The sequence below is a fragment of the Oreochromis niloticus genome, linkage group LG22 (assembly GCF_001858045.2).
Source record: "Oreochromis niloticus isolate F11D_XX linkage group LG22, O_niloticus_UMD_NMBU, whole genome shotgun sequence".
NCBI classification, from domain to species: Eukaryota; Metazoa; Chordata; class Actinopteri; order Cichliformes; family Cichlidae; genus Oreochromis; species Oreochromis niloticus.
In genome coordinates this window covers 12469514-12580319 of record NC_031985.2, presented here as the reverse complement: position 1 = coordinate 12580319, position 110806 = coordinate 12469514, and the positions used below count along the sequence as shown (strand labels likewise).

The 110806-nt window shown below is 38.5% G+C and overlaps 3 protein-coding genes and 2 long non-coding RNA genes across 10 annotated transcripts; 4 read left to right on the top strand and 1 right to left on the bottom strand.

Moving 5' to 3' along the window:
• Positions 1–4791: 4791 nt before the first annotated feature.
• On the top strand, positions 4792–10500 carry galr1a (galanin receptor 1a). Of its 2 annotated transcripts, XM_003447262.5 has the most exons (3): positions 4792–5773; positions 6063–6128; positions 7620–10500. In XM_003447262.5, the coding sequence occupies exons 1-3, from the start codon at positions 5120–5122 to the stop codon at positions 7971–7973; spliced, it is 1074 nt and encodes a 357-aa protein (XP_003447310.1). In that variant the 5' UTR covers positions 4792–5119; the 3' UTR covers positions 7974–10500. The 2 variants fall into 2 exon arrangements, with proteins under 2 accessions (XP_003447310.1, XP_025757864.1); XM_025902079.1 differs by lacking the exon at positions 6063–6128.
• A 6393-nt stretch (positions 10501–16893) lies between these two features.
• LOC112843570 (uncharacterized) lies at positions 16894–31175 on the top strand. 2 transcript variants are annotated; one of them, XR_003216008.1, is made up of 4 exons: positions 16894–17053; positions 18515–18569; positions 26767–27059; positions 27177–31175. It is a non-coding gene; the product is annotated as an uncharacterized LOC112843570 (long non-coding RNA). The 2 variants fall into 2 exon arrangements; XR_003216007.1 differs by having other exon boundaries at positions 26767–31175.
• A 117-nt stretch (positions 31176–31292) lies between these two features.
• Positions 31293–53936, bottom strand: LOC112843569 (uncharacterized). Its single transcript, XR_003216006.1, has 3 exons — positions 53799–53936; positions 45257–45456; positions 31293–32214 (listed from the first exon to the last, which is right to left on the bottom strand). It is a non-coding gene; the product is annotated as an uncharacterized LOC112843569 (long non-coding RNA).
• sall3b (spalt-like transcription factor 3b) lies at positions 53277–63119 on the top strand. Its single transcript, XM_005452815.3, has 4 exons — positions 53277–54515; positions 58403–61378; positions 61475–61818; positions 62665–63119. The coding sequence occupies exons 1-4, from the start codon at positions 54434–54436 to the stop codon at positions 63055–63057; spliced, it is 3795 nt and encodes a 1264-aa protein (XP_005452872.1). The 5' UTR covers positions 53277–54433; the 3' UTR covers positions 63058–63119.
• A 1274-nt stretch (positions 63120–64393) lies between these two features.
• On the top strand, positions 64394–108161 carry atp9b (ATPase phospholipid transporting 9B). Of its 4 annotated transcripts, none has more exons than XM_025902320.1 (31): positions 64394–64530; positions 64969–65040; positions 72313–72486; positions 76499–76649; positions 77787–77900; positions 78154–78262; positions 78866–78924; positions 79867–79918; positions 81238–81332; positions 82934–83014; positions 84808–84883; positions 86213–86289; positions 89081–89241; positions 89922–90064; positions 92209–92321; positions 94091–94342; positions 97756–97917; positions 98142–98234; positions 99866–99949; positions 100567–100737; positions 101247–101345; positions 102129–102218; positions 102533–102677; positions 103141–103205; positions 103463–103618; positions 103833–103897; positions 104059–104167; positions 104256–104313; positions 105273–105476; positions 106032–106064; positions 106354–106490. In XM_025902320.1, exons 2-31 carry the CDS (start codon positions 65009–65011, stop codon positions 106488–106490), a joined length of 3360 nt encoding a protein of 1119 aa, XP_025758105.1. In that variant the 5' UTR covers positions 64394–64530; positions 64969–65008. The 4 variants fall into 4 exon arrangements, with proteins under 4 accessions (XP_025758105.1, XP_025758104.1, XP_005452873.1 ...); XM_025902321.1 differs by lacking the exon at positions 64394–64530 and adding an exon at positions 64630–64747; XM_025902319.1 differs by lacking the exon at positions 64969–65040 and having other exon boundaries at positions 64402–64530; positions 106354–108161.
• The last annotated feature ends 2645 nt before the right edge of the window (positions 108162–110806 follow it).

Genomic DNA, 110806 nt, shown 5'->3' with positions numbered 1-110806 from the left:
ACTGAAGAAAAAAAGGTGAGTTTTTTTTTTTATTCCCTGAGAAAAACCAGTCTTATCTTACTGAAAATTGATGTTAGTTTGAGGAGGAAGGCTAGCAGATTTTGACATCATCATCCTCTGCATCTTCAGGGACTCACAAAGACCTATCATTATCCGGGAAAGAAAATGAAGGCAAAACAAAACCCAACAAACACTGTGGTCTTTGAAAAGTAAATCACCAAAATGACAATCTGAGGCTCCCAGCTAGTTAGCAGAGAAGTAAGCTTGTTTCAAATTACTGGTATAAATGGATGTGCTGTTGCTGTGGTCTCCTCTCATGGCTCAGTGTCATGGAAACAACAGGTCTGACTCCAAGCTGAGGTAAAGGGCTAACCACCTGAGAGGGCAAGCAGCAGAGTCGAAAGCAGCTTATCTCCTTATGTCTCTAATAAGGTTGGTAAAGAAAATCACAGAGGTGGGAGGGGAGACGATGTTGTATAAGATCATGGTATCGCTGTGAGATAAAGCTGCGGCAGAAAGTAGGACTTCATGCATCACACCTTAATGATTGTGCCCTTTAGGACTCCATTACTCCTGCACTGAAACCAAAGCTTACATGGCTTGTTTGTGACTTCCCTTCTTTACAGATTTCACACAATGTCACAAATTAGTGTCACAGTACTTCAAAGAAAACAAGTTTATTTCAAATATAGTTGAGGATATATGAGACATTACACAAAAAATTCACCTCCAATAAACATAAAGCAATAATTTTGAGTAAAATGCAACCGAAATATATGAAATCAAATGTTTATTTATTCAAATAATTATTCATTAAGGAAAATATGCTGGGTGTCAACTGAGTCTGACACAGAGAGACAGACAACCACTCACGCTCTCATTCACAGCTATAGCCAGTTAAGATTAATCAGTTGACCAGACAAGCACGTCTTTGGATTGTGGGAAGCTGGAGCACCTGGAGAGAAGCCTTTAAAGCACTTGGAGGATATGTAAACTCCACACTGTAACGACCCCTGCCAGCTGGTGGGTTCTTGCTGTAAGGCACTGCCCTAAATAATCCATGTAACACTTGAAGGATTGATCATCTTGGGAAATATGATTATGTGTTGTTCTGAAATATAACATCCATCCATCTGTAATTAAAAGAAATTCTGTTGCTATGCAGTGGTCGTTTCTTCTCACCTCTCTGATCTTTGAACTTTGCACGCTCCCCTTCGATCTCTGCGATCTACTGAACAAATGTTGCTGGCTATCTTGAAAAAAAAAACCCCACAGAGGAAATCGTGTTTTTGCACTGACTGAAACAAACTTCCCCTTCACATCAGGACCTCCCCAACATTAGAACAGTTTTTAAAATCAGTTTGAAAAACATTTTTGTTTTGTTTTTTAGCTTTTAAAACAGACTCAGTTTTCCTTTTATTTACTTTTCAACAGTTCTACTTTATTCATGTTTGCATGTTTTATGTTCTCTCTTTTTAATCTTTTTTATCATTTTGTGTTGTATATAAATCTGCTTTTAAGTAAATTTGACTTGACTTGTTGTGGTAGTTAAGTCTCAATCAGAATTACTTTTTGTGCTTGGAACACATGTGTTATGACCCCTCTGAGGTCTTTGATGACTTACACCTCAGAGGGGTCATAACACAAACTGTACTTCAACCCAATATTTCAAAGGAGTTTAAAACCGGCTTTCATTGCGACTCATTTTAATAGATTTACTCCTGTCGTCCCAAGAAGATAAGAGGAATCCAGCTATTGTCAAATCATTCAGGTGAAGGCCACGGTCATGGCTTTGCTGATTTCTGGATCTTAGACTTATGATGTAAATATTTTTCTTTTTTTTTTATTGGACTATCTAATTTAATAATTAATTATATTATAATAACTTTTATTTCTCCTGATTTATTTTTATGGTTAAGTTAATAAAACAAACAAAACAAAACATTAAGTATAAACTTTGTGAAAAGGCTTTATTTAGTTTTAAATGCACAGCATTTTATAAAGTCAAAGTAAAAACAGTTCACATCTATCAGAATCAATGCACCACAAAATGGTCCTAAAGTGATGAGTGCAAGAGGAGCATTTCCTTTTCTATGATCATTATATTTTTAAAGCTTTCCTACACTTGAAAATCGCCTTGCCCATGTTTTTTTCTTCTGGTGACAATAAACAAACACACACGGTACAATTTAGATTTATATATTAGACATCTAATTAATGGAGAACATCATAAAACTGGACATGCTTTGCAGGTTGATAGGAGAACTGAAGAATGTAACAAAACACATTGCATTTTACTTTTCTTAGAACACAAGTCACATTATCAAAATTCTGTAGGAATAATTAAAATTTTCCTTGGAAATCTGCAGCTTTTCCGAGGCTTCAGTGTCACTTTCTTTTTCCCAGCAGAGAAAGGGATAACATCTGAGTCGATGGAGTAAGGAGTCACCATGGAAACTTGGGGCTGCTTCAGGACACGAGCTGAGAAACCAATTACAAAACATCTGCCATGCTCCCAAAAGTGTAATAAAACCCCTTAATAAAAAAAAAAAAAAAACAGTAACATAATGACTACTGTTAATGGTGAGAAAATGCTAAGTGGGAGAATTGGTTACAAACATTTTTCTTCATCTTCATCATCAAATCTGCCGCCATCATTAACATCAGTATCACTGCCATCGACGATAACAATCCCGAGATGTTTGAGACTAAAGGAGTAAAGTTTCTGTGTTTTAGCGACATGATTAACACCAGTAAATTAACCAAACAATAACAATAACTGCTCCAGTCATGGACAATGAACTGAGGATAAGATATCATCAGCCTCTGTTCTCAGGTAACATAGCATGTGCATCATCTCTGTCGTCATATCCAGATGGTATTCCTCTAAGCAGATTTGGCTGATACTCACATGCTTGTATAATGATAATAAGCTGCTTGGAGACCTGCTCAGAGTAGATCAATAAGTGAAGACAGTCGACTATCAATGAAAGCCCTTGTCCTACCGCACTCTGGGCTCTTTTGTTTTTTGTTTTTTTATTCATCATTTAAAAACAACAACAACACAAAATTTAAACCCACCTGTGATTTGTTGAATTTTCATCAATTTGAGGATCTTTTTTTTCTGGTGGTCAGTCTCACCGTACAGTGTGCAGATTCTCGTGGTGTTCTGCTTTTGATACAGTGATGACGATTATTTTAGGTTTTGTTAACAATATCTTGACAACTTTACGATGGCGTCACAGATGAAATGAATATTAGTTCATTGTGCCCACAGTGGGTATTTTCAGGCCTAGCCCCCAGGATTACTAGCAAATTAGATTTGATCTTTATTGTGGAGTGCTAAAGTGCTAAAGTCATGTTCTCTACTTGGTTGTCTGAGTGATTAGTGCTTGTAACTGGCTATAATTTCATAGACCAGTCATAGTCTGTATATTTAAAGTCCCCACTCTCACCCACACACTCCTGCATTTCTTTTCTCTCTCGCTGCCTTCCCCCTTTCTTCTTCCATTATCTTCAGCCAACAGTACCAGCATCCTGTTGGCCAGCAGCACTGGAGCCAGTTCTTTATGATTCCATTTATCCAGGCTTGGGACTGTCACTGGGAGTACACTAGCTTGTGTCCTGTTCATTGTTGGGTTGTTATTGGCTAGTGGACATTTTGAGCATTTTAATATCACAGTGGTCAGCTTGCTTAAATGAATGAACCTAATTGGCAACAGCCTTCAAAGCTAATGGCAAAAGTGAGTCATCTCCATAGATTCCACTGGTAAAATCCTAAACTTTAGAGCTTTAAAAAGCATGCTTAGAACAAACAGTTTGGATAGTTTTACCTTTTATAACAACAGTTATTTGCTAGTAGATTTAAATAAATCATCCATTTGTAAACTAATGTTAAATTATGTTTTCCAACGCGATTTAAGTAAAATGAACGAACATGTGTAGATTGATTCCAAACGGTTCTCATGTTTCCTCATTTTTCCGATCTTGTCATTTATGGACGTGTTGGGTGCCAGGAAGGGTAATATGTTGACAATTTGTCACCTAGCGTAAAATATTACGCAGCTTGGATAGCTCAACAGAACGTCTTGAGCTATCCAAGCTGAGGTGATCATTTGGCACCACATCTTATTCACCAAAATCACTTCTGGCTATGAAAAAACAAAATGACAGTATCAAAACAAAACAAAATTTTAAAAAGCCCCACAAAAAGCAAATAAAATAAGAAACTAAACAAACCCCTTATATTAAGGCTGTATCATTTGTGGATTGATGATGTCACAGCGCATATACGTCCTTCATTGCATTGGTAAAGCTCCAAGAAAGACATGTCAGATCCTGCATCCCCAATAAAAAGCTGTTTGGTAAATGTTCTGAAACTGTTACAAATAGTACAAGCTAATATGGATAAACTATTCATCTCCCCTTTGAAGTCATACCAATTGCTTATAAGCAAGGATTACAAATCAGATACTTCATTAAGATTTCACAAATGATAATGACAAAAATATGTAATTAAACCTCTGTGTTATTTTGATTTTATTTTGATTGTTTCTGTTACATTGTAACATGAGTTATCTTCTGTGAATGGACACTTCATAAATGTATAAAGAAAAAAGGAATAAAGAATCAATAAAAGACTTAAAAAGTCTCAGAGCAGCATAATTAATTTCCATGCTGTCCATGCTTGAAGTGAGCTTTTAGGGGAGATAATAAATGCCATATTTACAAATAAATTACTTATGTATGCATGATCTATTTCCTCTCATATAGCATATTCCATGTGCCAGCATGTGTTATTTTTGGATTTTCCTGGTTTAATCAAGTGGTACTGAATGCTTCCGGATGTGGATTGTTAACGTGAATTCTTAAAGCAGTCACCTGGTTTCTTTTTAGTTCTGGTTCACTGGCTATATGCCGCTGAAAAGTGAAAAGGTATTGGTGCGTACAGTATAGTGACGTTTCTGGGGAAGGCAGGCAGGTGGGGAGGGGGTCAGCCTGCAAATACATGAGCTCAGTCCTGTCTTTACTCTAGAGGAAATCTATCTTCAGCTTGAGCCTCATAGAGGTTATCCATCCTTCGTAAAAACATGTAACTTTTCTTCACTGGCGGAAAATCATGGAGCTACAGGTGGAAAACCAAAGTCAGCCTTTCACCACCAACACCATGAGGCTGCCAGCTAAAATCATCCTGGGAATGGGAGTAGATAACTTCATTTCTCTTCTAATATTTGGACTCATTTTCATTCTTGGTGTGCTTGGGAACACACTGGTCATAACAGTGCTGGCGCGCAGTAAACCCGGACAACCGAGGAGCACAACCAACATATTCATCCTCAACCTGAGCGTGGCTGACCTGTCCTACCTCCTCTTCTGTGTCCCTTTCCAGTCCACCATCTACATGCTGCCTACGTGGGTGCTCGGAGCGTTCATTTGCAAGTTTATCCACTATTTCTTCACCGTTTCTATGTTGGTCAGTATTTTTACTCTGTCAGCGATGTCCGTGGACCGTTACGTGGCCATCGTCCATGCCAGGAAATCCTCTTCGATCCGGGTGGAGAGGCATGCCATGCTCGGAGTGGTGCTGATCTGGACCCTGTCCGTGGTCATGGCAGCTCCCGTAGCGCACTACCAGAGCATCGTGGAGAGGGAGAACAACAACACCTTCTGCTGGGAGGTCTGGCCGGAACACCAGAGGAAAGTCTACGTGATGTGCACCTTTGTGGTCGGATACCTTCTGCCTCTCACTTTGATATCTGTCTGCTATGCAAAGGTGAGGGCGCACGAACCAGAGTCAATATGTGCCCATGAATATACCGTGCTAACAACGAAATTTCAAAGTGTTGAACAAATTAATGCGTTAACTTGTTATTCAGATCGCATTTCTCTCTTTTATAGTGTAAAAAATACTTATTTTTATTTTTATCAACAATGGATGGATTTGTAAAAAAGGTTTAAGTGGGCCTTGAAACATCTGCCCAGATGTCTTTCTGAAAATAAATAAAAGTGAAATAATTTGGCAGCTCCTTGAAAACATTCACATGTGAGTTTTGTGTTTTCAGGTTTTAAATCATCTGCACAAAAAGCTCAAGAATGTCTCAAAAAAATCCGAGCTCTCCAAAAAGAAGGTTGGTGGAAGCAATTTTCCTCTGCCTCTGATTTCTCACTAAATTAGGAGTCGTGATTAAACAGTTCCCTGGCTGAGAGGTTAATGTGCTCATTAGGTACAGAGAAAAATGCCTGCACTCCTGAACTCCATTTACAGCACTTATAAGTCAGCATAAAAACCTAGACTAAATTGCCCATTGGGGTTCTGGCGATGCTGTGAAGTGTCATTTTATTGCATTTGGCTCAAAACTCTGCACTGAGCTATCCACTAACGATTCTCTTCCAATAATTTATACAACCTTGTTTCCAAAAAAAGTAAAGGTATAAAATGTAAATAAAGCAATGTGCAAATTTTCTGCATTTATTCAGAAATTTTTATAGGCAGTCTTAGATCGTTTGGTCTTTAGATGACACTGCAGTAAAAAACTGACATTCAATTAGATATTCAATTTACTGCATTGGCTCAGCAACACTTTTGGTGAAACAAACATTTGTGGAGGACTGAAACTACAAACCAATTTAGCAATAAAATGTAAAATTTAAAAAAAATGATTGAATAAAGATATAAAAGAAAAAATAAAGAAAAAACTAGGAGTCTCGATATGTCTCACAGCTGATAGATTAGTCGGTGCCTGTGTTTAGTTTCATATTATATCTGCTGCATTTAATGGCTGGCTCCATAGTGGTCACCACATTCACCTAACATGCAAAAGATCCTTAATTTGATACTGTTAGGAGGTGCAAACCCGTGCATGGGTTTCATCAGGAAGAGCATCAAACATGTGGATCCATCTGCTGTAATGACCAGAATAGGGGAGCAGGTGAAAGACGCGTTGCTGTCTGATGCATTTAAAGACATATTTTTATTAAGTTATTTCTTTATTTATGTTTGATTTTGGCAGCCATGGTCCTCCATAGAGACTCTCTGGGTCATGTGCTTTTAATGTGCAGTGAGGCAAACTAGGAAACTCTCTTGTGGTTTGACCAATCAAAATTTAAAATAGTTTTCGGAAGTCATCCACGAGGAGAGAGACCAAACAGCTTTTCAGAGCTCAAAGACAGCATTCCTGATAGTTCACATGGAGTGGATAACATCTATGAAGGCACCATTATTGCTAAATGATACACAACGCTAGGACAACAGCTTCCATCCTGAAGCCTTATTTCAGCGGAAAAATGCCAAACTGTGTTTTGGGAATATTGAAACAGAATCGCTTCTTAGTATAAGAGTTAGGGGTTTAAAGTACCTGCAGTAAAGACCTGACAGTAAAGCAAATAAACTCTACAGAGTGTTGTTAGAAGAAGAGGTGATGCTGTTAGGATCAAATTTAAAATAAACAGATATTTTTCAAAAGCAGTGGCACTTTTGATTGGTTGTACTTGTAAACATAGGGTTTAAATGTCTCATAAATATTCAGCTTTTATTTGCATTTTACATATGGTCCAACTTTTTTGGAAATGTGTTCATACCATTATGTGACACGTCACCCATGATTATCTCCTTTCCACAGACTGCTCAGACTGTCCTCGTGGTGGTTGTTGTCTTCTGTCTGTCCTGGCTGCCTCATCACATCGTCCACCTGTGGGTGGAGTTTGGCTCCTTCCCTCTGAACCAGGCCTCCTTCGTGTTCAGGATGGTGGCTCACTGCTTGGCCTATAGCAACTCCTCTGTTAATCCCATCATCTATGCCTTCCTGTCTGAGAACTTCAGGAACTCCTATAAGCAGGTTTTCTGGTGCCGGGCGCCCAGCGAGTGTCCTCTGAACGAAAACCGAGACCCCCGCAGCAGAATGGAGACGGCACCTTCCACTAATGTCAGCGTGTCTTATAAAGGTCACGACTCTCAGATTAGTAAAATGCTTTGATTACACTGGTGGTGCATCCTGAGTACAGCCTGCTGGATAATGGATTTAAAGGCTGAAATTACTGATATGAAAGTTTAACAAAATCCAAAGTTTCATATATCGACTGATATTTGTATTTTGAAAGACTTTAAAGAGCATGTTTGAATTGGGCCTTCATTCCTCAGTGTGGCACATTTGCATATCTCATGTATACACAAGTAATAATTTTAAATGTCAGGAAATATTATCCCGCTTCCTGCTGAAACAGATTACAAGAGGAGGAAAAAAATCTGTGTTATATATATATACTGTATATAAAATGTGAACATGACTAAATGTCACCCATTGATTTGCGAAGTCTCATTTTGAAGACTTGTTGTAAGTATCGTGACTGTCAGCGTCTATGAAGCCAGAAGTGAGTATACGTTTGGACAGGATGGTGAAGTGTGAAGTTATCAGGTAATGCTAGCAAGATTAGCATCAATGCACTGGTGATTTGCACAGAGAATCATTATTGCTAATTGGTACTAATTAACCAAAATACAAATATAATACTAAAACTTCACTCAACACAACAGCAGCACGGATTTCTCTGACTGGTTATTTGCATAATTAAAAGTGTATAATAACCACCATTAAATAATATGAATTATTATAAGCTTTAATTCAAGTTAAATGTGCTGAGTTATAAAATAAGATTTTCATTATATTTGCCAAGAAGGGATACAGTATCGAGATCAAAGCTATATTTCATACCACTTTTTAACCTTTTATTTTCTTCACTGCCACTGAACACTTTGAACATGGGAGTTTATGGGGACTGACTCACTTTTGGATTTAGCATCAATGATACAGGGTGTATCTAAAAGAATCATTCAATTTCAAAAGATTATATGTATTTTTAAGTAATGGTTATAGAAACTTGCACGGTTGAATATAAAGTTTTACATACCAAATTTACAATGTTCACAAGTGCTCAAAGTGTCCTGATGGTCAAACTTGTTCCGGATGTCACTGCAGCCACTGCTGTTGTTATGATGTCTACCGGCAACTGTGTGAAACTCACAAATCTCCTCTTTCTATCAGTGTGTGTTTCGATTGTTACTGGTGAACAATGATTAAAGCACCCTGAAATTATATGATGCTTTTTGATACACCCACGAATTTAGGAACTACGGTTTTTGGCACTTCCTATTGGCTTAATGTTCAGCCCCAGAGATGGCCGCCTGGTGAATATTTACCAGGATCAGTCAGAAGCTGTTGGACAGGAGCTTCTAGATATTGCTGGAAGATCCAGTGATAATTGTTATTTTGCCCAGCTTTAGATGAATACTTTACACTCTCAAGTTCGCTTTGCTTAGACTAAAAATCATTTTAGTCTAATGCTGCCTGTAAACACCTCTGAAAACTCACTAATTAATTTATTTTAGCTGAGTTGTGTTTATGTTTTGGAAATGTTAAACCAAGCAACCAGCATAGACTCCTCCTGTGGATCCCCTGAAACTAATCAGTTCTAATTATAAAGTATATGAGCATGACATAATTTGCTGAGTCTGTCATCTCAGTAAAGCCAGTAAGACTTTGATTCAAATGATCTGCAAATAACTGCTCAATAGAATTTATGCCAGATTCTGGGAGATTAGCTTAATCTCTATACTAAAATTTCAACCCCATCATCTAGTAGGAAAACTGAGTTTGGATGATTATGTAAATATAAATATTGTTTTCAACACAGTGCATGCCCAAGGCTGTTATTGTAGCCAATATGGTTAGACTGTGGTTGGTGTTAACCAGCTAAACCTATTGGTTTAGACTAGGGAAAGGTGGTAGTCATAGTTTGTTATACTGAATCTCTTTGGCAGACACGCACATGCCCGTCCACTGCAAAGCCAACTTAACATAAAAGGAAAAGTACTTCCAAACACTGAGAGTACATACTGCCATGCTAGCTCTAATTCTGAGTTAGTGAATCAACATACACCAATATGTTAAATGTATGGTGAAAAAAGATGCATGAATTTTATGGCACAGTCAGATAAATATGAGATTATTCTCTGTGAGTAAAAGGACTGACAGACCTTCTGCCTAATGTAGTTTTTAATGTAATGTACATACTGTACAGACTATACCAGAGAGCATCAGGGACATGCGAGTAAATGATAATGCATCATTTAAATCACATCGTAGATAATCGTTCTGCTCTCAAAGATCAAAGGTGAAGGTTAAATATAGTCTCACCTGAGCTGCCACAGACCTGAAGTTTCTCTGTAATCTGTGGCCAGTGTGTGTGTGTGTGTGTGTGTGTGTGTGTGTGTGTGTGTGTGTGTGTGTGTGTGTGTGTTATCCACCTGTTGTGTAGTCTGTTTTTGTTTAGAGGGAACTTAAAGGCAGTGTCTTTGTGTGAAGTGTTTTCACTCAATGTGCTGAAACTATGTTCCACCAACTGCAAGCAAAGAAATGTATAAAACCAAAATGTGTAAGTGTACAGTATGTGTGTTGAAATTGTACAAAGACATGAATAATTTATGTTACAAACCAATAAACTCTTTTTAATAGCTCATGTGTGCATGAATCATGTTTGATGTTATGACTTTGCTCTGATGTAACCAGAGCAGCACTGAGCTTGCTTACCTGGCTTTTTTATTGCACAGATTACATGCTGTTTCCTGTTTATCCCCCGGGCTGAATTTGATTAACTTTTGCAAACAGGTAACTGTGCATGCTCCTTTCTGCAGTGTTGTCTGCCCTCTGCAGGCATTATTACACTGAAAACTGGGGCAGTGCGGACTCAAGTGCTGCCTTAGAAAAGAGATAAAAAGCATTTGCACACAAATACAAACAATGCACAGAGAGAATGAGGAGATTTTAGATCTAAAAAGTGGATTTGCTTTAAAGAACCAGTAAACAGATCACCTTTGGTGACAGGTTCCTTTAATGTGAACACTTCATTGGTAGTTAGGCTGCTTATAAATACACTTTGCTTCTATTGTTCTGCAGCGTATATGACATCCTGTTGCTGTGACTGCGAGTTAAAGCAGGAACACACTTCAAGTAGCAAATACTGTTCAGAATACAGATGACAAACTTGTGACTGTCAAGTCTAAATTTATAGTAATTTAACAATAAATACATCTAAATATATTTATCCCATTTTATTTAGTTTCATTTCATTTCATAAAAACTCTTACATCATGTGGTCGACTGCTCCCATAAACAACTGAATGAAACTTTATAAGGTTGATCAATAATAAATACAAAATTACTTATTATAATTAAAAATTAAAAAAAAAAAACATTGCTATCAGTATTTAGTACATCATTTACTTTTGTACAGTTTTGTGGCTCCACAGTGTAGTCGTTAACACATTTACTTGGTAACCAAAGGGTCTCCTATTTGATTCCTATAATTTTGAGGTACTTTTACTGTAATTGATCTTCACTCTGAGTCACTTTTGGTTCAGTCTTTTTCTAATTGTGCTGTCATGAACTTTGGTTTTTTTTACAGTATCTTGGAGCATTGCACGGTCTGACTTTGGCTTGAATTGGTTGGACCTAGATTGTGGTGCTGTGTTGAAGCTGAATACTTCAGCCCAGCAAAGTGCAAACACTTCTGCTTTTTTAATGGTGGTCACACTTGCTGATCTTCAATCAAGCGCTTGATTAGCAGCACCTGACTGCGACTTACCCATGTAATTCTCATAAATACGAACACGAAATGGCAAATTTTATTCCTTCTTTCATGATTTGATATTCTTTACTGTGGTGTTATTCCTGAAAGTAACCTAGAACATAAATGTATACGGACCCAAAGCATTATGTCTGATGACTCATTTCACTTTAATCACTTTTTTCATAATGGACTCTGTTATGTAATATGCTCAAATGATGGTCATCTTATTTTCCATTAGCTGAAAACTGAGTTAAAGGCGCAGCGTCACAGTGAGGGAGGATGATGAAGAGCTGGTTTAACTGCAGGTCCCTCAGTTATGTGAAGAAAAAATATATATCAGTCTCATGCCCTGAAGAAAATGACTGCATCTGAAGTCTAAAAAAATATGAGGACGTTAGTAGAGGAAAATGTAAGAAAACCGATTTTCCAGATGTTAATTAAAAAGCTGTTTTAACCTCAGTTAAACAGCAGAGGTCAGGCTTACACAAGTGTTGATATTCAAGCCTCTCTTTCTCTGCTCTGTTTAATTTGCATCTTCTGCAAAAGTATGCTCCGTTTAAATTAAATATTTCTGGAGTTGTGAAGAGCAAATTTTAAAAATTTGGGATAACAAATAATAATTTAAGAATTTCAATCAATCAGATTATTTTGGTGGGTATTTGTTTTTTTCTCCTTTCTCTTCCATCTAAATTAACTTTAATTTCTCTGCTGGTTGGAAATTCATTTCTAGATCTTGTATGCTAATCAGTTCTGTTTCCTGAAGCCTCTCCCATTTGTCATTTCCCCTCTGTGGCAGCTGACTCCTCTATCCCTCCCCTGAGACTCCCACCCAGCCTATTGAATGTGTCATAAATAATATGGGCTAATTAGATATGAATTGATCGTCTATAGGTCGCAGGCATTTTCATCCATCACTCTAAAAGCTGTTTAACAATAGATTACCTCCAAATAATCCTCCATGGAGCAGGTGAATGAGGCGGTGGGCCATTACAGCCTTGTTTAGTACGGGTCGCAGTTGGAGTCATAATTCTCCCGAATAATAAATATTGCCTTAGTCTGCTCTTTCACTGCTGTAGGTGGTGTTTTAATACAGAGGAGGATATGAATCATTTCACGATTTCACCAGAGGGTCTTAGGCTCCAGCTTAAAAATTTGTGATCATTTCCCTGCTTTTTTAAGAAAACTGTTTTTGCGGGTTTTAAAAATTATTGTTATTATTTTTTACTCCTGTTAGCTTACAATTCTGGACTTTGGTCCTGTTTTATCTCACTGATACATTGTTTTGTATAAGATTATGCTCCAGAGAGTACATTAATCAGTGTACAAAAGAGCCTTAATGTGTCTTGAGGACAGAAGAGTCAAAACGTAGCTCAAAACTTGAATTGTCTTTTTTAAATGAATAAACAGAGGGGATGATTAGCAAACCTGTGTAAGTACCTATGGAAAAATAAACGCTATAGATCAGAAAACACCAAAGCTAACAGTGGGCAGTGGTTTAGTTTATAGACTGTATATAAAAGATGGGGACAGCAACACCAATGTGCCTTAAAGCTGCATTCTGACTCCTCTGCTTGCACGCTGAAGTCCTGGAGTAGAGACATCTGTGGGAAAACGCTGGGTATGATTTGGTCTGCAGCTACTCTCAAGATGTAAAATCGTAGTCATACTGACATGTACTGCCAATATCCCACATTTTGTTAAAACGCCGTGTGTTTGTCGCTCTGAGTATTCCAGTGTTTATAACACATTTTAACCAATACTATTGACCAAAGAACTGCACATCTTCTGTGATTTCCTTGGGCATTTATGTTTAATGCTTATCAGCAGATGCTAAAAGGCTAAACATAGATGGTGAATTCTACTTTTAAGGAAAAGGTTAATTTGCAGATGTTAACCTGGCATGCAGTGTCACAGAGTTGCTATGGCAGCTGCAAGTTGTTCTATATTATAGGATTAAATATGAGCTTTTCACATAGGCATTGCGCAACTGATTTTCTTTTAGTATTTGTATCTCCCAGTTGCTTTCTACATTAATTTTATGGTGTTTAGAAGTGTTGCAGAGATGCATGTGGATGTTTTTCAGCAGAGCTGTGAACTAGATTACTCTAAATTAACCAATATCACCTTACAAAAAAACAGGCATGCTGTATTTTAAACCCTTAAGAGTAAGAGACTGAGAGCTTGTCCTTGTTATTGAATACCCCACTGCTGAAAGCTCTTATGATCCGGTGTTGAAATGTTTATTTGAGTAAAAACTTCTCATGAAAGCAGTTTTTAGGATATAAATATCTCATCCAGTGCTGTGGCAGACCTGAAGTTTGATCTCTATCTACCTGTCCTGGACTTTTCAGTTTTCCCACTTTGGCCGATGAAAAGATGCGGCGCTCCGGGCTGAAGACGACCGCGGCAGGCCTGGCTGTCACCCTCTCTGATTAATGGCCCTGCTGAAACATGTCCAGTCACATTAGAGCCCCATGTATCTCCCAGAGTCCACACAGGCCTGGCTCTTTGTTCTGATGGGAAATGGTGTCAGCCGCTCACTGCTGCTCGCCCAGAAACAGATAAAGATTTACTGTCATCAGAGGCCAGATTAAAGCGCACAAACGCAGACATTGATTTCTGAGAGGGAGAGAAGAGGAGAGGTGGGGAAAAAAAACCTACACATTTTGGGGAGGAAACTCATTCCAGGGCCAGCGGAGATATGATCAGCTTATTTGGGAGGTGGATAATATGGAGCCCTCTCCCAGAATGAACTTTGAAAGAAGTAAATTGTAAATATTGATTTCTGAAATGAACTGTCAATCTCACTCGGCGAGATTATTCCTATCATCTTGTTGAGAGGGGGCCAATGAATTCAAAACTGCGGACAAAGAGAGGGGCCTGCTGGATTTCTGTTAGGGGGCACTCAAAAGGGCTTTATTCGCTTAGTAATGGTTGTTCAGTTTCATCAGATAACAGCTGAGATCTCATCGGTGCTGAAAAATGAAATGAAGTGTGACTTCAGGTCCAGATTGCTGCTCCTGTCCACAAGGACGTCATCAGAGAGGAGCGCTAATAAACTCTTTCCTTTGTGAATCTGCGGCACATTGTCCCAAATCTAGATCAACTCAGTGTTTCTGTACAACAAAACATTTCTACTGATTACTCTGAAGTTGATATGAAACAGATTATAGAGAAGAATGATTGTAAGGATCCAAGACAGGAAAACAAAAACACACTGTTCTGTTTTATACTGATGAAACAAAACCATTTTCCCACATATTGCTGCATATACACACTTCCTGGTTTCTATTTTTGAAGTCTGAGCTATTCTGAGCCTTCGGAAAATCAAATGAATTGATTTTGAAATATGGTGAGGAAGTCTCATGAGCATAAGTCTGTTTAAAGCCTTTGTTGCAGCAATAAGCAGTAAGCAATAATCACTTTAAATCCATCAGACTACTGTGACGCTTCCAAACATCCCCAAAATTTCACCTGAAAAGCTAAACTGAATAACCTCCAGCTCTGTGGACAGGAGACATTTTAATCGGTCCAGAGTCCAAATTGAACAATCTAATTGAATACAGACAGTTTGAGTTTTACCCGATCGAAATTATGAATCAGAAAGTAAATAACAGCCTTAAAATGACGACTCAGTGACGCCGATTTTATCAAACATGCTTTAAAAATACTCAACTATATTTGATCGCACCAAAATAGATTCAAAGTAAATACATCAATTTCAGTCATGGTACTACTCGGTGGCCTCTCCATTGAATATGTCATGCTTGGAAACCTTCAAAAGTGGTGCTAGTACAGGGGGCTCCAGGTATCAACTGTTTACTATATTTTGAAACTGACCAAATCTTATTGTGCACATTTATGAGAGCTGAGGTGTCAAAAATGTAATAGAGTAATAGATCTCATTGTTTCCCTTCATGAACAGAAGGAAAAACTGAACTGTGTAAAATTGAGCATAGTGTTAATTCAGCTTTGAGGTTCAGGATTGTCCTAAACACCACGACCTCAGCAGATCAGCAGATGCCTTCCACACAATCTCATTGAAGGGAAGATATTTATGCTTCTTTACACAGCTTGCAGGGGCAACTGCAAGCTGCTTTGCAACCCTGTAATATAACGTATATGATTCTCAAATGTTTCATTCCACATCAAGTACATCAACTTTGGGTACTTTAAAAGCATTTTGAATACACATTATGTGCACTATTAAGCTGTTTAAGTAGGATTGTAACTTTTACTGTGTTGGAGAGTTGCAAAACAACTCTACAACACACGATGTTATGTTTAAATTCTTGTATAGCCAACACCACTACTTAAATAACTAATCTCAAATAGGACATAGAGTTGCACATGAGCCTGAAAATTGTGATTTATATTAAACATACTCAGGAACTAGCTGCCCAGCTACATGACTGAGTTACAAATAGGGGTGGGAGTACTAGAGAATAGTATTTTCCTTCCTGTATATATGTTCTATTTTGTACATATGTATGCATATGCTCAGAATGATCAATCAATCAATAAAAGCTTGCTTCGCTGATTTTATTTCAGATTAAAGATTCTGATTTGTTCTTGGTCCCCTCTGTGCCATTCCCTTTAAAAACACATGGAAGTGCAGTGGAGGGGCAGAAAGGTCCCAGAACATAGCGACACCACCAAAAATAAAAGACTGTAGATGGAACTAAAATCTTCTTTTAGTGGGCCTCACTGAAAGGGTAACAACAAGTAAAGTGCTGGTAGATTGTTCCCAGGCTACTACTGAAAGAGTCAGAGGGGCAGAGTTACAGCTTTGCACTTTGCATTTAAGGTGAAAAATTTTGTTGTATTTCTAGTTGGAAGTGCAACTTTTGACTATCCAATAAAATCACTGCTGCCTCTGAGACTTCCTTTAAATCCACAGCACAGAATGAGCCAGTAGGACAAGGTTCCTTTTTTTCTATTCTTTTTCATCACCTTCACTAATCTATTCGTCTTTATTGCCAAACAAATCAATGTTTTTGTTATTATCGTAGTTATTACTGAATTATGAATGCTATTCTTATTTCTCCTCATTTCAGTTGTTTTGCATATAAACTCTCACTAGGTGGCAGTGCACTTCTATGCATGCAAATCACTTCGAGTTTCCCTGTGCTGTGTTTGCACTCGGTGTTTGAAGAGATAAATCAGTGAGGATTTGCACCACCTCTCTGTGCATCTGTTGCTGTTTGATGCAGTTGATTCTTCTGCCTTTGTGCTCCTTCGCCCCTTCGCCTTCTTCATCAGAGCAGCAGCTTCGCGTAGACCCCCACCCCTTCAATTAGACTGAGAGCTCTTTGAGTTAAAGTAAAACTAATGATGCTCATTTCCAGCAGCACACCACAGCAGTTTGGTCTCCATTTCTGGCATTCGGGATTTGATTTTGATGAAACGGGCTCAAATGTTTCGTTTTTGGGTAAGAAAGCAAAACGTGTTTAGCTCCAGTGATTCTCATTTAGTTGTTCACTTCTATTTGCACTTTCCATACACATTTAAAGCCTTTTTAGCCATATGGTTGAGAGGGAGTGGACTAATCGCTCTGATCACTTTTTTCCATTATGCTTAATTGATTTAACGCATAGTGCCAGATCCCCCCCGACCCCCGTCTCATTTTGACAAATGAGTGTCAGAGGCCAGTGGCTCTCAGCAGCTGTGTGTGTTCCTATCAAAACCAGCCTCGTAATGCAAGGACAGCGCCTGCAGCACTTAGTGTCCTTTAATTGCCATTTACATAGTAGGCTAATCATTATTTTTTATGTCCTCTATTAACCACTATCACCACTATCTCTGCTCTCTCTGGACTGAGACAATAAGCTGTTTGTCAGAAGTGATGCTCTGATGGACAGGTCACTGATGGAGGAAATGATACTGAGGGGAAAGACGAGCACATTCAGTTATATTTAGATAAAACACATTTTCATTGTTTAAAAAACAATGAATTTAGAATCCAATTCAAATCAGATCAGCCCTTGAATCAGAAAGTAAATATATATATATATATATAAAAAACACCCAGCACGCCCCTGCGGGCGGTTTATCCTTCAAGCTCGGGTCCTCTACCTCTGCCATATGTATACGTATATATGTATACATATACATATGTATATATATATATGTACAACTGAGCGTGTTAACCACTTAAGCACAGTCAGGTCCTTTAATAAGTAATATACTGGTTGTAAATACTTTTAAGTGTAAAGAGTTTAGAAAAATTGGCAACACGTGATGTCTGCAAGTTGCTTGTTTTGTCCAACCAAAAGTCTAAAAACCTAAATGTGATCAATTAATACATTTATAAAAAAACTGCTTGACCTGAAAGTCATATTGATCCGATTGAACCCTCTACTTCTTTAACTAATACCTTCAGCAGTGTTATTGTAGGGTCTACCTTACAATAAAAATCGGCTTGTTGTGAGTTGGCGCTGTATAAATAAAATTGAATTGAATTGAAACTGAATTTGCTGCTCTGTCTTTGGTTTCGTAACGTGGAGTGTGGGGGCCAAAGTAGACTTTTCTTTGTTTAGGTTGTGTCACTGATGAAAGATCAGAAGAGGCCTGAAGGCTGAAAACCATTTAGCATTTCATAAAAAAAAACATGTAAAGCTGTCTCAAAAGAGACATTTGGAACAAGCAGGGATGACACTACATTTAGAAATAAATGAACAGAGGACTTAAATGCCTCCCAAAAAGTCCCATTATCCCTTTATATTTAGTATACTGTCAACCCAAAGGGGAATATCACCCACTTAATTAACTGACTGCGGTCATGACATTTTAAATTATATTTTTTCCAACAAACAAAACCAAACTGCAGCACAATGTATTCTCATTCTTTCATAATCATAATCTGTTTTTTTTATATTATTACCTTCACTAGTGACTGTAGACAAAACCAGGAAGGGAACAGGAGAATGAGGAGCCGTGGCCTGCAGGTATGCTGAAGCCCTTTTTAGCAGGATTATATGCTCGAGTCTGGTGCTGATGACATATTTTTGACAAAATAAACTCACTAATAGCCTTTCAGCATATTATAATTGAAGGGGTCTAAAAATTAACTACCCTCCTGCATTTATTCCTTTCTGACCATTGGTGTAATTAATGAATGGACAATGGGAGAAAAGATTTGAATCCATAGACTGTATATAAAGATGGACATATGTGACATCGCCCCGTGGTTAATGAAGTCCTGACCATAGGTCACAAAATGAACTTAATGTTTAATTCAGTATGACCTGAAAGAAGCAACTCAGCTGCTATAAACTCGTCAGGAAAGTGTTTACGAGGTCACAGAGGGAGTCGCCCCCTGCTGGCCAAGGCATTTCTGTGTTGGCTTCACTTTTCAGATCCAAAACTTTTATAATGTCTGCATTTGATTCAAAGAAAAGAACAGCTGCCTTTTTTGCCTTTTCCTGATTTCATCCTACCGCAGCTTCGAAATAGACCTGTGCATAAAAATTCATAATTAAACCTTTTGTTGTTCCCAAGAATAAAGTCAGGTCAATGGGTTTTTTCTCTGAAAAATAAAATCCACTTGGTTAGATTTTGTTAACCAAAAGTATCTTGTTTAGTCAATAAAAACAAATTAAGGTTAAGGCTCAGAAAAGATTGTGGTTCGGGTTAAAACCGGATTCTTTATCAACAGTACTGCTCATTGAAAAATGATCCACTGGGGGTAAAAATCTTATACTGGTTTCTCTGCTGCTTGTGCATCTGTATATTCACCTAGGATGATAATAAAGCTAATATACCATAAATATTAACCAAAACAGACATGTTTCAAGTGGAGGAAATATCAAGTATTATCAGTAATTATTTGATTGCAAGATGATATTCATGCATCATATTTTTTCTTTAAAATCTTCACCTAAAAGGTTACAAAGTGACTGAACCTTTAGCTGTCAGATACATGTAAAACTCCACAGTACTCTGACATTTAGAGGTATCAAACACTAAAGAGAAAGTTCAAATGTATGTAATTCTACCCTAAGAGCAGTACTTAAAACTCCACCACTAAACTAAATTTCCTCTCTGTCTGATCTGAGTTTGTATTTGCACTTTCAGAGCTGTTTGATTCTCACTCTAAACTTTGACGAGCCGCGCTCTGTGCCAGACCTGAACCCCGGTTTATCTGCCTTTCCACGCATCACAGAGTAATAATGACAAATCGGGGCGATGTTTGCTAATGATTAGTGGAGATTGTTTCAGCTCACTTGTAAAAGCCATGTTTAAGAGCTATATTTATTGTTCCATTTGCACATTTTGTGAGTGTGTTTAAGAGAAGACTAATCGTTATTAATTAGGGTCATTGTTCTACTGTGTGTGTGAGTGAGGATGGGAGTGTGTTTGTACTTGCATGCCCGTGTTTATGCATGTGTCTGTTCCCTTTGTATGCAGATGTGTTTGTGCGTCTGTCAGTGCACGTGCATACGTGTGTGTATGTCTATGTGTGTGTGTGTATGTGCGTGTTTTGCCTGAAGCCATACTCAGCAAGCTGTGACAAAGGTCCATTACCTTGTCTGATCACAACGGCCTGTGATCTATTAGCATCATCTAAAAGCTACATTAGGATGAAGTGGAGACACTCATAAAGAGAACGCTCTGATCAGCCCTTTTAATGGGTTCACTGGTTTTACATGGAACCTCTCTGGCTTATTCCCCCTGGTTTGTAGGTTAATGCATTTTCAAGTACCCACCAGACAACACTCAGTTGACAATGAGGCGTATATATGAGCTATTCAATCCAAAATGAGTGAGGATCCACCAGTGAATTCAGATGGAAAGTGAATTCTCTTTCTGCTGATGTGCAAACCAAATGAAACAGCAGGAAAAAAGGTATAAATGAATGTATCACTGCAGATGAGCCCCCTTCAAGATTTCTTAGTTTTACATTCGCCATACTTAACTATTTCAGATTGTGAAACTTTAATATTAGACAAGGATAACCAAATGAATAAAAAAAACCATTTTTTAAATGATGATTTTATTTATTAAGGGGAAAAAACATTGTTCAAACCAACTATTCCCTATGACTGTGATTAACCAGAAGTGCTGATTCAAGAAATCACTTAAATAGAACCTGCCTGACAAAACAGGACGAAAGATCTTATAATGCCAGGATCTGAAGAAACAGCTAAGAAGCAACATCATTGATAACTGTTAGTTGGGAAAGGATTACAAAGCCATTTCTAAGGCTTTGGGACTCCAATGAACCACAGTGAGAGCCATTAGAAACAGTGGTGAGCCTTCCCAGGGGTGACCAATCTGCCAAAATTATTCCAAGAGCGCGTCAACAACTCATCCATGAGGTCAAAAGTTTAGGTCAGAATTCATGATTTAACAATAAGAAAGAGACGGGGCAAAAATTGCATCCATGGGAGAGAAAATCAGGACCAAAAAGAACAAAAAGGCTGACATTTTTGGAGGTTTGAGTCTCGTTACATCTGCTGTAAAACTAACAAAGCATTTCAGACAAAGAACGTCATCCCAACAGTCAAGCATGGTGGTGGGAGTGTGATGGTCTGAGGCCGCTTTGCTGCTTCAGGACCTGGACAGTTCATGATGGAATCATGAATTCTGCTCTCAACCAGGAGAATGTCCAGCCATCAGTTCATGGCCTGAAGCTCAAGCACCCTTGGCTTATGTTTTGGAGTGGCCTAGTCAATCTGTGGACGAGTCCTTGCTCCAAATCAACTGTTAAACAGCCGTTCATGCTTGAAATAAACAATTCTGGAAAGAAGAGAGGCAAAAATTCCTCCACAATGATGTGAACCAGATGATTTCAAACATTTAAGTTTAACAAATATGAAAATAATAAGAAATCAAGAAGTGGGCAAGTAGTTTATCACAACACTGTATGATCTAATTTCCTCTGCCAAAACGTTTGAATGAAATGCATGTCATTGTGTGGTTGGTGGTTTGTTCTGTTTACTTCCTGTTTTTCCTGTATCAGAATCCGAAATGATGGTTAATGGGTCCTAACATGGTCCTAACATGGTCAATCTTACTACAGGAGTTCACAAATTAAAGGTAAAAAAAAAAAGTAAACTATAAGCTACAGTTAAAAATTACACTACAGTTAAAAAAAATACTTCTCACAACACAGATAAACTATTATTTGAAATGTGTGAATTTTTCTGTTAATTGAAATTGGGCTGCAAAACAAGTTCTATCAGTTCAAGGATACAGATTAACAAATACAAGATACACAAGTAGTATTTCCTATATTTGCAATAGCTGACAATTTTTGTAAAACTTTAAATTTAAAGCATCTCAAATTATTTGCTTACTTTTCATGTCTCTTATCTCCCTGCTGCTATCTTACATACATAAAAGTCCATTTTAGCACTAGCGACACAGTAGCAGCTTATTATCAGCTATATTTAAGATATAAATATCAATAATGAGTTAATAATGAATACACAATACTGTTGCACATGTGGCATCCCATCACTTACCACTCTGGAATTCACTGAGCCCCTGAAAGTCACAAATGTTTGTAGAAGCAGTCTGCATACCTTAATTTTATACACCTGTGACCACGGAAGTGACTGGAACACCTGAATTCAATGATTGGATGAGCGAATACTTTTGGCAATATAGTGGTTATACAGTCATGTGACCTAAAGAAAGTTTTCACAGGACTATAAGCACACCCTTACTGCTTCCATAGGGATCAAAAGGCTAAGTAACAGCCCGGTGTGCTAATCAAATGCACTTGATTAAGTGATCATCAGCACCTCTAGTAAAGCAGAAGTTTTGGCAGTTCAGGAGTGTGTCAATGCAACAATCTTCTTAGGAGTGGATGCAGCAATTCATCCTAAGGACAGAGAAATGGCAAAAAACCCACAAGTTGCATTTCAGACTCTACAGGCTTACAGTAGGTTTACAGTTAGCATTTCAATCTTAAAGTTCCTGCACAAAGGAGCAAGCCTCTTCTCCTCTTCTCCATACAGAGAACACAACAGCATATTTTAAGTTTGTAAAATTCCATCTGGAACAATGTCTTCTTGACAAACAAAGCCAAAGTCGAGATGTTGGTCATAATGCACAGTGGCATTTTTGGAGAGAACCAAACCCAGCATATCAGGGTGGAGGGTTCATGATTTGGCCTTTTGACCTGGGAATCTTGCAGTCACTGAGCTGACCATGGTCCCCTGCAAACCATTTGTTGCAAAGGACCAGTCAAAGTCCAGACTTTAACCTGAAGTCCTGGGGTGTGAGCATAAGAGGGCTCATATAGTCTCAAAAGGTTATTTTTCTTTGACCTGTTAAGTTAATACTGTATATATTGAAGGTTACTTTTATTAGTTATTGATTGCACTCAGTATTCCTACTGGTCTCTTTGTCTTTTAGCCCCAAGTGTGTAATCTACTGGATAACTGTCACCGTATATGTTCACTGATGAACTGTGGCAATTTACATTTGTTTGTATTTATTGACTTGTTTATGTCATCTAATCCAAATGCCTAAGAAGTGGTACCTCTGTTTTTGATTTGTTAATAGTATAAACTTAATAGAAGTGCTGTCCGTTGCCTACTGATACACATGTATGCATGGTGTTAATTAGTCAGGTCAATCCTGATTGGCTTTTGTCATGACTACGGCATTTCCTGTTTGTGTAAAATGAGAATGTGGAAATGCTGCTCTTATGAACTTATGAAGGACGAAAAGAATGAAATTTAATAATAATATTGATAAATCTTTCAGCAGTAACCAAGAAAGAGTGCAGGACCTCAGTGTAAGGAGTAAACACGACACTGATTAATTTAACAGATTGCTTTAATAAGTTTCAATAAATATTGCAGTAATATCACTTTCAGGATTTCTTTTGACCACACCAATAGTGAAGTGAAAGGCGTGATGTCGTGACCGTCTAGTAGCTCCATAATCTGCTTTTCTTTGTTTGTGTCTTTGTCTTTGCCACCTCCTTTCTTCCAGGTACTTGCAGTATGAGACGAGGCTCACGCCTTGGCCAAATTTCCCCTAAAAACGATGCTCTTGAATTTAGTAGCACTGACAGGTTGGAAAAAAAAGGTCAGCTAAAAAGAAGCTAAAATGAATAAATCATATTCACTTACTTCAAAGGTTTTATAGTGTCATTTGTGGAGCTTTGGACCTGAATGTAAATGAGACCCACAGACTAATGCATGAGGTCTGACAGACATAAAAGAAATGTTATTAAGAGAGAACAACGCTGAAATCAATAGAGTGAACTTGAAACACGTTGGAATACATTTGCAACAATGTGATAATTAGTGCACCGAGCTCATATCTGCAGCCTGAAATCCCTTCATTATTGTCCGCATCATTTCTGAGATCTTTTTCAAAACTATAATGGTCGGATGAGTCTTCAGATGAGAGATGAGATGAGTTCAGTTGCGGTGCATAAACGGTTTTGTTTTTGATATGCAGAGAGGGAGCATTGAGGCCTGCTAGCGTTACAAAGCTCACAGCAGCAGCCTCATTGTGTGTGAAATTATCATAAACTCGTGCTACCTTCAGAGTCCTGAAAGATCAGGCTTTGAGCAGTCGCTAAGAGCTTCACTTTATGGGAAATGCAAATGGCTGTGTCTGCAAATTGGATTCTCATAAAAATAAAATAGAAGAAGTGTCGAAAAACTGGCAAACACTTTGACACCAATAAAAGATGACAGTCTGCAGTGGTGAAACTAACAGCTCGGGCTACACAACGGTATCAACAAACATTTGAAAACTGTAAAACCTGAGGAGCTTTATGTATTACTACGTGTTCTCCATTAAGGCCTGCCTCGGCTGAGGAGAGGCCAGCGAGCGGCTGGCATCTTCTGCTGATTGATATACTACAGCGAACCATATGGACACTGTGTTAATCGAATGAAGGAGACATCTGTGAGATGATTTATGATTTTGTTGTGATTTGTAAGCGGTGGGTTTTATCAATGACATCATCAGCATTACTCAACTCTTTTCCTGTGATGCCAACACATTTCCTAATTGATGAAGAAAGACAAGCGGCAGACTATAAAGAAAAGACCAAAAAAGAACAAGTCTTTACAGTAAGCAGGGATATGAAGGGATATTTTATTTTTGTCTCTTATAAACAAATTATTTTGATAAATCCAAGTAACTGGGAGCAATGAAGGGTATAATGTAATATGCATTTTCAAGTTTAAAAGAGAGAGTAAATTAGCCATATATTTGGCATACATTTAGCTCAAAATGAATGTGAAGTGCAATGGAAAGGAAAAGAACGGAAAGAGAAAGCAGGGAGGGCATATCAAAGGAATGGAAAAGGAAAGAATTTTAAAAAAAGAAGAAAAAGGATGGATAAGAGAAAGCCAGGGACACAGCTGGACACACTTACAGTAATAATCACTAATAGTTTAGGAACAAAAGGAAAGGAAAGGAAAAAGGAAAGGAAAGGAAAAGAAAGGGAAGGAAAGGAAACAAGCATTAGAAAGACCAGGGCACAGCTGGACATAGTTACAGCACTGTACAGTAATAGTTAGGGAACAAGGACGTGGAAGTAAAACAAGAAAGGAAAGGAAACAATTAATACAATGCAGTTTAGCATCAAATAAGGATGAAAATGAAGGAAGAATGAAAGTAAACTGAATGAACACAAAGATAATGGAATTTTAAAAAAAGCAGGAATGCAGGAAACAGGAATTAAAAGAAGAATCAGGAAGGAACAAATGAAAGGAAAGAAAAGGAAGGATCTCATACAAATCTGCTGACCCTTAAAAATGACAAGCTGTTAGCCATGCTGTGACCCAGCTGTCAGGAGAACAGCTCTCCTGGTTTATCCTGAACACCTCCTCACCATTCATCTCCAGCTGGGACACTGTCACCTCAACTTCACCCAGCGGTAATCTGACGATTGGACGATTGGAAGGGAAGAAACCTCCCCCCTCTGCCTCTTTGACCTTTCAGTTATTTATTTGGTCAGCTGAAATGATGGATGATGCCTGTGCTACAAACCTCTATCCAATTATCCATTTGGTTTGATTTAAAATTATGAACTATTCTGTTATTAATTTGGGTAAGCATGCACTACACAAGTGATAAAAAATGTGTTAAAAACTGATACCTCTAATCTTCTGAAGAGAAAAAAAACCTAATGGTGGTAGTTTCTTAATTTATTTTACGATATGATTATCTAAGGTTGTATGAAGCTTTCTTATTAAAATCTTGGGGAAAAAATGTCAGTTTGCAGTGTATCGGCCACAGAAATGTGTCAAATTCTGTAATAGAAGAATTTCACAACAGGTCATCACAGTGGGATTTGTATCTCGTTCCGCTAAAAACCACTACGATGGACTAGAGCCACTGAATATAAAGAACTCTTTCATGAAAAAATCTAGGCCATTCAAAGTGATATTTTCCTAATTTATCGTAAAATTTGCTAAACTAAAATTGTGTAAGGTTGTATAAAGTGTTGTTGTTTAAATGTTAAAAAGTGTTCTTGTTACGCCTCAGATCTCTTAACTTTCTAAAAACAAACTACGCCCTATATACACATTCAACATGATTTTTCTACATTTTATTTTAATTATATCTGGAATACGATTGTATATAGTTGTAGAAAGTGTTGTTCAGTGTGTGGTATGTGGGGCATATTGCACACTTACAATTTATCTGAAAAATGTTCTTATCTAAATGTGTATGAATTCAATTAAATTTCAAATTAAGTGCAGCTCCTTCACTGTGGAGTTACATGACTTTATCTTTCATAAATTTTGCAAACTCAAAATAAAAAAATAGCCTCTCTTAAGTTGATTTCCTGTATATTTAATCTTCTTTTGAGGCAACAAGTTGGCAAGCATTACAGATTTTACACTGTACAACTGAATTAAATTCTAACAGAGAGAATAAAGCCATGATGATGAAGCTACCTCGAAAACTGGATATTAAACTGAGAGGATATCCCGGTTAAAAGTTAATTGCAGCAATTCCAGTTGAATAGTTTTCTTCTTTGTTCAGCGTAACACATTTATTTTCACTGTCTGCTTTAAAGGCAGCAGCAATTTGTCAAACAAGTGTCACAGCAAATCACCAGTATAATTATAGTCTTGGCGATTGCAAAGCATATTTTACTACTGTTGAACATCTGTCAGTGAATATTCTAACAATGCATACTGCTGTTTTCAGGGACCTGCTCCAACATCTCATAAACAGAAAAGAATGCACTGTACATCTGAGATGATCCAGTATACTGGGATGAAGGGCAGTTGTGCAGTTGCCACAGACAAGATTAAATCTGCCGCCAGTGAGACGGATTTGTCACCAGTAGAGGCAGCAGACAGAGATTCACCCCCAACTCAGAAGAAGAAAATCTACTGGTGATCAGAAATGAACCCATTTGTAATTAAAGACTTTAAAATCCAAATGAAATGTGTTCACCCTGGAAACAGTTACAGCCAGAATACAACAAACTTAAATTTGTGAGTTAATAAACGAGAGGATCTGTCACTACAGCAGCGACGATAAGAGTCTGACAGATTTGCACGCAAACACATGACAGAAAAACAACAACAGATCTTTTTGCTGATCCTTTACAGGCCTGGGTCTTTATAAGTAACAGATCAGACAGATGACAAGAGCATCGGCAGCAGCAGCATCTCCCACTGATAGCTCAGAGTTCCCCTGGAGGGAAATCCTCTTTGTTTGGGCGGTCCAAGCCGGCCGTGTCTTTCAACAGGATATCCCAACAGAAGGTGAGGTCAACTATGAGCAAACTCTGCACAAAAGGATCTGGAGCTGGATTTAATGTTTCACAAAGCACTGGTCATATTCTTTGAAGATTTTGCCTCCTCCCTTCGTCAAGTCTGTGAGAGTTAATTAAACATTAGACAGCTTGGGGTCAAGCATAGGCTCAAAGTAAAAAGGAAAAAAACTTTCCCATAAAAGCATCCCATAATCTTGCCTTAATATCGTTTCATTTTTTTCTCCCCTTTTTTTTGCAATAAGAAGTGTTATTGAAGCAGTGTTATTGAAATTCATATATTAAAAAAATAAAAAGTGACGAGGTGCTTTATAAAGAAGAAGCTACATCCAATGCTCAGCTGGAGCTCTAAAGATGACTTGCATTTGTTTATTTTAAGGAAAAGTGATCCCTTAAAGAGATTTAAAAGAAGGCACAAAGTAATTTTAAAGTTTTTTACAGCTTTTCAAATAAAATGCAGTTTCTAGATGTTTTGTGTACTAACAACAGAACAAAATTTTAAAAACCAAAACAAAAATTTACTGAAACAGTAAATGTTTTAAAAAGTTTAGAACCTATTTTTCCTCTATAGATATTTCAGCTCTGAACGTATCCTTAAACTCGTCTGAGTGCTACTTTGATATCCAAAAATAAATGCTCAGTATCATGTAATATAATAAAGTTAAAGAAAGGTGGTTGTAGCTCAGGGCTAGAGCGGGTCATCTACTGATCGAAGGTTGGTGGTTCGATGATAGATTAGAAAAGTGCTATATAAGAATCAGTCCATTTACCATTTCTAATAAATTGCTGCTCCTTGGTTACACACTCTTTGCACTTGTATTATAAATTGATCTGCCAAAAAGGACAACACATATAAACGAATTTCTAGAGTAATATGACTTACTTGAAACCTGATGGCCCGAAGCTGAACTTTAACCTTTGAGTTCATGCAAGAAACTCCCACTTGGTTATTTCAGGCCTTCAGTGTCAGCTGGCCATTCAAGCTGAATTTGTCCCCTGCAACTTATATGACCTTTCAACTCCTCTCAGGCTCTGAATTTCTGCTTACAGTAATCTTCCACTTTCAGCCCTTTTATTTAATCTGATACTTCAGTCTTTATATTTTAATCACAACGGTTTTCAAGTATTTCTGATATTTCAACTGAAAAACTAGCAGTATATTAGTAAATTAATCACTTTTTCTGACAGCTGAAACTTCTGATGCATTTTAACTGCCTTTAATTCTGGCTCTTCAGCTGTCACCTCAAACCCTTTCAATTGTTAGGTTTTGACCTTTGAATATCTGTGAATTGAAAATATATTGAAATAAAGTTCTGCATAGTTTAATACATCTTTCCATTCATATCTTTGATTTGTAGACATTCATTACTTGTCGTTACATCCCACTCAACACTTATACTAACAGCTTCTTTTGGTTCACACACTTTAAATGGCTCGTAATAATTTCATGATTTCCACTTCAGTCACCTGGAATTACGACACTTCAACACCTTCAGTGAACTTCAACCAAACCTACAACGACTTTCTGCACTTCAGCACATCTATATTTAATTTCTTCAACTTGTTTTAAACTAAAACTTCTAACCAGTACTTTGACATTTTCAGTACTTTTTAATTCAAGTGTCACTGTAATGCCTGCTTTCATGGCTTTACTGTTGTAACAAATACCAAAGCTTCTCCAAACATCTCATTTCCAGCAGCATTTGAATTTTTTTGTTCATTCCGATATGAAAGCCTAAATTAATATTGGTAAATGTTTGAGTGTTTGAACTCAAGTTATTTTTCATTTCCCTCTTGACTGAGTTTGGCAGGGCATCAGTGGAAACGGAGCTGTTGGCTGCCCTTCCATGTCTTCTGTTGTTGTTTTCTGGAGGCCTCAATGGGATGGGTAGTTTGTGAAATGACAGGACATGCCAACAAATTGCATCACTTCTGGCTCAGCGGCCAAGGACAATGCCATGCCATATGCCAATTGGGGGGGTTACGGGTGGAGGGATGAATGGGTCTCATTTCCATGTGGTCCCTTCGAAGACTGACCCCCCCGACTCCACCCCTCCTGAATCTGTGCTTCTCCATACTCTCTGTTACCAACACACGTACACCCAAAAACCCAGTTGGGAGGTTGCCTTGGCCAGTGGTGTGACACAGACATACGAGCTGACACATCAGCCATGAGCCAAAACAAAACATCCAGAGATTCAGTTCAATACACGGGCAGGCCTGAGGAGCGTCATTGTCCCCGCTTCTCGCTCTCCACCTGCAGACGACGGCGTGGGCAGAGCAACACATAGAGTACTGTACACACTTACTGTTCACACAGAGGATATTGTTCTTGTTGTATCATCAGAAAATAATGTCGCAAATCAGAAATGTCATTTGTTTTTTCCTGTAACAGCTCAACTCAGTTCTTATATATGTATGTATATATATGCAGGGTAAAGTAGATACCCTGTATCTGCTTTTTTAATTCTACTTTAAATCTACTTCCTAATGTGAACGCACCTTATAGTTGTTCTGCTTTGTGTATGACATACATCATATTGTCTTTTAGTTCTTTAGTAATAATTTGGTATTTACTTGATACTTTATTCATCATTTTGTGACTACTTTGTATAAAATTTCTAATTTCTCTGTATTAACTTTGTATCTATTTTGGAATTCCCTGCTACTTTGTGTCCATGTTGTACTTAATATATGTGTGGATGTTTTATTAATTTGTATCTACACGTTTCCAGGCATTTTCAAAGTACTCAATATTCTATTTCTTTAAAACTTAAAAAGGTTTCACTTGCTTTAAAAAATTGTTATGTCTCATAAAGTATTCTACATAAATTGGAAAACTTTATTATACTTTATTTTTTTTATGCAATTGTGAAGACTATATATTTAATTTTTTTTCCTTAAAAAAACTACTATTTTAAAGGACCCAAAGTAATTTTTCTTCTTACTTATTACTGCCCCAGATTATCCAATACTTACTCTGTAGCAGGGTAAAAATCACTTTTCGGAAAGTTCACTCCTAAATATGTCTCTTTTCGGTGTCTTTGGGATTGCAGATTTAAATAGTGCGAGGTAATTTGTTCAGGGAGTGAGGAGCAGTGATTTAGGAGCTGTTTTTGAGTTGACATGATACAAATGAGGATGGTGCTAGAAGGTCAAGCACCCTGCGCCATCACCATAATCGTGCTAATTGGGACAATATGTGCATGATAAATCGCTACAGCCCAGTAACGGACCCTTTAATCACTTCTTAAAGCAGCTTTAGATCCACCGAGTTTGCTTCAAAAGGAACGTTTTCAGTATTTCCATTTTTAAAGGAGCAGAAATTTTGTTGTTGGCCATATGCTCTGTGCTGCTGCTGCAGTGGGAGGGAGGGAGGACACTGTGAAAGGGTTTTAACCTTCCACTTTGGGGAAGTTGGAGTTAATACTCCAGCCACCTCATCACTGGGCCAGCGCCAAGTGTTGCTCGGCGCGTCTCTGGGAAGGGGGGTGAGGACGAGACCCCACAGATGCTTTCTCTCGGTCCCCTCTACCTCGCAGCCAGATGCCGAGAGGATAAACTCCGGTAGCTTCAGGATCACAACATCAAGGTTGTGTCCAAATCTGGAGCTTGTGATATTAGTCACAGAGAAGGCATGATGTATGATTGTGTTCTGCCTCAACAACATCTGAATCACAGCGCAAAACAACTGAAATGACTAACACTGTAATACATGTACTTTAGGTAATAAAACTACAGTGGCCTCTTCAGAGAAACAAAAACTACAAGAGAGTACTTTAGAGTACTTAGTAAATAGTCTTAAAAATGTTTCGAATGCGACATAGATTTTGATTTGCTATTATAAAAAAAGCTCGAACAGCAAATTAAACAACAATATTTGCTCTGATTTTTATATTAACACTTGAAAACCTACATTAAAGTATTAGCATGAGTCTATCAAGGGTGTTAAAACATGTATTTTTGCTTTAGCAGAACATTTTTGCTTTAAGCAATATCTTCAGACAAAATAAGCACATGCTAAGCTACTATCATGGTACATCATAAACAAAGTCAGCTATAAAAAGTCACCACTTCCTTGAATTTATCTTTAATTTAAATCTTCAGTTCAGCTTTTTGTTGAACTTCTCAAACATCTGAGCAAAAGTAAAACTGGGAGCAGTAATAAGCTAATGCTAGCACTTACTAGCTAGCTTGGCTAGCAAAGGGCACCTATATTTTGGTTACTTTGGCTAACAAAATGAGCTTGAAACAAAAAAGACAAACTGAACAAATATACGCTGAACAATACAAAATGGACCCACCTGTCCCTTAAAGTAGACGAGCCCTTCGTTAAGCGTAGCTTTGAATGCTAATGCGACTTAAACGCTTGACCTAATTTACCCGCTGAGTTGTTATTGATGGGAAAATTATCCATAGAGTCACTGTAACCTGGGGGAGTGACTCCAGCTTACCTCACGTGGCTCTTCGAGGGATACTGTTCATTCACTGGTTTCATTTTTTAGAAAGAACAGACTTTACAAAAAAGCATACATATGCAAATAAAACTGCAGATGAATTTCACCCCCAAGTTATTTACATTTTCTCATTTCACTAAATCTTTTAAGGTCAAAACACACAGACGAATGCAGACCTGATATCAAAAAGTCTATTTAAATGCCTATTTAAATTTGTAGCATGGCGTCCGAGTGCAGGTGTTGATCCTCTCACCAGTTGCTCTTTACAATAGTCTTGCACCTGCACGTGATGTGTGCATATAATTATGCTTCTTCTCCACATACAAATGCAACAAACAGATCTCAGTTAAGGGAGTAATGGGACGTTTCCAGCTTTGCTAATTAGCCAGTTACAGGAGTCTGCCCAGAAAGTAGTCGCTGTGGAGAAAAGGAGAGGAAAAATGTCAAGTTAAAGCAACCGATACAGCACAACGAGCAAGGACGAGGAGTTTTAATCGGTATATGATGATTTTCTTTCACACGGACGCAACTTTTTATTCATTAATTATTTTCTTGGCAGTTTAATCTTGAGTGTTTTCTCTGAATTCATGTCAGTGTAAAACTGACAGAAAAGCTGTCTCATAAACAGCGAAACAGAACACAAATGTGGGAACTCGCCATAATTATACATGCAGATTTATTCTGTCATTCTTATATAATCTTTTTCTCTCTTTTTTTCCCCTTTTTGTTTTTTACAGATAACTGGGGAGGGAGGGAGTGGGGGGAGAGGTGGAGGGGAGGGGAGACCTGTGGATGATTAGCTTCTTTTTGTCCTCTGTTTTTTCTCTGCTTTATTTTCCCTGAGAAGATTAAATATTTCTGCTTGAGAAAATCTTTTTAAACGGCCACTGACTGCTGTCCTGGCCCCCTCTGTCACTGCCTGAGCACACAGGGTCCCCACAGGGTCCAAAAAACCCACAGTTCTCCCCCATTTTGTCATTCCAAAATGTGGTGAAAAAATGTAATCTTCTAACAAAGAATAGAAAAGGGAGGCTATAGAGGAATTTTTTTCTGCAAGTGGCCTCTTTATTGGGTGGGGGATGGGCGACGGAGGGCTCCTTCACAGTATCCACACACAACAGGGCTCCAATCTGTCAAATAATTAGCCAGTGTGGGAGGACAAAGGTTTTTATTTGCCCGAATTTCATACATCACTGCTTGAATACATCATCACTGTATTGTGACGGGTCATGGGAACTTCAGCTTCGAGACAGAGCGACGGTGACAGAGACACAGAGAGGTCGAGAAACCTGATAATGAAAAGACTAAAATAAATGAGAAATTTATAAGGACGCATATGGATGTAAAGATATGGTTCACATATGACAAGCATTTTCATGTTAATCAGAAATGGCCCCAGTTTTGCTATAAAATGCAAATTGGAAAAAAAAAATGGGCACAACCTGAGCTGAGGTGGAGGAGTGATTAAAATCTTTATTTGTAACAAAAAACTTTAATGTGTAGAAAGTTTTACAAAGCAAAGCTTTCATTTAATAGTTCACTGTTTCTCATTCTTATTACTTATATATTACACCTTTTTTTTTATCACGATGGATATAACAGTTTAAGATAACACTTGTAAAAAATTACAACACACTACAGCGAGGAATGGTTAAAGTGAGATTTTCAAAATAAGAGTTGTTGGATCCATATATTAATTTGAAATTTATACTAAATTCGATGTTTTTGCTGTGAAAGTGTAAAAGCAGGGCTGATCATCATTACCTTTAGCTTTTAGGTCAATCAATCTTTTTTCTCCCTTTATTTTTTAATGAAATCAGTCAACTGCTTATTTGAAATTTACCTTCTTCTTCTTCACGTTCATGTGTTTCAATTTCTTGATTCAAAACCTAAACATTTAAAGGTATTTAAAAATATTTTAAAAATAGAGACACGCACAGAGAAGCACAAATTTGGCAGCAACCGATGATTTAAACATGATATAATTTGTGGTTAGTCATCTGTTAGTGAAAACTCTGGTTAATTAATGTTGTTTCGATTTAAAGAAAAAAGAGAAAGAGACATTAAAAGTCACTTTAAGTTTTACTGAATGATCCAAACTCTAAAATAAAAAGTGCCGCACAGAGACAGACAAGAGGAATGGCTGTAAAATGGTGACAAACTACAAGAGAGTGTTCAGCTGTGAAGAATTAGCTTCTTAAACTGTTCAATTCATAGCTTTTCTAACTGTATTGGGACTGTGCTGGAAGGACTTGTCGTCTTTGTGCACGTGGGCTGATTTTGTCACACCCAGGGGGATCATTCTGAGTAGAAAACCTTCTTGTTTACCTTCTTTTTTAGCCTATAAGTGGACTCAGTGTTAGCCATAATGTTTCATGGCCTATTTATTTACTATATTTCTTATTCAGTTTGAGTAAACAGATGCAACAGACTTAGTAAGTGTTGGGTGGAATGGTGGGAGAGTCCTTATATGTATCCCTGTGTTGATGTTATTGTGTTATTTATATGCATGTTATATCATTACTACTTTTATTCACACATTTATTTTTGCATACTTTGCCTCTGAGGACACCCATTAAATCTCAAGATGTTTGTCATATAATTAATAAATAATAGACTGGTGACCTTTGACTGCACACACATTATATTGTATTTGGGAAAGCTAGCTCAAGACTTTAAAAACTTTCACATTGCTTAAAGTGAGAGGTATTCTGGTGGTTGTCGGTCAATCCTACCAGAGCCTATCTGTGCTCTCATAGGCTGAGAGGCAGGGTACACGCTGGCCACGTCACCACTGTTTGCAGAAAAGGAAAAATACAATCAAGAGTAAATCCAGAGGATCAGCTCGCTCGTATGAGTCTTCAGTCAAGCCTGCAAAAACTGCTCAAAGGTCGACAAATAAAAACAAGCGTAATTGAAGCTATATTTCAAGTCATTAGAGGCAGAGCTCAAGTTTTAGTAAAGGAGACGTTTGAGTGAAACCGCAAGGAGGAACGCTGGTTGTCTGCCAGCGTGTCTGTATGTATATTTAAGATGTCAAAATAAGACCAGATATTTTCACATCTGAGTTAGGGATTTAACTGGATCAGTGAAACTTTTTTTTCTGTGGCCCCTGAAATCAGAAAAGAAAGTTTATCAGCAGCTCGATATTGTTCTCTTTTCACCTTTGAGTTTGTGGGCAAAGGGAATAGACTTCTGTGGGGCCATTGTCTGGGATGATTGCACCAGTCCATCACACATTTCTCTGAAGGATTAGATTGATCCACTGACTGGGAGGCGAACGCCTCGTGTCAGTACTGTACTGAACAACATTTTAAAAAAAAGAAAAGAGGAAAGTGGAGTGGATCGTGGGGGCTAAAGCTGTTTTTGTTTGTCTACTGAATTGAAATTAATTACTCTTCTTAGGCAGTGTAAAGTGGGTTTGGGTGCAGGGGTATGTATTTTTCTGTGATTATTTGTCACCTTTTTAACCCTCACAGCGGATGTACAAGAGCGAAGGTGCAAAGCCAAATAACGTGGTCAGTGTCTGAAGAAGATTAATGACTGGTTAAAATAAAATGACACAAAAAAAACAACAATTTTCCATAAATTAGGAAAAAGTTGCTTTAGACAGAAGTAGGTCAACAGCAGTGCATTTATCTTTGCATCCTATCCTGGAGAAAAGTGATTTACCATTTTTTCCTAACGCCAAATTCTTCAATAAGTACACAATATAATTATATAAAGAAGGCAATTTTAATAGAAACCCACAGTATGGAATTTAGCACTAAAAGATAAAGAAATTCAACTGGAAAAGTCTTTAAGGACCCCAGGACAAAGAGTCCACGTAGCTGTCTGATGTAATAAAATAAAAGGAAACTCTAAAATGTAATACAGTGTCGGCATGTAGGACGCACAGCTGCAGATTTGGAACCAGAAAGGAAATACGCGGGTGTAATTGCACAGTGATTGTAGAATATTCTGTAAGTTGAGTATATATGTGTATTTTTTTGTATAATTTCGCGGCCTGTTTGTGTTTGCAGAAACACTTTGGCCCGCGGGGATTTTTAAAGCCCGTTTGTCAAGTCAGTGGACAAATGATATTTTAATGGTGTGACGTTTTAATCGTGAAGCCCGGAGCAAAGGTAGCTAATTTCTGACTGCACCCTGGTTTATTTAAAAAAGAAAAAAGAAAAACAGGAAGTTTCAATGTTTTCACAAAGTCACATTAAGTTTAAAAAATGACAAAAATTAAGCATGGACATCTGTTTAATAATTATATTTAATTAACAACAGCTGCATATTGTAGGAGCACAGATATGAGTGAAACGGGTCAAAACATTGTGTGTGTGTGTCTATTACGGCGCTTTAAGAAGCTTTTAATGCAAAACAAACACGTGTGACCTCTTTGAACCGTCTTTACGGGATGGTTTTTTTTCCCCTCAAAGTGTGTTGATAACAATATAGAAATGAGATGGAGGATTGATATTTTGGAGCGTGACGGTTCCATCCCGAAGGCATCGACGTGCACCGAAACGCTGAAATCGGATCTGTTTTACAACGCAAGAAGTCACGGAATTGCGTGGCATTTTATACCTGTTGAATTCATGTGATACAAGTTTATATATTATTCATTTTATTGTCAATTTCCTTGCTGTCAATAGAACGCTGAGATGACCTACTAGCTTCTGAAAACGTATAAAACAAGAGATAAATTAGGGACTGAAAGGGCCACCCTTAAATCAGAAAGTTAAACACACTCCGAGCTGTCATGCGTGACTAGTTGACATTCTCAAATCTCGTCTTGGACTAAATGTTTTACTTTCCCCCTCGTCTCTTTTTTTTCTCTTTCTCTCTCAGACGGTGATTTATACACACAACATGTTGCACAATGGGAGCCTTGTTTGCTAAATGGGATAGCCTTAATGGAGACTTATATTTCCAGGATTATATCTGTATTCAGTTGCAAATGATTTGGAGGGGGGGTCGTTTCAATACTCTTCCTCTGTCTATGAATAATAGTATCATTTGAATTAAGTGGACACCTGGTGCAGTGGGTAAGGCTCTGAGGCGCGCTGTTGACCCGCTACCACTGCCAACTTCCCTTTTTCCCAGCCTGTCCTTATCCGTCCCTCCAAGCCTCCAATTTCATTCTCCCTCCACGAAATGCCACACACTTGTAACTTTAGTCTCCCTTCGGCAAAAACTTGCTCTCTCCTGAAAGGCAAAGGGATAGAAAGAAAAAAACACTTTAAGAGAGGAGGGAGAGGGGCTGAGGGAGGGAGACAAATTCTTATCAATCTCCTCTTAGATTTGAGCAAAGTCATTTGAAAGCGCGGTGTAATGTTTCAGGGAAAACTTCCAATTAAATACTGTAAAAAGATAAAATAACAGTACCCTGGACCTGCCCGTTGCTGGTATTAAAGCCCCCTTTTGTTGATTTATTGTACATTAGCCACTGAGCCATGCAAGGAAGAGGACATTTCAGAAGGGATTCTATTTGTATGCATCCTGCGTCTGCTCCACACACAATCAGGCCTGTATTGCGTTTTGCAAATTTATACCAGGATGTAGGTTTAGAGTGTTCTCCCCCCCACCTCCCCTGAAAGAAAAAGAAAGTTTTTCAAGTAAGTGTCTGCTTTCATGAGCACAAGTGATTGAGGCTCACAAACAAAGCTTTGTTTCTAAACTCACAGATGTACAGGCCGGCTGTAGCTTTGTCCTCTGGCCCTGAGAAGCATTCATAGATTTCTATTAGAGCACAACATTGGATTGTTTGGAAATACTTTTAGAGTGGACATCCAATAATAACCCAAAGCTTTCCCAGGGCTGTATTTTCACCCAAGAGGGGGAACGAAAGAAGTCTTTTCTGAACCAGATATCAGATAAAAAGGAAGTAGCATTCTTTCTCTTCAAACGCTCTTTCTCCCTGATTTTGCTTTGTGCCACGTCCTGAGAAACTAATGAGTAGCGAGCATTTGAAATTAAATGAGAGCAATAATATTTGGCACTTTACGCTCAGAATGAGATTTGGGGAAGCAGCACGGTGGTGCTCGGAGGTAATATTTGCAAACTGCTGCACGTCAGTAATTAAAGATATTTTTTTTTCTTGTGCTCTGCAACAGTTTAAAGGCAAATATTGCACTTTTTTATTACACTACATTTATTTAAAGACTACAATTAATCTTTAAATCAAGAGTGTGAATTAGAAAACACACAACAAGCCTGGCAAATTGTCAGAAACCCCCCACACACACACACTTATTTGCCTCTCAAACTCTTACGCAGAGGCTTCCCGAATCGTTAATAGCAACGCTGAAGGGACACTTGCCCTTTAAACTTCGCTGAAACAGCCAAAAGTGCTAAAACCTATCAAGTTTTTCACAAGAAATAAAGCAGAGGCGAGTAAAATAAAACTAATGCATATGTAACTTCTTTTAATCTCTGTTATCAGACAATCTTATGACCCCTTTGAAGAATTAGACCCCTGTGATGAAAGCAAAGCAAAAAAAACTCAGCAGTTCTCAGATGCTTTTCAGTAATGCATGTACCCCTCATTTTTCAGCCAAGTGCCTCCCCCAGAGCAAAACATTTTCGGTAGAGAAAAGCGGCCGCAGCGCAGGACTGAGGCGTCAGTGTCTGATCTGTTAACAACAAACATATTGCTGGAAAACGCTTCAGCGCTAAAGTTCAAAGTTTCATAATCCATCGCTAATTTCTGAAGCTAAGATCTGACTATTTATGATAAAATGCATTTAAAATTTAGTGTGAAGCATGAGCCTGTGCCTCACTGGGGATCTTTGTGACTGAGCAGTGATCAAACTTTTGTTTCCGGGCACGATCTGTATCAGTGCTCTAGTCTGAATATGCGGATCACTGTTCTGTGAATATTTAGTTTTCACTTGTATTGCTGCTAAATTTAAACTTTTTTGATGTTTTTTTGCCTTAAAGATCAGAAACTTACAGTTAACATGAGTCTGTTATGTGTTGGGGTGAGGCTTTACGGCAGCTGAAAGGTTACAGTCTTATTAAAATCAGGAATAAAAAGTTTATCAAAATTGCATTTATTGATTGCATTTATTGAAAAGTGACACAACATTAAATATCCTGGATATATGTCAGATTTTGCCATGCAGTTCATTTTCACTGCACCGGGTTGTTGTATTTTAATTATTTTGGAAATTATCCATGACTGAAAATGTTTTTATTGACTTAAACAAAAAAGGAAAAAAGAAAGGAAAACACTTGCATAGCCCCTGCAGTACTACAGTGTACCCCCAGAGGTACCAGTATTCCCATTTTAGACACTAGACTAAACTATAAAACTATATACAAAGTGGTTAGAGCAGTAAAGCCTCCTTATACAATCTAAATGATACAAATCAGATTTTCCTGTCATTAAATTTTTCCTTTCAGTCTGTTTTGTTCATTTTACGTCCTTTTCTTGCAGGATTTTTAAAGCAGCATCGTTTCAGTTTTGGTCCTTTAACAAAGTCTTAATGTCACTCTTGTTACTGCAGCTCACACACAGAAAGGGAAGCGCAGTCATGCTGGAGTTAGATGACAGAGGAACAATTATCCCTCTAATTCTCTTGTCGATACAGTTATGTCTTACGTGGTCGATGGACACGTCGTTGTTATTCCTGATCAATACTGAGACACTTCATAACACATCTGAGGTGTGATAGAAGCTGATATGCTGCGTGACACCTTCTGATCCCCATTTAGCTATGATTGCAGGCGTTGGCGTGAATCTGTTTGGCTGGTTATGGATTAGCTACTTTGGCCCTGAAGTGGCTGCAGTCGATGATGTGATTAAATCAATGATCATCTCTGCGAAAGCTCTTTGATTCGTTCTCGTTTGGCTGCACAGCAGAACAGACCAGGGTGTCTTGGCAGCAAAGGGATAATTTACACAGGCTGCATGTCAAAGACGTGACACGTTCACTGTCCACAAACAAGCCTGGAAAATGCATTATTGCCTCTTCAAGGATTGTAAATTGTGGATTATGTCGAAAAACGAGAACAGTTGGAAGGAATGAAATCGTGCACACATTAAACTTTGACTGTTCAGAACGTGTGTGACAAAATCAAGGTCCACTTACTGGGATTTACACAGTACAATATTAGTATTTACCTTTTTTTTGTATAGTTACATATGTTTTTGGACAGGATATTTTGGGATGGAGGGGTTCTGTTTTTTTGTTTGATTTAGTTTGTCAGAAAATGATTTTTCTAGACTTTTTTAAATTAATTAAATTTAAAATTAAAGACTTAAGGGGATTTTTTTTGACTGAGAGCTTTAAAGGATTTGTTTTTTTAACTGATTTTATCTTTACATTTTTTTAAATGTATTTAGGATTTTTTTTTGAAAGAATGTTTACAATTTTTTTTTATAGATTTTTACAATGTTCTCTTTAAATAAGGTCTGCAATCTGAAGTGTAAAGTCACTCTGTGTATTTTACCTGCTGTGACTATTTAATTAACCAACATTCTTCTCTCACATAAACTTTGTAATTAATCTTTTTTTTGTTTCTTTTTTTCTTTTTTTTAAAATTGTTGTAAAACTTTTATTGCACATTGGACAAAATGAGCTGTGCTGCCACTCTGCCTTGGTTATGTCTAGACTACCGGAAATGCAAAATTGCATCTGCTTACAGCCACTAGGAGCTCTAAAAGAGTTGCTGCTGGGAGGACAGCAGAGAGCTGCAGAGGCTGCAGCGAGCAGGGAAGGTTTGTCTGCAGGCAGCTGCTGAAGCTCGGCCCAGGATGTGCTGTAAAACTGTTGTAAAGACGACTGGGCTCTCTTTACTGTTTGCATTGCATGACATTTGTTTTTCTCCTTCCCCACTCCTCCTGTTGTCCCCTCCCCTCGCCTCTCCCTTTGAAAAGGGTGTTTGACGCACATGCTGCCATTTTGCGACATGGTTTTGCTTTGAGAGGAAAAAAGGGCGTGTGGCATGTATAGAAACAGAAGCATTTACGGGGTTTAAATACCACTGTTGTGAGAAAATTCGACTCTCTTTCTCCCTTTCCTTTTCTCTATAAACACCATCCCCTTCAGAAAGTGTCAACGAGCCTCTGCAGCGTCTTGATATCGCCCCTTACTTTGCCTCAGGAGCAGACATAACACAAACATCACCCTGATGACAGACTTTGTCAGCTGCCTGTCTGTCTGTCTGTCCAGCTATTGATTATCCTTCAGCAGGAGGTCATAAATGACCCATGATCATGTGCCTGAAAAACATATTCCCAGCATCTGACCTGTCACTATAGGTTAATCAAATAAACCACACCGGCCCCACGGAGCATGACTTTGCAATTATCCGTAACTTACTCCTCCTGTCCTGCCTTTTATTGCATCATTAAAGTTGGGGGGAGTTGGGTCGACGACTGAGGGTGACAGCAACTCTGAAAAATCCCAGCATGGAGCGGTTTACATGAAACGTGCCGAAATGCAACAAAACGAGAGCAAGTCAGAGCTTTAACAGAGGAAACCAAACATAATGCAAACAAATCACAAGTTTCCCATCGTACTTATGTTTGAGCTCAACTGTGGTTTTCATACCGAGACAGTTTTAAAGGAACTAAGACAAACGAATAACCTTGGAATCTAAAAAGTTCATATCAGTGGAGGGCAGCTACCTTTTGCTTATATCTGCTGTACCTTCAGTGCTACATCTTGAGTATGTTTGGGTAGAGTTAAGGACGATAATAACTGCAGAAGAACGTCATAAAGTGCTACTTTGGGAAACAAAGGAAGCATTTTGTGTTTCTCATAAGAAAAGACTCGTGGAAAGTTTTTACTGGGTTCTAAATTTCCACAGTTAAAATGTGAATAGTGGGCACAAATATTGTTTTGAGCAGTGTGTCTACAAAATCTGTGCAGGGGGTACACTAATGAATATTAATATTATATAATATTATTGTAATTGCAAAGAAGGACTACCCAGTACAGATTCACATTAGCTAAAAATCACTTCAGTTCAGTTTTATTATCATTGGATGTCCATCAAAACCTGCTCCTCCATGTGTGCAACCTGCTAAATATCATGATAAGTATACAGTATAATATGTCCAAAAATCATTGAGATATTTTAGTGTGCATTGCTCATATTTATACATGCTTCATTTCATTAGCTTGTTGCTAACAGGTGTAGCACAAGCTGGACTTCAAAAGTGAGCAATGTGCTGATATTTGTGGATTTTCCCCATTTTTGGCTCCATCTAGCCACAAAATTGATTAACTTGCCTGATTTCTATATACAACGGCATCTAACAGCCGCATTATTGGTCGAACATCTTGAGCCGAGTTCAGCAACTTTTTTGCTAATCGGGTGCTACGCAATACTTAAGACCCAAAACGGTTCCCTACAATGTCTGCAGTAAGTCGCACAAGTTCAGTGTGCCTCTGATCAATAAAGACAATCTTACCTGCAACTTTAAAAATCAGCTCCTCACATGATTGAAAAGTAGCCTCTCTCAGCAGGCCAGAGCCTGACTGGGAGACCAGCAGCAGAAAGTATAACCCTGGGAATGTGTGCCATCTTGCATGATAAATATCAGTGATTTGCTCCAGGCTTCAGACTGTGACTCACAGGAAGTAACTGTTTGAGTTGGTTTGCACAGATGGAGACCATTCTTAGTCAACATTCACATAAAAATCAGCCTGGGCCCTTTTAGTTTAGTTTTCTCTTTTTCCTCGTCTCCTTTTCATTGTGTGCAGAGAGCTGAGGAGCTTTACTGTTTGACTTGGTGGGAGACAACACCTTTATTTGTTTGCAGGATCTTTGTGAGGTTTTCCTTCAAATTTCACAAGGATCTGCAACTTTTCACCGACACGAGTAAGCCAGACCTTTTAATTTACAATTACACAGAAGTCAAATGATTTATTTTATTTTATACGGGAATTACAGTTCAGAGCAGTGACGCAGTCCTCTGACGCTGATATAATAGTGCATGTGAAACTGTTTTTCTTTTTTTGTCCAGTTTTGTGCTCTAATGATGATGTGGCATGGCAGGATTCAGGCTGTGGCTACGAGCATTTATTGGTCTAAGTTATGAGGACAGTCATGAGTTTCTCCTGGTGTGCTTTACGTTGAGTTTCCTAATAATTATTCTGTCCACTGTCTGCCTCCCACTGAGAGCCACGCTGAAGGAGGAGGCTAGAAAATCTTCACATATGTTGCTTTAATGTGTGAAAGTCGCCTGCAGGGCTCCTCTTACTGCTTCAGTATGTGTTTCTGGTAGTAGTGGAACAAGTATTTAGATGTTTAACATCAGAAAAGGAGGTGATACGGCGATCTGAAAGTACTCCATACGACTAGAAATGTTCGATTAAAAGCTTTATTAAGAAAGTGTGCTCAAGTCAAAAATGTTATGATACTAATACAGAAATGCATCCTTTATTATGCTGATATGTAAGCAGATAAAGAAGTTGGAGATAAATCATGTACTTCTCAAGTGTGTCGCACTTTTACAAACTAATCATATGGTTGTATGTTATCTGTCTTTGGGTAACTTGTAGCTGGTCAGTAAAAGTACCGAGCAGAGACTACGGGAGAAAAGGAAACAGACGAGTACTTGGAGGGACTTTTAGGTTTTAAAGCGCTCATTAGAATGTGTCTTTAAAATTTTCAGAATTTCCCGTTTATATATTTTTAGGGATTTGGGGATTTTTCTTAAACAACATTTAGCAGAAACACTACAGGTCAAAACTCCAACAAACCTCCTCAGCTAAATATTTGGCGCTAAGTTTATATTTTATATGTTTTCTGAAAGTTTTATTGCTGCATATTGAAAATTTGCATATTTGTTAGAATGCAAATGTTTTTAATTTAATGCTTATTTGCATATTCATCAAAACACAGTTGTAAATACTGACTAAAGCAAAGTCTTCATGTTTCATTTTTGCATTAAAGCAAAAGGTTGGAACTGATTCCATTTTGAGTTGTTTCCAATCATCATTCGTCCTACAGTAGCAATCTTTGTAGGATTAAATCTTTCTATAAAACAGGTTTGGAGTGATATATATCAAACTATTATGTAAAACCCTAAACAGGAAGAAAAATGGAGATTTAGATGCTACTTAAATGAGGATTTCTGGCTCCAAATATGAGACTAATGCATTTTAAGAAAGCTTCTGTTAATGTGTGTTATTAAATTCCATTGCTTTTCCAATACTGTTCGAACAGAGATGACCCTGACACTTCTTTAGGGAATTGCTTACATTATGAGAATGATCTTTTGTGTTGTGTTATAGGTCCAAGTTTATAAAAGTGTATGTATAGATAGATTACATATAGATTAGACGTACACTGACTTCTGAAACTGGAATGTGTATTGTGGACATTTTCTTTCCATTAGTACAAGAAGATACGTTATGGAAGCAAAATAGTTCAAAAAGTTTTTGAATATGTTTTTTTAAGTTAATTTAGATGTACAGTCTTTAACTCGTCGGCCTCTTTTGTAACCAGGACGAGTTTAAAAATGTAAATCATCAGGGGATAATGCATTTGACCTCATTTGAGTGAAAAGAAAAAGGCGTCGCTGACTTTCTACAGTTTACTCGGCATTTTTTTTTTATCCATATTTGAGTCCACACACTCGTCATTGCTGCAAGAGCTGAAATTCGAACTCAGCTGGAGAATAATAAGCGGGGTGAGGGCAGGGCCAGCTTTACTTGTTTTTCAGATTAAGAGAGAGCTAACTGGATTATTTGTCAGGGAGCTGATGTGAAAATCTATTTCTGCTGATGCTCGGTGAAACAAAAGGCTAGCTGCAGGTAGCCTGCTTTGTTACTCAGCTGGGAAAAGACCTGAATCTGAAACAATCTATTCTTATTCTAAACAACTGTGTTGCTTAATTGTTTCAGAGATAAGAAAAGGGCATCCTGCTGGTACGTTTAAGCCCTCCTCTTCTTTCTTTTAAGAAATCTATTACCCAGGGGTTTGCCTTTGTCGTCACTTTCAACTCAAACACTTGGAGCTTTAATTCACCCAAGAAATTATTTATTCCACAAAAGATTTTCTGTCCTACGACAGGGCGGTGCGTTTAAGGAAACACACAAGGAAAGGAAAGGCATATTGTACTCTACCTGCCTTAGATTTTATGTGCATGAAGGTTGTAATTAGCTTCTGTTTTATTGCCTCCTTTGTTCTAATCTGCATGCAAGTTTTAAGAAGGAATGATTTCCTTTTTTTCCTGAAATCTGCAGCTTTTTTGCCGTTAGGTGCTTTTCATGTAGGTTTTCATGTCAACAAAGCCCCAAACACATAATTATGAAGCTTTTATGTGTAAGAAAACAGCAGCTGAGGGGATGTTTTATTCTGTGTCCCTGCTTCTCTCATCCTCCTCTAAATGGGTGAATTATCTCAGCACCCTTTGAGTTTCCTCATACAGCAAAAGTTTACAAATATTTACACCTATTTTATGTCATTCTGCACTTTAACTGATTTATTTTGTCATTTTCTTTTCTACCTTAGCCAATTTCCTCTTTTCTGATCCCAGCCCACTGGTATCATCACTTTCCTCATTTCCAGCTTGAAGGCGATCCTGACACCCGGGACGTCATGTGAAACCATGAAGGACAGGAGGCAATAAGCCGGAGAATAGCAGCAATCTTCAGGAAAGTTCTCCATTCACTCTCACTCCCGCACTTCTGTGTCCTCTTATCCAGCCTTGAAGATAAAGAAAAAAAATCAATACAGAAACACAGTGTTAGATAAAAGCAGAGAGGGGGGAAAGAGCCGAGCCAAGTTAGGTGTAGTGAATTAAAGCGATCAGAAATTTCCCCGACACTCAGCCCTCAGTCTACATAACCTAACAGCCCTGCCTTGGTGCTGTCTGTCACTCTGCGCTCGCCGTTCAATCCCTCTTTGTTCGCTTTTGATTTCTTTTTGGTCTATTCTCCGTTTGCTTTGTGTTTTGGGATGAAGAACCAGATCCCATTCAACCACAATAACTGCTGAGTGAAGGTTTTGGCTATTGCAGGGGAGACTGTCTGGGTCTGAGTCTCCATGTCAGCTTAGACGATTGCTGGTTTCTCTTAAGGGACGTGACCGTGTGGAGTCATCGGCCGTCTTGTTTTAAAGCAGAACTAGCAGTTAGAGATGGTGGTGTTGGCTGGTCATTCCACAAGACTATTTCTCAGCATCTACTGGATGGATTGAAAAAAGCTTTTGCACAGACATTCATGGTCCCCAGAGGACCCCAGAGGAACACGAATGTCTGACTTTTTTCGGTTTTAGTGAAAAACTGAAAAATCTCAAGAACTATTGAGGCGATTGCCATAAAATTCTGAACCGAGCATCATAATCTAAAGTAAATATACATGCTAGCTTCTCACTTGTCACCATTAGGTTTAAATCAGTATTTGTGATTGGCAAATGTTTAATCAGGTGAATCTAAATGCCAGAACTGCTAATGACTCCACTTTGACTTTACTTTAAAATACACAAATGGTTACTTCAAGTTTTTTGAGTACGTGTTAATTTTCCATGTAATTTTGTTACATGAGTACAATGTAAACAATTCATTTTAATGGAATAAACCTATGATTTTATATATTTCAGTTGAATTTAGTTAATTTATGCAATGACATACGTCAGGTAAAGCATGATTTTGGTTTTAAAAAATCGGTTGCATATTAGTCAAGTTAAAAACTGAGACTGTATGTAAAAGATGGCTACAACCACTGTGGCATCACCCACTGATTTTTCAATTTCCATCAAAGCCTCAGCAATGTGGCGTCACTGTCTTTGCTTCGAGAAAACCAACTTCACGAATGACTGAGAAAAACTGAGGTACGTCAGACCTGCCACAGGGAAACACAGGCTGGAGGATATCCTGCTTTAAGTTGCTCTACATTGTGCCACGATTTGAAAATTAAAAATTTCGAGTGAAAAATAAGGGAATAAAATAATCAGAAATGAATTTTATTTTCTGCACTTCCTCTTGCGACCCCTTACAACGTTAGTCAGCTTCCATAGATTCCCAAGTTTACAGCTTAAAACAAGCATGTTTACAGGTACAATCTAATGTTTTTAGTCGTTGGGTGAATTTATTAATAACTCATCCATTGGGATAATAGAGTAAGGGGCATGACTATTTGAATCAAGGGTGTCCCAACATAGGGAGTTAAAGCTGAATGCTGTTGAACACTGGATGCGATTCGCTTGTTGCGCATCACTTTGAAGCTGACGGCTGCTTGCTCGCAGACATTCCAGGATCCAGTTGCCTTGGTAACCCTCTAATCTATTTGCTGCCAGATCATATGTCAATCAGTGGTATCCTTCACTCTGATTGGCAGTCACTTTAGTTGGACGGGAAGTTGAGAAAACGTTATCTCGGGTCCCGCCCACTTCCCCATCGCTTGCAGTTTTTTTCATCCGTAGTTGCTTGAAGTTGCTGAATGTCATTCACTTTATGTGGTCTCTGCTTCCAGTGTGGGTGAAGCTTAATGCTGAGTATTCAAAATGCAAAATAAAAACGAATGGGTTATGTCAAAGTAGCTACTGTAAGCTAATCTTCTATATATAGTTTATGTTTAGGAGACAAACTCCTTCTGTGTACAACAATCCATATTCTGGATTATAATGGTGAAAGATAGTTGAGTTAATGATACAAAAGGTCTCCAATGTGAGCAGCTGTGGTTTCGTCCACCTTCGACCATTACTGACGATTTTCTGGTGAGGTCTAAGAATTGCATAGTTTCATACATTTGGAAAAACTGGGATCCTCATCATCATCATTTTCAAAAAAATGTTTACTTTGGTTTACGAACAAATATCTACTGAAGATGAACTCCATACTCCGCTCAACCTTCAGTCTAGCACCTAGTTAAAGATATGCTAAGATGGCAAACATGGTGAACATTGTACCTGCTATTTTACAGTTTTAATGGCATGTCTAAAAGACAAAAATGTCAAACAAAAATGCCCAGTAACCATTAAGACTAAACAAACCTATGGAAAATGCCATTAGTATTGTAATTACCTTCATATTAGCCTATTTATCTACTGTCATGCTATAGTCAGCATTTAAAAGAATCACTTGGCCTAAATCCTGTCTCTACTATCCTGACTTCTTTTGTTTTACATGCTTCTTTTTCAAATCCTATGTGTCCACTTGTATTTTCACCCACATCCTCTCTTTCCTGCAGCCCTCTGTTCCTTCAGCTCCTCAGGTACCAGATCCCATCGACAACTGATGAGTTGTAGCAGATATCAGGGTTGTATGTGACGCTCTGAAGGGTGTATTTCAAAAGGGTTTGGGGTCATATTTCACTGTTCCAGGGCTGAGGTGCTGTCATGTATTAATTAAAATCCAAATACCCCTATTGATTGTGTTATCAGGCTAGTGCAGCCTGGGCCTGCTGTATTGATCCAGCCTGTGATTTACGATCATTTTCTAGAAAAATCCCTTTGTGTGATTACATGAGGAAACAGAGCCAGAGTGAGTGCAATTCTTTTAGAGATATTATAGAGCACAGTGCCAGTGGTGGAGGGCTAAACAGACTGCCACCCTGAAGCCCCTCACAGGAGAGATATTTTCAACTAGAAAAATTGTTATGATCCTGTTGTTTTCAATGAAAAGTAAATCAAAGGAAGCAGCTGGCTCTACACACTCATGAGTTACAAACTGCGGCTGCAGCCTGTGGCTTTCAACATTGCACCTCTTAGATAATGTGGGTAATTTAGAAATCCCGCCCTATTAATGAGCTTGACTACATTCCCAAAATATACTTTTAAAACTCATTCTCGCTCGTGGGTAAAGACATTGCATAATTACCTACAAAACACCTCCGATTTTTCCCTTTCTTTTAGTTTAAAGACGTGCAAGTGTGATCTGAAAACTTTAACATTTGACAAATCTGTCATTTACAAAACAGTTCATTAAAACCTTAAAAGTAAAGAACAATATTTGCAGTTTCGCTTGTGTCTTTGAGTTTTTCCACACTGAGTCAGTGCGCTGTCACTGTGAAGAAACACTACAGTCATAAATCAAAGAAACTCTTTGGCATGCCTCCTGAGCTTAACCACCTTACTTCAGTGTGCTATGGCGAGCCATATGCGATGACTTTGTCAGCAAGACAGCTGTAAAACTGACAATGATTCAAACCTGAGTGAAATAAGCCGCTTGGACAAACATTTTCATGATGTCATACGTTAACTACTTGCAGCACAATGCTGCTTTTTCCAAAATACACCGAAAATACTGTCATTCACAAACAAACACCGAAGGACAACAGACAACAGTCGCAGACCCTGACTGGGACTTAGAGCAGGGAACAAGTGTGTGTGTCAAATTTCAAAATAAGAGTCCTTTTTTTAAATCAAAGACCAATATGATGTAAAATTTCAGAATTTTTAAACTAAACCTTCATTTTCACACAGGAACCGATTTGAAGCTACTATTTATTGTCTGTTAGTGTCCCTGGCTGTTTGTGATTTTGAGTACATACCACATGGGGAAACAAACACACTCATATTTGTGGGTCAGTTATCGATGCTGTGACATCCTGGAGCTCTGTAAAGATGCTGACAGTTTTACTACGTACACCTGTGTGCCTGAAAAGGTGGCTGGCCACTTAATTAGGTACATCTGTGAACGCTTTATTTGGTACACTTATGTGCCTAATTAAATGGCTGTCCCCTTTATTAGTTACGCCTGTGGTCACTTTATTAGGTACACTGTGTGCTTAAAAAAGGAGTCAGCCACTTAATTAGGTACACCTGTGTGCCTGGCCACTTTATTAGGCACACTTGTGTACCTGGCTACGTTTTAGGTACACCTGTCTACAGAGCCATTTCATTAGGTACATACACCCTACCAAATTTTAACCTCAACCTACAGGAGACAAAGCAACGATCTCTGGGCGTAGCAACAATGCTACAGCAATTCCTCCAGAAACTGTACAGTCCAGTTCTTCCACTGTATTTGCTGGGCAGCTGTGATATGTTTAACCTTCAAGTGACCCAGTGAGGTAGTTTATGACCCCAGCTGATATTTCTAACAATAAAAAATGTTTTCTACTGTACAATAATTTTTTCAGTCTATTTCTGCTTTAACTTTTTATAGTTTTTAAAGGAATTGTCCCATTGATATGGTGAGAATAATGGAAAGTTATGTAGGCATCAAGTTTTTTTTTTAACATCATAAGCTTTATTTTAACACAATCTTTCCCTTGTAATTACCACATTGTAATGTTTTCCTCTGAGCCATGGCTAACAGATGTAAGAGAAGACAGGAGGCAAATACAAATGCATGACAATGAAAATAGCTCCACTGAGTTGGAGTAACCTCTTCATGCATAAAAAAGTATTGCAAAAACAATAATTAATGGCATATTTTAGAATATCAGTCTTATATCAGTTCTTATATAAAATATAAAAAGCTAATAAATGAACTCACTCTGTCATTTTAGTCACTACAATACCTTAGTCAAAAAAGGCAAACAATAGCATCCTCTGGTTACATCCTCACATATTTATCATACCACAGCACATATGTGGCTCTTACTTTCTTCATTAGCACAGAATGTTATTTGATCTGTAGATTTGTCCACTATCAATGAACTTCTTAGGAAATCAGTCTTAGCTAAAAGAGCTTTAAAAGAATATTTGAAGAATTTAACACCAATGTCCTCCTAAGCATGTATTAAATTATTTTAAGACGGTCTAACAGTCTATCAACTTCACACAATATTTTAGGTCACTTTAAAGCTCACTGTAAATCTTCTGCTCATATTAAGACAATTAAAAATAACATTTTAAAAACATTTTAGTGAGTTTAACCAGTTTTTGGCTCAACATCATCAGTCTGCAATCACCACCACGTAGGCCAGTCAAGCTTCAGTGAACACATTGAAGCTCTTTAGGTAAAAATCTGTGCATAAACATTTTTATTATTCCCTGCAGATTCTCCGCGAGGCTTTTCCTGTTAGTCAGTAAATACCTCAGTATGAATAGATAGTTTCAAAGTCTTGCCGTGTCTTTCAGCCTGATATATCTCTGGAAAGTTTTGCATTTTTCTCGTGGCTGATCACTGTCTTCAGGGGCCATTAGCTTGTCATATCTCCATCTGTGGCCTCATGCTCTGTACAGCAGCCTTCGCATTCCTCAGTTGGCACCGGCTGATGAGCCGCTGGTGTATCTGCTCCTCCTTTTAGCTGCTAGTAAATCACTGCGTACTGTAATTTTCATACAGACAAAATGTGGTTGCAGAGAAGCTTCTCAATTCTGAAGAATCAAATTGTAATCTTGGCGAGTACGTCGACCTCACTGTCAATTTCTTGCTCAGAAATGACTGATACGCAAATGTGCAAAGAACTTAAACATTACAAATGACAGATTTTAACTTTCATTTTATATTAATTCAAACATAATAGTGTATTTGGCCTATTTTCAGACACGCAAACACTTTGTTATATTAATTGATATCTTTTCCAAGTTCTTGTGGAGTGGACAAAACATGAATGAATCTGTCTTAAATGTGATGTTGTTTTTAGGAGCTGTGCTTGTTGATTTGTTGGTATTTATCATTTTCAGGCTCCTGAAAGAAAAGAAATACCTTCTATGTTATTCATGCCATAGCCGCTGATATCACATTTCCTGTGTTTTTTCAGCTGTTAGTGGATATCAGGCTAGAATGATTATTACTGACTATAACAGCCCATGTTTGGAAATTTAATCCTCTTCCTCCTTTATATCAGATATTTTGGCATATAATTATAGGCGGGTACGGTTTGATTTGTACAACAAAATGAACATTATGTAACACAAGGAAGCATGACACAAAAAAAGAAAACCATGAGTCACTGGCCCTGACAGCGAGGCATCCGGTGGTAATGGTTTGGGTCCTTTGTGCCATGATGCCTGGTTTCTACAGATGTGATGCTGGTGCCTGGTTTTGGTACCAGCCCACATTTCTGCAGGTTTGAGAACTGAGTATAACATTGCATTAAGCGGCAAAACTTCATGTTCATGAACCATGTGATGAAAATTATAGTGGACAAAATCTGCAAGTCATCTGTGAGTTTCTTGCCATAACCTCTCCCTTAGTTACGTACTTCAATGGGTCCAAATCTGGGCACAGCAATTTTGTGGTGCACTACTTGTGCCAGCTTTTTGGCACCAGTGCATGTCTTTTTTTTTTCACTGGAAATGCAAACAGCTGGTTCTAGATTTGGCACTGGCACTGGATTGGTGGAAAAAAAGGTTGCAGGAGGAAATTAAGGTTGAGTGCACACCAATACTTAGTTGTTCTGAAAGATCGCTTTTAACTGTGTTCTCTTCCAGAACAACAATGCCTTCATCCGCATGAATCAATAGTGGCTTAAAAGTGTTGTGAATCATGTGATATGGCCTTTAAAGTCATTTTTAAAAGGTACACACTGATGCTGTGGTCCAAACCAAAACAAAGGTACTTTATGTTGTTTTCTTCTTTACCCATCCTTATATGCTATTGCTGTATTTCTGCAGTATTTACAGCTTTAAAAGTTCTTTTTTAGACTTCTCTTCATTAAATAGCCTGGAATACTACTGGTCAGTTGTTTTTCCAAAACCACTGAAAACAAAAATTCTACTGAAATCCTGTGTAATAGCTTCATCCAGGATTCAGGACCTCTTTGTTTCTTAAATTAAGTCAGTGTTTGTATTGCAATCTAACACCACAACTCCACTTACTGCTGCTCCAAAATTAACTGGAGACTTCTTCTGCCCTGCTGAAAAAAGCGAAGCAGTTTTAGCAGCATAGGTCACCTAAATAGCATCATGAATAACTCCCAAGTGCCTTTTTGTTTCATATTTAATTAAGTGATTTGTGTATTTTTAGTGTAATTGCTTACTTTCAGCACTTATTTATTAATGAATATAATTTATTTAAGTGGCTCAGCTGGATTACCTTTCCTCGTCATATTAAACAATATAAACTGATACATTTGTTTGTCTAACAGATGTTCACAATGATTAAAATCAAGTGGTGCTTCGGGCATAGAGTGGAGTCTGCACCGGTGGAGGCCAAGTTAGAATCTGGAAGAGATCATGGTCAAGTAGTTGCTAGTTTGATTTTGTGTGTTGACGCTGGTTACAAAGAATCAATATCGAATCAAGGAGGGTTGAGTTTCTAGATAAGCGTTCTTGGCCACTCTGGCTATTCATCATAAGTCTGTAGAAACCTGATAGGTCAGAAGAAATTATATTCGAGCAAGAGTGGAGCCTCCTTATCTCTCTATAGCAGGGGAATAGGAGACATGCCGATCAATACCAAGCTGTTGTGTAGTACTTGCAATTATCAACAGCTGATTCTGTCGTCCCCCAGCTGCATCTTTTAATACCACATAATTACAAGTTTGGGGACAATGTCTGGTGAAAGGGGATTACAGCCTTGCTGAAGTATGCTTCATTCTTCTCTCGGCTTTGAAATAGCTACAGTCTGTGGAAGGGATTCAAACACATTTTATTATACACCTCATACTCTTGCATACTTTCTTTTTTAAAGGATTTAATTTATTTTATTTATTTATCGATAACTGAGCTCAGTTTAAGTTTAAACTCTGGTCTGTATTGGCTGCTATTATGTAAACCAACCGGTAAAACATATATACAAGCTACAGAAAAGGTGTATTCAGCCTAGTTTTATTTTCAAACTGAGCTCATCTGGGTTTATCTTACACACTTCCCTGATGCTCACTCGAGGGAGGATTTCTTCTCCGACACATTTTTCAGTCTATTATGGCGCCAAATTGTGGGAGGTCGTAACAAATGAAGCAAGGGCTCCAACACCTCCTGTGGTATCCTGGCAGTAGCCTATCGCAGGCGGCTGAAGGGCATCTAATGATGGACCGGAGGCGGAGGCAACAAGGAGAGCGCCGGTAGCTCGGATAAACCAGGGAGTCTCACTTCCGACAGTCACCAGTTTAAGATCGGATCTACGTGCGACCTGAGCGAGATTTTTACGCACAAAGTTTGACTTTACGCACGTATCCAATCCTACGAAATCTGATCTGTTAGGGAGTTACCTCTTCCGTCGCGTTGATTCTGGGCTTGAGGCAGTTTTAGGTGTTCAGCCTATTTTCTCTGAGGGTGCTCCTGCTAGTGTTACGCTTTTGCCTCGAGTGTGTGTGAGGGATTCAGCTGGGACATCGAGCCATCCACCTCCCGAGGAGTCAACTCAAAGTGGAATGTCTAAGCCAATCCAAGAGCTGAGAAAGGAAATAAAACAATCTTAGACTCAAACGGACTATCTAAAGATGCAGCATTTGACCACAGAGTTAAAACCAAGACCGTTCCAAAACGATTAAGACTCTCAGGAGTTCAGATCGGACGAAACCATGTTGGCTGCTCGGAGATGTGCGTAAAATCAGCCGCACATCGGACAGGAAGTGAACTAATTATTATTAAACACCATCCCTCATTTCCATATCTACCGTGAGTTGGCTGGACGGCAGCCAATCACCCATCGAAAGGCAGCTAGAGTCGTAAAAGCATTATCCTTCCTCCATCATAATTACACTGACATGCGCAATCTGCACTCGGGCATCAACACCATCCTCCGATCTCTTATTTCACCGAACCCGCTCTCCGCGAAGCGTCCCATTCGCTGCTTGTAGATGATTCGGCGAAAGGCAGCAGCGAGGCGCACAAACAGATCAACATGTCCCGGCGAAAGCAAGCCAAGCCGCAGCACCTCAAGTCAGATGAGGAGGCGATACAGACCGGACTGCTCTGCAATAATGGTAGGTGTCCGGGGAGCTTTGGACGACTTTTCAGGGTTTGTTTTTTTTTAAGCTGCTGCGTGAAGAAGAACTGTCGTGTTAGACGGTTTATTCAAAATGATTTATCCTGTTGCAAAAAAAAACTTTTCAGGAAATTTGTAAAACAAAATAGAAGAAAAATTTATTTACACAGTTTTACTTACCATTTTCTGCAGAAACACACCTATTATTTTAGCATTATTTCGGCATCCCACTTTTTAGCTTTCAAGTCTCATTAGGGAAACTTTGTTAAAGAAAAAAATCCGAAAAAGTTCATGATTTGATCACAAGGAAGCTTTTTTCATTTAGTTTTAACTTTACTTTGAGGCGTGCAGGTCGAGATTTAACAGCTGGAGAATATGTTGACACAATATGGAGTAGCAACTGTAGACTGAAATCATTTAACATTTTTCTTTATGAACCAAGTTCAATGTAATATTTTACTTGCTTGGTGTTTAAATGTTGAAGAAACAGGACCTGTTGTGAAGGACTGCGCCGAAACAAAACCCCAAAATCAAGCAAGAAACGCACGGAAACAGCGGAAATCTTATATTTTGTTTCACGTTATGTTCCTATTTTATTTATTTTTTTATTTTGGGGGCAAAGTCCTCCTGCCAACTATTAAACTTTTAATGACAAACATTTATATTATAAATCAAATAGAAATAGTCTTAAAAGAAGCTTCTTAATAAAGTAAGACGTTTAAGTAAATCAGGACCCTTTTTTAAATATATATGTATATACATTTAAAGTTTTTAATTATAACATTATGGAAGTCCATGAATAAAATAATGACTAAGGATTATTAGCGCATTTCATATCATTTATAAACAGATTAAAACCATTAAAACATATGACCATCCCATGTTAGAGTACACTATAAGTCTTATTTTGTACATTTTCAATGTCAGGATTTAATCTGGTGTGCTTACAGGAAATCCTTATTCAACCTTTTAATCAACAAAGAAGCTGAGCATTAAATTGTATCAGAATTAATATTTTAAGTGTAAATCAACATTTAAACTGCTGGAAGAGGCCAAAATGTTTACTGAAATTTAACAGAATTTTAAAATTGATCTTTGGCCTCTGAATTTGGTGCAGAATCAGATGAAATACTTTTACATTCCACCAGGGTCGTAAATATAAATTCATCCAAATAATGCTAATGTAATATCATTCATTTGACTCATTTTAATTATGTTAATGTTGATGGAGGGTTTTTTTTATTATTTGCATAACCCTGAAAAGGAAAAGGCCTGTAAATGACAAAATCAGCTTCACTGGTGGAATCGCAATTTTTATCATCATCGCCGTTTTTGTTGCGTATTTTTCATTGAATTATATGTGACTTTGTTTTTATGCGTGGCTGTGAAAATGTGTCGAGTGTGGAAGAGGCCCTCCTGACTCGGGCCCTCCCACCGCCCTCCAGCCAAGCAGGGGGCTCCGCCACTATGAGCTGGGCTTTGATTGAGCCTGCTGACTTAACCTTTGGCAGCCTCACCCTGAGAGGGGCAAGTGGTCCATGTCTGGATCACAATACAATTAGTACATCTGAACCATTGACCTCTGCGGCCCAGAGGTCGCGCAGAGTCACAGAAGCATTAATGCTGGGCTGCGAATCTGTTTGCTTTTCAGCTGCAGCTTCATGGTTTTTTTCCCCACTCTCCTCTCATCGCCAAACCACACAAGAAACCAACATAAATCTGTTTACTGTTCCTGACATTATGGATTGAGTGAGGGTGACATTTTTAAATAAATTCCCATCACGTGTTATTACATTTGGAAATATATTTAAAGGTTTAAATCAAATCTGATCTTTTCTTTGTTTTCATTGGAAGTAAATCTTACAGAGAGCAGACAAAATCCTGTGCTAAAACAGTGGAAGTGTTTTCACTCCTGTGTTTGCTGAATCGCCCTGGTGATCCTCAGACCACCCACTTTGTGAGGCAAGGACTCTGATTATTTACCCTTGACAAGTTTGACTTTCAAATAGATTTTTCTACTCTGCTCTGGTTACACTCTTACTTCTTAAACTGAAAAAAAAGTCTGTAAAAAATTCTTTTTATAAAATCTCTGACGTGCCACATTTGGAGCTACATGTCTATAATGTGTTAGTGAACTAATTTCCTCCTTAATACAGACATTGTTCTGCGTGTTTGCGTGAGGATTTGTTCAGTGTGTTCGTATAATTGTAAATATAACAGACGTCTCCGGCTGCTTTTAGCTCCAGCACACTGGGAGTAATTCTTTTAGGTGGTGAAATGTGATAATTGGAGTTTATTGATTTAAGTCGGAAACACAAACACACACGCGTGTGCACATACACACAAAATATGTGCACATATGGGGCCACACAAACACACATTTGTGTCAAATTTAGCACAAACACACATCTTTCAATCTAAAATTATTTAAAATTCACATTTAGTTTGCGTAAGGAAAAACGCTGACAGCCTCTGTGAACGTGTCTTTAACGTCTGATGCTTACAAGAATGGAAGTTTGCAAAAATAATCAGTTAACAAAATCCAATTACAGTCGTTCCTAATCCCTGAAAATATCCATCCGTCTAAATAGTCCGTTTTAAGAGATTGTTATCCTTAAATTAGTCTAGCAACGCCCGGATATATGTACAATAATTCAGTAGTGATTTCCCCAAAACTTCCCATCTGGCATTACTGTCTGTTTCCTAATGGGGCAAAACCTGAACAGATGCAACAGAGATCATAAAGTGTGAAATCCTGTCATAAGGAATGTCACATATCAGCTACTGAAACAGGGCAAAATGAAATGAAGATTTCAAAATAAAGAATTGTGCTAAAATATGAAAAAATACGTCAGGAAAAGTTTGGAAACGAGGACGACAAGGCACGCTGTTACGTCCTGTTCACGTCAGGGTATTTTTTGTATTTTTATTTTTATATGTATTTTGTATTTTTTGGTATTTAGACGCATGAAATGCAAAAATAAAAAGGAGATATGTGTTGCTGATGCAGATTCACAGCTGTGTTCCTGTAGAAATTTGAGAAGACAATTAAATTTATCAGACCCTGAGAGCGAACACGATGTTTTAATAACAATCAGGGTATAACATGTGTTTCAGGTTGTGTAGATTATTAAATGTTACAATAGTTTTTTAAAGTTTAGGTTAATTCACTTCACTTTTTCCAAATAGATATTTTGACAAATATATGTTTTCACGCACTCTGGATTATTTCACTTTACTGATTTCTTTTTAAATAAAAACAGGAAGTGTGACTTGAAAACTTCTGTCAGACACTTAAAAGCATTTTTTTTTTTACAAAGCCGGTTGAATTCAGTATTTTAAAGTCACGTCTCATTAAAAATGAACACACACTCCACAGCTGTAAACTTTGAAGAGAATGTTCTCTGGTTTTACAATGCAGTTTTTTATATTAAAAATAAACCTTAAAATGCCCCAAACTTTTCCTCCTGTGGTTCATAATTAGTTCTCACATACAAATGTACGTGTGTGCATAACTTTTACAGCACATATGCAGTGTAATCTAAATTTGTTTTGGATAATTCCTTGACAAACTGTCCCGTTTCAGCTTGACATGTTTGTTATCTTTGGACGCTGCAGGGTTACTTGTGGATTTCAACGTTCAGTGGAGTTAAACAATGGTTGTCCACACAACACGAGATTGGAAAGATGGACTCACTGCTGTGTGTGTGTGTGTGTGTGTGTGTGTGTGTGTGTGTGTGTGTGTGTGTGTGTGTGTATGTGTGTGAGAGGGGGAAGGGACCATAGGTGAAAGGTGATATAGAGAAAATTTGTCCCACTGACGAAACATCGGGACATTCAGTGATCAGTTTCCCATTCTTACTCTTGTGGTTTTTTCCTTCTCAGGGATTTTGGATGGCGTGGAGCGAGAGAAGGCCAATGAAGACAGTGAGGAAACACACATCTGTGATAAATGCTGTGCTCAGTTCTTCACTTGGACTGAACTGTTAGAGCACCACAAAGTCTGCAATGAGGATCCCTTGGTGCTGATAGTGAAGGACAGCGCGGGGATGCCTGCACCGGAGGAATCTCCTGTCGGGCCGTCTCCAGTTCCCAGCGTAGCGTCCAGTGACTCATCTGCAGCAGAGTCCACGGATGCCGGCTTTGAGCTGGGAGAAACGCTGGTGAATGACAATGACAGTCTGGATAATTTGGAGGAAGGGAGGGAGCGGGATGAAGCTATGGAGCTTGAACATTGCCCACAGGACAAATACGCTACAACGCCTAGCCCCCATCCCCCGGATTCAGCTGAGTCCACTCCTTCCCAGATGTCCGCAGCTGCCAGCTACAGCATGCCGAGCACCAACGTGACACTTGAGATCCTTCACAGCACCAGGGTGGCTGTTGCCCAGTTTTCCCAGGGGATCAACAGCAGCGGTCCAGGAGGGAAGGCAGCTTCAGCAGCCATCCCGGTGATCCTGGAACACCTGCTAGCTCTGCAGCAACAACAGGTCCACCAGCTGCAGCTTATAGAGCAGATCTGCAGCCAGGTAGCTGTCATGAACAGACAACCAACACAAGCAGCATTAAACCCAGTCTGCAGGTCCCTGTCTTTGGCTCCTAACCCTTTCCCCTCACAAGGCATCATCCCTCCTCCCATCCTGCCACTGTCAGGAACAATTCCCTCCGCCATTAACGGACAAGCGGCTGTTTCTTTGTCTTCTGTGCTTGAAAAGTCACAAACTCTGCCCTCACAAACTATATGTGGACAGCCCACATTTAAAGATGTCACATGTACCTCAGCCTCCTCAGAAAACGCGACCCCATCTCTCTCCAGCTGCAGCAGCAGCATCTCCACGTTGCTGCCTCCTTACACAGGCTCACACACCAGCAGTGTTAGCAGTACTCAGACACTGAGCTCCTCCAGCCCACTTTCGCTGGCACAGAGCAGTCTACTCAGCTCTTCTTCTAGCCTGCCATTTCTACCTCAGAGCCCCCCCAGCAGCGTCATTTTTCCCAATCCCCTGGCTAGCATTGCCGCCACAGCTAATGCACTTGACCCTCTCACAGCCTTGATGAAGCACAGGAAAGCAAAACTGCCTAATGTGTCCTTGTTCGAAACGAAGCCCAGCCCAGAGGAGCCCTTCTTCAAGCATAAATGCAGGTTCTGTGCCAAAGTGTTTGGCAGCGACAGTGCTCTGCAGATCCACCTGCGCTCCCATACAGGAGAGCGGCCCTTCAAATGCAACATCTGCGGCAACCGATTTTCTACAAAGGGGAACTTAAAGGTGCACTTCCAACGGCACAAAGAGAAGTATCCTCATATTCAGATGAACCCCTTCCCAGTACCAGAATATCTGGATAATGTGCCAACAAGTTCTGGGATTCCCTATGGAATGTCCATCCCTCCAGAAAAACCTGTCTCCTCCTGGCTGGACAGCAAGCCGGTTGTAGCAACTCTGCCAGCCACTCTGGGTCTTCCGCTTTCCTCCACTATTACTAGTATCGGAGGCTCAAATGACCCTGTAAGTGTAACACCATCTGTTAAATCTTCCTATGAGCCAGCTCCTGGTGAATGTGTATCTGTGTCACCTAACCACAGAGGCAGCGAGGCTCGTTTCTCTCCCGTTTTAGAGTCTCCACAGTCCAACCGTGAGATAGAAGCCTCCAGTGTGCTGAAAACAGAGGGGGTGCACCTGCCCCAGAGCTGCACCAGTAGTCTGAGACTCAACCTTGCCTCTGAAACAACCAGCACCACCATCCCATCTGTGACCACCACACCTGAACCCATCACCTCAGCATCTCCTGCCTCCAACTCTCCTTCTCTCTCATTAAACTCCGAAGAAATAAAACTCCCATCGTGTGGCCTCCTGGATTCTATGCAAACATCTGAGACCTCAAAGCTTCAGCAGCTGGTGGAGAATATTGACAAAAAGATTACAGATCCCAACCAGTGTGTCCTCTGTCACCGTGTCCTCAGCTGTCAGAGCGCGCTCAAGATGCACTATCGCATCCACACAGGCGAAAGGCCCTTTAAATGCAAAGTGTGCGGCAGGGCTTTCACCACCAAAGGAAACCTGAAGACTCACATTGGCGTTCACCGAGAAAATCTCCCAGTGCAGGTGCAACACTCGTGTCCCATTTGCCAGAAGAAGTTCACCAACGCTGTTGTTCTTCAGCAGCATATCCGCATGCACATGGTTGGGCAGATTTCAGAGTCAGCCGCGGTGGACGGGCTGCAGGAGGTGGACAGCAACGTGTCTTTCAATGAGAACAACTTTGACAGCCTGAGCAGCAATGGCAATGACCTTATTGATGATATTTCAATGGAAGAGGATAATGAGGATGGTGAAGAGGAAGTGGAAAATATGGAGGAAGGCGTAAATGCATTTAAACCCTTAATCTCTGATTGTAATTCTCCCCCCAAGTCTTTAGCCATTGTGTCAAGTATAGCAGCTCTGGAGAAGCAAATGAGAATGATTGACTCTGCTGTAAGCCTAAACCAGTCATTTGGTACAAAACCCCTAACTAATGGTTTTAAAGACAGCAGCCAGCTCAATATTGAAGCTGCTTTATCAGAGAAAAGGGTGGAGAACTGTAGTGAAAACAGCCCACATGTGTCCGAGTCCTCCTGTTCGCCTTGTGTATCAGCGTCTCCCTTTCAAAGCAACTCAGAAAGCATGACGATCAAATCACCGGCAGTTGACAACAGCAGGCCAGAATCCCAGGAGCCTTTGGCAGCCTCAGTGAAGAGAGAGCAATCTGAGTCTCCTGCCTCTGCACCAGCAGCTGCCCAAGAGCCGAGAGGAACACAGCCCAGCAAACTATGTGTGAAAGAGGAGATGCCTTACAGTATGTCATTCCAGCTGAGCAGAGAGAGAGGTAAGCTGAAAATGCCATGTAAATATTTATTAAAATAACCTTAAAAAAACGTTTAGTTTTCTAAAGATAACTTTATACTGTATGCTTTTGTTTCAGTTGCAGGTCAAAGTATTCCCAGCCTGATTACCAGCACTTCATCGGGCGTGATAAAAACCGAGGTGAATGGTCACAGTCAACCGAGCACCCCGATGGAAGGGCACCATCCTCCGTTTAGTGTCCACATCACCCCAGCTTATCCGTCAGTTGGTAGCCCAGGTATGACCTCCCTGCTCGGCCCCGCGCCTCCTCGGCGAATCCCGAAGCAGCACAACTGCAATGTCTGTGGGAAGAACTTCTCCTCAGCCAGCGCCCTGCAGATTCACGAGCGGACTCACACCGGAGAGAAACCGTTTGTCTGCTCGATCTGTGGTAGAGCGTTCACCACAAAAGGCAATCTGAAGGTAGATAAAAACGGATGGTTTTTCTGTTGTGTTGTGTTGTGTTAGGATCTTATCAAGGAAAACTGTTCCCTGTTGCTATTAAGTTTTAAAAAGTGCGCAGTAGGTGAACCGGGACTCATTTTACTGTGTTGACTATTGGATAAGAAAAGACTTCCTGCAAGGCAGGAATCCTTTAGACCGAGAACCTGGTTTCAGTTTTAGAGAAACAAAGCATTCAGAGGATCTCTTGTTCAAATGTGTCTCCAAGTAAAACAGTTCATATTGAAAACAGAATGATGAAACAGATGAACTAAATGCAATGACAATAAAGAGTTATCTCTCTTTATCTCTATCTCTAGTACAACATCATTCTAACACTGACAAAATCCCTGCTATTCACCACTTGGATCTTAAAAATCATAACTGATTATTACTTTTACTTCTTAAATGTTAAGAAGTATCAAAAGTAACTCCCATTAGATTTCCTCAGAACCACCGGTGGCACCTTCATAATGTTTGTTTTTGTCCAAAAAATTAAAATATTGATAAATTAAAGAGATAAATAATTAGAATTGAGAAGCTAGAAAAACAAATATTTTACAGCATTGAATAATCAGAAAGGTTTCTGATTAATTATTAATCAACAAATCGATTCTGGATCAAACAATAAAAACTTGCTGTTCAAACATTTATTTTGTCAGAGCCTAAAAATGACATTTAAATAAATCTATCTGAACCATCAGGGTGTGTTTGAAAAAAATCAAAATATCTAACATGAATAAACTGTCAGCTGTCCTACAGGTGATATATAACTATGTTTGTATTTTGAAAAAGATCACCACCTAACACTTTAAATGCCATTTTCAGGTTCATATGGGAACTCACATGTGGAACAATGCACCGGCAAGGAGAGGCCGGCGGCTGTCGGTGGAGAACCCCATGGCCCTGCTGGGTGGAGAGGCTGTGAAGTTTGGAGAGATGTTTCAGAAGGACCTGGCAGCTCGAGCCATGAATGTAGACCCTGGATTCTGGAACCGTTACGCGACAGCTATCACCAACAGCTTGGCCATGAAAAACAACGAGATCTCGGTGATCCAGAACAGAGGCATCCCTCAGCTTCACCCCCTCACGGCAGGCATGGACAGAGTGAGCACCGCAGGAGGTCCAATTGCCAGTCTAACCAAGACAGGCATCGACCTGGGAAATAACAGACATTTTTCTCTGCTGATTGATGACAGTAAAGAAATTGGAATCAATTGAAAAAAAGACAAATGTTGTGAAATTATGCAAGTTATTATGGACATTAAAATATTTGTAAAACACCTTGTTTGTTCTCATGTATTATATATAGACTTGAAAAAGAACTTTTTATGACTCAACAGAGAATAGTAGGTTATTCACATTTTGCTATTTTACTTTGCAGTCATTTGTGAATGTGTTTTTCTACACAGTAAAGAAGTTGTTCAGCTCGTACTGTAATTGACAATTTCTTAGATGTATGGTTGCTCTGAAGAAGGGAACATATGTTCGATAATCAATAATGCAAAGAGTCTGCTTTCTCCTCCGGACACCTGCCCACTGCTGCTACAGTGAGAGCAAAGCACAAAATATGCTCGTAAACATCCACATCTATGAACTGAAAAGATACGTTGTCAGTGTTATGGTGAGAAATTGTCATTCTTAAACAACAGTTGGACCGAATAAAAATCAGAACACACCACCTGTATGTTCAGATCTATACATGAGACTCCTTAGTTATTACACTTTTTTTTTGCTTAGAAATCACAGCCAAGAATAAGCTTTTTCATCTACTTTCATCTCTTTCAGCAAGGATTTTTTTTTTTTGGCAAACAATAAAATGGCACTCATAAACTAACAGCTTTAACAAATTGATTCTGTAGCTTGACTATATTTTATCATTTTAGTAGAACTGCAAAGCTATGTCTGTAGTTTTCAATTAAATCTAAAAACAACCATCAGTAATAATAATAATAATAATAATATTAATAATAATAGTATTAAAAAACAACTACCCATCAATTGAAAAATTCAATGAGTTGTGTTATCTGTAATTATTTAAATCAAAGAAAATAACAGAAAAGTAAGTCAGCAGTCAACACTACATTTCTATAAAGGGAGACTATGTCAGCCAGTGTCAATTTAAAACTTTAGGCACAAAATAAAGGCTTATATTTTGGTAAGTAGTTTCTATAAATTCGGATTAGAACAGTTGCTTCTCGATAATTTCAAAATGATGTGGTGCGTAATGCAAAATATACCACCTGTTCAAGGTTTCGTATCATCCTCCAAAGTCTTATTTTAGCATAAGCTATATTTATTTTTTCACTACACTGATTAAATCCGCGTGCAACCTTCGGTTACATCTGGAAAGCGCAGTTCTCGCATTGCTACATTCAGAAAAAGCCCACTTTGTTTATTTTTGTTATTGTTTTTTTGCACACACGCTGCGCAAAACAAGTGTTGTGTGAGATGAACCCTCCGCCCAACCAGTCTGTGCTCTCTAATCTTAAATTAGTAAAGCAATTTTTTCTTGGCTTGACAAGCGTCACTACGACATTTTTAAATGCCACGTGAATGCAGCACAAATGCCTACACGTTTTACGTGGCATCGCATAGGTACTGCCCAGCCAAGATGGCTGACAGCATCCCGTTAAATCCGGTGCGGAAGAACTCGAAGAGAATCCCGTATTATAACTCAGCCAGGCTTTCAAGGTATGGACGGGGTAGCTGAGCTGTTTTTTCGGTCTCGCACTAAAGCGACAGTCTTGTTGTCTGACAAGTTTATGTGTTTTTGCTTTGCTTTTGCTTCCCGGGGCTCGGGTCTGTGTAGGGGGGTCGTGCTTGTTAGCTTGTTTTGCTAGCAGTGCTGTTGACAGCTCATTAGCGGTTTCTGCTTTGACAGCTGTTTGATTTTACCACACCGCCCCAGGTAAAGTTGGAAACCTGCGCAATATGTACTTTGCTTTTTTACAAGTCCCATAAATCAGCCTGTCAGTGTCAGTGTCAGTGTAGCATATGTTAGTGATAGTTATCTGCTGTGTCCCCTCGGGCTTTCAATTTAAAGTCACATGATAGCTATGTTGGCGTCACATGATATATGAAGATAGTTACTTTCTGTAGTCATGATTCACCATCTTGCTCATCTTTCAGAATGGAAGAAGATGAACTAACACAGTCCTCAGGGTGAGGAATGGACAGGAAGCGAAGTAGGCGCATAACAAGGTACTTGTAGTTCAAGAGCATCCACAGCAAATAGCCTTGGGTCATGTTAACTTATAGGCAAGTGGCTAATGAAAGGTGAAAGGTAAAACCTCGACCCCTGCAGGGTTGGAATATGGTGGCCAAGTTAAGATATAAGTAGAAAATGTCCTAGTACGTCCACTTGTCTCCTTTGAAGTGAGGCTCACGGCAAAAATAATAAAAAATTCTCTTCTTCCTGTGGTGAAAAACATCTAGTGATCTCCTTTAGGATGACAATGCCTCCACCCATAGGGCACAAGGATTGGCTGGTTAGTTTGATGAGTATTAGAATGTTATAGTTTCAATAACACAAGATTACAACCTAGTTGAATTCCTATGGTAGATCTTTGAGTGCTGTACACCACTGTAATCAAGTAATCAAAACAGGGACTTGTATAAAAATCTCAAGCTAAACTGAAGGTTTTCTAGTAGTACATGATGGTTTAGCAGTTTAAGATGCCTTATGGGCTGAGAAACAGAGAGGTACTGCTTGCTAATACAAGATAGGTATGCTGTAAAGAAAAGACTGCTTTGTTTTTATTTTATTCTTTTTTACACTAATAGGGACCACATTTTACAAAGAACATCAAGTTGTGGTGGAAAGGATTAAAACTTAAGTGAAACCATAAATGGGTCTGTAAAGTGTTTACTGAGGGTACAGGTTAAGGCAGTCAATTTATCATTCATCAAACAAAGTAAACAGCATTTTCCAGCCTTCTTTTTCAATGAGCTTCAGTCATTGATGACAGACTGCCTAAATCAAAGTCTGAAACTTATTGCTACAAGGTGCCAACAGCGGCACTAACATTACAGTGTAATAACAGTGACAGAACATTATATATAGCAACACAGTTTCAGTCAACTGTAAGCAAAAAAAAAGTAGCCTAGGTAGTGTTTTTAATGGGAATTTTAAGTCAAACTATAACATAACTGCTTAATCCTTTAGTTCAACAATAACTAAATCAAATGAACCATGCAACTTTTCAGGAGCCTCCACAGTATTGAAATTAAAAGATATTTTATACTTGGGGATGTTGTGTCTTGGGTCAGACTTTTCAGCCAGTTGCTTAAAACCCTACTTTTCCACTACGTAACTGTATCAGTAATTTCCACCCAGAATTAGCTCTTCCTGTCATATGAAGTGCAACTGGTGAGCGCTCCAGTGAGTCATTTGTTTACTTTTGGGTCACTCCTCACCAGCTGCTATTATCTCGTCTTTCATAGCCTGGTTGTACTGGATGGTGTGTTTTTTGCCTCAAGTGGTGAAACAAGTTTGTTTCCACCTTTAGCAGAGACAGTTTTCTTGCTTATTCTGCAAAGCAGAATAATATTGTAATGGAAGATGGCACAACCTTAGAAAGATTGTATTGTCCCATGTGCACACATAAATCACAGACCTCAGCAACTGTAAGAGGTGTTTTGTAGTGTGTGGTAGTAATGTGCAATTCAACCGCAGTATATTAAAAGGCAAAAGTATTCCGTTTAAATCAGTTTTATATAGTTGCAGTTCACAACAGTAATCTCCTCAAGGCATTTACATTCATGGGTAAAGACCCTATGATATTACAAATAAAACCCCACCAATCAGATCCCTTAAGGTTAACACTTGGCGACAGTAGGAAGGTAGAACTCCTTTTTAACAGGAAGAGACATCCAGCAGAACCAGCAAGGGGCATCTATCTGCTGCGACTGACTCGAAGGGTGAGGGGATGCTAACTCACTGAAAGAAAGATGGTAGAGTTGTGTAGCTCTGGCAGTTCATGTTAGACTGAGTCTATTTCTCAAAATTTGTCAGCTCTAAGTCTAAAATAAAGAGGTTAATTTCACTTGAAGTGCATCCAAGCAGAAACACTGGCGCACGTGTAAAAACGCAAACAGCTATGTTGCCACGAGGGCAGGGATTCAGGACAGGACAATAAATCCCACTTTGTTTCTAAGACCTGTAAGTTGTGTCTAATTTTAATATTTCTCCTAATATGGCTAAAAGCACATTTAAACTTGGACTTCCTGGGAAAATCCTCTGCCACGCTGAACTCTTTTCTCATGATAGTGATGAAATTAATGTGGCAGTTTATTGATCCCTGTAGAGGAATGATGAGAGCTAATTTTCTCGAACTGTTCCAAAGCATTTGTCCTGAAGCTGATGGAGAATGCTTTCCTACTGACACTCTGAGCAACTGTTGGCAACAACGTCAACGCTGCACCGGAGAGGCAGAAAACATTTTTACAAAACAGCCCACGTTTCCCACAGGCTTGAGTTATTATGTAATCAGATGTGGGTGTTCCATCGCAAGAAACACTGTGGCTAATAATCCGCTTTTTTTAGCAAGTTCAAATGGTGTGTAAACATATCACACATTTTAGTAACAGTGAAACATTTCCCAGATCATATGACTCAAAGCACAATATTTACAGGGTTTACACTACTACTTTTATGTTTATAGATCTGTCTAAAACAATCTTTTTTTTTTTTTTTTCTTATCCTCTTTAACAGTTCATCTCCCTGCATATTGTCATTCAATCAGTGTTTGTTTAGTTATAACTTGAGAAATCTGTGTATCTGTATCAATTGACAACTGTTGTTCTCATCAGGTTCAGACTTGGCATAGCTGGGTCTTTGGCTATGAACTGAAGGATTTGGGGTATGCGACCAATGCAGGTGTGCTTGGATGCAATCCTCTGAAAAAACAAAAACAAAAAAACACTGCTTACTCTGAAGGTGGTGATTCTATGCGCAGGATGTGTGCTGATTGTTTGAAAGATTTGCTTGAACAAACAATGGATTGACAGCAGGGTTCACCATGAAGGGCAAGAAGTGTGAAAAGAATCAAAGGTCAAAAATAAAGAAGTACAAATGGTGGTTGGAGTGAACAGTTCTGGTGGTTTTGAACATTTGGTTTCTTTGTATGTTTTCACTTCTGTAATCTAAAGAAACACCCACAACAAGCAAAAAGTAGCCAGTAGCAGTTGTTGTATTTTTGACGTAACCATTGATGACAACACACTGATTCAACATGCGGATACTGGTCTGCAAGGCTCTGTGTAGGATCAACACACAACCTTTACAAGACACTGAAGTGCAGTGCTGAGTGTGTGAAGTCATTTGAATTAGGGCTGTTCGATATAACGATATATATCGGATGACGATATAAAAACGTCTATCGTTTCATTTTACGCTATCGTTTGTTTCCTGGTGTCGCAAAATAAACTGTTTACGGCAATATTTTGTCACCGTTTTGATGGTCACTGTAGTGGCTATATTAATTTCTTAAAGTTCTCTCTTTCTCTTATATTTAATATAACCACACTACGGACGGACAAGTGCCTGTTTTTATGCGTTGTGGTTAGCAACAACGACGGTAACACCATCGCGTGTCCGCTTGTTTATGTTCCACATAAACCTTTCACAATAAAGCTCAAGATCCTGTTGAGACTTTTCAAAATAAACTGAATCACGTGAAAGAGCAGATTATTTACGGATGAGAAGTAAAAAAGAGCTGCCAGGTGCTAAAAAAATAAACCTTAGACCCAAACGTTAGAACAGGCTTTTCCCTGCAGCACGCTGTGTAATAAATACTCACAAAGAAAACGGCAGCCGTTACAACTAATGTCTAAAAATGTATAGTTTCATGCATCTGTTAAAACACTCGACTCCAGCTACATGACGCGCAGCTGGAAACACTTCCCGCAAGTCGAGCTGCCCGAGATTCACAGAATTTACAGAAAATGTTACATTTTTGTGATTTATATCGTTATCGGGACGATAGAATTCTTATATCGGGATATGAGATTTTGGTCATATCGCACAGCCCTAATTTGAATGAACAGGTCTTACTTTTTTTTTCTCACTGGAAGTTGTACTTGAATGACAGTATTTTCCCCCTACAGTGACACCAGCCATGTGTTTGACTGTCCTTGTGAAGATATTGAATTAAAATCTTACATTCCCAAGTCTCAGAACCTTAATTTTGGACATGACAACTAAATGCAAAAATCCTGACTTAAATCTTAAATTTTAACCCTAAAAAAACCTCTTTTCTTAGGTTTGTTCTTTCTGATAGTAATAAACTCGAACTGGTTCTTGCAAATACAGCTGAACATGTATTTAGTTTAGTGCCTCATGCTATAAAAAGGCTCCTGAGATCATGCTACAAATCCAGGACATTTGTTGGTGTTACCGTTTATCAAACTTCTTTAGGGATTTAATCCATCCATTTAAACATCAGCACGCTAATCTTAAGACTCCTGCAATACTAAAATCCTTCAGTCACTCACTCATGTTATTTTAATGAGCAGTTTATATTTTCAACAGCCATAATCACTCAAACACATTTGATATGTGTATGCATGTAACTGGACTTTTAAAATAATAACTTAATGATTGTGTGTGTGTGTGTGTGTGTGTGTGTGTGTGTGTGTGTGTTTAGTGGACATCTGTAAATTGTTGCTACCAAAATGAACTGGGTTACACTCCTATATGACAATTAAAAATTAATTGCTTGCAGCTGAACTTCATTACTATGTAGAGACAGTGATTTAGCGTACCCTCATTTAACAGGAAGAGTAGGATACTCGTTTTGGCGTTTAAAAAAGTAAATACTATATTCATGAACCCCGTGTTGTAATACCTTAAAATAAATGGCACCCCCTTTTGATGCTCAAAGTGCCAAAAAAAACCTTTGAACAACTCAGAACTGTCTTCTCAAATATTATGACTCAGTTACTTGAAAATGATCAGGATTTTGTTATGAGGAACTTTATTTTTCATACCAAACTATATCTGATAAGCACGTTGCTGTGCAGAAATATGGGTGTATCTGCCCGCAACAAGAGGCTTGTGCTCATGACAGGATATAAGCATGAATAGATTCCTGTTTGGCTAAGTTACAGCATTTGTTACTGGCATGTTTCTCTTGGCTTAGATGTTGTTTGACTTACAAAAAAAAGTGCTGCAGTTTTTTGGGGGGGGTTAAAAAATCTCATATAAATGAAAAAAACTTTAAGAGTATTTCTAGCAGCAGATTCAAATTTTATTTGACAGAAAATATTTTTTTTAATAAAGAAACAAATACTATAAACATGTGGGGGGAAATGGTCTGGACTGTGATTTGTCCAGACTGTGATTTTTAGAAGTGAGGAAACAAACAAATATATTAATTGATAGTAGTTGCTACACAAGAAATAATTATAACAGATATTTTTTTTTAATGATTTGTATGATGAATTGTACTCTTGTAAAAGTTAGTTTCTATTTGTGGTGAGGCTGAATTGTGTTAATAGGGTTGTATTTTATGGAAAACACCATCATCATAGAGGGTGTTGATTTTGTGGAGACAATGAAGTGAATGTATAAACCAGCCAAGCCTAGTGGTGCACACCTTCTTCCCTTGTTCAGAAACAGAGCTTTGGGAGTTTCTGTTCATATGGTTTATAAATAGGTAACAGGTTGTTTTGTAGCAGAAAGTCCTCTTAACCACCAGAGTGCCATTATCTCCGGTCCTTCAACTAAAGTTGCAGACACTCTCAGCTCAAACAGAAAGTCAGGCTACACCAGGCGTCTAAATGTTTTACTGCTGGGGAGGGCCGCATCTGTGAGTTTGGACCTTAAGCTCATAATCCTGCTCATGCTACATTTGCTTGCGCACATGTCCACGTTTATTTATTTATTTTCAATAAAGGACACTCTTGTACACTGGAGTGACCTTTCAGTCTGCTTATATTGTAGTTTGTTTTTTTTCTGAATGTATTTGATAAAAATAAGTTTCTGCTTCTAAAAAGAAATTTGAAGTTTAAGTTGAAAAAAAAAATCTAAGCAAAACACAAACCTTCCCAAAATGGTAAAACTGAATGATGTTAAATTTGAATTAAATATATATATTTTTTTGTGTGTGTGTGTCTGGTGATGTGTTCATTCATCTTCAAAGTTTCCTTAGCAAACCTGTCAAACAAGATTCGGGTTTTTGTCATTGGTCTTTTAAAAATCCACACCCTGTGGATGGTAAGCTACATCAGCAGATTTAGGACCTTATCACACTTTCTTTTTCTCCCAGTATTTACAAAAACAACAGTTTAATTCTAAAAAGCAAAAAAAAAAAAACCCCGCAAAATGATGAAACGGAAGTAATTTGTTAGCTTATTTATTTATTTTTTTAGTACAGTGAATTTTATTTACTCAGAACATCCACCTCAGTATAATACTTGGAAGATGTGACATTGATCAGAAAAATGTTATAAATTTTTTCAGCTTTATTTTGATTGTTGCTGATATGAGACTCTCTGAATCTTTTACTACTATATTTAATTGCCATCCTCATTTTCATCACATAATCTGGCAATGTCACTATAAATATCATCGAGGTCATTGCAGGGTTGACGTGACCACAGTGTATTTTTTTTTTTTCTTATAAGATTCTAGACATTTATTAGAGGGCGTCTCATGAATAAGGTAGTATATCTTCTCAAAGGTGTTTCTAGTGTTTATTATGTTGGCTGTTGGCTCTGCCCCTCTAACTAGCTTTAATCTTGGCTTTTCTCACTGAATCCTGCACATCTTGTACTTTGAAGTGCTTTTTTAGTACTTTTTTAACCTTGAGATTTGACTAAGTATAAAGTTGGTCATAGATGCTGTTACTTGTTCAGACTGCTTGGATATACTGTTTTTAAGATTAAAAAGGTTGAGTTTAATGTAATGAATAGAGTACTTTTTTCCTTCTTTTTTTTTTTTTAAACTAGTGAAGTGAATTTTGACAGTTTTTTCAAAATTTATTCATTTATTTATTCATTTATTTATTGTTAGCACAGTCTCAGCAGAGAATGTGAATACTTATGACCTTATTAATTTGTGTTTTTGGACACAATCTGAACACAAGTTTATATTGCTCTATACTGCCTCATTTCCATATACATGAGATCAATGTTTTTCCCTTTAAAAGGGCCAAATAGTCCACATCTGGGGCGATTTGGTGGAGTGAGTGATTTTTGCCACTCATGTCAGAGACCACAGATTGAGTCGTACACATCAGACCTCATGTGCAGTGGTTGGCACAGTTATGGGATGCTGAATTTACAACTAAAACAAATGAGAATACTGTTACAAAAGGAATGAAGCACAAGAGTTGCTTTATCGTGTTGTCATAATTTTATATATAAATTGTTAATCCATTTCAGCATGTTTCTAAAATTGTTCTCCAACACACATACTTACCCTCGTTCACAGTAACTGAGTCTTCTTAACACAGCTTACTGTTCTTTCAGATACTCTTTAGAAGATGAGCCCTCTAACTTGGATGAAATGCCCCTGATGATGTCGGAGGAAGGCTTTGAGAATGACGAGAGCGACTACCAGACTCTACCCCGGGCCAGAGTCAATCAGAGACAGAGTGGCCTCGCCTGGTTCCTCCTGGGAGGATGGAAAGTCCTGTGTGGGAGGTACCTCTGCACCATTGTTGTTAATATGTTGATTTAATGATTTTTTTATAGTGATGGTTTAGGCAAAATATTGATAGTTTACATTTTGGGTTTATGTATCTGGGTGTTTTCTGATTATTCACTCAAGCCCTGCTATTTTTTAATAGGAAAATTCAATGAAACCATTTTAAAGCAAAAATAGAATAACCATGTTTTCAGTGAAGTTTCTATTTCTGACCTCTGCTGCAACCACATGTTTTTACCTTCTGCCGAACACTGCACCACCTTCTTGTATGTTTTCTAAATAAACTTAAAGGAACCTGTAAAATAAGTTTCTAGCAATTAGACTACTTGAATAATATTTGTAATAGAAGCTTGTCCATAACAGATCTGTAAACACACAAAAAATAGATTGCAAGTTCACTCTGGGATATAAAATAGATTGTGCATGTAGCCCAGTAGTCTTTGCTAAATAGCACATTTTCATAGCAAAATACTCGGATATGTTTTGCCAAACGCTTTACTGTGAGTCGCCTTATTTTTAATCTACAGACTAGAGTTGTCCAATTGGACATTTAACATTTCCGAGAGTCTTTCTGTAAATGCAAGCGTAGTGTATAATGTCAGCAAGCATGCTTGTGATGATCACTTTGGATTTCAAACGCACTGGTAGCTGTGCATGAAGTGCAAAGAGAGGATAAGGGCATGTTTTTTGGTCGGGTTCCTCGATGCGCACCATCAGTCCAAAAAGATTTTCAGGTCAAACAGAACAGGGTGGTTTATCCGACTAATGATTTATTTGACAGGTTTTGCCCTCTAACGACGCTCCTTTCAGGCTACGAGGAGTGTTTGTTTGTGTACATTTATAAACACATGTTTGTGTAGTACTCCAGTGCCCAAAACGTAACATTCACCGCTGCTGGAATTTCATAGCATATTCGGTTTTCAGTTCAGTTTTGTTGGTAGTGGTACGTGTCCAAATGAAGCTGCATATTGATCCCCCTCCCCATCCCCCCACTAATGAACAAATCGGATTTTTCACAGCTGACCAGTTTGATGCTTTCCAGTAATTTTATGTGTGCATAGTGTGGGATTATAAAACACAAATAATTCACAGTGAATAAGCCCCGACTGTTCAAATGGCATATTATTTGAATAGCATTCATTTGCTCAAATAATCGCTCTTATGAATCTGGACTCAGAGTGCACAGAGACAGAGAACGTCGAGGCCAATACAAACAGGACTTTTTACCAAAGTTGATTTATTTAGTTTCATGTTTTGCCAAGTTGCTTAAAATGTGGAAAAGCCAAGCCGTTCAGCATGACGGTATACACTGACACTCTCCCCTCTTTCCCCCAGGTGCCAGTTTAGGTCATGCTCACATCACGCTGCTCTCATTGAAATTTACCCGCACACTATGCCACTGTTTGCGTTTGATATCAGATATGGGAGATAAGCCCCCATTGTAGTCATTACCAGGTTGATGGAAAGTCACTTACTTTTTGAAAAGTAAATGTCAATCTGAACCCGTCTGTCGTTATTGAGTTTTGATAATATGGTGGTAATGATGTTAGTGCATGCAAGCAGAAATGGACTAGGGCTAAAACTACAAACTGCATATAAAAGTCAAGTTGTTTCATCTGCTGCTGTGTTGGCGTTTGTTAACTGTGGAGGTGCTACACATAAACATACATATCGGCTTCTCAGTGCTCAGTACCAAAATGATAAAATATTAAAAATGGAAGTTCACTAAAAGTAAGGCACAGGCTTCTTGGACAATATTTATCACCCGTTCAGCAGACACACACCTGTGGGCACTCGTGTCAGTCGAAACAACCGCACCACTATTTTTAAGCCTTGATTGTATCTAAAAATCATTCAGTGTGGAGATGTTATGATGGAGGAAACTACCAACTGTACCAGATTGTAAACTTGCGTTTTAACATGAGTATCATGGGAATTGATTCACTTCTTGAATCAGCCCCAAGTGGTCACTGGTGGAACTGCAGGTTTTAGCTTTTTCATGTTGCCTTCTTTTTAACCTCGGAGGTTGCTGTTTGGGTAAAACTAGCAAAACTAATGCGTTTCAACCAATTTCATGCAGTAGTTTGTTTATATACATACAACATGTTTGAATCTTAAGCTTAAATTGATTATCCAGCTCTGAACTTGTCTGACTTTTAACATAATTAGCAAGGGATTTCCCACCAGGAGAGATGCTAACCTTTTTAGATGATTCATAGCGTTAAAAGCAAAGGACCTCTTTATACAAGTGGGTCAAAAAAAAAGCCTTGAAGATCTAATTTACGCTGATGAGACCTGGAATATAAATCACATCAGTACTGTAGGACGCAGCAGAACACAGCTGTGAGGCTCCATGGCTACTAATGGTTTAACAGCTGAGAACGTTAATGAGAATGAATAAACCAATTTGAAGTGTCACGGTTGCGTCACTGTAGTTGCAGAAAAACAGGAAACTGGTGAAAGATGCAAGAAAACTGGTGAATCTAAGGAAAAAGTAAAAATGCCTTTTCTGCTTCTTTATTTGTTGCAGCATATAAATGAAGAGATTAAGATGGCCTGCCATTTGGTTCATGTTTGCAATTTGGATGAGAATAGTTTTTCTTTTATATATAGTATAAAGTATTTTTTATATATGTTTACACACTCAGTTGCTGTTGAACTGTGAGTTATTGATATTTATAGAGCTAGTTGGGTCTCTCTGTCTCTCACGTTTATATTACTAATGTAAATTTTCATTTCATTTTTAAGGAAAGACAGTTGTGTTGCCTCGATGTATCAGCAGCAGCCATACCATCCTCTCCCATTGCACAACCCCCTCATTTAAATGAACATGTTTGAATAGACATATTCACTCAGTGTGCACCACTGTTGCCACAAAGAAGCTGGCTTTACTGTGGAAACCCCCACCTTCAGTTACAAAAGCTCAATGGATTACCACATGTACTGATATAATTAGTAGGGAGCTATTAGTGGCGCTACTGCACAGTGCTGGAGCTGCCACTGTTTAAGCATTGTAAGCATAGAAGGACAAAATCACAGATTTGCTTTAATCGCTTTTTCATTGTATTGCTTAAATTTGTATCCTGTGTTGTGCAAACTCTACAGAGATCCTCGGAAAGTCGTGTATTACCACTGAGTTTATTTTCTGTTTATTGGTTATATTTTTATCTTTATTATTTTAAGCTCCACATGTCCGGAGAAAATTTTGAGAATTTTTGACATCAATACTGATTTAAAAACAAACTCACGCAGTTACAGAGTGATTACTGAAATGTAAGAAGGCTGAAAATAAGTTTTAGACTCTGGTTGCTGTGCCAAATATTAAGTTGAATTTTAGGTTTTCAAACTTTTTTCTTTTCTTTTTTTTCTTATTTTGAAAAAAAAAAAAAAATCATATTCTGATCAGGTTCTTCTATTTAAAGAACCTGCTCAGAATATGGTAATCTGTTAAAATGTTACCAAAGCTGTCAGGAAGTTGTAGTAAAGTGTAAAAAAAGTAAAATAAGGAGAAGTTTAACGATTAATTTCTCGTCAAAATCTTTTTCAAGCTGCATATTTTTTCCAATAGCCTTACCTATGCTCCCCCTTTTTTTTTTTTTAATAAAGTCACTTCAGCACATTTTATTACTTGGATCCCCTTTTCTTGCACCATCTACTTCTCCTTCATCCTTTTACCACAACCCATATTACTTGTTGCTATATTACAAATATTGGCAGTCAGTATGTTTCTTTAAAAATACAGAATGGTTTCCAAAAAGCCCTTGAAGCAGTGTGTAGCTCACCACATGCTAACATTAAAACCTGAAAAATAAGCAGTTTTATATATGTAAGATGTTTCCTTTTAATCATCTGTTAAATTTATTTTGTGACCTAGTGTGGAACTTTCTGACTCCCCTGGTACAAAACAAATATCCCCAAAACAAAGCCATAAAGGCAGTGCTGTCTTGTTGTTGTAAATTTTGCTTTTTTTGGTGTGTTTTTAACCATATTGACATCTTCTTTTGTAAGCTGCTGTGACTGTCTGGCTCATATATGTCGGAGGAAGAAGGAGCTGAAGGCCAGGACAGTTTGGCTCGGCTGCCCTGAGAAGTGTGAAGAGAAGTACCCCAAAAATGCCATCAAAAACCAGAAATACAACATCATCACCTTTGTGCCTGGGGTGAGTGGCAGTAGCTCCCACACAACCTGTAGCCTGTTTCAAATTAACTGTCTTGCTTTGGTAACTGAATTTGCATTTCGTGCCCTGATCTTTGCTCTTAATGCAGCAGTTTTTCCTTTTATCGAGTCCATGTTCCCAGTCTTTATAGTGTCTACAGTACTAATTCTTCCTTTCAGTTGAAATCAGTTGGGGTTTTTTTTTTTTCACTGATTAACAGACTGTAATGCACAGGAGCATTCACTGGATCTCATTGTTAACTATTCTGTCATTAAGTTAAGGGTTTACTCTGTAGGGAACATTAGAGATCCATCAGAGTTACTTATTAAAAAGCAAATGGTTCCTTGATTAAGAGGGCTGCCTTCAGCCCAGGCCATTAAATGTCAACTGTCTATTAGAGACGTAGATATTCTCGTCGATGGTGAACAAAACGGCTGTTTTTCTCCCTCCACTTTGAATTATTAAATACACACGAATTGAGTTAGCAGTATGCATTTTCCCCTAAAGGTCAGGAGGTTCATTAACTGTAGAGCGTCGTGCATTGATCCCATTGTCTCTGATAATCTGTGACTAGACACTGGACTCTCATTATTGCAAACATTATTCAAAATTTGACCTTAGATGACTAGAATACTGCGATCTCCCTGGTGATAGATGGCACATTAGCACAGAAGCTTGAGCAGCTCACAAGAGCTACTTTGGTGTGTGTAAAATAAGAGAGTCTCTGGTGATTTCCACCTGAAACGGTATCTGATTGAGTCAACCTCATGTTGATTTATCAACACAATGCGCCTGTTTTCCTCCTTCATTTGAAGCTTTGGTCACGCAGTGCAGGATTATTCTTGAAAGTTTTAGGCACTGACATCGTACCTAGTTGCCCTTACATGTGAAATCTGCACCCTGCGTGCCATTTGAAACAGACGTTCTCAAAGTGTCAGAGTTTCCATTAGGTTAATGTAAAGTTAACAGCATTAACATGTATCTTGTTCCCTCTTGGAACGTGTACAGTAACCCATCCCGTCTGGTTTGTTTCAGCTGCTGCATCCTCTTTTATCTTGTCTGCAGCTGTCGTCATCTTTGACTCACCTTGCTGACATGTTCACTCACCTCGCTGAATCTTTGTCTTCTGTCCCCTCTCAGGTTCTCTACCAGCAGTTCAAGTTCTTCCTCAATCTTTATTTTCTAGTGGTGGCCTGCTCGCAGTTTGTGCCATCACTGAAAATTGGATACTTGTACACATATTGGGCACCTCTGGTAAATTTTTTTATTTATTAAATTTTGATCTATCAAGTTGTTTGCAACTAAATTAAATGTAGAGTGAAGCCAAGTAAGTTGTGCTGTTAGAATTCAACAAGAGAATAAACCCATATTTTTCCACTTTTCACTAGTGCAACATTTTTAAGTGAGAACCTGCTCCAATTTGTTAATGTTAATACCCGTGCAGTTTAAATGAATGGATTTTATTATTGATAAAACTCAGTTTTTAAAGCACTCCTTTGTCGCTCAGGGTTTTGTGCTAGCTGTCACAATGGTGCGGGAGGCTGTGGACGAAGTGAGACGTTATCAGCGGGACAAAGAGATGAACTCTCAACTCTACAGCAAACTGACAGTGAGAGGTTAGTGAGATGACTGAAAGAGACCTATTCACCTTCCACCTTATTCTTCTAGCTGTTTGCTGACATTATGAGACTCTTATTCCAGTGATGGTGAGGCTCCATGCAATTAAGAGACGGCTCTCCACTGGCTTTACACTTGCAACAGAAGTCATTCTTTTCACTGTAATTGCATTGACTTTTTTTTTCCCTTCAAATTTATCAACACCTAAGATCTGTGCCTTGTGTTGATCATAGCACTTCACAGCCACTGTGTACATATGTACATGTTTGTGCATGTAAGCACAGTGAAAGAGGAAGGTTCTCAGCGGATACTGGGGTGGTATAATTAAGAGTGACCTTCTATGTCATTGTTTTTGTCTGTGACTCTGACCAGAGATGAAAACAAAAGGGTATTACATTATCAAGCTGGAGATAATCAATCAATTAGAAGGTGAGAGGGGAAGAAAAGAGCAATAGCAAAAAGTGGGCTGTGGTTTTAAGAGTCGGCATCATTTCCATGGGCCAAAAATCAATATCTGCATTTTATTTCATGACATAATTTAGTTTGAAGGTATTTCAGGATACAAGTCTAGAGTCTTTCACAATTTCTGTGCTTTTCCTTAGGTAAAATTCAAGTGAAAAGTTCAGACATACAAGTTGGAGACCTGATCATCGTGGAGAAGGTAAATCTCTCCTGTCACTACCCTGTAGATGCCTCTGCACGGAAGGATTCTGAAGGGATTCAGTTAGGTGTATTTGCTTGATAGGTGCTGATTTGACTCATTTTTTTAAGCTATTTAAAATACATAAAATAGGAACTTGATAGTTTAGACAACAGTTTTGGAATTTATTTTCATATGCTATGAAAAGATGTTTGTTTAAAAGTAAAAACAACCACAAAAAAAGATTCTAAATTCTTCAAAACATTAGCTTGAGCTAATTTTATAAGCATTTGCATCGTTGCTAACAGGCAGATATTATAAAACAGATTAATGGATTTGATTTAAACAGTACGGTGGGAAATGTGTTTTATTTGTTTGAAACCAAAGATACATTCTCAATTCTAAAAATTGAATTAAAAATGATCAATTTGTGATGTTTGGTTCTAGGTCAATTCCAGCTCCAAATTTTTATTCTTGGACTCTTCTATTTTTTTCCTTCACTTCCTTTAATGCTTTTAAGACCACTTTCATCTGATTGGCTGCTATTCCCAAACAAATTGGTTTGTTTACCAGGAGTTTGTTTCTGTGCTCAAAGCCCCAGAGCTGTGCACCTGAAATAACTGTCTGAGGGATATCCTCTCTCACTGACATCAAACACAGCCAAGAGCATAAAAAACAGTCTAAAACAGAGTGTTTAGGGTGAAACTTGTGCTTTTGGGTCCTTTCCTATACACCACTGTTACAGTGATATATGTGGAGTAAAATAGTGAAAAGCTCACTAAGTCCATTTTTAAATTTTCATTGCTGTGCATTAGATTCACGTAAAGTGTTTCTCCTTTAACTTCAAGTCAGGGTATTGACCATATTTAATTATTCAGGAAGATTTGGAGGGGTTTTGTCATAGTGCTCAATGACACACCACCTTTAACATTTTCTTCCTTTCTTCTTCTTTTTTTTTCCTAGAACCAAAGGATTCCTGCAGATATGATTTTCCTGAGGACGTCTGAAAAAACTGGTGAGCAGGTGAACTCCGGTCTGTTTTTTTTGTTTTGTTTTGTTTTTTTAAAATCAGTCATTGTGAAGCAGGACAAAATATGTTGGAGACGCAAGTAGATCAGCATTACCTGTACATACCTGTAACGGTATGTTTAAAAAATAAATAAATAAAAATAACGCAAGGAATGCTTACAGTTGAACTTTTGTGTTCTCTGTGGCAGTTCAGCCAGCTGAGTCAGGTGTATTTAGGTGAGAAATGTGACTTTTCCCTACACTTCTAGTCCTTTGACAAGTCACCCTGTGATTCATATGATTTGTTCAAGTGATTGACGATGCAAATTCTAATTAATCAATGAGCTGCATCAGATCCTGGCTCTTTTCTGAGTGGCATCAGGAGGAAATGTTCAGAGGACATCATTTCCATCAATCTTTGATATGTCAATAAGCTTGGCAGGAAGTTGTTGATGTCTTTGTCTCTAACTCACACACCCACACACATCCACATAAAATAACATATTTCTCTTTCGCACACAGGCTCGTATATTTTGTCTTTCACATACTCATATACACCCTCACATCCCAGTCGTGTCACGTGAGAAGCTGACCTGCCATTACTGCAGAGGGAAAGCATGAATCATCCCACTTGTGTTAATGTTTTCCATGATACTTAACCCTCCAGGGATGGTTTATAGTTGCCCTTTTACCCTCTCTGTCAGATAGTTGCTCTCATCCATCAGTTTCATATGTAATATTGCCTCAGATCAATACAGGTCACCACTGCTCAATTTTTATCAGGCTTTGCGGTGTTCACAGCAACCACAGAGGCTTTCTGTTGTGCTACAGGCTCTGTATTAATCCTCGAGTTATTAGATTAAGACAATTTCTATGTGTTGCGAATATGTTTACGTTCTTTAACACATGGTAATGTGGAAGCATGTTTTTTAAGCATCTTTTTGTTTCATCAGAACGAAGCAGTCTCATGTTTTTGGCCTTTAATTATTTAATCCACATGATATATTTTTTAAACTTTAGTCACTGTAAGGTTTCTAAAAATTGAAATATAAAAATAAATAAATAATGACATTTAAATATGTGTTAAAACTTGCAAAATGCCAAAGAAAAATTGTGATTTTCAAAAGAAAAGCTATTTGGATTAAACGTGAGTCATAATTTATTTGTCTTATATGGGAAAGTCAATTAACACAACAAACCAGTAAGCATGGCTACATGAATAAGTATCTGTACCCCACTTTCAGTGTGAAAGGGCAATGCAAAGTGTGTAATCACAGCAACTGTGCAGTCTTTGAGAGCTTTTGTGTTTTGTTGTTTTTTTTCCAGGTTCATGTTTTATCAGAACAGATCAGCTGGATGGAGAAACAGACTGGAAACTGAAAGTTGCTGTTGGCTGCACACAACGGCTGCCAGCAGTAGGGGTATGGATACGTTAGTGAATCTCTGGTAACAAACTGTCTGTGAATGAGTGTTGAGTTATCACTAACAGCGCCGCTCATCGAATGTCTGTGCTGTGATGGAAACCTAATCACTGATGACAGACAGCAGGAACAGTCTGAACCTGACAGCAGCTTCCTTTAAGCTGATACCCAACACTTCAGATTTGAGTTTTTGTTTTTTTATTGCCACTTAATGCGATCACAGAATTAAACTTTCAGCAAGTCATTTGATGATTGAGCCACGGCTTCTGTATTGGGTTTCAAGACACCTGAAGATGGCACGAGCTGTCTTTAGTTGAGCCAGTTTTCGCCTTGTTAACACGCCTCGCTTTTATACTACATTAAAAGATTGTTCATTTGCCAGAGAATATTAGGAGCTAAAGTAAATTGGTTTGATGCACTTTCACAACAAGAAGGGTTGCTGACTGTGAATAGTTGAGGTCCTAACTAATCAAGTATGTCCCCCCCATCCTACGTAGAAACCTTTCAGAATATAAGCACTAAATTATCATCATGTCTACACCCACTGAGAAGGTATTATAGTTTATATGTTCACAACTCCAGTAAAACATCTGCTAAATGATGCTGTTGTTTCTATATTTAAACTAATGACTTTCATCAGGGTCATGTATTGTTCCTCCATCATCATCCACACTTGCTATCTCTAAATCATCGCTGCACCAACTCTGTGCTTTTGTCTCTAAAATGCTGGAGCAACATAACTCTCCATTGGGGGTTCAGTAAAATAATCTTCCCTGCTCCTCTTTAACCGCTCTGCCCATGTTCTCGCTAGGAGAACACTATCTGAGCACAGCTGAGGCCTGCCTAACTGCTGCCGAGGCTCCATGCGCTGCATTCCTGCCTGAATAATTTAATATTTACAATCAATTTTTGTTCCACTAAGAGGGGGGAAGGCTGGTATTGGGTGCTTGACAGGCCTTAGGCTGCACTCTTATTTGTCAGGGTGACTGAGAGAACAGATGATTGAATGGTCGTGATTCAGTGGTGATTGTTGTGACTTCCTGAGGTTGTTTCCTTTTTTTGTTAATAAGCCAGATCCTACATTTATGGAAGTGCTGTTATCTTAGTACTCCCTTCATTGACTCTGTTTGTTTTCCAAAATCTTGCCAAGGAACCAAAAAATCCTACTAAACGTTTTGCTCGTGTAGCAAGATCGGTCTTATTTATTTGAGCAACTGTGCTAAAGATATTTATAACACAACACACTTTGTAGTACATCACATATATATATTAACTGAGATTTCAAGTCTAGCAATACATGTTATTTTAAACAATATTTGCTGCAATATCCAATAGGAATTAGTGAGGCTTTTGTTTTCAGAATTAAAGTATATTTTTGCAAGATACTTTCACATCTTCCAAATAAGGTGTTTAGTTTGAGGGCAACAGACTGTAAAATACTGAAATGCTAACACAGTTTTTACTCTCCCTGTAAAACAGCTGGTCTCTTTTCCATTTGTAGTTTTCAGAAGAATTGCTCACTCATATAACCTAGTTAAATGAGGCTGTCTCTCATTTTCAAACTAATTAAATGGCACCTCTGTCGTGTCTTCTTGTCTCAGGATCTCTTCTCTATCAGCGCCTACGTCTACGCCCAGAAGCCTCAGCTGGACATCCACAGTTTCGAGGGGAATTTCACGAGGGTACAGTAGCTCGTTGACATATTTATAACCTGTAAAACAAATCTCAAAGAAATGCAGATTTTTCTATAGAAAGTGGATTGACATAGAAGATGTGTATCACTGCAATGTGTTGACAAGTGACAACAATAGGGGCTTGTGTGTCCATCTGGGCCTGTTGTTATCTCCAGCAGGCATGCCTCTTACATCACAGGCAGGTTCTTGCAGCTCTAGCTCTATCCATCCTGTCTTGCTTGTTGCTCAGTGATTTTTTTTTTTTCCTTTTTTTTTTTTTTTTTATTAATAGCAGATTAGCGCAGCCCCCACAGAGAGGAGAGCTCCAGTACAAAGGGGGGCTTTGTAGTCCGTCTTCACTCTTGGCCACACACCAGGCTTAGTGAGCGAGCACTTCCTGCGCTCATTCATCCTCCACGGCCTTCCTTTGCATAGCGTGTGCTTTTAGTCTGAGCAGGATGGGAAAAAAATGGGTTCCCACAGATCCGCAGCAAATGAACTTACCTATTTATGAGAGTTTCTTTTTTTTTTTTTCTTTCTTCAGACGGATATAGTGGCTTTGTTTCTGTGGTCTTCATTGAGACCCTCTGCAGTTATGAACACCGTACTGTGATGCCAATGTCAGAGCGGTCAAGCATTCTGCAAACTGCCATTTATTTTTCATGCACCTCTTCCCATGTTTGAGTGGATTGACAGGATGTGGGTGCTTAGGTATCATAATTATCATATCGGGCAGGCAATTTGAGCCGAAACTGGAGCCTTGACTCTGCACTCCTGACTCAAGCCATTTTCAGCATTTGTCTTTATTTAAGAGAGAGGGGTGAAGCGGGGAGGGTGAAACAAGAGGCTCTCAAGGGGCTTATTTATCACTAAAATCTCATCTACTTGAACACTCTATACTGTTTTTTAAAAGGAGCCTCTATCGCCATGCCAAATCTAGTGAAAGTATAGGTAAGGGGACTACTGTATTGCTGTAGTCGGCACAACTGTGCAAGGTGCTTGAGAAAATTAATGGCACAGCAGAGCTCAGCCATCCTGGTCAGGCTATGCACCGTCTGAGCTGGGGTCTCTTAACAATTTCTGTTCTGTCCAAACAAAACTTTTCAGCTTTTTCCTATTAATTATTGTCCAAAAAATCTATGAAACAATTGGGAAATGTAGTTTTTTTTCATTGCAATTTTATTAAATAATGGTTATCAGATAGTACACTTTTATGTAATAAGGCTAAGATCATTATTATTATTAAAAAAATAGAGTGTAGACCCACTGGTTGTGATCTTGGAGCCTCTTGCACAAAAAATAAAGATTTCAATCATTAGAAATCAGTTTGTTTTTTTACAGTTTGTAAAAGCTGAAATAAAATTTGTCTTCATTATTTTATTTTTGACGAGAATAAGATGTTTAACTGCAGGAAATTGTCTTTTACTATTAAAATCACTGGAGTGAAATTCATCTGTGGTGCTACTTTTGTGTTTGTTTGCCTGAGGGCCACACTGAGAAATACTAATTAGAAGGTGGCTAATTGCAGAAATAAATTCACTGCGTCGAGGTGTTTCTTTGAAGCTTGAAGCTTCTTTGGTCAGTTTTCCATGTCTTAGGATTCTTGTTTGCTTTGTTTTTTTCTCGCATACAGCAAAGTGTCACAAAAAGGAAGAAACAGAAAGCATGTTAAGTTTGTACTATTAATATGTAGAATTTAATTTGTATCCGAGTATTATTTAATTTAATTTCAAACCACCAGTTAATTTAGCAAAGTTAAGAGTTATTTAAAGTCCTAATAATGCCCATTTGTTTATTTGCAGGAAGACACGGACCCACAGATCCATGAGAGTCTGAGCATTGAAAACACTCTTTGGGCCAGCACCGTAGTTGCCTCTGGTAAGTAAATGAAAGCTGTTATATCCATTTTTATTTTTGAAATTGAAGTGAATCACAGAAATATTGCGCGTCTGGATGCTTTTAAAAAACTAGGATTGTTTAATTTCACCTTCTGCCACCTTTTATTATTGCTAAACATGCTAAACATCAACCTAAAGATGTGAATTCATGTCTGTGTAAATGTTTTCAGAAACCTGCACCAACTCATATTTCATTTTTCTTATTTTATGTATTTTCTAAATTTGTTGCTCACACTTCCTGAGTGAAGTGCTCAAGTTTTGCACAGAGAATTCATGGGTTTAAACATTGAGCAGTCGGTTTGATTTAATAGATATTTGCTTAAGAAAACCCACGGTGGAGGTGGTCCTCCTGCAGTTCAGCCAAGCCATTCCTGGCAGAAATGGTTCCGTCAGTTGAGAGTGTTTGTGACGCTCCCAGTGATGGCCACAGCATTGATTTGTGGTGTTGCTCTCCCCTCTGGCCTGACCTTGACCAGAGGAGCAAACACACACAGTGGCACAGAAAGCCTGACTTAGACTCGTTACATCATCTCTGCTTGGGAATGTCATTGTCCCTCACAAGACTTTTCCTGACAGACACCTCTCTCCTCTACAGTGGCGTTCGGGGCGCTTGATCTGGCCCAGATCACTGTGTATTCACACGGTTACGGGCCTCAGTCCAGCTGTGACAGGAGAATTAGTTGCTCGCATATTCAGATTGAAGCCCCTCTGCATGCTGAGCCACACAGACTATTTGTCACACCGCTCAATATTTCTGGAGTTAGAAGTCAACAGGAGCAATTCATCACCTTTCTCCTCTGATCCTGTGGCTGCTGGTCTCTGTTGTGCCTGCACTTTACTTTCCTTGTTTTGTTTTTTTTAACCATTTGTAACTTTCTTGCCTTTTTTATAGTTTGGGGATTTCAGAGCCTGTATTTAGGTTTATTAGTGTCTTTGCTCCGCCATTAAGCTCATTTAATATTAATGACTCATTAATCCTTTTTAATAAGGCCACTGTAATGAATTGGCAAATAAAGATGGCAGAGTATTGATCAGCTTTTATGAGCTTCCATAGGGTGGCTGAAGGCCCCGAGTGTCTAAGCGTATTAAACTCCTGTCTGTTGGCTTGAGTGGCAATGAGACAAAACTGCCTCAGCTCAGCCTTATTGTGTTTCCTCTCATGCAGTTCATCTTACTTGACCAAGATGAGTGTGTGCATGCATATTTGTGTGTGCTGTGTGCGTGTTTGTGTGTGCATGTGCGTGTGAGATGGTGGGGGTGAGGTTCAGTTAATGAGCAGCATTACTTTCCTTGTCTCTATCTTTGGCAGGCACGGTGATAGGGGTGGTGATCTACACAGGCAAAGAGACCAGAAGCGTACTGAACACGTCCTATGCCAAGAACAAGGTGAATGCTTTTTTTTGTTTTTTGTAGCTTTAAATCTAAGGGTTTTTTTTCTAGTTTCCTATACAAATAATGTGAAGTGATATACTATAAAATATAATTATAAATATTAAAACTGTTACAATTAACACTTTATTGTTAAAAATGTCTGAAACTTGCTCAAGATCCTCCTGTTTCCCCCATTTGATTTAGTTACCTTACTAAAATTAAGACAAGCAGCAGAAGAAACAATCATAATTTTTAATGCTGGATCTAGTTTTGTTTTAAGTGCTTCTGTATTGTATCAAATAATGATTTATTTTGGCTGTTTTTAAAGTCACATTGCTGATTTCAGCAGAATTTTGGACAAAATAAAATGTTCATGTAAGGATATCCTCTATAGATTTTTCATCAGCTTACAAGGCATAACTCAGAAACATGGAGTCCCTCTATGGTGGCTAAAACACTCCAGTGGATAAAACATCTCAAACAAAGCAACTTCTATCTCAAATTCTCCTCATGCCATCTCTTTCCCTCTCACCTCTGATCACTAATCAATCACTACGACAAGGTGGTTTTTTAACCTTGACTTTCTAGATAAAGTTGGGCCTGTCAGTGCGAAAGGTCAGTACCATATGCTAATTAACCAAAAGGGAAATTAACTAACTGAGGATTTAAATGACATTTTCAACACCAAGTTAATCCCATAGAATCCCCATTGAGCGTTTTGTCTCCGGATTGAAGTGAATAATGGCAATTTTATGCTAAATATACGTTTTTACCTGGAAGATGTTTTGGCTAGATAGACAGAGGTCATCTGATAGAGGCAGCAATAAACAAGATCTCAGAGGTTTTTTCCTTTTCTAGCTAAACTGAATCTACCATGCAATGACTTTAACACACAAAGTTGTCACTTCCAGCTGTCACCTACTAAAGCTCTCCGTGGCATAACATAACCCCGTCCTGCTGCAGCACCATTTTGACACCAGTGTCTTTTATTTAGAACGCTGATGTGGCCGGTCGAACAGCCGGCCAGTGTTTTGTGTAAGCCCGACAGCTGAGAGGAATTCAATATTTCAAGGAGATGATGTCAGAAGTGCCAATATGGAGACTGGAGATTGGGGGAGAAAGTCGATACAGTGCGGCTAAAGTCACAAGAACGTTTTGGTCTCATATAATCTGTTGTGACACCGGCCAGGACGATGCCCGCGCTTGATCAATCTGACAGGACGTCAGGCGTAGATTCACTCTTTGTTGCAGTATAGTTACAAACTCCTGTCTGAGTAAAGAGGCAAAACATTGTCATTTGACAAGAGGCCACTTCTCAGTAAGGATTCTTTGAAGTTTATATCCGAGTTTCAGTACTCAGCTCTCCTCGTGTGTCTGAGTTGCTCTGGAAAAATAGAAACCTCTACTAACCCCTCAAAGATCAATTTTATTTTTCTTGACTTTCTTCTTGGCTGCATTTCTAAGCTTTAACCGTTCACTAAGAGTGAAGCCCTGATATTCTTTGGTTTTAATTTCATGAATATTCATGTCCCACGTCTGCAGTCCGTCATCAGATTTCACACACATGCTAAAATACAAGCCACACAGGCAGATCGAATCATTCCTTTCAGTTTTAATGGCTTGGAGATGAATGGAGTAAAATATGCACTTTTATTCATTGATAGCATCTTTAGGTTGAGGTAATTGAGTCCTTTTTCCCCCCTTGACTGAATGAATAATGACTTCATCTGATCCCCGGCAAGGCTTGGAAAATTTAGACTAGCTATTGTTCAAGCAGAAGGCGATCCTTTGCTTTTCAGGCATGCACTGTGCTCTCTGTCTTAATTTTTCTTCATTTTAATCCACCCAAACCCGCTATTTTTCTCAATAGCTCAACCATGAACCATGTAGTGAGGCACTGGGGTGGGGAGATGCCCACCCGCTCGCTTGGACCCCTTACCCTTCCCCTTTCCCCACTCTGCTACTGGGAGTTTAACACCAACTGATAAATCAGTCACACTGGTCTCCCAGCTCTCCCAGTCCTCAGGGGAATGGTTTTGGTGGGGGTTTAGGCACTGGAGGAATTTTGCTGCTTTTTATATATGCCTGCCCCCTCCCCTTCTTTTCAGAGCAGTTCCTTTATTTGAGAGAGGAGAGATGTTATGTTCTGCTGTTTTTGTAAGCGTGGTGCGTCAGATGAAAGCCCTCTGTGTACAGGGCTTTGCTGCGAGCACTGCCAGAAAGGGGAAGGGCGCTTCTTTATTTGACATCTTTTTCCCACATGCTTCATTGGCTGGGAGATACACTCGAAAAATAAAAGACAATTCTGACCCCCTTTTTTGTCTGTTTTTCTTGAGAGCCATCTCAATATGGGAACTTTCTCTGTTTTTGAGGCCTTTTGACCTTCTATTTGTTGCACTGAAAGACAATACTTCAGCATGACAATAATGCAATTTGAAGTTTAGCACAAAGTGGCAGCACCAATAAACTTACTTATGCTGTATACACAGTTTGCATGTTAAAAACCTGCAGCTGAGAATTTGATTGGCTTTGTTTTTGCCCATGTGTCGCATATTGTAAGGTTTTGGTAGCAGATGGGAAAGTTGCAAAGACCCCTTTCTTCTTTTTTTTTTTAAGTTGCCAGAAAAGGAATAAGATTTCTGGCTTTGTATTTCAAGTTTATTGAAAAAGTGTCCTACAGTAGAGAAAAATTGCTAAAAAAAAAATGCCAAACTTAATCAGATTTTACACAAATTACTCTCTAATCGATGAAGCAGGACAGCTATGTTATAATCAGCCTATTTTGACCTCTATTTTTTCCCCAAAGTTTGGCCTGCTGGACCTGGAGCTGAACCGTCTCACCAAAGCCCTGTTCCTGGCCCAGGTGGTTCTCTCTGTGGTGATGGTTGCACTGCAAGGGTTTGTGGGTCCTTGGTTCCGCAATCTCTTCCGATTTGTTGTCCTTTTCTCCTACATCATCCCCATCAGGTACAGTGTAATTCTCATCAAATAATTATAGTTCTTTCCATCAGGAACATGTGGTATGAATGTAAAAAAATCATTTCAAAAATCGACCTACGCAGTCTTTAAAAATGATACTGATCAAGTCTCAAATACAAACCTCAGAAGACGATCCTCCCACACTGGCGGGTATAAATGTTCTTACCAAAATAGTTATGATAATAATAATAATAATAATGTTTTTGTTTTTTTAAAAAAACCCAATAAAATTTAGAAAAAATAACATTTTGAAGCTTGATCTTACAGTAAATTTAAAACAGATTTCCTATCAAATCGTTGTTTTCAAGGTTAAATTGATTTTTGTATATTGAATTTATTTTGCTTCAGTTGTTGAATTCAAAGTATTATCTTTTTATTTCAGTTTAGGTTCACTAAACCAGTATACAGTGGAAAAAAGCACAAGTTATTTAAAAAGAAAAAAAGGCTTAGCCAGTGTTTTCTTTTTTCTTAGTTTGTTTTTGTAACCTTACTGGTGGGACAAAGACACTCTTAAAACTCTTAATCTGTTTTTTCCCCCCTTTATTTTTCTCTTTTTTCATTTTTTTGTAGCCATTTGCCATTTCTTTTCATTTGGTCTTTAATACAGCTTTGTTGTTTTATTGGTGGTGGATTACAGTCATTTTATTTTATTTCGTCTTTTTGTTTAGTTTGCGTGTAAACCTGGACATGGGAAAGTCGGCCTACGGTTGGATGATAACGAAAGACGAAAACATCCCCGGCACTGTTGTGAGGACCAGCACCATCCCCGAAGAACTGGGCCGGCTTGTCTATCTGCTGACAGACAAGACAGGTAGTGTTTAAGATTTTATTAACAATCCGAGTTTGACTGAAATTATTTGCTTCAAAAGGAGAAATGATTTGGATGCTGGTTTAGGCTGTGCATCTTCAAATGGGAGACTCTGTGGAAGCCTTATCATACCATCAAAGAAGGTGGAAGGTCTACACCAAGTGTGTGACATATGTATTATAGCATTTATGGGTTTTTAATGTTAACATTTTTAAGGTGTCTAGAACCCTACTGGCAGATTAGAAAGTATTGGTATCTGATCAAAGCACATTAACCAAAATAAAAAACAAAAAAAACTGAGAATGAGTCTTTAATGCAGCCACATTAATTTTTCCTTTATGAATTAAGCACATTTGATGATAACTGAAGTGGACTGTCGGCATGTGTGTGAGTTAAAACGGAGAACCGAGGAAAAATCCAGAGTTTTCAGGGGCTTCTCAGGAGTCCTCAAGTTTCCTTATTTCCCTATTGTGGCGTGTTTCGCTAATAAACAAATGGCTGCTCTTTTCTAATTCTAGACGGTGTGTCAGAGTGATAAACTCCTGCTGGGGTCCTAATATGCTTCTTTGTCTTCCCCCACTGATCTAGGTAGGAATAGATTAGCTTTAGAGCCTATTTATCCAGGTTGGTAGTTAAAGTACATGGAAAAAAAGAACAAACAATCAATCCATTAGAATTGGTTAACTCTGTGCCTCTAATGTTTTTGGAAGTTAGATGCCCTCTAATCAGCTTTACGCTCTATCAGCACACATTCTGGCAACCAACATCCATTAAACAAGGCCATTGCCCCCATTTTCAAGGATTTCTCTTTTTTCTTTTGCTTTTAGTGTCTGAACATTCACTCAGTCTTTTTGTATGCAATGTTGTGTCTTGTCTGATAGTTAGAAAGGACATGCAGTCCATATTGGTAATGAGATTAGGTCAGTGAGAAGGCAAATGCACCACCCTGCAGGTCCCATGATATATTGGAAACGGTCCTATGAAGACGAGCGCTGTGCTGTGTGTGTGTGTCTGAGCTTTCAGAGAGGCTGAATCTCTCTTAATTTTGTTATTGTATACAGTTGTGTAATAAACTCTTTATGATTATTCAGGGAAATTGCATTAACAGCTTCTATTTGTCATGCAAATATTTCATATCTTCAGTCCTAGAAATAAAAAGCTCTCGTCATGAGAAGTTTTTGTTTTATTTTGATTTCCTCTTAATGTGCTGGAAAGCAATTTGTCCATGTAGTGAACGTGGAAGTGTAGTATCTCCTAAGAGTTGCAACATCAGAACGGTTGTCATGCTCTGCGAGGTTGTCTTTGTGTTTAGCAATGCACTGCTCACAGCTCTTCTTCTGCTTTCGGATGAGATTTTGTTTCGTGGAAGTGAATATCACCAAAATTTGTCAAGTATCACAGATTTTTAGTGACCTTTGCATCTTTGCAACTCTTACACCATGAATTGGTGATCTAATAGAGTTCGTAATCCCATGATTTTTAGAAAAGAAAATATTCTCCTGCTAACACTCTAGACCTGACGTTCCTTTTTTGGGCTTGGGTTTTGGAAAGACCACCAAAGACATAAGTAAAGTTTATTTATATAAAGCTTCTTAAGGCACAAACCTAGCATAAAGTTCTTAGAAGCATAGTCAAATAAACAGATTGTTTCCTGTGCTGTATCTAGGTGGTGATCCAAACTTTGCAGGATGGCTGGGAGCACAAGGTGACAACCTTGAAGGGGATTGCTTGCACATTTAAAGCAAGGACGATTTTAGCTATTAATTTTGGGAAGCCATTAGAGCTTGCACAATAAATAAGGCATCTGATACTGTTGTAGCTTGATGGGTATCTGTGTATATGTAAGATGATACAAGAAGCTGGAGTTCAGAGATGCCAAATTAGGAGCTGCTCAGTTTCTCTCAGGGAGAATTTCATCACAGTTGTGACCAGCAATAACAAAGATTGCGGATTTGTACCAAAAATGTTATTTATGTCTTGTCTTATTAAAACACATGACATAATGGTAGTAAACACAGTACTGATATTCTACACTTGCGATGGGTCTTAAACATTATCTTTTGAGAGTTTGTTGAATTGTGATTCAGGTGCTGTGGATGTTCTGTTTGCTTTATATGGTAATGTGAAAATAATCTTCTGAACTGCAGGCACTCTGACACAAAACGAAATGATATTCAAGCGACTCCACCTGGGAACAGTATCCTATGGCACAGACACCATGGATGAGATCCAAAGCCATATAGTCCAGTCATACGCACAGGTGAGCCACCTTAATGACTTGTGGTTAAGAAAACCCAGCTACTGTTAGTCTGTGTATGTCTTGAGGACCTGAGTTAAAGGCATCTGGACTGATTTTTTTTTACCAATAAACCAATAAAGCCTGTTGGATTGAAATCTTTTCATGAACCTAAAAAAGAAGTCTGGTTGCCTTCAGCTCACCTCCATGCTGATTTGTTTGTGTGCATTAATTGGTGTGAGTGTATTTGTGTATATGAAAATATTGCAGAATATTTTAATTCAATTAAAATAAAATCTATGCAACATTTTTTCAGCACTGAATTGTTTTCACTTAGCATCCATATTATGAAAAAAGACATTTTTTTTGTAAATTTCAGAATAATGATTGTTTAGTGTGATTGTTCACTCAGTATTCCCTTAAAACTATAACATATATGTCTAATGATGGACACTGGGGACACAATTTACTTGACTTTTGAAAATTTGTGCCCAGCATGGGAGCGTATCCAGTTAAAATTAATACTTTTTTTTCCCTCAGTGTTTTCCCGCTTATTCCTGCCCCTCTCTGCGGATCAGTTTAATCAATTTTTATATTGAGCTAAGAATAAGTTTTCCAGGAAAGAAGCCCATATTGTCCATTCATCATGCGGCGTCCCTGAGAGACTCCCTGTACTGTAAGCAAGTGTTTCCTCACTGGGTGGCTCAGATCTGGCTGCAGTCTTGACAGAATTATATTGTTCGCTCTCAGCCAGCTCCAAACAGCTGGTCGAGGCTGAAACCATCTGCCCCGCACCCTTATGTCTAATCTCAGCTAATGAAAAATGACTAGTCTTTTTAGCGCAGAACAGCTGAAGCAGTGCTGATCAGCAGTGCCTCTCTCATTTGTGCTATACTATACTTTTTTCTGTACTGTACTCTCACAGTGATGTGTAAAATTTACAGAGGATCATTTATAATATATTCTGAAAAAGCCCACTTTAAGGTCTTAATTTAATCACAACTTTTGCCTACAAGTATCTGTTGTACATTTAGTAGAAATCCTCCATTTATATCTGTGACACTGTTTATCTGGGTGAATGGCATAATAATCTCTCCCTGTAGATCTTTCAATCCCTTTAGATAAAGTTTGTGTACTTACTGTACTCCCGTCAGCCCCTTTCTCTGCTCAGCAGGACTCAAGTCTAATAATAAGCCAAAGTCTAATGCTCAGTAGAGTGCAGTCCTCCTGTCAACTACAGCTGGCTCTGTGGACTGTTGTCATGCTCAGTAATCGCCACACTGATAGTTGTTGTCAAAAGAGATGAAAATGTAAAGGCCCTCAAACTAAATATAACATGATAGAGATTATGCTGCAGTTCTCTCCCTCGCTGTGTCATCCAGCTTGAACAGGTGTGTCAGATTGATAAGAACTAGCTGTTTCTTACTGTGTCTGCAGGGATAAATATACATAAATAGATATATAAATATACTCCAGATTCAGTTCTTTTAGGCACTGGATTTGGTACCTTGCAAACACATTTTTAGCCATAACTCAAGAATTCACATGGATATTTCAATATTTCACAAAAATGTTTAAAAGGATTTTTAAAAAAAAGCGATGACATTTTGTATACAACAGCTCAAAGGTTCATTTAACTGTGCAACACTACGCTGGCCATTGTTCCATTACTCAGTGCCATAACACAGGAACAGTTGAGCCCAAATCTATGAAGTTCTTTCAAAAAACTAAATATTTAATACAAGTCTGGACAGAAACTGTTGTCAGCTGCAGACTGTTTGTTCTTGTTTCAGGCAACTTCCCAGCCATCCAGTGGTAGTGCCACTGGTGCCACGCCATCGCGGAAGACCCAGGCATCGGGCCCGAAGGTTCGTAAGAGCGTTAGCAGCCGCATCCACGAGGCCGTGAAAGCCATCGCCCTGTGCCACAACGTCACACCGGTGTACGAGTCGCATGCCGGCGTAAACGGGGAGACTGAATCTGCAGAAGCTGACCAGGACTTCAGTGATGACAACCGCACGTATCAAGCCTCCAGCCCAGATGAGGTAGCTATAAAGCGCAGTGGTTACCCTGGTCGTCAAAGATTAGATTATAGCTCTATTTCCACCTCATATTTAGCAGACTTATCTAATTTGGGTGGGTCACAGTTTTCCTCACTTGTCATAAACAATATTTTATGACTACTTTGGGTTAACAGAGGTTAACTTGTTGTGATGCAGATTACATTTGGAGCTGGAAGCTGGCAGGGAACGTAAAATAGAAAGCTAATGAATTAAATCAGCACATTGTTAAGATTGAATAACTGTCTGAATTGAACACAGTGCACTACATAAAATTATTTTCTTTACCTTTTAGAGTCCATTTTTTCTACAGTCACACAGATGTGTTTAAATAATCTGTGTGTGACAAATTGTGACAATACTGCCCTTGTCATGGGTAACGTTTCTGGGTGATTCCCACCTCATTCAGAGTCTTTGGGAAATCATAATATATTTTAAAGTCAGCTTAAATCTTTATCTTAGCACCTTTTAATATTTTGTGGGAGAAAACATGCATATACCAAACAAAAGGGTGCAGAAAAAGGAGATTTTGCTTTTGAAACGGTCATTGTAAAAATATTTCTAATCTCTTTCTGTGTCATTTATTAGCCATCCTAAATAATCCTGCTTAGTCATAATTATCATTTCACTGGCAGAAAGTCAAAGGTCATGAACTCTTTTTAGAGGTTAAGCTTTTTAATTGTCTATATTAGCTGCCTGAGAATTTACTGCTGTAACTGAAGGAAGAATGCAGCGCGGTCCCCACGAGGATCCTCAGTGTTTCCTTTCTCCATGTAACACGAGAGTTGGATTACATGGAGAACACATAAAACACAGAGGGAAAACAACAAAAAAAGTCAGGCTTTTGTTTTGTTGTTTTTTTTAATAGTAGTTTAATGCAGATTGGAGGAGAGTTAATCTACCCTTAAAGGCCCACTGCAACATTATCGGCATGTTTATCACCACTGACATGTGAAGGTTCGTAAAGCCTATGTGAGACTGGCAAAGGTTCTTTTTACCCCCTGCAACCTTTGGCAATCAAAATAAAGATAAAAGTGTATTAAAAGATAAATCTGATTTTTCTGTTTTACCTGCACTACCTCCCTCCAAGTTGATGGGTATATTTATTTATATCCCCTCTTTCTGCTCTCTCTCCTCCCTCTATTGTCTCACTGCTTGGATTGATCAATATTTAATTTTCTCTCTGAGAGGATGAGAGGTGTAGATCTGTGATTGTTGGTAGAACTCTCCCTTCCCCTTTCACTCTCTCCTTTGTTCTTTCTCTGTCCTTTCATTTCCTTCTCTCCTTTTGAATCCTTCGTCTCATCGAATGCAGCATCCGGTCTCAGCCGCTATACTTCTCTTAGTTTGTTTGGCCAGCTCATCATTTCGGATATCATAAGCAGTCATTATAAAGTGGAAGCTACTGGGATCAGAACACAGGTCGTCCAACCTGTGGTCTGATTAGGAAAAAAATATTTGAGTGTAGCCTTTAAACACTGAATGTGCGTGGCTTTTTTTTTCTTTCCTACATTTTGTTACCTTTCAGGAGCTCGTATTAAATTACACGCCTGGTGTTTCTGGATTGAGAAGTCTGTTGACCGTTATTGTTCAGCTGTCATTAAGATCAGGAGAACTGTGTCACTTCATCTCCACTACAAGAAAAGAAAAACATTTGTAGCAGCTGCTATTTCACCTTTAATAGGCTCTTGTATAAAATTATGTCTTTGCTACTTCCTTTTTAATGACGTACATGCAAGGCACATTAGCTTTACAGTGACCGTCTGATCCTTCCAAGTTTGCAAAATGCCGTTGAAAAGCCAGGAAAAAGAGAAATCTTTGTACAAGTTTCCCTAAGATTCATGTCATGGGAAACACCAGGTTGGATCCATTCAGTTCCTGTAGTTGAAAAGCAGTTACACTGAGCTTTGAAAGGTGGTCACTGGCTGATTACTAACTGGTATTAATATTCGACTTCTTAGACTCTGTCACAATGTTGATAATTTTTATTTGGAGCTAAAATCAAATGCTTTATGAAGATAACTCGGTGTCAAAAAAGGATGATATGAACATGCTGGGACAATGCTTTTTAATTTACCACTGCATTTTCTCAGGTAAATCCAATTTCCAAAGTTTAAAAAAAGAATTTAGGTTCAGTTCATTCAGTTCTAAAATCACCAAACTGCAATGCTTCCTTGCTAATTAAATGGTGTCGATTACACCACAATGATAATCAAATAAATATACTTTTCTTTCCTGTTAAGTTTGCATGTGTCCCTGTGTGCTTATCAATAACAGTTAAAAATGTGTACAAATAACAGGACGGCTGTAAAGGTTTGTTAAACTGGTTATGCAAGAACTTTTACTCAAATGCAAAAAGAAGACGCAAACAAGACGATTTCTAGTTTTGTATTTGGGATAAACAAGTTACCAACAGAAGTTTCTCATGAATCCAGATGCACAATTTCTGCTCTGTCTTGAGATACTGTTACTCTTTCAAATCTAAAGTGTGTCAAATGATCCCAAAATAAATTGAGCTCTTGAGGGTGCACCCTTTTATGTTGCCAGTGACATTACAGCAGAAAAAAGAATTTAACTGTTCAGAGTCCACTTGCTGCTATTGTGATTTACATGGCTGCTAAAACACAGTGAACACAGTTGAAATGATTGATCGTGTTGTTTAAGAACGTCTGCCATTGCAGTAAACTAGTCAGCAGCAGTCGTTTTTTATTAATGTTGTAACACACGCAGTTTGAATCACATGCAATTTGTATCAAAGTTGACAAAGCTTTAAATAGTTTTTGTAGAGCTGATAAAGTAGATTAAAAGGACTCGGTTTAATGTCAGCACATGTTGTGTGTCAATTCATGTGTGTCCATGTGCAGCTATGTGAACACACACACAGGATAATGGCACACAGATGTGTGTTAAGTAAATATAGGCAGCCTTTTTACGGAGCTCAAAGGGGGAGCAGGAGAAATGATGGGGTATTAACAGGAAGTTCTAATTTGTAGGTCAGAGTATAATAACAACCTTTGAGTGAGCAAATTGAAAATGAACCCATTGAGGATTGAGTCGTGTGCAGCTGAACACTCACTCGGGGGCCGCAGTTCCTGCTGAGGGGAAAAAGAGGAAAGAGAAACAGAAAAACACTTATGTGGAGCTGAATGGGAAGAGCTCAGCAGCTCTGGAGATGCCGTAACACTCTCTCATCCTTTAAGTGCATGTGAAAGTACATTTAATCAGCTTACATGTTGTCAACTTTGATTGATCAACTGATTTTCTTGTTAGTTTTATCAAACAATCATCCTAAAATAAAGATTTTAAGTATTTTCAGTTGATCCTCAAACATTTTGAACGAGTATATCTTGTCTGTATCTTGCTGTTTTATTAAAGTCAAAGCATCGAATCTTCCTCAGGTGGCGCTGGTGCGGTGGACAGAAAGCGTTGGTTTGACCCTGGTGAACAGAGACCTGACCTCCCTGCAGCTGAAGACTCCCTCTGGACAGATTCTCTCCTTTTACATCCTGCAGATCTTCCCCTTCACCTCTGAGAGCAAAAGGATGGGCATCATTGTTCGGGTGTGTATAATATTATTGTGTGGGTGGGTGTGGATCCTCCTTGTTGTGTGGTCTGAGTCATGCCTGTTTCTGTTATTCCTGCACATAATGAAGGCTAATTTTTAAGATGGGTTTGAACCTAATCTTGTAATTCTGTTTATTGCTGCCTCTGTTTAGCTTAGTTTCCACAGTAATGCCTTCAAATTTAGAAGAAATGTAGCTATTTTTGTTTTCCAACTATTTAGGAGGAGTCAACGGGGGATATCACTTTCTACATGAAGGGTGCTGATGTTGCCATGGCGAGCATCGTCCAGTATAATGACTGGTTGGAAGAAGAGGTACAAATTGGAGTCATATCAAAGATTTTACTGGATACTTCCTTTAAATATAGTTTGGACAGAACTGGATCAAAGAAGCGCAAATTCCATTAAAATTGGTCTTAACCAAATTTTAGTTGTTATTTTGTACATGATGTACCCCAAACAGAGCAGGATGAGAATCATGTGTTTGCACACACTTACTATAAGGCAGCACGCTTGGATTGGTGCAGTTTGTCAAATTAGTGCCTCAGCTTTGTTCGTTTTAATTTTCGACAACTGCCAGATAAAGACTGTTACCCGTTTGGTCTTTCTGAGATTCTGTTTCATTTTTAGTACCATTAAAAAGTTCTTGTATATAACTTGCTTATGCTGAAGGAACCCGGTTTAACTGGCTCCCAGTGCTTAGGTCCCCGATTTGTAGATCTTTTAGATTGTCACTGTCACAATTCTCAATATCTCTGACTCAGAATTGGAATTAGGGCTGATGTAACCAGTTTTTCTTCTTGGCTACTTGTAATTACAGTCTGTGTAAAATGATGGGCAGACAGCATAATTGCAGGTTTTGGAGCAGGGACAAGAAACATTGTGCTCTAATCAGTCTGGATGCATCCTCAAAACATTTTTGTGTGAACTGTTGACGCATGCCGTTCTCACATAACATAATAGTTAAGGGATTGTGGAGCTTTAAATATAAAAGATTTTAAATATAGTTGTTGAACTCAAACTAAATAAATAAAAGTTGTGCTGAAAAACACCTGCTTTAAAAATACGTTATGCAATTTCATGTCTTAAAAAGGCATGTTGATTTAATGTATACTAAATATAGTCCAAACATCTTTCTATAATAAAGATGATACACGTTAAATCTAAGGTTTAAGTATCTTTAACATTGTTACATGTGGGAACTCTGCCAGTATGTTTTTTAAACCTGGAATTTGTTTCTACTTGTGTAAAGTAATAAACTAACCAACATGAATAACAACTATACGAGAGCTTAGCTGCTTATGGCATCTCTATTAATGGGGACATTTCATCAAAAGATCAACAGGCCACCTACACCAGTTCGGTGGTCGAAGGTCTTGTGCGCATATGTTCATAATTATATTGGCATTATTGAGTCATTTAGCACCGGGGGCAGCTTTTGATTTAATTAGTGACCTAGATAAAGTTGAAGTAATTACAGTATGTCATATTCTTGAACAATGGTGCTAATGATGTCCTGTTGGCCGTAATATCCCGTTGTCAGATCAACGCGCTGCAGTTACTCAGCTTGTCAATAACCAATCAAGTGGACAGATTGGCCCTATTGGTGTTTCATATCAAAAATAAACTGCCATCCATCCCTTTGTTTTACTGTGTCCTCTGAATTTCACCACAGGGTATGTTATTCAATATTGATTTCTTTTGGTGTTGGTAACAATATGCTGTTATTGACAGTAGTGTCTGCATGGTGTACTTCCACAGCAGCTGCTCTAATAGAAGAACTTATCTGCCCTAGATTTGATTGAAATTCATCTCGGGGAAACATACGCAAACATTTATTGTTAATACACGACATCTTCTACTTCAGTCAAGAGAGATGAAGCTTTTGAAAGATACTTGAGATTGAAAACACCCCTGAAATAGATCTCTGATCTCCTTCCTTTCAGTGTGGGAACATGGCCAGAGAGGGCCTGAGGACTCTGGTGGTGGCGAAGAAATGTTTATCTGAGGAGCAGTATCAGGACTTTGAGGTATGCAGGAACACTTTAGTGTCTGTGTTCTGTGTATGTGATTCTCTGTTTTTGTTTCTTCAGAGAATCACATGTTATCTGTGATGGGTAATACAACCTGTATCAATATAACAGCAGCAGACCATGTTTGGTCTTTTTCAGGTCCTTTACACATTGTTACACAAGCTCTACAGTTCTGTATTTAACTTACACTCAGTTGTTGGTGTATTAGGAACGATGTGTACCTCTTTAAATCTAATATAGTCTACTCTGACAGCCCTCCAAATGAAAATCTAAATAGGTGTTTTCACTGTACGGTCATTTTTGAGGGTGAAGTTTGTTGTTCCTCTGTCTTAAACAAAATAATGAAAGAACTTATAAGAGTAGAAGAAACAAATGTTTAAGTAAATCATAAAAAAAGAATTCTTTGACATTAGTAAGCAACCACAAACCCATCATAATCCTCAGATCACTGTCATGTTTGCCTGTAAATAAGTTTATTGGTTTTGTAGTCTCTGCAGTTCACAGTACTCTAAAGGGAGAATAACAGGTCTGTCCACTATTTGCTGTTCTGAAGCTCTGAATTGCTTCATGATTTTATTCGATATTTTTGTTCTTTCTCCTTTTTTTTTGTGCAGAATCGCTACAATCAAGCAAAGCTGAGTATCCACGATCGAACCCTGAAGGTTGCAGCAGTGGTGGAGAGTCTCGAGCGAGAGATGGAGCTTCTGTGTCTGACTGGTGTGGAAGACCAGCTACAAGCAGACGTCAGGCCCACGCTGGAGCTGCTTAGAAATGCTGGCATCAAGGTTGGTGCAGAAATAAAACTGGACGCTAGACCGATGCTACAAAGTTGTTTGTGGAGGGTTTTTTTTTTTCTTTTCAGATCATCTCCACTTTGATTTATTTACTTTGTTGCAGTCCAACAAAAGTATTAAAGTAATAATGACATGGTAGCGTTAATGTAAAGAGTAAAAGAAAAAGGTGAAAGAAATAATTAAAAGATTGAAGCATGCTTTGGATTTATCTGCTTAATTTTTCTCAATCAAGACTGAAGAAAAAATTCATTTTGCTGCTTTTTAGCATTATGTTTAAACAACAATATTCATACCTTGAATGAAAGTTGTTTAATAAGTACTTCAGGAGGGATAAAAAGCAGGAAAACTATAATATTAGACCTAATCAAAATTTGATGTATTTTCATGTTAATTAACCATAAAGTATTGGAGATAACTGAAGATCATATTTGCTTAATTTTACTCCATTTTTGTGCTGTTTCTGTAACATTTTGTGTTTCTTCATGTTGTTTTCTTCTCAGATCTGGATGCTGACTGGGGACAAGCTTGAGACGGCTACGTGCATCGCTAAAAGCTCTCATTTGGTTTCCAGGAACCAAGACATCCACGTCTTCAGACCGGTGCGCTGTTTTATTTGAAAACATACAGTGTTTGCATAAAAGGACCTGTCGGCTAGTTGGCTGCTTCACACTCTGGGTGTAACTCTCAGTTTTCAGGGTGGATAAGAGATTATGGTTACCATACCACCTTTATTTTTAAAGCACTTTAAAATAAAACCACTGTTTTAAAGTCTTGTAAATATACAAATAGCATAAACAATGAAATCAAACATGTTAAAAAATAGAGAATTAGAAAAAAATAGGAAAACAAATAGAGTCAATCTCTTAAAAAGTGCCAAATTATTCCCCAAGTAAATATGTTTAAGAGGAGTTTTAAAATCAGAAAGAGAAGAGGTCTGCCTAACGTGCAACGGCCGATCATGCTACAACTTTGGAGCAGCTACAGCAAAAGCACGGTCACCTCTAAATTTACTCTTGGTGTTTGGCACCTTAAAGAGCTGCTGATTGGCAGACGTAAGGGAGCAGGCAGGTGTATATGGCTGTATTAGAGACTACTTTTCTATCCACTGTATTACAAAAGCAGATATATTATGTTAGCTCTTCATTTCACGATTGCATTTTGCCTCTATACAGACTGTCTGCCTGCATGTGAGAGAAGCCTGCCTGATTAGTAGAAATGGGTCTATAAGTAAACTTCAAAGAGTAAATGGAAAGCTTAAGGCAGCAAACATCTTGTCCTCTTTGCATTTTCCAAAACAGATAGCTGTTCACTAAGATTAAATGTGCGATAACAAAAAGCCTAAATGTTCTTGTGGATAATTGTATTGTGTGGCTCTCGAGCAGGTCTCAAACAGAGGAGAGGCCCATCTGGAGCTGAACGCCTTCAGAAGGAAACATGACTGTGCTCTGGTCATCTCAGGAGACTCCTTAGAGGTACTACAGCACAGTGCAGCGCACAGTGACGCTTGCACAGCCGATGATGTTGAGGGTGTACTTCTTAGCCAAAACTAACACTTTGGAGTTCACCCAAGAAGTGGAGGAGTTGGAGAGGAAAAGATAATAAAAACAACTGGAACACTAAGCTGAAAATTTAAAAAAAAAAAAAAAAAAAAAAAGAAGTTAAGCAGGAATTTAACATTTTCACTCACTATGACCTTGTTTTCTGGTCAACAAGTTAATTTATGTCACACAACCTCTGTTTTTGTTTGTTTTTTTGAATGTATGCTACTTCCTTTGTGGTGTTACAGGTGTGTCTGCGGTACTATGAGCACGAGTTTGTGGAGCTGGCATGTCAGTGTCCGGCAGTGGTCTGCTGTCGCTGCTCTCCAACTCAGAAAGCTCAGATCGTCAGACTCCTCCAACAGCACACAGCCAACAGAACCTGCGCCATAGGTAAGCGTTGACAGATATAGGGGCGGCAGACCTGCTTGCCCACAAGGCATTTGGCTGCGATCCACGGACAGCCTGGGAAAATCTGTTAGCGGGAGAAATATCTGTGTGAATTTAGCCCCATCTTTTCGAGAGGAAAGTGTTTACCATTTATAAAACTCTGGTGAACAGACAAATTAAACCAGACCGATTTTATACTCGTGTTTGGGATAAAAGCTCAACTGGTTAATATTGTAAAGTGCTTCAGAGAAAAACACATAATTTCAAAGTCACTGAACCGTCCCATCCCAGATGTGACAGTTTAACATCACTGATTTTAGTTGGGTTAGAGAAAGATTCATGTAGTCTTAGACTGAGTACTACTGCATGTGTCCACAAGATGGCAGTGAAAACTCACTGATTTAAAATGCCCATTACAGCTGCTACTTCTAGAAACTGCATCATGTAATTTGTAATTTTGTGACAGGTGACGGAGGAAATGATGTCAGTATGATCCAGGCTGCAGACTGTGGCATCGGGATTGAAGGAAAGGTAAAGCCTACTGCACATTTCATTCAGAGCGTGTGTGTGTTATCCTGGATTAGGTCCTGTAACTTAATTTGGTCATAAAAACTCTAAAAACCTTGACTCAGATCCCTCAGTTATAAAACTGGTAAAACGAAGTGGCATGTCTTTAAACTGTGAAGAAAAAAGAAAGAAAAAGCAGTTGTTAGAGGTCGGGGAAATGTCTGAAGTTTTTTTTCTACTTGTCTTTAGCTTAGCATCTTTATTCTGTTTGTTTCACATAGGAAGGGAAGCAGGCGTCGCTGGCTGCAGACTTCTCCATCACTCAGTTTAAGCACATTGGCCGCCTGCTCATGGTTCACGGCAGGAACAGCTACAAGCGTTCTGCAGCGCTTGGCCAGTTCGTCATGCACAGGGGCATGATCATCTCCACCATGCAGGTACAGCAATAATTAAAACACAGACAAAACACTGCAAATGCTGTATGTTTCTTCTTGCATATTTTGAGCCTATATTTTGCTTTTGATCGTTCTTAATGAGTTCATCATGAAACTTGTTTTGCGGGTAAAATGAAATGACAAATTCGCCACCGTAGGGGCATTAAAATTTCTGATTTGGTGACTTTATGACACCAGTTTTGTGTCCTGTCCTCAGGCCGTCTTCTCCTCCATCTTCTACTTTGCCTCTGTGCCTCTGTACCAGGGTTTCCTCATGGTCGGGTGAGTACCTGAAGTCTCATGGGTCCAGTGTAAGGACAGCTTCACAACAGCATAACCCTGATGCAAGCTTCTACAGTATTTGATCATATAACCTTCAGTTTTGTTGCCTCTCCTCTCTTCATCTCTCATTTCTTTCTTTTTTTTTTTTACCTTGTGTGTAGTTATGCGACTATCTACACCATGTTTCCTGTATTCTCCCTGGTCCTGGACCAAGATGTGAAGCCAGAGATGGCCCTGCTCTACCCAGAGCTTTATAAGGACCTCACTAAGGTTTAATCCCATTTTTTACTCTTTGTTCTTGACAGCTTTCCTTCATTAGAAGTTAAACAAGTAACAACATTTTTTTTCTCTCTTTCAGGGACGTTCATTATCTTTCAAGACTTTCCTCATTTGGGTTTTGATCAGTGTCTATCAAGGTATGTTTTTCCTTATCATTCACTCACATTTGCTTCCTAAAATCAACTTCAAGTTATAGCAGAACCATCTACAGCGTGATTCTATCTTTAAACTGTCAGAGCAACTCTTCAGCCACCATTTCATCATTTGTGCATTGTCTAGTAGCACAGTCCCGGGGCCCCTTCAAACCCTCGTGCACTCCATTTCTCAGTATCTAAGGTTTCCAACCGCCATCCGCTTTTACATGCAAGCTTTTGTCTGTCCAGTAAATCGATATTTCTGTAATCGCTAAGCCATGCAGCGAGTGAGAAAGATCTATGTTCTTGCTCAAGCGTGACTTCCTGACAGCTCGAGGTTTTTAATTAAAGGCCAATACTCGGTATGTGGAGAGGAAAAAAAGCAATATGAAAGGAAGAAAATATTAGGAACTGATCGGGCATAATTTATTACAGACCTTGAGTTGGTGGAATGTGCTGTATTAAGCCAATATGAAAAAGCAATTAGGTGATCAGTTATAGGCTATTAAGCTCAATTTGTGTAGTGTTATGATAAAATGAAAGGCTATCAAGATACAGCAGGCGCCCAAAGATGAGTGTGTGTCTGGACACTGAAGAGTGAGACACACTGGGAGTCATTGTGGATCCTTCAGCCTCATAAATAATGTTATTGAATCAGTCCTTACCTGCAGACACCATAATCCTTAACTCAGTGTCCCAGACCACTGTTGATGAAACTGATAGACTAGGCCAGTTTATCTTTAGAAAACAATCGTGATTTCTTAAAGGGAGATCTGGTGCACAGCAAGTCCTGAATGAATAATGAGTAATGTAATTTTAGTTAAGCCTAGACATGGAAAAACTATCTGGTACTGAGCCCCAAAGATAGAAGAGAAATGTTTACGCCCAACAAATCGCATGGATTCAGACCTTATGGAGCAAAGAAGTTTTTAAAGTCCGCATGTTTCTTTTGGCGCCACCAGGGGGCATCCTCATGTACGGCGCGCTGGTGCTGTTCGAGTCGGAGTTCGTTCACGTGGTTGCCATCTCCTTCACGGCGCTCATCCTGACTGAGCTGCTGATGGTGGCGCTGACGATCCGCACTTGGCACTGGCTCATGGTGGTGGCTGAGTTCTTCAGCCTGGGTTGCTACCTCGCCTCACTCGCCTTCCTCAACGAGTACTTTGGTAGGTATACCTTTCCTCAGAGTTTTTTACTACTCGTTTACTGACCTTTTACACATTTCAAGTTTCAGGAGTTAATAGAATATCTTTATATTTAAAAATCATATTAAATAGTTATATGAAATGTTGTATGAGAATTTATTGTTGTACTTTAATCTGCTGAATTGAACTTTAGTCTGAACAACCATGAAGAGTGATGCAAATATGCTATTTTTCAGTTGCTAAACAGTCAACTAACCTGCTTGTGAACAGCTTGAACAGTTGGTGTGAGGAAAGCTTTTACTTTTGGTTTGATACGTCCAGTATTGATTGGTCTGAGTACTTCAAGGAACCACCTTCTTCTTCGCTGTGCCTGCTCTGTTTGGTTTGATGTAACACTACTTGGCACCTAAGTGTTGCGCTGTTGTTTAAACCCTCAGCTCTGTGCTTTTATTCCCTCCTCAGTCTTTTTCTTCTCTCTCTGTCTGTCCTATTTTTATTTCTGTCTTCACTGCTAACCTTTTGTACTGCACTCACTGTTTCTGCTGCACTTCTTTTGCTTCTGTATGTCGGCAACAGGCATAGGCAGGGTGTCGTTGGGAGCTTTCCTTGGTAGGTGTATAGCCTGTGAATTCACACCCCCTTCTCCTTCATCTCTGATATTATATATCTGGTTTTGCATCTGTATGTTTGCATCATCTTATGTTCTTGAGTTTATTTTGTCGTTTGGGTCGTTTTCATCTCACGTGTTAAAGTTTTTATTTTCATGCTGTGACCAATACACGATCACCAACATAATTTTAGAGCGCGATCATGTCCCTGCAATGAAGTCTTTACCCTTTCCTAATTTTCTGTGGAGTTATGACAGGACTCTGATGTTTGTCCTCTTTCCTTCTCACAGACTTGTCCTTCATCACGACTTGGCCTTTCCTGTGGAAGGTGTCCACCATCACACTCGTCAGCTGTCTTCCTCTCTACATAATCAAATACCTGAAGCGCAAATTTTCACCACCAAGCTACTCCAAGCTCTCCTCATGAGCCAAACTGGGATTGCATTTTTGTTAGGTTTGTAGTTCTGTACAGCAATGAGCTTTGTAATTTTCGCACTTTTTGTACACACTGGTCCTCAGTGATGGACAGAGGAAACACTGGAACAATCAAAAAAAACAAACAAACTGAAAGGAAGTTGTCTTTTTTTCCGGGGGTTTTGCCACTGATACATGGAATTACTTGAAAAGATTGAGCACATAATAAAAGACCGTCAGAGGAGGGGTACAGGCGTGGAAAAGAAGAGGGACGTGGTATAAGTGACTGCACTTGGAAGGCCCGAAACACTTGACCCCACTTTTTCCCAAAGGGTCGACCTGCCTTCTTTTGTTTTAAAGCATTTAAATACATCAGCTCGTCATTTTATACAGTTCAGATGCATTACTTTCAGTGTTTAGATTTTTATATGTGGCGTTTGGAAACTTTTTTATTATAAGTGTCACCTTTTTTTATTAATGGTATTAATTACAGTTGCTGGGCGATGTGTTTGAACAGTGTTGAGCTGCGGTAAGGGAGAAAAGGATGATTCGCTGGTTTCTTGTGTTACTGTAAATAAACTCTTTACATGCAGCTTTGATTGTTACTGCTCTTAATGTAAAACTCGCTGTGTTTCAATCTCATACAGACGTGCATTAACCAAAAATCTGAAGATTTAAGATGACATTCAAGAGAAAATGCTGTTTAGGTGTTGAGGGCAGAAGCTTCCTGGGACTGGCTTTGAAGTGAACTTTACATTTTTAGGACATCAATCCGTAGTCTTTGTAGTGTAAAATCAGAACTCCTGAGTATTAAATGTTTCCATGTTTGGCCTTGATTGTATAATTTCACACTTGTGTGCGTCTGTGGCCGTCAGTCCTCCTGTCAGCGTGGCAGCTCGCTTTGTGCCTCATTATGATGTTCATGTATTCAATCTGCATCTCAGAGGTTTCGGTTCCTGTTTGGGTTTTTTGCCTCCACAGCCATATCTGAACTTGAATCCTGCTGCTTTTCCTGGAGAACAAGTTTTTTTCATGATGGCAAACTATAATAAGGGCCCTGATTAAACTCTGCTGGCTGAAAGCTTTTAGGGCTTTATTGACAATTCAACTCTTTTGCTTCTGTTTGATTTTGACCTGCAGTGGACTTTGACATTCATCCCTTTTTAAGGAGGAATGAGTTTTATCATTCGCTCCGTGTACTGTGAGCATCTGACGAGATAATAAAAAGAAGAAAAACAAGGTAAAAGATGTGGTAAATGTACAGCTGAGGGATACAGGTTGCAGTTTAGCTATGTTTATTAGTCAGTTTGTCAGAAACATTACAGAGTTTAAACTCAGTTTAGAAAAACTAAACAATGTAATTGACATAAATTGAAGTTCATTATTCCTAAACGTGGTTTCGATTGTGGCAGCTGTGCTGTAAATGTAGCTACACTGAGGGGGCGGTGTTGGGTGTAGTTCTTTGGGGGGAAAAATACATTGATGCAAATTGCATTAAAGGTTTGAATTTGTGATTTTCATTCTTACAAGCAGCAGTTCCAGCTGTTGATTCCTGTTTTCTGTGTTACTTTTCTTATGATCTTACTTTCCATGGCTGACACAGCAATTTCTAACTGTATGTCTGTTATTTATAAAAACTGGTATTGATTAAGGAGTAATAAAAAGACATAATGAATACTAAAAACGTTCCTGGTTTGGATTTTTCTAACAGAAACCAGAGGCAGTGCAGGATATATTCATTGTTAGGTTTCCCATCTGGCCACTAGATGGAAACAGAGACTAAATACTGGAGAGCAAGTGAGTGTTTCAGTTATGTACGAACTTGATTGTTGAACCTTTAGAGGTGTTCATTTATTTATTTTTTACATTTACAAACAAAACAACGTTTCTGTAACAGATTACAAACAGCATTTATTTGTTTCTAAGGCTCAAATGATGAAAAATAATTTAAAATCTGTGACCAGAATTTTCAAAAACTCATATTTAACCAAATTATTATTAAACTAAAGCCGTATTCCACCGAAGTGTATGAGGTGCGTCTCAGCTGGATGATACCAAACTTAAAGAAAGAAGGGACTAGGGCGCACATATGAGGTCACAGCTTTTTAATTGTGCAACATTTCAATGATGTGAAGACTGATGAAGACAGAGTAGTGTTGAAATGTTGGTCTGTTTGCAAAATTAAACGCCTGTCCATTAACTAAATGCTCCAGTCCCTTTGTATATAATTAAAGTTTAGACAGTTAAGTGATTCGCCTCACTGCTGAGAAATTTTCATGTTAAATAACTTATTTAGAAAATGAAGTGTAAAGTTTGGAATCCTCCTCTTATGTTGCCGCTTGTAGTTGTAACATAGTTTATGAACCTTTTCAAACCAGCAAAACATTTTATGCTTTGGAGTTTTAGCAATTATTTAACTTATCTATAACAAATAAATTAAAAACACCCTTTTCATCAGTGTTGATGCTAAAACTGGCAAGAGCAACGAGTTTCAGACTACCTAAGATAAATTACATGCATGTTTTAAATCACTTCAAGCACCCAAACCTGTAACTGGCCCACGTTTCCATTTTTATATTAAAATATCCCTCACCTGAGAAATATCTACTCTATACTGAATGTACAACAAGGGGAAACAAACGTGCAGTCGGTGCTTTTAAATGTGAGCCGCATGGAGGAAGCTTTAATGACTGTTTAAAAGCAACTATATGTTTTACCATGTAATCTAAGGCAGCCATTGAGCAAACAGACAATGTGCTATCAATTTTTCTCCCCATGGAGCAGGAAGTACTTTGCTGATGGAGGGTGACCCAGTGATGAATGTGATGGTCCGATGGCTTCGACATGTTAAGAAAAGTTCTTTCATCTCACGCTTTTCGCTTTGTGGGGAGGGGAGGGGAATAAGCTGCACTGCAGGTTGTATTTTACTCTTCTTGCAACATCTATGAAAGAGTTATTGTGGTTTGTTTCCCAGACCAGCAAAAGCAGAGAGTTAATGTGCTGCACAAGGAGCTTTGATGGACCGGATAATGCTCGTGGGACTAATGATTTATTGTACTAAAAGGAGAACCGCTGCAGATTTCTTGGATTCATTTGTGTTCTTGATGAAACTGAGTAATGGTACAGTCACTGTTTGTTTGTTTTATGGGAAAAAAATAAAAGAATTAGAATTTTTGTTTCTTAAAAAACAACAACAACAAAAAAAAACACTTTAAAAGTGGTTTTAAATGTATTTGCATTGCAGAGACCGTGACTTTTCCAAAATGTTAGGTGCCACCCATAGACTGTATATAAAAGACAGACATGGCAAGCGTGCCATCGCCCATGGTTACTGTGGTTGTGTTGTGAAGCCTCAAGCAAAGCAGCATTGTGTTTTTAAACTGAATATGACTTTGAAACATGAAGACTCACCCTCATGTAAAATGAATAACATGTTGTATTCACTAAGCCCTGAAACTAGCAACTTAGACCATGAACCCATCAGGAAAATGTGTATCGAATAAATGAATGAGGAGATTTTCCTCATAGTCTGTTATTAAGTAAACTTCCTTATCAACCAGAGGCTTCACCCCCTAGTGGCCATTAGAAAGACTGCAGGTTTAATGCACTTGTGTGTTGGCTTTAGACCATCAGGGGTTTGTTAATAACGGTCCAAAGGCACAGGTACACCAATAAAACAAGCACAATTTGAGCATACAGGTAATCATTCAATGCTTTTTTTTCTTTTAGAAAGACTCCAACGAATGTGACACATCAGATCAATCGTTTCAATATCAGTCACTTCAATCGAGGTACACCAAAACTACTGCTGTGTAACTTGGGTAAGTTATTAGTTGCCTAGCACTGAGTAATATTTGAATTAGTCCACACTGCCAGATGACACATGACCAGTTATGCAAAAAGAAAAGAGAAACAAAAAACGGAGAACCCTTTTAGCACAGTGACAGTAGTAAGCATCAGCTAAACACCTAGATTAGAAGCGTATTAGCGTCAAGGATGAGTTGGTCGTGCAGAAGACGACGTTCACCCAGAAGCTCAAAATTTGCTCCCCAGTGAGGCAGAAACAAGAGAGCTGAAGTGCTCTAAGTCATTGGTTGATAAATAAACATCTCCTTATATAAACGGAGACAGAAGAGCCTAAGTGCTCCGCTCTGTTCAAATGTACAGAAGTAAGCACAGAAAACATTAAAGTGCTTCTGAAGGTTAAAAAAGCGGTCAGGGAAAAGAATGTGTTTAGAAATGATCACATTAATGTGAGAATATTGATTTTCTTTTTAAACTACTGGCCACACAAATCATGTCTGGTGCACTTTCATCAAATAGTTCTTC

Excerpts from the sequence above, each read along its gene's own strand:
- galr1a (XM_003447262.5), top strand. The coding sequence starts at position 5,120 with ATGGAGCTACAGGTGGAAAACCAAAGTCAGCCTTTCACCACCAACACC. Across the intron at positions 5,774-6,062 it reads TATCTGTCTGCTATGCAAAG|GTTTTAAATCATCTGCACAA; the intron begins GTGAGGGCGCAC and ends TTGTGTTTTCAG. Across the intron at positions 6,129-7,619 it reads CCGAGCTCTCCAAAAAGAAG|ACTGCTCAGACTGTCCTCGT; the intron begins GTTGGTGGAAGC and ends TCCTTTCCACAG.
- sall3b (XM_005452815.3), top strand. The coding sequence starts at position 54,434 with ATGTCCCGGCGAAAGCAAGCCAAGCCGCAGCACCTCAAGTCAGATGAG. Across the intron at positions 61,379-61,474 it reads CCAGCTGAGCAGAGAGAGAG|TTGCAGGTCAAAGTATTCCC; the intron begins GTAAGCTGAAAA and ends CTTTTGTTTCAG. Across the intron at positions 61,819-62,664 it reads CCACAAAAGGCAATCTGAAG|GTTCATATGGGAACTCACAT; the intron begins GTAGATAAAAAC and ends TGCCATTTTCAG.
- atp9b (XM_025902319.1), top strand. The coding sequence starts at position 64,451 with ATGGCTGACAGCATCCCGTTAAATCCGGTGCGGAAGAACTCGAAGAGA. Across the intron at positions 83,015-84,807 it reads TCGAGGGGAATTTCACGAGG|GAAGACACGGACCCACAGAT; the intron begins GTACAGTAGCTC and ends GTTTATTTGCAG. Across the intron at positions 102,219-102,532 it reads TCTCAGGAGACTCCTTAGAG|GTGTGTCTGCGGTACTATGA; the intron begins GTACTACAGCAC and ends GTGGTGTTACAG.